The sequence below is a fragment of the Phoca vitulina genome, unplaced genomic scaffold (genome assembly GCF_004348235.1).
Source record: "Phoca vitulina isolate PV1807 unplaced genomic scaffold, GSC_HSeal_1.0 scaffold10, whole genome shotgun sequence".
Taxonomy (NCBI): Eukaryota; Metazoa; Chordata; class Mammalia; order Carnivora; family Phocidae; genus Phoca; species Phoca vitulina.
The window spans coordinates 15,982,836-16,127,014 of NW_022589713.1; the positions used below are offsets into that span (position 1 = coordinate 15,982,836).

The 144,179-nt window shown below is 43.5% G+C and overlaps 1 protein-coding gene across 10 annotated transcripts; it reads right to left on the minus strand.

Annotated features, from left to right (window-relative positions):
• Window positions 1–23,572: 23,572 nt before the first annotated feature.
• ZBTB38 (zinc finger and BTB domain containing 38) lies at window positions 23,573–103,332 on the minus strand. 10 transcript variants are annotated; one of them, XM_032408570.1, is made up of 6 exons: window positions 102,855–103,309; window positions 101,620–101,694; window positions 85,277–85,342; window positions 84,327–84,689; window positions 70,138–70,240; window positions 23,577–31,509 (listed from the first exon to the last, which is right to left on the minus strand). In XM_032408570.1, exon 6 carries the CDS (start codon window positions 31,507–31,509, stop codon window positions 27,925–27,927), a length of 3,585 nt encoding a protein of 1,194 aa, XP_032264461.1. In that variant the 5' UTR covers window positions 70,138–70,240; window positions 84,327–84,689; window positions 85,277–85,342; window positions 101,620–101,694; window positions 102,855–103,309; the 3' UTR covers window positions 23,577–27,924. The 10 variants fall into 10 exon arrangements, 9 of the variants coding, with proteins under 9 accessions (XP_032264468.1, XP_032264461.1, XP_032264460.1 ...); XM_032408569.1 differs by lacking the exon at window positions 84,327–84,689; XM_032408573.1 differs by lacking the exons at window positions 101,620–101,694; window positions 102,855–103,309 and adding an exon at window positions 87,339–94,291.
• Between the last annotated feature and the right edge of the window lie 40,847 nt (window positions 103,333–144,179).

Genomic DNA, 144,179 nt, shown 5'->3' on the forward strand with positions numbered 1-144,179 from the left:
GGTGATTTTGTTTTAAGGAAGGCATCGTTTATTGACAAGAGAGAAAGCCACTTCAGTGGCCAGGAATGGCATGAGGGAAAGGCATGGAACAGAGGCAGGAAAGAGAGATAGGCAATGTCTATTCCAGGGGTGGTGGTTATACTTCTTTGCCCACTGGATTTGCACAGGGGCCAGTGGGGAGTGGGACTGAAAGGAATTTAGAGCATGTCATGGAGATCCTTGAGTAACAGGGTGAGAAACTAGAATGTCAGCTTTGAGAGAGTTAGAGTTTCTGGCTGCTTCATGAGAAGGGAACTGCCATGAAGAAAAACCGTATTTGGGAAATTGAAGTTATAGGTTATGTGCAGTCTCTGATGAAATTACTGCACTTTGAGGGAGAGGGGCTAGAGGAAGGAAAGGGATTTTGGAGAGAAAGGATGGAGGCCATCCATACTTTTGCTTCAGTGTAACATTTCATGGGAGCTGAATGGGGCACTTTTTCTCTGTTTGTTGGTTATTGTGTCTGTTGGTTACCATGGCAGGGGTGATTTTTAAGAGAGTCACAGATACTCCCAATAACGTAATAGATATGCACAGGGTAGGTTTTAACATTTTAGACAATTCCTGTCTTATTCTGTACAGAGCTTAGTTCCTATTGACGCACTCTTTCTGTCTTAATTCACCTTGTCCTAATGTCTGTATCTTTATATGGTTTGTATGTTTCCTTTGGCTCACTTACTATAGTAAGTAATTATTTCATTAATGTCAGCATTTCAGTAATGTTTGTTTCCTCCGCTAGACCATAAGGTCCAAAAGAAAAGGGTCCTTCACTATTATATCTCCAGTACCAAGCCTGGGGCCCGATCTATGATAGGTACTCAGTAAATATTTACTGACGGAGTAAATGAGTGAATGCATAAATGAATTTACCTCTAGGAAGAATGATTAGAATCATCCTCATCAAGTACACTTTGCTAAGTGTCTCTTTGTGTGGGCTCCTGTGTTATGTTTTGTGACGGAGTGAGGTTCTCGAAGGCCACAATCAAACACAGCCGAATACTGGATCCCGTGATCACTGCTCCAGGAAGTGGTCTCAGTGGTTGGGGCAGCCTTTCTCCCCAGCTCACGTTCCTGAGGCAGGGTGCTAGCGCAGTGCCACCTGTTGGGTAAAACACAACATCTGGCTTTTTACCCAATGACATAGCTCTTTACAAGTAAACGTATGGTAGTCCTATCTAACTTTTGCTGATCCAGGATCTTTTCCGGCATTTTACAATGTTTTGCATTTTTAAATTTGGCTGCATTTCCGAGGCCAAACTTACTGTTTTCTTACCTTTTCTCTCTTAAATAGTAGCTGTGTTTAATGCCATTGTCTACACTTCAGATAAAGGAATCTTCTGTAATAAACTGTAGTCAGGGAATGGAACAATTAATAAAATTACCTTGTGTGCTACGCATGAGTCACTCGCAGACACAAATATTTGTGATAGAAAGTACATTCGACAGTGATGGTGTGGCAACACTTTCATTGATAGATTATTGGACAGAAACTTCAACAACATGCAGTTCCTCAGTCATTATTGTAAACATCTGTTATTATGCTGGAAAAGCATGAACATAATGGTTAACAGAATCTTGGCCAAAGATGTTACTAATTATGCTTCATAGGGACACATATTTTTAAACACTATATGTCAAATGTGTATGCACACCTTGGCCTATTTGTTCATTTTAGGAGAAAAGCTTATTGACTCGAATGATGTTGAGTACCCGTGGTCTCTTCTCAGTGGGTTATTATGCCAGTATTAAAGTGGAATTGTTGGCTTGTGTAGCTCTACTCGTGGACAGATTCCCAAACTCTTTTTTAAAGTTCTGTGTTTTGGTATTTGATATTTTGTCTTTTCTTTCCTTTTCTGTCTCCTGGTTCCATAACAGAAATGGAACCTCTATATGATCCTTTTATTTGGAGAGATGGGAAAGGGAGCATGTTTTCTTCTTGTGTCTATATATGATGTACTGATATTTCTACTTTGTATGTGTGTGTGTGTGGCCTTGTTTGTAGTATTTTCATCACATAGAAATTGTCAATATTTATGGATCCATCCTCAATCTTATCCTTTGTGATAATTGTTGTCATCATTTTTGGGCTGAAAATATCTTTTCTGTTTAAAGATCAGATACAGATGCACTTAGTTTTTATTTTGTTTGTCTAATTTTATTTTTTCCATTGTACTCTTTAATTCATTTGAAATTTACTTTAGCATATTGTTGGAACCAAACTTCACATTTCCCCCAGATAGGCAATAATCTCAACACCATTTGTTTTATAGACCATTTACTGTTCATTGGTTTGTGTTCCTTCTTTTGTTGTAAACTACATAATCTTATATGTAATTACCAATTTTATGACTTTCATTTCTGTTCCCTTTTTTATTTAAAAAATTTTTTTCTTTGAGAGAGAGAGAGCGCATGCGCACAAACAGTCGGGAGGGGCAGAGAGAGAGGGAGAGAGAATCTTAAGCAGGCTCCACATTCAGGGCAGAGCCCAATGCAGGGCTTGTTTTCACCATCCTGAGATCATGATCTGAGCGGAAACCAAGAGTGGGATGCTCAACCCACTGAGCCATCCAGGCACCCCACATTTCTGTTCCCTTAAGCAGCCTGTCAATTACTGTGCCAATACCACATATATTTGACCACAATAACTATTTAATAACTTTTAATATCTAAGTCTTCCTCATTACTATTCCCTTTGAAACTTTTCTTACCTATTCCTGTTTGTTTTTTCTTCCAGATGAACTGTTAGAATTATCTAGCCATTTCTCAAAATACAATGAATAGAATTTTGATTTACCTCCTTACATCTTTTTTTTTTTAAGATTTTATTTATTTATTTGACAGAGAGAGACACAGCGAGAGAGGGAACACAAGCAGGGGGAGAAGGAGAGGGAGAAGCAGGCTTCCCACTGACCAGGGAGCCCGATGCGGGGCTTGATCCCAGGACCCTGGGATCATGACCTGAGCCGAAGGCAGCTGCTTAACTACTGAGCCACCCAGGCTCCCCTACCTCCTTACATCTTATTCAAGTCAGTATTTATTAAGAATTGATATAGAGGAGGTAATCAACGTTGACCAAATAATAATGGCAGTAACATTTATAAGTCTCTATTTCCTTATATTGCAAAGCTTTTAAATGTTCTAAAGGGTATCTCCTATAATATTGTTCATCAAGAAGTTTCAAAATACTTGAAAACAAGACAATTAAGGCAGATACTAGAGAAGGGAAAAAAATCTCTTCACTGTAAACCAGGATTGTTTACCAACAGGTTGGCTGATTATAAATAGGATTCAGTATCTCTTTAATTCAAATCAGAAAATTGAAAGTTACATAAGAGATTAAGGTAAAAATTGGGGAAAGGAACACACGGGCTTAGACAGTCGCATACTCTAAAAGGAGACTCAGAATATTAACGGTGCTGAGTTAGCATCTCAGTGGAGGGCATCCTGGGTCCTGGGTTCATCTTCTCATTTGAGATTGCAGCTCTGCAACTGGTTTGGATAAACTACCTTTGCAGGAAGATAGAGAAAAAAGTTGGGGCATGATAAAGTAAATCATTCCCACCAACAGTTCATACTATTAGACACTAGAGTTAAATATAAGTGGTTATATGGGGCACCTGGGTGGCTCAGTTAGTTAAGTGTCTGCCTTCAGCTCAGGTCATGATCTCGGGATCCTGGGATCAAGTCCTGCATCGGGCTCCCTGCTCAGCAAGGAGTCTGCTTCTCCCTCTCCCTCTGTGCTTGCCCTCTCTCTCTCAAATAAATAAATAAAATCTTAAAGAAAATATAAGTTGTATAATCATTATAATCTGCTTGTTATTTATTCTATTGGATAATTAAGAGATTTTAATTAGAAACTAAGATAATATAATTAAGTTTGTAAACAGAATTTGAATGTTAAGTAAATTTAATTTACTACATCAATAAGTTTTATTTAATGTATTATTACTTTTTGGTGGATTTAGCAAGATTTTTTTCTAGCAAATATTTTTTTTTAACTAATTTTTTATTTTTAACTAATTCTAATTAGTTAACATAGAGTGTTATATTAGTTTCAGGTGAACAATATAGTGATTCAACACTTCCATACCTCATCCGTTGATCACAAGTGCACTGTCTAATCCCTATCACCTGTTTCACTCCTCCCCTACCCGCCTCTCTCTGGTAACTATCAGTTTGTTCTCCATAATTAAGAGTCTGTTTCTTGATTTTTCTTTTTTCTCCCTTTGCTCATTTGTTTTGTTTCTTAAATTCCACGTGAATGAAGTCATATGGTATTCATCTTTCTCGGACTTATTTCGCTTAGCATAATACTCTCTAGCTCCACCCATGTCATCGCAAATGGCAAGATTTCATTCTTTTTATGGCTGAATAATATTCCACTGTATATACCTACAACATCATCTTTATCCAGTCATTAATTGATGGACACTTGGAATGCTTCCATATCTTGGCTATTGTCAACCATGCTGCTATAAACAGGGGTGCTTGCATCCCTTTGAATTAGTGTTTTTGTATTTTTTGGGTGAATACCCAATAGTGCAATTGCATAAGGTAGTTCTATTTCTAACTTTTTAAGGAACCTCCCTTCTGTTGTCCAGAGTGGCTGTACCAGTTTGCATTCCCACCAACAGTTCATGAGAGTTCCTTTTTCTCCACAACCTCACCAACACCCGTCGTTTCTTGTGTTGTTGATGTTAGCCATTCTGATAGGTGTGAGGTGGTACCTCATTGTAGTTTTGATTTGCATTTCCCTGATGGTAAGTGATGATGAACGTCTCTTCATGTATTTGTTAGCCATCTGTATGTCTTCTTCGGAGAAATATCTGTTCATGTCTTCTGCCCATTTTTTAATTGGATTATTTGTTTGGGGGTTATTGAGTTGTGTAAGTTCTCTGTATTTTTTGGATACTAATCCTTTGTCTGATATGTCATTTGCAAATATCTTTTCCCATTCTGTAGGTTGCCTTTTAGTTTTGATGATTGTTTGGATTTAGCAAGATTTTGGTTGTTGAATTTTTTAAAAAGATTTATTTATTTATTTGAGAGAGAGAGAAGGAGTGTGCAGAGGGGAGGGGAAGAGGGAGAGGGAGACAGAGAATCTTAAGCAGACGACGAGCTAGGCACAGAGCCTGATGTGGGGCTCCATCTCACAATCCTGAGATCAAGACCTGAGCCAAAACCAAGAGTCAGATTCTTAACCGACTGAGCCACCCAGGCGCCCCTTGTTTGTTAATTTATAACAGTTATATGGGATAACTGAAATGTCTGAGAGCCTCTGACATGAAATTTGTAAATGTTTTAAATGTTTATGGGTATTTAGTTAGGTCAATTTATATAAATAGTTACTTGACAGAGGAACATAATCTTTTAAATTTATGTTAATGAACATTAGTTCAAAGATGGGAGAAAATTATTATTTTTATACTTTTGAACATATATATTTATGAATAAAACAACTGTGTTTATAGGTGACTTTATGCTTACATTTTTCTAACTTAAATGAACTGAATATTGATTTAGACACCTGTTAACATGTGTATTTCTTTCCGTGCTCCAAAATCTAGTTTGGACGTTAATATTCAATTGGTAGTGAGATACCCAACTCATCCAGGTTTTCTGGGGACTACGTTGGTTTCAAAACTGGGAAACTTGGCAAACTGGGGCAGTAAGTCACCGTTATTGGCAGACAATCCTCTGACCTTTGCAACAGCCCTGTGGTAACGTGGTGTGAAATCTGTGTGCAAGGTGATTATTCCCATTAACAGAGGCAGCAGCTGGGCTCAGAGAAGTTAACATGGCTTGGCCAAGGCCATAGTGTGGTTTCTAATTTCTTCACCTTTCTCACGTCCTTTTTCTACTTAATGTGATTGGTTGATTTATTTCTGAGGTCTTTCCTCCCTCCGAAGTAGAGAACTTGGTTTCTTCTTTCTAGAATAAATGAGTTTTATTTTCACCTGAAGGAGCTACAGTCTAGGATTAACTTCAGCAGTAATCCCTACAAATTCCTTTGTAGAGACATTCAGGGAGGTTGCCTTAGCCTTTGCAAGACGGGTAGAAATAAAGGTGACAAAGATTTTCAGGGTATGGGTTACTGTGCATTTTAAAAATAATTTTGCTGATTATTTAAAAATATATTACTACTTCTAATTAACTTCTTTATAACAGTTTTATTGAGATACAATTTGTACACCATACAATTCACTCACTTAATGTGTGTCATTCAATGCTTTTTAGTATCACAGTTCTACAACCACCATCACCATCAATTTTATAACATTTTCCTTACTCCAAAAGGAAACCCCATACCTCTTAGGAGTCACTCTCCATTTCCCCCCAAGCAGCCCTAACCAATCGTTAATTTACTTTCTATCATTAAAGATTTGCCTACTCTGGACCCTTTATATAAATGGCATCATGCATTATGTAATCTGTGTCTGGCTTCTTTCACCTGGCATGTTTTCAAGGTTCATCCATGTTGTAGCATGCATCATTACTTCATTCGTATGGCTGAATAATATTCTGCAGTGTGGTTACACCACATTTTATTTATCCTTTCATCAGTTGATGGTCATTTGGGTTGTTTATACTTTTTGGCCATTATGAATTATGCAGCCATGAACACTGGTGTACAAGTCTGTGTGCAAGCATATACTTTCATTTCTCTTGAGTATATACCTAGGAGTGGAATTGCTGGGTCCTATAGTAATTGTATGTTTAATATTTTTTTAAAAGATTTTTTATTTTTTATTTGACAGAGAGAGAGGACAAGCAGGGGGAGCGGCAGGCAGAGGGAGAGAGAGAAGCAGGCTCCCTGCAGGGAGCTGGATGTGGGGCTCGATCCCAGGACCCTGGGATCATGACCTGAGCTGAAGGCAGACGCTTAACTGTCTGAGCCACCCAGGCGTCCCTCTATGTTTAATATTTTGAGGAACTGCCCGATTTTTTCCAAAAAAGTTGCACCATTTTACATTCCCACCAACGGTGCATATTTCTGCACTGCTGAAATTGACTCCAATTTCTCTACATGCTCCCTAACCTTGTTATTATCTGTTTTTTGGATTATAGCGATTCTAGTGGATGTGAAGCAGTATCTCATTGTGGTTTTGATTTGCATTTCCCTGGTGACTAGTGGTGTTGAGCATGTTTTCATGGGCTTGTCAGCCATTTGTATCTTTTCTTTGGAAAAATGTCCGCATAGATCATTTGCCCATTTAAAAATTGGATTATATGTCTTTTTATTATTGAGTTGTAATTGCACTTTATATATTCTAGATATGTCGTATATCAGATGTATGATTTTTAAATATTTTGCACCATTCTGAGGGTTTTCATCTTCTTGGTAATGTCCTTTGAAGCACAGAAGTTTTTAATTTTGATGATGTCCAATCTATTTTTTGTTGTTGCTTTTGCTTTTGGTGTCATATTTAAGATATATTTCACTTAAAGTTATCATGGTATGAAAATATTATTCATTATGTGATAAAATGAATATGTTATTTGCATATATATTTATATATTATGTATTTTATATTATAAAAATATTTTATGATTTTATAGTTCATAAGACATATTTTATATAATACATATATTTTGTATATGTACACAATAATTGAAATATCTTGTTTATATGTACATACTTAGTGACTAGAAATCCAGAAACAAGGCATGACCTTAGACTCAAATGCCACTGAAGAAGAGAGACATTTTCTTTTCACTTAACTAGATTACTATTTATTTATTTTTTTTAAAGATTTTATTTATTTATTTGAGAGAGAGAGAATGAGAGAGAGGGGGGAGGGTCAGAGGGAGAAACAGACTCCCTGCCGAGCAGGGAGCCCGATGTGGGACTCGATCCAGGGACTCCAGGATCATGACCTGAGCCGAAGGCAGTCGCTTAACCAACTGAGCCACCCAGGCGCCCCTAGATTACTATTTATTATAAAAGGGTATAGTTAAGGAACAGCCAAATGGAAGAGATACTTAGCGCAAGGTTCAGAAAAAAGGGCATGAAGCTTGCATGTCCTCGTTGGGCACGCACCACTCTCCCTGCACGGCTATGTTTGCCAACCTGGAAGCCCTCCAAGTTCTGTGCTTTTGGGTGTTTGTTTGTTTGTTAAAGAGGCAATTTCTATCTGGGCCAACTGCTTTAAAAGTCGGAGGAGGAGGGATGGGATTCAAGGGATGGATTTTATCCATGTGAATGGCAACACTGTTGTAACAAGAACATTCAATTTGGGAAACCTTTTGTGAGCATCTGTGATATGAAAATAATTTTCACCTGGAAGAGGGTTAAGCCCAGAAAGCACCATGAAGAAGTTTTCTGAAATTAAGGGGGGGGCGGAGGGGGAGAAATTCATAGCTTTACTCACAATTACCATAAAACAGATTTGGTGAATTCTTTAAAATCACAATCAGTAGAAATTTGTTTTTCTTAGGACTGGACACTAGATGTCTCAGTTACATTGGGTCTGCAATGAGAAAAGAGGAATTTATAAAAAAGATTGGCACAGAAATGTGAGCTATGTAATCTTGGATATGATGGAGCTTTTTATTGGGGACATTGGAATTTAATTTCAATTCAACTTTCTTTGAAACCAGGCTACAGATAGCTATTACCTTTGAGATTCTTAACTAAGAACTCATTAAAATATCGGTAATGTCCTGTAATTTCCTGGATGAGGAAATTAAAAGAAAGATATTTAGAGATTTGTTGAGAGACTTAGACGAAAGTGGAATGAGAATTCAGGGAAGAACCAGAAATTACCAGCTCCCTACATCGTCCTTAAGAAAGCAGTTATTTCTACTGAGTAATTTACAAGAAGATTTTTGTTAATAGGAAAAAAGAAAGTGTTCTAGATGAGCCAGATACATTTAACGGAAATATAATATGGAGAGAGAAGCACTGGATTAGGAGACCAAAGATATGATTTTTTAAGAGTGAAATCACCGGATTTTAGGTTCCAAGATGCCATTTAAATTCCTTCCATCGGGGCCTTGTTTTCCTCTAGCCTCTAGGGGGAGTTCAACACTCTTTTCCTGGAGGAAGAACTCAAGAACCAATGGAATTCTCAGGGCCAATATACAACAATTGTTTTTTGTAATGACGAGTAAAATAACCGTATATCCATTAAACTATAAAAATGTGGGGCGCCTGGGTGGCTCAGTCGGTTAAGCGGCTGCCTTCAGCTCAGTTCATGATCCCAGGGTCCTGGGAGGGAACCAGGCATTGGGCTCCCTGCTCTGCCGGGAGTCTGCTTCTCCCTCTCCCTCTGCCTCCCTGCCACTCCCCCTGCTTGTGCTCTCTCCCTCTATCTCTCTCTCTGTGTCAAATAAATAAATAAGATCTTTATAAAAAACCACTATGAAAATGTTTGTCTATGTGTCCCTGAAATGATCTTGAGTGCCTCTAGTAGAACACATATCATGTTCTCGGGGAAAGTACTGCAGGCAAACGTGGACAGAAGGAGAAAGTATGAGGGAGACAGCAGAACACCAAAGAAGGTAGAAAAGAGGCCAAGAGAGCCCATGACAGTGATAATGATCCAGCATACACCAGTGGGTCCCATGGGTTCCTCCCAAACCTGGGAGGGAGGGAAAAGAGTGGTACTGTGTGGACTCAGGGTGATCCCTGGGGGTGAATTAATCACAACAGGTACAACTCACTCTCTGGACCTCTGGCCCTGCCACTTCCCTCCTACTCATGCACACACACCAATCCTGATCTCACACACACACACACACACACACACACACACACACAGTACGTCCCAGGGTAGCCTTGGTCCTACCCGCATAACTGCAGAGAAAGGGTGGGAATAAAAGGCTAATTGTTAGTACATGAGCCTCTTAGGTGACATTTTTGGTACTTCCTGGGAAATCACCCCTTGCCCTCAACCTCTGGCCCTCCCAGGGTCATTGCCCACCCCCACATGCCTCCCTCACAGGGCCATTTATCCAGGCTCATGTGGGTGTGCTCTTGAGGTGGAGCTGGCAAGGGAAGTTGAAGGGTACTCAGTTCTGGTCCCAGACTGCTGAGTTTTACTAAGAAAAAACAAGTGATGTCTGTTCTGCTAGGCCACACAATGAGCTGCTTTCTCTGAGAGTCGTGACCTTTACCCAGGAAGAGGCCGACACACTTATCAAGTCTCTACATTTGCTGGAGAGAATCTATGGTAAACAGAGCAAGAAGGCCTTCATTGTCACCAACGGCCTCTAGAAGCCACTAGGGCTTTTTATGCAGAGCCCTTGGTTGCCTGGTCAATGGCTATCATCCAATTTTACTGTGGAAGTAGATTATTTAAAGTTAAAAAATAATTTATTTCCTTGAATTTGGATTGGCCTGGATGATCGCCAATGACGGCCAATGGGGCCATGCTATAGAGAACTCGCTGGTTGCTCACTCATAATTCATGTCTTCTCCTTCCATGATCAAAGAGCCCTGATTCTGGACAGTTAATTGGTGACCATGACTCAATCCCAGAGGATAACTGTTACTGCAACCATGCCTTTCCTGCTTGCCAGGGATTGGTCTGACTACCTGTGGATTTGGGCTGCTGAAAAGTAGGGAGAAAGTGCTACCCTGCTGCCCTTTCTTCTTGCTTTTGGACGTGTGAGGGCCTGGTGCTCTGGCCATCTTCTGTGAGCATGGGTATTATAAACAGTTGACAGATGTGAATAAAGGCACAGGTCCTTGTTGATACAACTGAGCTTTGGAACTGCCTACTTTGGGACATCTTGTTAAGTTGCCTTAACAAGATGGATTGCTGTCCAAAGCATCTTAACTGATACACATGCTTTTTCCCCAGCCGATCTAACACTATCAGGCATAAAACAAACCCTTCGGCAAACAATTTATAAATGCTCTGGTTTCCTTACGGCTTAAAGCAAGATGCTGACTCCAGAGGATTTCCAAGCAGTCTGATTGCGCGGTTACACTGCAGTGAAACTGGAGATTGATCTGAACAATATGCATCAGGCTGGGTGGCCAGGGAATCCTCTTTCCTGTCAAGACAACAGCCTGATTACCTGAGAACCAGCTTTCTTCTTTGTTTAGTTCTTTTTGTCTCCCTGAAGGATTTGGAATTGAGATCCATCCACTCGTCCATCCATCCAGTAAATATCTACTAACCCTTCGTCATGTGCTCACTTACCGCTGTGGTGGGGATGGCTTCCGATTCGCCTGAGCCAGGCGCCGTGCTCACCATGATGACTGCGGCCGTGCTGTGGGCCGTGGGCTCTTTGGTCAACAGCCTCCTGCTCCCAAAGCTGGGCGCTTCTGGAGGTAGTGTCAGAGGCAGTCCTGGGAAACAGCCTAACAAAGATTTATCTGGGGCCAACCATGCAGAGCCACGGCATCAGGTGTGTGGAAAAAGACACGCCGCAACAGGGATAGAGGCGCTATTCCATGACAACATCCAGAACGGGGTCATTGGCTTGGAAGAAATCTCTGAGAATTGCTGCCTCACTAACAGTCACCTAACAGATGAGGACACAGACACAAAGAGAACAGATCACTTGTTTTCCATATGCTAAATCCATCAAGGTGTACACTTAAGATTTGTGCACTGTACTGTGGGTATGTTTAACTTCAGTTAAAAAAAAAAGATCCAAAAAGGAACAAAAGCAGAAATGACCCTGGATAATTCTTTCTAAAGTTTATTTATTTAAGTAATCTCTGCACCGAAAGTGGGGCTCAAACTCATGACCCAGAGCAGCAACCTCTTCGGACCGAGCCAGTCAGCACCCACACCCGCCCCGCCCCTAGATATTTTTACCACCACTTAAAGAAAGGAATAAAGGCAGAACTTTGAATAAAAGGAAAACCAGTGATACTTTACACATTTAAATTAGTAATTATGGGAACGATTCAATTAGTTTCTCATCTCTCTCCTACCAGAAGCTCTTCTAAATCTAGAGTTGAAGTTTTAACTTCAGTGTCAATGAGATCTTCTGAAAGTGTGTTGCTTTCTGTAGGTGATACACGATAGGAATGCTGGTATCTCTGTGTTGATCTTAGAGTTCAGATTCATGCCTTGAAGTTGTTGGCTCCCACTCTGGGGTCAGGAATGGTCACAAAGATTCAGAATGGTCTGGATGTTTGTAAAGGACAAGCTTCAGAGGACTTTCTAAAACATTTGTTATTTTAATTCAATTAATTAACATAATGTATTACTGGTTTCAGAGGTACAGGCCTGTGATTCATCAGTCTTATATAACACCCAATGCTCATTACATCACATGCCCTCCTTAATGTCCATCACCCAGTTACCCCATCCCCTCGCCCCTCTCCCCCCCAGCAACCCTCAGTTTGTTTCTTAGGATTAAGAGTCTCTTATGGTTTGCCTCCGTCTCTGGTTTCGTCTTGTTGTTTTTTTCCTCTCTTCCCCTATGGTCCTGTTTTGTTTCTTAAATTCCACCTATCAGTGAGATCATATGATAATTGTCTTTCTCTGATTGACTTATTTCGCTTAACATAATACCCTCTAGTTCCATCCATGTCACTGCAAATGGCAAGATTTCTTTCTCTCTCTCTTTTTTTGATGGCTTCATAGTATTTTGGGGGGGCTTTTTGAGCTGGAACAGCTTGCCTTGGCCAATTGGGTTTATCTCAACCTCAGTAGAAGGTCAAACTCAATACAAAGAATCCCAGAAGTATCAGATGTCAGCAGTGGCTCAGAGAACACTTACCTCATCTCTCCCACCCCAGGATGCACAGAAGCGCAGTTCCAATGAGCACAGGGGGAATTTGTTGGCTCCCGGAAAACCCAGGAGTAAAATTAACTTCAGGTATGGCTGGATTTGGGGCTCAAACAGTGCCATCAGCACTCAATTTCCCTCCACCTACCTCAAGGTTCTTCCACTGTATCAGTTATCAACTCAGGAGCTCCAAGATGGCTCCACAAAGCTCAGGTCTTCCCTCCTGCTAACAAGAAGGCAGTAGAGGGATGCCTACGTGGCTCAGTCAGTTGAGTGTCTGCCTTTGGCCTGGGCCCTGGGATGGAGCTCTAGGTCAGGCTCCCTGCTTGGCAGAGAGTCCTCTTCTCTCTTCTTCTCCCTCTGCCCCTCCCCACCGCTCATTCTCTCTCTCTCTCAAATAAATAAATAAAATCTTAAAAGAAAAAAAAAAAGGCAGCACTTCCACACTATCTTTTCAGCCCCAAGTCGAGCGGGCAGAACAAACCTCTCTTAGAGCATGCCCAGGAATCTTAAGTCTCATTGGCTCTGAGTGGGTCCCATGCACATTGCTGAGCCAATCACGGTGACTGCGGAAATGCAACTGATTGGCTTAGGCCTAGGTCACATGCTTCTTCCTCAGCGCTCTTCCCAGGCCGGCGGGCAGCTTCCTTACCTTCGCGTGGGGTTCCCAGCTGCCACCGTGCCCCTGTACCTCCTTCCGGTTTTCCAGGACCGTCGCGTATCTGCTGCCCAGTGCTGTGAGGTGCAATCCCCTGGCTGCCTGGGTGGAGAACGGGCTACGCATCCCAGTGGCCTGAGAAGGTGGTATTCTCACTTGGCCTCTGAGTTTGGCAGCATCTTCGTATATGAGGTGGGCGCTGTCATATGGCAATTCGATGGTTTTTAGGTGCCCTACTACTCTCTCTCCCATCCCACAGATGCAGTTTCTTCCCCTCCACCCTTAGTGGACAGATGCGCCCTCGTAGCATCTCTTGCCACTGCAGAACGCTGGCAAGTCGGTCCGAGGTATGCAGCTGTGGTCCACGGCAAGCTCTGGGCCCATAGGTGGCTCCTAAATGCCTCTCATTCTTTGCGGGCAGTCCACAGGCACCTTCTCCCCCCCCCCCCCCCCCACTGGCTTGCACTACTCCATGCCAGACCACAGCACCTGTCCCTACATTATAGGCGACTTTCCACGTGTGGTGGGGGTCACCTCCCAGTAATCCAGGCAAGAAGCAGATACAACTAGTTTATGGAATGGGCTACACCTGGTCAGGTACAATCCAGGGTTGAAGCAGCACCTGATGTTCTGTGTCTCAGATTATTGCCTGTCTTATCCCGAGAATTCCCTTAATGTCAAACTAAAGACTCACAGGTTGGGGATGTGAAAGGGTCGGTACTACTGAGAAAAACTGTTGCTAGCATGCACACACTTTGTTACTGCAACACTGACGGTTATTTCCTTCAATAGGCTAAGCAGGGAGCAAGTTAATGGACGGGAGCAAGAAGCGGGGTGGGCACAACCTTATTGGGATAGCCTTCCTGCCTCGGCGGCTGCTAAATCCTAAGCTGGAGCATCAGTGACCTCTGCTGGCAAGACTTTCCCTCCGGTCTGCACAAAGGTGGGAGTCCCTCCGTGGTGGGGGTGCGAGTCTGGTTCAGTGTTCTTGAGAGAGAAGCCGGGAGATTGATGCTTATCGAGCAGAGGGAAGACTGGGTTTTCATGCTAAAACTTCTACTAGGGGGTTGGAGGTTACAGCAGGCGGCAGTGTAGGCAGAGATCTTACCCTCGCCTCCAGCCGCGTGCTCTCAAAGGCTGACAGCTTGTTTACATTACTCGCCTTCCACATATAAACAGGTTTTCTTTTTTTTAACACATATTTTTTCAAAAAGAATGCATTCAAAAACAAGTTTTGCATAAACAAGTTTATAATGTTTCTGAAGAACATGTTTGCAAATTGGCAGGGTGAGGGGAAAACACTGTCAAAGCAAGTTTACTTTTTAATGTGTAGTGTGTGTGTGTGTGTGTGTGTGTGGAGGGGGGTGAGACATCCTTTACAAATACCTACCCAAATCACACCCTTTACACTGCTACATGCCATGTCACCCACAAATCCATGTGAAATGTTGGTGTGGGACAAGGCCTAAGTCCTCCTCAAAGCCAGGCAGACCTTTTTACAACTGCCCAGGTACATCTGTCATGGGAGATTTGGGACAGCAAGGTTGGAAGCCATCATGACAGGTCTCGAGGCTCCTGCTGTTGCAGTTACTGATGAAGCAGCTCTAGTCCCTGCAGGACCACATGGTGGGCACTTGAGGACCTCTCCCAGCCCGCCCTGCCTCCTCTGAATGCCGGCTTTGCCCCCAGGGTGAAGCTTCTGCAGCCATCTCCTAACAGGGCTCGGTCCCTTTAATCAGAGCTAATTAAATCCAGACTAAACTGACCAAGGGAACCAATGTCTTCAATGGGGGGTGGGGGGGTGGGGGGAAGGCAGGAATCAGATATCCTTTTCCAGAAATTGGCAATTAGCACCCAGGGATGGCAGGCAGTCAGCATCTGAGGGCCACTGCCCATGAGGTCCTGTCGGGCGGGCCAGCATCGTGCACGGCAGCCAGGGAGAGGCAGAGAAGGCTGGGAGCACAGAGAGAACGAATAAAGGAGCAAGAAGGAGCATGAAGGGGACCTAGAGATGAGGTGAGGGGCTTCCTGGTTCCAACTGTCATCCACCCATTTTAGGTTCTTGTTTCCTTCCCACATCCCATTTTTGTCTAAGCGACAAGAGACCCTGAAGACAGAAGCACTTCTGCTTAGTTTGCATTTAATACAGAGCACAATGATTCTCGTGACTTTTGCTTGAGAAAGCTCAGAATTTGAATTATGTTAGTCCAGACTACCAGGAACCTCAGAACGGAGCCCTGACATCCAGCTTTGCTTAAGGCCAACTGTTCTCTCCATGGCAGTCGAGAAGGTCCTGGCTCAGTTTCCTTGTTCTTGCGCTGAGATGTAGAAATACAGTAGACTAGCACCAGGTCCCGTGTTTCCCACCCACCAGCCACCCCCAACCTGATCCGTCAGGTCTGAAGGTGGGGCTGAAGAAAGAGGGAGTGAGAGGAGATTTCTAAAAGAAATTCAAGTGCTTTCACCATCAAAATAGAAAAGGACTCAGCAGGAAAACCCAGAGCTGTCCATCACACTTAGCAGGACAGATGGGGGTTGGTGGGGAAGCCTGGGACAGACCATCACTTATTCTCAAAGTGGACTCTATGAACGCTTCCGAGGGGGGAAGCTGGAAGCTCCCCAGGAGGTTCTTCAGAGAAATGAGAGTAGAGGGAGTTTCTGTGAAATAATTAAAGCCTTTTAGTAGGACTCTGGAGATTGGGCCCCATGGTTGCCCCCTCCATTCTCTCAGCCCAGACTTGCACAGCCTGGCCAGCTTCCTGTGTGGCCTAGATGTTTCCTCACTTCTCAGGCAGAGGCGGTAGAAAGCTGACAATCCCATTAGTTGTTTCAAACTAAAACTGGCCACTTAGTTCTACTTCTATTGTGGCTGCTGATGCCCCTTCCCGTCCTGGAGAACCTCTTCCCCATTAGGGTGACCAGTCATCCCGGTTTCCCCAAGACTGACCTGGTTTAAGCACTGAAAGTCCCACATCTTGGGAAAACCCTCCTTCCCAGATGCACTGTGATGGTTTGTGACCCTGGAATGGAGAATCACTACTCTCAGAAGATGACTCATGTTTGGGACCGCAGTGCTGATGCTGGAAGTGTAGCTAAATAAGAGGAGGAGCTTGCTGTCCGAGAGCAGACGTGGGATTGAAAGAGGGTGTTGCCAGAGAGCTGTGGGGGCACTGAGGCAAAGGCAAGCTGACGTCTGAGGGTCTGTCTCACAAAACACCTCCGGGAAGAAGCTTTAGAAGAGGCTTTGGAACTGCGCATTGAGACCTGCTCATGACTGTGGATAGGGGTGGAGTTGGGGGCGGGGGGGAAGGGATGGACATTTCAATACTGCCAGGAACTGGAACTCAGACATAGTGTGATGAAAAGCCAGACACTCTAGGGAGTGGTGCTAGCCCCCCAAACTTTTACAGGGTTGAAGGCAAGTGTTCAGATGGAGGCCTATGCAGTTGACCCTTGAACAATGCAGGGATCGGGGTGCTGATTGCCCTGCAGGGTCAAAAATTTGTGTATAACTTTTGACTCCCCAGAAACTTAGCCCCTAATAGCCTACAGTTGACCAGAAGCCTGACTGACAACAGAAACAGTCAGTTAACACATATGGTGTGTACGTATTATATACTGTATTCTTATAATAAAGTAAATGAGAAAAATGTTAAAACCATAAGAAAGAGAAAATATGTTCACAGTACTGTACTGTATTTATTTTTAAAAATCTGCATATAAGTGGATCCACACAGTTCAAACTTGTGCTGTTCAAGGGTCAACAGTAGTAGATCATATGTCTAAACATTTAAAAGTTAGAAATCAGGTGAATAGCTCTTAAATTGAATATGCTCTCTTCTCTTTCTTTGGTAAACACACCTTCATAACCATCCGGGAAGCCAGGTTTGGATTTAGAATTCCCAGGCTCGGGTGTTCCAGACCGGAGGGAGAAGCACAAGAAGAGCTGGGCCCAGGTCCTCCCCCTGTGCTTTCTTACTCTCCACCCTGCTCCCTCCCCTATGCTGGGGGCCTCAGGCTCAGCACACACGGATCCCAGACTCCGTCCCCATCGCCTGCAAACACCTGCCCCTTGCCCATCCCTGGGACCAAGGGGAGTGACACTGGCAGGGAAGAGGCCTGAGCAGACCCTGCAAGTGGGTAGAGAATTCTCTGGGTGGTCCTGAGTATTCAGAGTGGCACAGACTCTGGGTGGGCACCTTACTGTTGGCCCTGCAGACTCTGACCCCTGGGGCCGGAGGGGGGGATCCTCTGTAGGAGGGCCAGGGTGGGGCCTTCTTGCTTAGGTGTGGGGATGCTACTGGATGGTGAGGAGTTCCTGGTGGCTGGAATGTTGCCACAGTCAACATGAGCAATAGCGGAGGAGGCGGGTTCCCATCATGATGACGAAAATAGCGGCCCTGAATTTCTCTTTAGGAAGAGAAATGTCAGAAATGATGGGGTCTGACCTGGGAAATGGCCTGCTGCTCTTTCCACTAACCACATTTACCCACATAGTGAGCATGTTCCAGTCAATGGGTGGGACCTGGCCTTTTAGCCCAGTAAAACCAAGAAGCTAGAAATTAACAGTGCCTAAGCTTACAGTGTCTCTGGTCGTCAGATTTTGGGAGAGAAAAGGGCCACTCGGAGGTGAGTCAGCTTCTCTGTGGCAATACCCCATTGCTTCTGTGAAGTGAGTAAACTTTTTGAATTAGAGATGTCATTTCCTTTAGATGTCCTTCCTAATGGAAGATGTTCTTCCATTAGCGGGGCCATGACGTGTCAAAGTAAGCGATGACCCGGACTTTCAGGGCTATGACATGATGCAAGGGGCACAGAAGGATCCTGAAGACCCTGTCTGAGGCCAGTCTACACCTCAGATTCTAACTCCCTGGTCCCAGTCAGAGGCTCCCCCCCCATATTTGACCGTTTGGAGCAGCTGACTAGAAGTTTCAGATTTTGATTACTTATAAGGAAAAAAACCAATACAACCCTTGCCTTGCCCCCCCCCCCCCCCCCCCCCCCCCCCCCCCAGCGCTTACATTTCTATTCTTTCCTGATTGGGTAAAGGCAAGCAAAAGTATAAAGTCTTCCATTTGTCTCAGGCCACACAAGACCCTATTTTCACCCCCAACATAAAAAAAGCCTTGTTTAGATAGTTCTTGAAATTTGACTCAATATTTACCCTCCCCATTTATTTTCATTTAAAATATTTTTATTGACTTGTTTTTAAAGATTTTATTTATTTATTTGAGAGAGAGAGAGAGAGAAACAGCATGAGAGGGGAGAGGGTCAGAGGGAGAAGCGGGCCCCCCCTGAGCCAGGAGCCCGATGCAGGACTCGATCCCAGGACTCCAGGATCATGACCTGAGCCAAAGGCAGTCACTTAACCGACTGAGCCACCCAGGCGTCCTTCCATTTAAAATATTTTTAGAATTTCTTCCTCTCTCCCAGCTCCTTCACAGCTCGCTCCAGGAACGCTCTGGTTCTACCACGAATAATGCTGTGCTCCTAACCACCATGGCTTTGCAATGAGAGGGTGTGCTGTGCGACTGGGCTTCAGTCCCTTCTGCCTCTCTCAGCAGACTCTGGAACTCAGCTGCCTGGGACGAACTCTGCTTCTCCACATCCCAGCTGTCTGACCTTGGGTAAGTCATCTAGCTCCTCTGTGCCTGGGGTTTCTCATTGGGGATTATCTCTTGTAGAATAGCTTGTCCCTAAAGATGGCCACTATCTATCCCTTCCCTCCCCGGATGTGCCAGCTGCCCACCCCCCCCACCCCCCCATTGAGAAGTGTAGTCCATTCCTCCACCCCTGACTCTAAGCTGGGCTGGGGCTGCCTGGATGCCCCGTGTGGTCAAGGCTTTAGATGACGCCACCGGCTACCAACTGTCTACACCGGCATGAGAGGCATGCTCAGCTGATCCCAGTCAGACCCCAAAACCATGTGAGATAATAATACTGGTACCGGGCTGTTTTGAGCCGCCAAGTTTTGTGGCACTGTACAGCACAAGATAACCACATTAAATGTTGATGGGGTTGGTCATATCAATGTCTATCTCACGGCACTGATAGGAGGATTAAATGAGGTAATATTCATTGGATGCTTAGAACAGTGCCTGGTAATACAGGCACCCCTTGGAGATACCGTGGGTTTGGTTCCAGACCACCACAATAGAATGAATAACACAATAAAACAAGGCAAATGAGTTCTTTGGTTTTTCAGTACATGTAAAAGTATGTTTACACTAGACTGGAGTCTACAAAGTGTGCAATAGCATTATGTCTAAAAAACCAATGTACATACCTTCCTTAAAAAATACCTCATTGCCAAAAACATGCTAACCCTCATCTGAGCTTTCCGTGAGTTATAATCACTGATTACAGATTACTATAACAAATATAATAATGAGGAAGTTTAAAATATTGCAAGAATTACCAAAACGTGCCACAGAGATACCAATAGATTTGCTCAATGCAGGGTTGCCACAAACCTTCAATTTGTAAAAAAAAAGAAAAAAATGCAGTATCTGCAAAGCACAATAAAGTGAAGCACAATAACGTGAGGTCTACCTATGCTAACTGCCACATAAGAACACACCGTCCAAAACAATGACCCAGGGCATTCTGAGGGTATTCGAGTCTCAAGCTAATAAACACACTCATTTTGAGGAAAGCCCAACAGTTGTCCTTGTCCCAGTACCCCATCTTCCAGAATATCCCTTAGTCAATGTGGAGTCAGCGGGTGGTGGTAAAAAGCGTGTCCTGAAAACTGACCGGTGTTGGTCCAGTCTCTGAGCCCCTTGGCTTCTCCATGCTCTGTGTCCACAGCTTTTATTTTATTTTATTTTATTTTTTTATATTTGACAGAGAGAGACACAGCGAGAGAGGGAACACAAGCAGGGGGAGTGGGAGAGGGAGAAGCAGGCTTCCCGCGGAGCAAGGAGCCCGATGCGGGGCTCGATCCCAGGACCCTGGGATCATGACCTGAGCCGAAGGCAGACGCTTAACGACTGAGCCACCCAGGCGCCCGTGTCCACAGCTTTTAGATGAAGAAGACAGTAATCACGGCCACCACAACACGACGATGGTGAGAGACAAATAGGAAAGTAGTTGTGGAAGAGCTTTGAAGGCCTCCTCCATTTGTGTGTGTCTATCAGACACTGAAGTCCATATTTCCTTAAATTAAACCCAGGCTTTATAGTCCTTGGCTACAACCAAGTCTCTTGCTGATACCCTCAACTCCCTTGCCTCCTCGTCCTTTGTTCTACCCCATATGGTGGAATCCTGGTCTCCAAACCTTAGGTTCCACTTACTACCTTTCTCTTTCTTCTCTCCTTTTATAGCTAAGCAGCTGCTGCTTCTCCTCCTCCTCCTCCTTCTTCTTTTTAAATTTATTTGAGAGACAGAGAGAGCTCAAGCAGGGGAAGGGACAGACCAGGAGGGAGAGGGAGAAGCAGGCCTCCCACTGAGCAAGGAGCCAGATGCAGGATTCAATCCCAGGACCCTGAGTGCAAGTCAGATGCTTAACTGACTGAGCCACCCAGGCGCCCCCTTCATAGCTAAGCTTCTTGAAACCAGAACCCTCGCTCACTGTCTCCCCCTCCACTCCTGCCTCTGACGCCCAGCTTCCACCAGCACCACCACACTGAAACTACTCCAAGATCCCCCAGGTGAGCCACCAGAGCAGGCTCATACTAGCTCTTGTGAGCCGACTGATGTCTCTCTTCCCAACTCCACGTTCAGTGACATCATGCTGGTAGCATAAAATCATCCGTGGCGGGAGTCTTTACACGACAGACATTGGCAAGCACTAGGAATCCGGCTTTCCCTCTCTCCAAGGTGATGGTCGTTAATCGTTTACCAGCACATCACTGCCGGTGACCTTCTAGTTGCTGGGTGCAAAAGGGCACTTTCCAGATTTTCTTTAGTCGGCTTTATCTTCACTTGACACCATTGATCATTCTCTCCTTTCTGAGAGGTTCTCCTTCTCTGGCCCCTAGCTGCCACGCCCCCAATTTTCCTCCTATTTCTCCATCTCTTCTCCATGCCAGCCGCTTACAGGCTTTTATTTAATTCATCTTTCCAATATCTGTGTTCTCCGGGATTCTGTCTTCTTTTGCTATACAAGCGTGATAGGAGACATCTTACATTCCCATAGTTTCAACAAATCTGAAACCAAAAGGTTATCCTTGGCCCCTCCCTAGCCTTCACTTCCCCATATCTATCCAACGTCAAGTGCTGCTGATTTTATCTCCTAACTAGCTCTCATTCTCTCCCCTCTTCTCTCATCTTCCCTGCCAATACATACTCCACTCCACTGTCCTCTCCAGTCTGGACCACTGCAGTAGCTTCCTACCTGCTCGATTTCTGGCCACTACTGTCCTCCACGTCGTTCTCTACATTTCAGCCCCAGTGACTTTTCACAGGTACAGAACTGATTAAAATACTTCTTCTGGTCTCAACAATTCAACAGCTCTCTGTTGCTCTTAGTAGAAGATCCCAATCCTTAGCAGGACCTGGGGACCCTGCAGGGTCTGGCTTCCGGCCTCCAGTCTCATCTCAGACCCATCCCATCCCTCTTGCACTCTGGCCACCACTGGCTTCCAGTGCACTGTGTTCCCTCTAGAAGCAGACTTTTGTACATGCTGTTCCCTCTACCTGGAAATTCACTCTTTCAATTCTTATTCCTCGTTCCGATCTCACTCAAAAGGTACTTCCTCAAGGAACTTCCTGACTAGCACCTCCTCTTTGTAGCACTTATGCAGATGTGTTTTGTGTGCCCCACTAGATCATAAGCTCCAGGGACAATCTGTTTTGCCTGCTCTTGTATTCCCAGCATCTAGCTCAAATAGGTTTTGAAGGAATGAAACATGCCTTTCAGCTTCATACCTGAAGTCAGTCCCCTCTTGCAAACTGCTGGTGACTCCATCCTTCCATTGCTCAGGCCCAAGACGTGGAGTCCTCTTTGATGCCTCTGTTTTTCTCACCTCCTGGGACCTAAACCACCCGCAAATCCCATCAGATCTACCTTCAAAGTATATCCAATATGTCAGCCAGACAGCATGTGCCTCCTGATGGAAGAACATAACTTAGGAAGCTGTCTTGCTAAATTCCCAGGCCATGAGAAACTCTTCAGGACAAACAACATAATGTCTTCAGAAATATATTGCAAGGGGGGAAACAAAGAGAGTCTCTTCACTGACCTGCAGTCTCCGCACTGCACTGCAGTGCGAGTCATCCTTTAAACACATTAGATCATGTCCTGTCTGTTGAAGCCCTCCCATGGCCTCTCATGTTGCTTCTAGGACCTAGCTCTGAACTTCCCTCCTAGCACTCAGCTGCTCCTCTGCTCCCCCATCATCTGTCAGTGTCAGAAGTACAAATTCTCTGGCAAGGCCCATGAGGCCCTGGTGATGTGGCCTCTATGTGCGTCTCCTGGCTCACCACCCAAACCCCAGGTTTGCATAGCAATCTGCCCTCACCCATGCTCCTTTGTTTTAGCCACTCCTACCTGGGCCTGCCCGCACTAGGAAGCTCCCAGGCTCCCTCAGCCCTAGCTCGGAGCCATCTCTCTCATAACCCAACACAATCCAATCTGCTTCCGAGCTCCCAGGAGCTCAGGGTTTTGTTTTGTCATCATGCCTTGCCTCATCAGTCTCCTTCCCCAGATCCAGCTCCTTGAAGGCTCAGGCTACCTCTTCTATCTCTATAGCCCTGGGCACAACACCCGAGACTCAAAATTAAACATATTTTGAATGAGTGAATGAAAATTCTACATAAATTAGCATTGTTACATCTTTTAAGTCTCTGTATACCAAAGTTTCCTGTAACAGGAATAACATCCTTACCCCTACCTATAATTACACAGAAGTCATAGCTTTTAAAATTGTTGGGGAAAAAAGTGCTCTTGACTTCTCAGCAAAACATTCTTTTTTTTTAAAAAAAGATTTTATTTGAGAGAGAGAGAGTGTGAGCATGAGCAGGGGGCGAGGCAGAGGCAGAGGGGGAAGGAGACTCCCCACTGAGCAGGGAGACCCTGATGACATGGGGCTCCATCCCAGGACCCTGAGATCATGACCTGAGCTGAAGTCAGATGCTTAACCAACTGAGCCACCCAGGCGCCCCTCAGCAAGATTCTAAATAAACAGAATTGAGGTCTTGGATGTCAAAAATGAAATAATAATTTAAAAAAATCTTTAAAAGTGTAATCATACTTCTGTTATAACCAGTTCTTCCATTAGTTGTCTAAATTTGGAGAGTTTCATTTTAAAAATTGCACACCAAGCCAACTTGCCTGTCCACTGAGCACCTTACTTGAAGAGTCAGCATCAAGGGGTGAATACTGGGGAGGGAGAGTGGGGACAAGGGGGGCTCCTCTCTCCAGGAGGGAGATCAATAGCCCACCAGGATTTGGGGAAGAGGAAGGTGAAGAGTTCTCACATATGGAGGAAACTGCCTCTGCAAAGAGCACCTGATGGAGACAGAGGGCGTGGAACCAAATCAGTTGATGGGAGCCAATGAGAAAAGAGGAAGGTGAGCAACAGGAATAAGAAGACCCAAAGTAATTCATACAATATGTACAAATAGGACTGCCTTGCATGATTTGTTTTGATGATTTTAATCCAGTTACTTTCTCAACTGTTACAAATTTTTTCAATATTGAATCTGTTGTTTTGCTCGATCAAGGACGTTAGTTTCAACAGCCAGCAGTTCTCAAAGTTTTGGTCTGGATCTGGTTTGGATTACCCTTCCAATACAAAATTGGTGCTACCGGCCAGCCACGAGGAGGACTGGAAGTCTGAGTTATTTTCCCTGTGTTGGTGTGGATTGTGTGGCGTGAGCCACTGGCACTCCCTTCCACGTGACCTACTGCATGCATCTGAAGGTCACAAGTCAAGGTTAGGGGTATGGTCTGTGATGATGGAACACAGTTTTTTCTTTGGGTGAGAAATTGCTAGCTTAGAACAGCATTAAATGATAATTTTACTCCATATTCTTGGGAAAAAGTGCACAGGTTTTTAAAAAATGGTTTTATAGGGCAATATCCCAACATCGAGGAGAAAGCCAAACGCCCCAAGTGTTGAGGCGTGAGGACAAAAAGCAGGGGTGTGCCAGGGAGAGCTGAGGCCAGTACAACCTCCTGAAAGTTGGCACGGGGGGCAGCCACCGTCCTAGAGCTGCCTGCCCTCCTTGCGCCCCTTTTCCTACTCTCCGCTCAGTTTCCAGGAAGCAGTTTCCTCTAAGGTGCTGAGAAGAAACGAAGACATGTGCTCTGAAGTCACGAAGCCCTGGGTTGGAATCCTGGCTCTGTCTGGCTGTGGGATCTTCTCAAAGTCGCTATAAAATGTGGATAGTGAGGTTGACTTCCCAGGCTTGTCGGGAAAGACCCGAATGAAACGGCCCAGGGGAAGAACAGTGCCAAACACCTGGTACCAAGTGGAATTTGTCTCCTGGGGCAGAGACACTTCCAGGGCTCTCGGATTCCTCACGCCAAGGTCAGGCCTATCCAAAACACCGATTGATAAGAAGACTTCCAGCTCTCTTATTATGCCTTTTTTTTTTTTTAAATGTATATTCCGTTTGGGTCCTAAGCATGTAAGTAGGTATCATGGAATGCAAACAAGTAAGGAAACAAATATATTAAGTGAATGATATGTGAAACAAGGCTGTGACTCACAAAGAGGAAACTGCTGCTTGGCTGCACAAAAGAATTAACATTAAAACATTTAAGAGACTTAACATAGGAATAAGCTATTTTAATCAAGCAAAACCAAATTTGTATTCATTATTTCTAAAAATAAAATTAGACTTTTCCAACCCTTAACATCTGCATTTAATAATATCTTCTAACCAAAATACAGATGCTAAAACGGCAAATTACAATATATCTTGTACAGCATACAGTATGTTCACTGTTTACACCTACTTTAATTCTAGTTGGTCGTTATGTACTCAATGCATACTTAAACATCACTCATGATAAAGTTTTCACAATTAACAAAAAAAATGTGACAAGGCTGTCTTAAAACGGCTCTGCTATAAATTGTATAGAATATACAGAATTACAAAGTCAAGTATTTTTTTATCAAAATATACACCCCTCCCTGAAACTAACACAAGCTATCAACATTTTAAACGAATAATACAATTATAGAAAATATTTGCAAAATTATTTTTTCATGTATAAATATTCTGCCATATTTACTTTGGTCTAGAATTATCAGCATACAAGTCCACTTAAAAAATTTCCACATGTAAGGGCTGGGAGACATCACTACATGTAATAATTTTATATTTAGAGTTACCCCAAATCAAAATGACTGAAATACACAGTAATTCTCTTTGATTAATAATCCTAATTGAGATAAATTAGTAGATCACAGAATTGCCTATTCATTATTCTAATTATCAATTCAGAAATGATTTTCATAAGCCCTTTGTGACTATCTCTTTGAACAAAACCCAAATGAATAATGCAGGTATACATATATACAATGTATTAAAATAAGGTTGAATTTGCTTGCATTTTCCCATTCTCCTCTATTACATAATACTGTATGTAAGTGAAAATAGATGAACAAAAGATAAATGCAGATGCAGTACTGGGGTTACTTAACAGCAAAATACTACTATATAAAAAGGTCAGCTCTGATCATGTCCTTCTCTGGGTGTTTAAACGTTTTCTTGCCCACCCAAATCCACATTAAGTCTTCTTCGTGGAGATATCACAATACTTGGAGAGAGGAACTGGAGTCCTTTGAACTACTTCTTCATAATGGTGACCTTGCAACCTTGGATAACCTTGGGCTTCCATCTATCAAATCCCATGAACATGAATGGCTGTAGGTCACCCTTAAACCAGGTTCCAGATTCTGTTCACACTGCTGATCAAAGGGTAGGAATGTTTTCTCTCTCCCTCCTATCCTGGCAGTTTAAATGTAAGAATGATGAGTTCCAGCTTCCCAGAACCTAGTCCACATGATGGACTATCCCTACAGGGCAACTGGACTTTGATGGCAATGCTGATGGTGTGGGTCAGCATAAAAGAACATGAAAAAACTTAAGTGGGTTTTTAGCAAGGGAGCTAGATGTCTGCAAACATGAAGACAAGGCATCTGGCTTTGGGGATAGGTTTCTGAGTCATGTACGTTAAGTGATGGAATCTTACCACTCCACATTCTATCTCCCCACCCCACCCCCAAAAAGCAAAGCTTCTGTTTGAGGCAAGGAAGGTCATCGCCTCCTCTTGCCCACTCAAGTCATTAATGGGTGAGGTGGGAGGTGTGTTTCTGATGTCCTTTTGTTTCATACTAGTGTACACTTGTGGGCTGCATAATCTCCAAGAAGGCTAACGATTATAGGGATTAGGCTTTCTGTCACTTTCAAGTGCCTGGGAATTCACCACCATATGCATTCTTTGCACTAAATCTCCTGGACACTCCTTCAGTGGAATGGGAGGGGTCAGGTTTTACGTAAACCCTTGGGACTGATTAAGTCTGTCTGAAATAGACCCCCATATCCATGGCCTTGTGATGGATGGAAGACTGCAGGGAGTTGCAGAAGAATTTGACCCTTCTTTATTTTCTGAGGTGAGGCCACTGCAAAGTAATATACAGCACAGGTAATCACAGAAAAGTTCTGGGAGGGCTCTCCCCCACAGATAAGGCATGACCTATGTTTTCTGTGACTGGAGTAGACCAGTTCTAGTAATAGCTCAGCCATAACTTCAAGGGAACGGCATTCCATTTAAAAGCATACAATATGCTCTTAAATCAGATTCAAGATGCTTTCTACCGATTTTTCCATCAGTCCTCATTATTTGCAGATCTATTGCTCATCATTATAATTCTCTACAGGGGACATGGACAGTTAAAAGTCATAGTGATTTATATATGTATTTTACAAGGTTTGTGTTGCAGAAAAGTAGTTCTAGATAATGAATGTCCTACTTAGGTTACTCAATTTCACACATATTTTCAGCTATAATATTAAATATTTCATATATACCCACTAATTTAAACAATTTTTAATAGCACAGAAGCCAGATGGGAAAAATGACTGTCATAGCTCATTTACCTTCTAACATATTTATGAAGATGATGTTTTCATGATATCTGACCCTCGTTTTCTCCAGTGGACTAAAGACAGCTCAGCAGCCAGTTCCTATCAGCACTTACTAGAAAGTTTTAAATTAGGCTAACATTAGACTCCCCCCTCCCCCCCGCCACTGGCAGAAATACCACAGCTAAGAACTTCATAAACTTCCACAAGATACTTGGGATACTGGAGGATTCGGCTATTTTGTAATGAAGTTAATGCTAAAACCCAAAGTAGGTATTAGGATCCTTTTTTCTGGAATTTTCACAAATGAGATTTTCTTTTTTTACATTTCACTCCTTCATGACTGTTGTGTGAACAAAACTTAAAAAAAACAAAACAGAAGAAAACAGAAGAAAACAGCTAACTAAAAAAACAAAAACAAAAAAAACCCCAAAACAACAAACCCACCAACTTATATTTTTGAAGACTTTTCTAAGTATCGCCACTCAAAGGACATTTTCAACAACGGTTTGTACGTTATCCTTTTGGTCACTGTCTTCTGAGTCATTGACATGTGGGTTCTCCAGGGGGTTTGGGTTCTCCTGGCACATGTCACCTTCTACTTTCTCCCGCTGACTTGGACTTTTGAATAAGTGTTTCTTCTGGTGCATTCCAAGGGCAGCAGCTGTTTTGCAAATTTTGGGGCACTGGAAGCAGGCATAGCCCTTCCCGTCATGCTCCCAAATGTGCCTCTGCTCGTGATTCCTTTTTGTGGAAAGGTACAAAAAGCTCTGAAAGCAGAACTGACAGTGGTAACGCTTTTCGCCCGTGTGGATCCTTTCGTGGATCTTGAGGGTCTCGTTCAGCGTGAATGCCTTGTTGCAGTACTGACAGATGAACTCCTTCACGCCCAGGTGGATGCGTTCGTGTTTCTGCAAGTTTCCCTGCACCGAAAAGCACCGCCCACAGGTCTTGCACTGGTATGGCTTCTCTCCAGTGTGACACCTCATGTGCATCTTGAGGGTGGACGGGCTCTGGAACTGCTTGGCACAGAACTCGCAGGCGTACGGCCTCGCAGTGAGATGCCGGTGGGGCCTCCCTTGATTCCCCGCCCCCGAGGCTTTGTCTCCATCACAGAGTTCACACTGCAGCTTGGGCATCTCCTTATTTTCTTCTTCCTCGAAGGCCTTCTCCTGGGGAGCCTTCCCCACGGCACAGTCCAGTTCTGCTGGGTATCTGCACTTACTGCTTGGGCTCCTGTTTTCATGCTCTTTCTTCCAGTTGGCCTTCCTCATTTTTCTCAGCTGTCTGGATTTCTTTTTGGGTTTGTAGTTGTAGTAAGGACGCCAGGGCTTGTCGGTGGAATCCTGGTCACTGGCGTCGTCAAACATTTCGTTCATTTCCACACACTCGGACTGGCAGAGCCCGAGGGGGCTGGCTCTGTTGGTTTCCGGGTCACTCTCCTGGGGCAAAGCCTCCTCCTCCATCTGGTACTTGGGTCTTCTTCCTCTTTTATAGAACAGCTTAGATCCTAGGATGTGCCTTTTCACGATGGCTTCGTTTCCGATCTTCACCGTTATCTGGCACAGGGGCGCAACGTTGCTGTTTGTAGAGGTTCCAGGCAGAGCGGGCTTTGCAATGTAGGTTTCGATTTTACTGGTTTCTTTAACATTTGCGGTTTTGCTCAGCGACCCTCCAGGATCAGCCACGTACTTGGACTCGTCTGCTACCTCTGCCTTGTTACACAGCACGGTTTTCTTCTTCTCCTTGATGCTCTTGGGCCTGCTGACCACTCTGCTCACTTTATCGGGCTCAAGTCTGCTGTCGTCTTTCAGGGCCTGACTGACAGCTGGGTCTGAAGGGGCTCGGTGGTTGCTGCTGGCCACGGCGGCCACGGCCGTGCTGTGCATTATCACCGATGAGAACTGGCTACTGTGCACAATGACCGAGGGTGCTGAGCCACCGTAGCTGATCACCGAGGCTGCGTGCTCACTGCCGTTACTCAGAGATGAAACAGGTACATCCCCTCCCGGCAGCTCGGAGCTGCCGGCGTTCTCCGTGGAAGAAACAGACACCTCGGCGGAATAAAAGTGATTGTCGAGGTCCACTTTCAACGTTTCCTCTCCCCATTTGGTCCCCTCTGCGTTCTGTACGTTGGCAGAAGTGGGTACCTCCTGACGTGCAGACGTTTCCAAGGGGATGGCGGGACTGTTGGTCAAGGTGTTGACGCGGTCCTGGAAATTCAGTGTTGGTAACTCAGAGCTGTGTGGATTCTGAATAACATAGGGGCCAGCTGCAGACTCATTCACCTGACTGTTCTCTCGGGCATTTTCATAGGAAGAATTTCGGTAGCTTTTATAAGGAGCCCTCTTGCATTTCATAGGCAGTAGCCTGTAAAGTTTATATGGATAGACGCTAGGCTTCAGGCCTCCATTGGCTGTTTTTTTACTGATGGAAAGTCTATGATCTATGGCATGGAAAGACTTCTGATGGTTCTTGAGAATATAGTAGGTCATGAAAGTTTCAAGGCAGAAAATGCACTGATAGCGCCTTTCTCCTGTGTGCCAAATTTCATGTCTTGTCCTGTACTCGGCCAATGCAAATACTTTGTTGCAGTAATGGCAAGGATAGGTTCTTCTCCACGAGTGAACATTTGCATGCCTTCGGAGGCTGGACAAAGTCACATAACTCCGTTTGCATACAACACAACTGTAGAGCATCTGCCCGTTCACAAATTTAACCATGTGGTCCGTTTCTGGCAAGGTGCTTCCGGTACTGGAAAAGTCACCGATCCTGTTTTCAGACAACAGAGGTTCTGGACCCGTGAATGAGCTACCATTCTGTCCAATGGTAGGATAGTTTTCTAAAAAGCGCTGGTTTCCTCCAGGAACAGGCATGTGGCTGGACCGCATACAAATCTGCTCGTGCCGGTCCAGCCTGTTCAGAGTGCTGAACTGCTTGTTGCAGTACTTGCACACCAACGGCTCCTGGGTCGGCTTGTGAAGCTGCATGTGGGCACTGAGCAGGGCGCTACTGTCAAAGGATTTGGAACAACAGCTACAGTTGTAAACGAGAGGCGGGACCTCTGCCGCCGGTGGCCCAGGGACGTCCGAGGATTTATTTGCATCTTCCTTGGAAAAACGGACATCTCCTTCGTTGTTGGGAGATTTCGAACGAGGCAGGACTGCAGCCGGCTGTGGGCTTCTTTCTTGATGGACCTCTAAGCTGGTTACCGGAGGGGGTGGTATATTGTCTGTAGCTGAGTCAGAATCCGGGGGTAGGGACACTGTCTTTGGCTTTCGGCATGTTTTCGGTTTTGCTGCAAGAGCGTCACAATTTTCTTTACCTGTCTTACCAGGGGAGCTGCTGTCATGTTCACGGGCAGGCTGATTTCTGTAGGCCTCGGCCACGGAAGAAACGGCATACGAGTGCTCCGCTAGGGTGCGGACGGGCTCTGCCTCGTGACACACGTCGGCCCTCTCCAGGCAGAGGCTAGTGGTTCTCATGGAGTCAGAGACCTTTTTGAAACTTGCCCTCAAGTCCAGTGGAGAAAACATGTTATTACTATTTTCTGTCTCAATGATGGAAAATGCATTGGTGATCCTTGGCCCATTGGTGATAGCAGGCTCTTCGTGCCTTTTTTCATTTTTTTCTTCTTTAACCACTCCCTTTTCGGTAATGCAGAATACATAGGGACCAGGGGAATTTGAGAAGTTGCGATCAGTAAGATCTTCCAAGAAGGATATTCCCAGCTTTTTTCCTGCAGCTGCAAGATCGGTGACTGTTTCCTGTCTCTTGACGACAACTGTGGAGCTGTAGATATAATTAAGGATTTCTGTAAACACTTCAGCTTTGAGATCATCCAGTTCCAGGACATGGCTGGAAATACAGATCGTATGGCTCCAAAAGATATTTTTGAAATAAAGGCTTGAAGCAGCTAGGACATTGCTGTGTGCTTTAAATTTGGTGTCTTCCACAATAATTGTGACATCACACAAAATGCCCCGAATGCGCTGCTCATTTAAGATGGAGAGCACTGTGTCACTGTGCAAGTCGTCCTTGAGGTCCCTGGAAAGGGACATGACTGTCATCTGAAACAAGAGGAGACAGATGATCAGAGACCCTCCCACAAGTAGTTTCTTTCTTTTTAAGTAAGCTCTATGCCCAATGTGGGGCTCAAACTCACGACCCCTCAAGAGCTGCATGCCCTACCGACTGAGCCAGCCAGGCACCCCAACAAGTAGTTTCTTTATTTCTAGACAATTTTCAACACTTTTGAAACACTTTTTTTTTTTTTTTTTTGGTATGAAAATACAGGTTTTCATCTCATTCTGCTGTTACTTGCAAGACTTGGAGTCAACATTAGAAGTTAAATCTTGATCTCGCCCCAGCCTGTTTCTCATACCATCGCTAATAGTTGTTATAGTTGGAAATCCTCCCAGAACTCTTTCTCCAAAGCTGTAGCTATATATACACGTCCAAATTTGGGAGGAGGAGGGTTTCTCCCCACAAATGTTTAGGGTCTCTTCGTCACTCAAGACTGCTGCACTGAATTCCCAGAGCTGAGTAATGCTATGGTCCTGCTACAACCTCCTATTTTCACAGATAATCCTGATGATCTGATCCAAACATCATTTATGAAGCAGGAAGATGATTTTTTTTTAAGTTTTCCCTAAGTAAGCAGTACCTGTATATAAAGGTATTGCCTGCTCAGAGAAGAAGAACTGGAGAAGCCGCTCCTAATTTGTGGCTCTGAAAGGTCCCTGGATGGGAAGCCTCAGTCTGCATGACCAAGTCTGACCACCAGGGGTGCTCTGCCTCTCTGCGCTACTGGCCCTTACTCATTCTTTCTCTGATTTCCCTTTCAGGATAGCCAAGGTAGATTAAAGGTTTTCAAAAACAACTCTGTGAGGTACTGAAGGCACACAAAAAAGAAGCAACACACAAAACCAGGAAAGTACGCCTCTGAGTCTAGTGCTATCTCACTGTGGTTTTGATTTGCAGACATCTCTACAAGATCTTGATTTCAATTCCTTCGAATATATACCCAGAAGTGGGGTTGCTGGATCATACAGTAGTTCTATGGAGGAATCTCCATACTGTTTTCCATAGTGGGAATTTACATTTCCACCAACAGTGCACAAGGGCTCCCTTTTCTCCAACCCTTCATCAACACTTGTTATCTCTTACCTTTTTGATTTTAGCCATTCTAACAGGTGTGAGGTGGTATCTCGTTGTGGTTTTGATTTGCATTTCCCTGATGATGAGTGATGTTGAGCATCTTTTCATGTGTCTGTTGGCCACCTGTATGTCTTCTTTGGAAAAATGTCTATTCAGGTCCTCTGCCCATTTGTTAATTGGATTATTTGTGGTTTTTGGGTGCTGAATTGTATACATTCTTATATATTTTGGATATCAACCCCTTATTAGATATATCCTTTGCAAATATCTTCTCCCGTTTGGTAGGTTACCTTTTTGTTTTGCTGATGGTTTCCTTTGCTGTGTGAAAGCCTTTTATTTTGGTGAGTCCCAACAGTTGATTTTTGCTTTTGTTTCCCTTGCCTGAGACATATCTAGAAAAATGTTTCTATGGCTGATGGCAAAGAAATTACTGCTTGTGCTCTCTTCTAGGATTTTTATGGTGTCAGGTCTCACATTTAGGTCTTTAATCCATTTTGAGTTTATTTTTGTGTGTGGTGTAAAAAAGTGGTCCAGCTTCATTCTTTCACATGTAGCCAACCAGTTTTGCCAGCATCAGTAATTCCACTACCGGGTATTTACCCAAAGAAAATGAAAACACTAATTTGGAAAGATATATGCACCCCTATGTTTATGGCAGCATTATTTACAATAGCCAAGATATGGAAGCAGTCCACGTGTCCACTGATAGATGAATGGATAAAGTAGATGTGATACACATACACACTGAAACACACACACAGGAATATTACTCAGCCATAAAAAAGAATGTTGCCATTGACCGAAAGGGTATGATGCTAAGTGCAATAAGTCAGAGAAAACAAATGCCATATGATTTTTACTCACATGTGGAATTTAAGAAATAAAACAAGTGAACAAAGGAAAAAAAAAGAGAGACAAAAAAACCAGACTCTTAAGTACAGAGAGCAAACTGATGGTTACCAGGGGGAGGTGGGTGGGAGGAGGGGTGAACTAGATAAAGGGGATCAAGCATACATTTATCGTGATGAGCACTGAGCAATGTACAGAACTGCTGAATCAGGGCGCCTGGGTGGCTCAGTCGTTAAGCGTCTGCCTTCGGCTCAGGTCATGGTCCCAGGGTCCTGGGATCGAGCCCCGCATCGGGCTCCCTGCTGGGCGGGAAGCCTGCTTCCCCCTCTCCCACTCCCCCTGCTTGTGTTCCCTCTCTCGCTGTGTCTCTCTGTCAAATAAATAAATAAAATCTTTAAAAAAAAAAAAAAGAACTGTTGAATCATTATATACCTGAAACTAATATAACACTATGTTAATTATATTTCAATAAAAAAATACTGAGTCTAGTCACAGGTTCCTAAATTAGCACAATTTAAAGGCACAGTGGCTCTTGTTCTGGTTCAAGGATCTTATCTCTGTTCTTCCCAGAGCCTAATTCTTGTTATTCTTTCTATATATTTTATACCATAAGCCTGGGATGGCCAGAACCTACCAATTAATATTTTAATGAGGGATAGAATATTATATAAAAAATACATGGTCTGTAGGGATCTAAGACACAAAAATTAAAACTTAACCTTACTGCGTGCACTGCGTGCGATGTATTTTGTCCTCTTCCATTGTCTCTCATTTAAAAAATGTTAACAGCAACTCACTAAACTAATGTCACTGTACACTAACAGATCAGTCCTGTAGTTAAAACCAAAAACCTCCCTCTGGTCTAACGGCCATACTGACTAGCTATTCATCCAGCCTCTCTCTCTCTTTAGATGTCCAGAAAGCAGCAGAGCTTGAAGATACTTCTTTAGCTCCCAGTGGCAAGGTCTTCCTAGCCCTGGAGTCCCACCTTTAACTCATGGCATTCATTCAGTTGTGGAGAGACCAGATGGCCACTTACGAATTTCTTTTTACCCTTTTCTAAAGCTATTATAAGTTGTGCCCATTATGTTATTTAGTGTCCTTTATACTTTAGGATCCATTTGATTAATTCTTTGATCTCTTCTAGCCATAGGAAAACTACATTACTACTAACAAATTCTTCTATTCCCAAGACAAGGAAGCTTAGAACTAACTCTCATCATCGCCTGTTGTAGCCATAGTTAGCCTGGGTTTCTGGTGCGACTATGGTTTCATTTTCTTTATTTAACCTTAGTTCTTCTACTCTGTTTACCCTTCCTTTAAATTGTAATTGTTCTTGAATCTTTCCTAGAAGTGTGAGGGATTAAGTCTATGAATAAAAATGGAATTAAATGAACTGGAATCTACGGCTTCCTCTATGCCCCTGAAGGAGACGGGGCCACCCTGAGCAGACAGCGGGACTCCATCCTTCACTGGTTATAGATCAATGACATATTTGGCTGATGCTTCTTTTGCCTCCCTTGGGGTCTCTGCCCTGGGCCCCTGTAGAATCTACTTTCTCTCCTGACTCATTTATTCTCATCCTGTTTGGCTTTTCTGAAGCCCATACATTATTCCAATTCTTTACCCAGGCTGACTGGGTAGTCTCAGATCTGGCAAAACATGTACTATGGTTTTAAACTGTGGTTTCCATCTTGGCTTAGTTCCATGCTGACACCTATTTTGTCCTTCCACCTCAAAACTACTGCTTCTTCCGAAACACCCCAGTTCACAGCACTCTGAAACTCCCACAAGGCCCCACCTCCACATGGGGCATGCGGTATTTCCCATCAAGCTAATACTCCGAGGTGTTTGATGATAGGCCCCACCCACTTCTGTAGGATGGCATGATTCTTCACTTAGATTGCTCAGGTAGGATGGTTAGTAAAAGGCTAACTGTTAAAATCTAAGAATATCTTAATCATACAGTTAGAATAACACATATAATAGGAAGTATCATTATATATGTCATTAACACATCCTCCTAACTTTGGAATATCCAAGTATGACACTGTTCAAAAGGGGGACTATCTACCATCGTGTGGCAGGAATCCTTTTAAAATCATAGTGACTGTGCAGCACTTCGATTTGCCTTCTTGGCACAGACATAAAAACTTCATTCTTGTGTCAATTTTACCCAGCACATACGTTAATACCTAACATGGTCAGAACAGGGCTCAGGGCTGGAGATACCGAAGCATGTGAGGCAAGTCTCTGTCCTCAAGGAGCTCAGAGTCTAGGAGAAGAAAGACAACTGTCAACTAATAATTGGAATCCACGATGGTAGGCCTTATACTAAAGGTATGTACACAGTGTTAAAGGATGAAATGCCAACTTATTATTTATAGGGGCCCTGGAAAGCTTGACATCAATCAACTGGGGGGACACCTGGGTGGCTCAGTCGTTAAGCATCTGCCTTTGGCTCAGGTCATGATCCCGGGGTCCTGGGATCGAGCCCCGCATTGGGCTCCCTGCTCAGAGAGAAGCCTGCTTCTCCCTCTCCCTCTCCCCCCACCCCGTTCATGTTCCCTCTCTCGCTATCTCTCTGTCAAATAAATAAATAAAATCTTTAAAAAAAAAAAAGTAAAACTGGGATGTGGGAAAGGCATTCTAAGCAGAAGGAACACCGTGGGCAAAACAAACACAAAATGTTTTTTTTAAGCAGGCTCCACACCCAGTGTGGAGCCCAACACAGGGCTTAAACTCATGACCCTGAGATCAAGACCCGAGCTGAGATCAGGAGTCAGACACTTAAGCAACTGAGCCACTCAGGCGCCCCAAGTAGTTTTTATTAACCAGCTAGAACCAGGCCCGGGGCGGCTGACAATAAAACCCCATTGCCATAAAAGAAATAAAAATTCTGCCTTCAAAGTTTTGTGGTGTAGCAAGGGAAGTAAGATGTGTTTATGAAACGCTGCATAACAAAGACATGTGCAGGATCATGCAGGCAGGCAGGCAGGCAGGCTGGTCAGGAGAACACAGTGGGAGTTCTGGGGAGCAGCTGGGGAGTGGGAGCGAGGGAAGGCACAGGGAGTAGCTCAGCAAAGCTCTTTAGGAGGAAGCGCCGTTTACTGGATCTTGAGGGCAGAATTTAGCTCTGCAGATATAAACAAAGGGAGGAAAGAGAATTTCACTCACAAAGAGGCACAGAGTTTCATGCCCTCAAGAAGTTTAGAATCCAAGAGTCAATGTAAGAGTGTAAAACAACAAGCCCCAATCTGCACAAGCAGGCTAGAAAAGTAGTGAAAGTTGCTGAAGGTGCACCTTAACGTCTCTCAGACTCCAGCACCCACCTTTCGAGCTTACCAGTGCCTGCCACGTGGACTGCCTCCCGGCTGTAGTCACCTGATCACTTCAGAAGCTGCTATAACTATAAGCCACATCCTACATGTCCAAAGGGCAACAGAGAAATGAGTCTGAAGTCTGTAGACCAGAGGACCACAGGCAAATCTGGTTCCCGCAGGTTTTGTCTGGCCAACCTGGTCTTTGGAACCACGTTTCTGAAAAACTGGGCTGATGTCGAAAACAGTAAGATTTAACATAAAAATCAATATATCTTTTCTTGAACAATAAGAAGAGTGGGCAACAGTGGTTGCTGCCTGCCTGGCAAGAAGGACTGGGCGCCTAGTAGCTGTGCCCCCTCATCACGGTCACCTACAGTCACACGCTGCTGGCCCAGGCACTTACCACCAAGTGGCTTCTGTCACATGACCAGCCTGGCCCCTTCAGCTGGCTTCCTTTGTTGCGACTGATAAGAACATTACGTGAAATAACATTAGACCCACAGATCTTATCAGACATACTTAACTTTAAAGATATCTCCAAAATTAAAGTTAAGACTTATAAATGAGCTTTTGTGTGTTGGCAGTCATCCTCAGCAAAAATAGTAGTCTTGACTTAAAAAAGTTAAAGTGACCTCCTCTACTCTATTTCTTTATAGAGAATAACTTAGTACTGAAGCTTTAGGAGTTCCTGCCAATGGAAAGCCCACGGAAGACCTCAGAAAAGTAAATATAAGACGGGAAGATGAGATTTAATTTATGTGTAACTTTCTAAAATGTTTTCTAAAAAGCAAGTTTCATGCAATAAATTCACTATTCTCAGTAATATTACCAAGATGGAATAGATAAACATGAAAAAGGCCAATAAAAATGTCACAGATGCAAAAATTTTGGTGGGCCTACATTTCGTTTAAAATAATTTGTAATTAGATAACAGTGGTCATCTGACTTATGTTACTATTTTCCTGAGTTTGTATTTAAGCTATAAATAGCCTTTAACATATACCTTCTAAATACATAAATATACATATGCATGTATTCATATGTATGTACAAATAGAGGTGTGACTTTATTATAAATATATGAGCGTATGCTATATAAAAATGTTTACATAGTCATACACTTATTTATAAATATATATACATATATATATAAAAATATAGGGTGAACACATAATTCAGCATCTAAAACAGGACACTTGAGAGAGAAAACAGATGCAACTAATAACTATGCCAGAGAAACAGGTATATATTGGTTCAGTACCTGGGGAAATAGGATGAATGGTCATCCTCTATTTATTTATATATATACACATATACATAAATATATATACACACATATATAATTTTTTAAAAATTTTTATTTATTTATTTGACAGAGAGACAGCGAGAGAGGGAACACAAGCAGGGGGAGTGGGAGAGGGAGAAGCAGGCTTCCCGCTGAGCAGGGAGCCCAACATGGGGCTCGATCCCAGGACCCTGGGATCACGACGTGAGCCGAAGGCAGACGCTTAATGACTGAGCCACCCAGGTGCCCCTATATATACAAATCTGTATATATACATATACATATACAAAATATAAACCTCTATATAAATATAAAATTCCATATTATAGTTATAAGTACATATGTGTATATTTACGTAAAATGTACTTAAAAGTATATAAAATGCTTTTAAGAATTTTATAACTATATGATAAACATACTTTATAATTACACTTTACATAAATGCCATTGGGAAATTCTAGTTAATTCATATACTTAGGATCTTCTGCTGCTTTTGTCTCCTGCCATACCCCAACCTTCCCTAATAAATACACATATATTTAATGCAAAGGTGGGCACTTAAATAAAATACTTCTGATGATTAAATTACCTCTTCTTCAGCTTTTAGAATGAATTAGCTTTAAAAAAAATAAAATAGGGGTGCTTGGGTGGCGCAGTCGGTTAAGCGTCCAACTCTTGGTTCTGGCTCAGGTCCTGATCTCAGGGTTGTGAGATGAGCCCTGAGTCGGGCTCTGCGCTCAGTGAGGAGTCTGTTTGGGTTTCTCTCCCTCTTCGTCTGTCCCTCCACCCTGCGCTCTCTCTCTCTCTCTAAAATAAATAAATCTTTAAAAAATAAGTCTATGCTCATGGTAAAATATTCCAACAGTACAGAAGTGTATAAAGGTACAAAGCAAAAACCCCCTTCTCCATCCTAGCCTCCCTTCCCCCACACCAATGCGCCCATTAGCACGCACAGCTCGCATACTCCCTAGCCACGGATACCTTTTTCCTAACTTCGGAAGATTTATAAATGACATCTGTATAAAAGCTCTAGGAGAAAAATTATTTCCTCTTGAGTTTCTCCTACCCTAGATTCTATCTCCTCTGCTTGGCAATTCCTTAAACTTACTCATCTCAGGTGACTGCCCATCTGGGCAGTGTCCGTCCTCTAGAATTTCTAGATTTTGGCTCCTACCTTTATTATAATATGTGTTATAATATTATGCAGTGTTATGCATTTGTTCATGTTTATATCCTTCCCTACTTGCTCCTTGAGTGCAGGGTCAATCTAACTCATCTTTGTTCTCCTGATACGTATAGGGTATAGCACACTGTTGATGATGTTGACAGTGAGCGAGAGGAACTGCCTCTTCAGACCCTGAGCAGCAAATGGCTTAAATTACACATTGTGCTTAGAAAAGTTCCTGATTTAAAGCTTTAAAAATGAGAACCAGATGAACCCAAATTCTACTTTACAGAGAGCAAAATTAACTCTCTTATTAGAAAAATAAAAATTCCTGTCCATTTTTTCCCTAGTTTCCTTCTAATCTGGCAGTTCTCAAAGTGTTTCATGGACCTTGAGTCTCCCAAGACCCTTTCGTCAGGCTCGTGAGGGCAAAACTATTTTCATAGTAACACAAAGATGTCATTTGCCTTTCTTCCCCCACCATGTTAACATGTGCATGAACAGTACAAAAGCAATGATGGGTAAAAGAGCTGATGCTATAGCAAACATCAAGCCAGTAACACCCAGATGAAAAAGTGAAAATTATTAATTTTATTAAATCTTTTGACTATTGAATATACACCTTTTCACCATTCTGTGTGATAAAATGGGAGGCAGACACAAAACACTTGCAGTGCATACTGAAAAAACCATGACTGCCTTAAGGAAAAGCGCTTGGGCGGTTCTTTGTGCTGTGAGTTGAATTAGCCAACTTTTTTTTCATGGAACACCGTTTTTACATGAAAAAACGACTGATAAATTATGGTTATTCAGATGTGGATATCTGGGCAAACATTTACTTTAAAATGAACTAAGTGTGCCTGTCATTTCTTTTTTTTTTTTTAAGATTTATTTTAGAGAGAGAGAAAGAGAGAGAGTGGAGGGAAGGACAGAGGGAGAGGGAGAGAGAGAATCTCAAGCAGACTCCCTAATGAGCGCGATCCCATGACCCTGAGATCATGACCTGAGCTGAAATCAAGAGTCTGGATGCTTAACCGACTGAGCCACCCAGGTGCACCTCAAGGAAGTAGCCATTTTATTGCCAGTAATAATATTTGTCTTTCAGGAAAATTACAATATTGGAAAACTTGGTATTTAACATAAACTTTGGTATCCACCACCATGAGCTCTATGCTTCTCAATACATAATGATTTTTCTAATGAGGTTAGTGGTAATGTTAATGAATGTGATTTTTGGATAGCATGCAATGAGTCTGGAAGACAGGCACAGTTCAGTGAACTAATATTTTCCAAATAACCAATGCATACTGTTACCAAAAAACCATGCACGGGCTAAAAGGTGAAAGAGACATCAGTAGATTTAAATGTGACAAAGTATGGAAAGTTCATTGTTATGGTTTCAAGTTCCATATTGCGACTAATCTTTAAAAAACCACCTACCTGTCAAGTTTTGGTGTATTATCAAAGAATATCCACAATTAACTGAAAAAGCTATTAGAAAACTTCTCCCCTTTCCAGCTACCTATTTGTATGAGGTGAGGTTTTCTTTACATACTTCAACTATAACAACATACTTGCCACTGAATTCAGAAGCTGAAATGAAAATCCAGCTGTCTTTCTATCAAGCTAAATGTTATATATTTGCCACTTTTCCCATTATATTTTTTGCCTTAGAAAACAGTTATTTTTAAAAATATGTTATTTTATCATGCAACTGGGTTTATTGTGGTCATTTTTCATGAGTTGTTTTTTAAGTTCTCCTTTTAAATTCTGAATATGGCAAATATTGATAGATCTATAACTCTGATAATCAGCAAAAGCTCTTTGGGTCCTCAACGATTTATAAGAGTGTAAGGGGGTCCTGGGAACAACAAGTCTGAGAAATGCTGTTCTAACCTATAAGAAAATGTTCAAAATGATTGTTAAAGATATAATTTAAAAATTATTTTACTCAAAATAAATCAGATATAGGCTTAAAAGAACTAGGGACACAGTGGATGAAAACGTGGTAAAATACAAAGCAGAAATCCCCGGGAGGAGAGGCCAGGGGATGGAGAAACACAGACACGCCCACCGTCACACAGATACACGTTCTCTAGCTGTCTTTAACTGCCCAAGCTTGAAGTGGTTACTACCCGTCCCTGCAGTCTGAGCATGGCTGAAAAGCCAGGGGGACCAACAGTCCCTCCACACTCTCCGTACTGTGGTGAAAACTGTTCCTTGATTTGCAGGACCTCCGCCTCTCTTCTGTTTGAACAATCTAGCACTGCTTGCATTCCCGCCTTCCAAATCTCAAAGGTTAGCTTGGTCACAGTATTCTGTGTGCCCATATGATTCTATCCTTTCATCTATCAAATTAGCTCCCTCCCCATTAGATCCTGGAGACCGCTTTTAGGCACTGGTCTACTCGTTCTCCAACTAAACTTGGAAAAAGGGGAACAATTCTTACCAATGATCTGAGCAACTAACTCCCTGTATTTCCAGCTTAATTAAATCTTCCCTCCCAATCAGTCAAGACAACTTTACTGAAATACACAGAAGTCAAAAAACTTAAAGTGAGAGTTTCCATATAAACTTTAACTCTCACAGTGCAAAAAAAAAAAATCTTGGAAAACCTCTTTAAGTTATTAATCAACAACATACCTATCATGTAGAACTTTATAGGGCTTGCTAATAAAACTTGGTGTACTTTTATTAGTAAATCTTTAAGAGTCGATGGAGAGCGAAGTAACGCTACCTTGAGTAAGGCCACTCTCGTGGGCCAGACTGAGGCTCATTTTTCTAAATCTTCTGATCAGAGGCAGAGGCCAAGCGCCCTCTTGCAGCACACTGGCTACTCAATTCCTAACGTACATAACAACAAAACTGAATCAACAGAGCAACTTTCGCTTCTCTCTACTGCACGTCTTCCTCTATAAAAAGAAACTTAGAAATAAAACCCAACTAAAAAAAGAACACACTATATTAGGATACTGACCTGGAATCCTGCAAAAGTCAAACGCACAGTCCATTTTGGGGCAGTGTGGGGCCCATATCGAGTGGAAGCTGCGAGTCCCCGCAGAAAGTGTGCTGACAAAGGACCCCGCTTCAGGGATCCCGCTCCCCCAGCCCGCACACATCTTTGCAGCACACTTTCTCGTAGTCATGTTGGGGGACTACGTCAGACCTCCTCATATGACAAGGTGTCAGAAATACACGCATCGGATCTCAAACACAGATTACAAAACAGAAGCCCTTTAGAGAATATGGCTGTGTCTAGGAAAAGGAAAATCCTCGATTCTCTTCTAAATGCAGTCCGAAAGGGGTAGAGAAGAGCTGCATTTATCAGACTCTAATGCAATTAAACTATCAGATTCAAGAAGGCATTGTAAGGCAAGGAAAGTTTGCTTTTTCAACTGGAATTAAAGCCGTTCAAAAGGCCGACATCAGAAAGCTGCTAGGGTGTATTTGACAGAGGGAGGTTGGCTTGAACAACCTTACCTGAATGTATTACTTTGAAAAGGTAAACATTTGGTCTCTAGACTTGTAGTTGCGTGCATATTGATTGTAAGAACAAGTATTATCAGATTCATGAGTGATGCAATGGGCTCGGTTAAATATTTCAGGCTGCTTGTTTGGAAAGATGAAAGGGGGAAAAGGTCCTTGGCTTCTCTTTTTCTTTTTCAAACACAACAGTATTTCAGGGTAGCCCATGTCCCTTGGGTTCATCTCAGGATTGAGCTTGCCCACATACCTACTTAAGAAACCCGGCCAACAGGCTTCAAGTGTTTCTCTCTGAAGCCCTCCAGGGCTGTGTTTGTTTCTCATCTCAGCCAAGCTCCATTGACACTCAGAGTCCCTGATGTGGAAGACATTTTTTAATCTGAATGCTGGGGGGACTGAGTTACCAAAATGATCAGGGATAGGGTTCCTGTCCTCGGAAACGTCTCAGTTTGGGGTGAGCTTATCATCAAGAGCTGCTTTCAAAAACCAAATACCGTTTTCTTGTGAACCTAAAGGGCAGACTGATTTAATGGCCCTGTTCCTCTCAGTGGACTGCTTCCTCCTGGAAAGGGCAGAGGGAAGAACTGTCAGATATTCTGGCTACTGAACAAGAATGACCCTCCAGCAGGTCACAAGGATGGGTCATCCTGAAACAGACCGAACACCAACTGCTGCTTGGGCATTATACTATCTAAACCCACCTCCCCATGGCACCTTCCCTCTCTAGCCCCTGATCCCTGTGCACCCCAGCTTTCTGGGGACTGCCGCACGACAAGGAATCACAGTTTACACTGGTTCTTTCTGGATGAGCCAGAAACTGGGCAGGGAGGAGTGAGTGCCACAACACACACAATGCAAAGCTCAGCGCTTGGCACACAGTGGGGTTCAGTGAGTGCGGGCTGGAACCAGCTGGAGGACTGACCGTGTCCTGCTCAGCTGGTGGCTTTGGAGAGAACTGCATATGTAGTCCATGCTTCATGCGGTACATGGGACGATCTTTTAAAAAACACAAATGAGATCAAGCCAAGCCCTGCTTAAAACCCTTCAGTGGTTTTCCCCTGAAGTCAGCACAAAATCCAGACCCTTCACTGTGGCCTGTGAGGCCCGGTGTGGTCCACGGGTCCTGTCCACTCTCTCTCGACTTGCCTGCTGCCTTCCATCCCACTCTCTGTGCTCACCACATAGGCCTCCTTTTGTTTACTCCACCTGCCAAGTCTCTTCCGGCCCTGGGGTCTTTAAACACATTGAACCCAGAACTGCCCGTGGCTGGCTCACTCTCATGCTTCGGGCCCGCTCAGACATCATCCTGGAGGGACCACCCTCTGTCTATCTTTGATCCTGCTTTCACTCGCCCTCACCATGCCTGGTTTTCCTTCGTACACCTATTGCAACCTGCCATTATCACGTGTGTCGGCCTACCTGTTCACTGTCCACTCTGCCCAATAGGAGGTAAGCTCCAGGAGGGAAAGGACCTCGTCCACCCTGTTCACTGCTACGTCTACAGGACGCAGCACACGGTGGGCACTCGGGAAATAGACTAGTGAAGTGGCTGTGCACAAAATACACAAATGAGGCTCACCCTGATTAAAAAAGAGCAACCTGCCCCTCTCCCCCACGTTCCCTGTGCCCTGTACCCTGCTCTGCTCTTTTCTTTTCCACGGTACCCACAGCATTCCAATATACTACACAATTTACTCCTTTATTGCTTACGGTCCATCTGCCTACTAGAACTGAAGTCTCACAAGGGCAGTCATCTTTGATATTCTTCCCTGACGTATCTAAGGCACCCAGAACAGTGCCTGACGCATAGTAGGTCCTCAATATTCATTTACTAAATACACAATCCATCCTGTAAATAGATACATGTTTCTAAAGCAATGTTAGATATGGGTAGGCACCATACATATTGCCATTACAATTTGCATCTATCTGTTTGAATTTCCCCAATCAATTTAGAATAAAATTGCTTTTATCTGATGCATTTCTGGATTTCCGGTTGTGAAGCACTTCACATATTAACTCTTTTAATCCCCTTCACCATCCTGTGCGGCAGGCACGTAAAATGGGGATATTACTATATACTCACAGGGTTAAGGGAATGAACAGAGTCTGTGCTGGGTATACGGAAGCTGATATTATTGGGTCCACAATATCGAGTGGAAACTGCGCCCAGACAAGTAAGTGCTTGCTTGCAGGAGAGCTGTAATTGCTGAAGGCGGTGCAGCGCTCAGTCCCCCACACTCTGCTGCCTCACGGGCATGTACACACACAGCAGGAGTGAAGACAGAGCAGGTGACCTGATCTAGCCGCACAAAACTGCCCTGCACGGAGTGCAAACAGCAGGAACAGCCCAGGCTGAGATTCAAGAGCTAGAGCCACTGGGGGCAGCCAGCCTGGGTCACATGCCAAGAAGGAACTGAGAGATGCTGCCTGGCATGAAGCAGAATGTGTCAGAATGGTCCCCAGGAAGGGCCACTGAGGATGGGAGTTAAGGCAAGCAGACCCCTTGCCCCGGGCAGCTGTCCCCAGGGCAACCCGAGCATTGCTAGAGACTGAGCTCGGGCACCCTCTAGGTGCCACCTGAACACACACCACAGTCAGCCACAGTGTCTGCCCCCTGGCCCAGAACTGGCTAAACACCCGACACCAAGCCTTTACAGCCACGTTGCCAACTTAAAATTTTAGTATTAAAAAAAAGTTGATTTTTAAAAGTCTATTACCAATTCGATTCAGTCCAAGCACTCAGAAGACAAAGACCAAGGATTTGCACAGCGAGGATCTGTTAATCTCAAGTGTATGTATCAGGAAAAAGAGTTTTCATTCCCCTCCCCTCCCCACCAGTATTTAGATTTACCCTCTCATCATTGGACTGGGGATGATGCAGTCTTCAGGGGTCAGGAAACTCGCTGGAGCCCTGTCCGTCGGGGTACAGCATGACAGCAATGAGTACGAAGCCCCGGGGGAGCACTACAGAAAGAGAATCTCCAGGGGAGGGCCAACTTTGGGTGTGAGCTCTCTCCATGACAGATGGCAGAGTCTCCCCACAAACACAGAATGGAGACATGGCCAGTGACGCTCGTTAAAACCCTAAATCCAAATTCCAGTATCTTCACCAAGGCTTATAAAGTCCTCTGTGACTTAACCCCATTTCCTGCCACTCTAACCTGCATCAGCCTTCTTTCTGTTCCTTGAATATGCCTAGGATCTTCCTATCTCCGGGCCTCTGTACATGTTGCTCCTGCATCCTAGAATGCCCTTCTAGCCCAGGAGGCGGCCGCCTCCATCCAACGATCCTCCCCCCCTCAGTTAGGTTCATCTGTCATATATTCTCAGCATACTTTTCTTTCATAGTACTCAATACAATTGTAATTACGTATTGACAAATGGGAGCCTTTACCACAAGAGTATAAATTCTATAAGGGCTAAGACTGTTCACCAGTATCCCTAGCTCCCAGCACTCTACTTGGCACACAACAGGTGCTAATAAACCTTTATCAAATGAATGCAAAAACAAAAAGCACCCAAACACGAAGCCTTCTAAAGCCCACCAGGCACTGTTACCAAGCTTTCTGGATCCAGCATTAGGTCAATGCAAACTGTCCTATTTGTCACCTATGGTAAAAGAGGGGAATGCCTTTGTTGAACATAAAGAAGTCAAGAAGCTGTTCTGCCATGGTATAAGGAAACACGCACGCACGCACACACACACACACACACACAACCAAATCAACACTGCCAGCCTAAAGCTGAGCTAACTAGGACAAGTGAGGGCCATCTACTGCCCACAAAGTTGTCACTGCTCAAACAAGTTAAAACATTGAAACACAGCTTCAAAACACTGAAAAATGGCTTACTATTACTGCTTTGGCTCAAAGGAAAGAAAAGAGCAATACTTTAAGCTCTACTGATATGCTTTGCTCTGTTTAAGACAATAGGCCCAGGGGTGCCTGGGTGGCTCAGTCAGTTAAGCGGCTGCCTTCGGCTCAGGTCATGATCCCAGGGATCGAGCCCTGCATCAGGCTCCCTGCTCAGCAGGGAGCCTGCTTCTCCCTCTCCCACTCCCCCTACTTGTGTTCCCTCTCTCGCTGTCTTTCTGTCAAATAAATAAATAAAATCTTAAAAAAAGACAACAGGCCCAAAATGGAGTCACTTATGCTAAGCCCCATGTCACCAAACTGAAACTTAATTTAGTTTGGCTCTTCCAGAAATTGAATCTTAAACCAGTCAATCAGGAATCAACTGATCAGCATTAAGTAAGTAATCTGCCCGATGATGCCCTGCTGTCCCATATAAGGAAAGTAACCTTGCAATAACCAATCTGCCTTTTTGCCCAGTATAACTTCCTTATTCTGCTCCGGTCTGCCTATAAAATCTCTTGCCTTGCATAGCTCTTTGGTGCTCCTTTTTATCTGCTACATTGGATGCTGCCCAATTCACAAATCACTGAATAAAGTCAATAAAATCTTTAAAATGTACTCAGATGAATTTTGTTCTTAAATATTTTAAACTCCAGGGATTTGGCCTTTGTCCCTTGAGTGCTTGGACTAAATTGGAAACAAACTTTTAAAATAACTTTTTAAAAAAATACTAAAACTTCAAAGTAATAAACATATGGGTGTAGTAGAAAAAAAATTGTGCGCACGCACTGGCCCATGACTTCTAACTACGCTACGAAGAAACAAATCACTGTTGTCTCCTGCTTGTGTCGGAGCCCCCCCCCCCCCCGCCCCCGCCGCGCCCCATGGGCAGCCTTCCTGAGGGCTACTTTAGTGTGACACCGACATCCTACCGCAAATGCATCAATGTCCCCAACAAGACTTGCTCATCAGACAGGAGGAAACTCACGTCATATGCCAGCCACATCCATGTGCCCAGTACTGTTCTACACACTCCGTATACACCATTCCGATTAAGCTCACAGCAACCTGATTTTGCAAATGAGAAAACCGAGACGTGGAGAGGCTATGTAATTTGACTGGGGTCATTTAACTAGTGGGCAGCACAGCTGGGATTCAGACCCAGGCAGTATGACTCAAACACCAGACTCTCCATTTCAGGTTCAGGAGCGCCAAGAAGAACTCAGCTTTTCCACCTCTTTCTTGGTATCAAAGGCTCATATGCTCCCGACCCCAGCCTACTTACCAGTGTGGGAGTGCTTGGCAAATTGTCAGCTGGACCTGAGCAGAGCTGCCATTAGCAGGGGGACAGGTTATGCCCTGTGATGTGCTGTGATCACAGGAAGGGGAGACTGAGAGCCAGTTCATGCTCTGCTTGGCAAGGCGGGTGCACTGGTGAGGGCTGCATCCTCCCGCCAGATGGAGGGGGCCGTTTCTTTAAAATGCACAAAGATGCCATATGGGCCACCAGGTGGCCCTGTGGTGAATACTTTAGGGAAATTCAGAATTCTCCATAACATTCTACTTTTGTTTTCCCAAGAAAAATGTAAACTTCAAAATAATATATGGTGCTCATAAATATTAATATTATTATTTTAAAGATTTTATTTTTAAGTAATGTCTACTACATCCAACATGGGGCTCAAACTTACAACCCCGAGATCAAGAGTTGCATAATCTACTGAATGAGCCAGCTAGGTGCCCCAATATTACTAGTTTTTGATCCATTTCTATTTCAAGGTAATACTTATCAAATGCCTACCACTCTCCAGTTACTGAGTGCAACACAGGGGCTACCATAAGACGTGGGGACTGAAAGGGCAAGCGAGTGGAGAGATTAAATAAAGCTCCTGAAGCAGGAGAACTGAGAGACCCCCAAAGCACTGTATTAGTCCATTCATGAAACAGAGCTCTACTAAAGGATCATTCGGGATAAGGCAGGCCACGTCCAGTCTGGGATAGTGGCTGAGAGCCTGAACTTTGGTGTCAGGTGGACCTGGCTTTGTCACGTTCTGGCTGTGACCTTGGGCATGTTTAAGCTCTTTGCACCTCAGCCTCTTCATCTGCAAAATGGAGCTAAAAATAGAATCTACCAGGCTTAACATGAGGATTAAATGATAATACCTATAAGGTGCTTGGCGTAGTATCTGGCACAAAGCTTACTAAAATTATTATTAATATTACTATCACCAATTAATAATTAGTTGTAAATGTCGGTAGGAACAAATATTGCCTTGGCCCCAGGCCCCAAATATAGGAAATGTGAAATTCCTCAATGGCAGGGACAAATGTTCTAGTTCACTGTGTGCCCAGAGGTCCCCCCACCCCTCCCAGTGCTTACTACCCCAGAGGGGCTCAGCAGTTATCATTCTTCCCTATGCAGATGGCAGTTACATCTGAGCCTTAGCTCCTATGTGGGCATTTAGTTCCAAGTATCGCCTAAATTCTTTTTTTTTTTTAGTTGCATTGTTTGTTAGTAGTCTTCTTAGCAGGTGGAAAAAAGGAAAAAATTCAAATAAAAATCATTCAACTTGGGGCGCCTGGGTGGCTCAGTCGGTGAGTGTCTGCCTTCGGCTCAGGTCATGGTCCTGGGGTCCTGGGATCAAGTCCCGAATCGGGCTCCCTGCTCAGCAGGGACCCCGCTTCTCCTTCTCCCCACCCCCCACCCCCACGCTCGCGCTCTCTCTCAAATAAATAAAATCTTTAAAAAAAAAAATCATTCAACTTAGGTGTTTGTTAGCAATTCTGGTAAAAGGCTTGGTAGGAAGGAGACCAAAATAATGTTTAAGACATACACTAAATCATCTATAAATTTCCATGATGTGTACTTGTCCTCTTAAGTCAGATCACTCAAATTATGCTATATAAGGCAAAGCTAAGGTACTGTCAGTTTATTGGGTTACATGTTTTAGATAGCAAATTATTTTACCTTCATAAAAAAGCCTCTACTAGGGTGCCTGGGTGGCTCAGTCGGTTAAGGGTCCGACTCTTGATTTAGGCTCACGTCATGATCTCAGGGTCATGAGATAGAGCCTCGCATCAGCTGGGCGTGCAGCCTGCTTAAGATTCTCTCTCTCCTTCTCCCTCTGTCCCACTCCCCCTTCTCTAAAATAAATAAATAAGTGAACAGTAAACAAAAAAAAGCCTCCGCTGTGCTCTGCTTCTTCACCTCTCCTGTAGACAGACTCCAGGCAGACCACGTTTGCTCCTTTCCCTGCATATCACGGGACTTTTAGAGGGCAACATCTTGGGACCTCCTCCTTCTTACTTTAAACTACGAATCTAGTACCATGTCAGTTTGGTTATGGTTTATTTTAAAGAACACTTTGTTTTTTTTTATTTTAGAATTTTTTTAGTTTATGTCTCAGTTTAATGGATTCATTAGATTGTGGTTTGTTCAGAAAAAAAAAAAAGTAAAAATTTGGGTTAATTTGGGGTTTAAGATGTTTATGTACTTTTTTGGGATTCCAGTTCAAGCTTCCACTGAAGTCCTTGAGGAAAATTTTTGACAACTGTCCGATGTGGTCAATAGTTCTAAGCCCTCCTTCTCTTGTACCATTGGGCTGTCCTTTTTCTGTCTGTACAGTTTTATCTTTAGACTCAGAGGGTAAAGCAGGGCCTCTGCTTACACACTCCTGGGTTTAAATTCCAGTTCTGCCACTTATTAGCTGTATGAACTTGGACGAGTTAATTAACACCTCCAGACCTGTTTTTTTTTTTTAAAGATTTATTTATCTAGCTGAGAGAGAGACTCCTCAAGCAGACCCCGCCAACTGAGCATGGAGCCCGACACAGAGCTCGATGGACCCCAAGATCATGACCTGAGCCAAAATCAAGAGTTGGACGCTTAACTGACTGTGCCACCCAGGCGCCCCCAAACCTGGATATAATAGTGCAACTTAGTTCTTAATAGGATTAGATGAGACAAATAGATAAAATGTAGTATCTCATTCTATTGCTCTTTTCACCCTAATTTTCCATGAAAATTCCAGAAAACAATACCTACAACTCTTCTTTAGCCCATCTCATTTTGATAACAGCAACCAAGTTACTGCTTGTCGGTTGAGAGGTTGTTGGAATCAGGGGCCATTTTGTACATAGGGGTTTCTCTGAAGCTGAATGGAAAGACGGGTGGCCTGGAGAGTCTCAGGCTTCACGGGCTTCCAGGGAGCGTGAGCAAGACTAGTTCTGACAGGCTGGGCAGCTGGGAGTCAGGCTGACCCCAAAAGAAAAGAAGTTAACTAAAAAATACTCATGGAAGGTAAGTGCAAAAACAAATATTTAGCAAAATAAGGGACTGTGGGTAATATAGTAAGAGCTCCTACATTAAGGTCTTGGGAGAATATGTTGACCTAAGGACAGTAATGCAATTGAAAGAACATTTACTTTAAAAGAATAAGTACATGCATCGTGATGTTAATATTATGATACATAAAGCCAAATACAAAGTTAGTGACTGTTGTTTTGGGGGGAGGGGGGTCCTACAAGCCCACTAAAGATACCCTACCGCCCGCACACAACCCTACTGCGAAGAATAAGCAGAGAAGAGGTCAGTGGCTTCTTTGGGTTCACACGTTGCTCCTTCCACTCTGGGTAAAGGCGCTGAGCAAGACTGCCCTCGGACCGTCATCTGAGCCTAGATTAGATTATTACTCAGTTTCTTCACACACAGAAATGGCAAAAACGTCCAAGTGGCCAGCCTCATCAGTGTTTGTAGACAGAGTTAGGGAAGGCAAAGCATTTTACAACCTGAGTGCTCTGTTCTCTTCACAGCTTCATTCTGGTCCATCCTCACCTCACTGGGAAGGGGGCCTTGAAGCACAATAAAGAAGTCATGCCCTGAGTGGCAATCAGTAGCAGCAGGGAGGAGAGGACGCAGGCAGAGGGTATTCCACACCAGAAGAGCTGGGGCTGGATGCAGGATACAGGGGAAGGGAGGCCGTGGAGGAAGGAGCTTGGGGCTCCCTCCCAAGCAGGCCTCTGCACGGATGCCCTTCCTAGTGAACACAGCTCCTGGGAAGGTCTGGCTACTGTGTCACTGAGCCTGCCCATGCTGCTCTTCCAGGTGTCATGGGCTTAACAACAGGGTTACGGTCATAAAAGCAAATTCCCTAAGGCAGTTCCTAGCTCCGAGATTAGGCAGTCCCTCTTAAAAAGAGCTTTGCCTTGGCCGCAGCTTTTTCAGGGTTGTTTTGAGGTTCTTTTATTTATTTATTTATTTTTTCAAGATATTTTTTAAAAGATTTTATTTATTTATTTGACAGAGAGAGACAGGGAGAGAGGGAACACAAGCAGAGGGAGTGGGAGAGGGAGAAGCAGGCCTCCCACAGAGCAGGGAGCCCGATGCGGGGCTCGATCCCAGGACCCTGGGACCATGACCCGAGCTGAAGGCAGACGCTTAACAACTGAGCCACCCAGGCGCCCCTTGAGGTTCTTTTATACATTTGATGACCACAGCCCATCCCCAGTCCAGAGAGCTGTGTCCACAAGATGGTGCTGAGTCCACAACGAGAAATGCTCGTGTCCTGGGTGGTTGGTAATCCAGTCCCCCAAATCTTTCTCAAAATGGGCAGATGAGTAGGCCTTGCTCCAAAATAAACAGACATCGAGTGTTCTAGGTAACAAAAAGCAGAGAGAGTCTGCTTCTTAGTGGACGCTGCACTCTAACTCATTCTGAATTCGCCCCAAATGGCTTGCGGAGAGTCCTCCGATCAGGGCTGGGGAGGGCTCCACCCAGTGCAGGCATTTCCTCCTCAGGGGAGCAGGCCTCACCGGCAGCAAAGAAGGGGCCCTCAGCTGTGACCTCTGCCTCACAGCAGCCCTTTGGAGCTTCACTCCGCGTGGCCCCCTCCCTGGGCTAAACATCTCAAGCCGCTTCTGCTATTTCACGGCAAAGAGGGTTTTATAGACAAAAGGAGCTTTAGTTTTGGTCCAAGGCTCTCGTTTTGGATGTGAGAAAACGGAGGCATGGAGAAGTCCAATGACTGGCCTAAGAGCTCATGGTTTGACCAAAACTGGTTTCTAAACTTCTGGTTCCACAGGCTTCACTATACCATGCTCAAAAGGCAGAGGCTGGGACCTGCTTACTAACAGCATGACCACAGAAAGGACTTGACCTCCCTGAGCCTCAGTCTCCTCATCTATAAAATGGAGTGAGTACTACACACCTCACAGGGTGTGGGAGGATTAAATGAGAGTGACTGAGCACTCGGCAAGTGCAAATAGTAAGCAAATAATAAGTGCTCGATAACTGATTTTATTTAGGAGATACAGGTGTTTCTGTTTTTGGCACGGAGTTCTCCTTTCTTCCCTTGTTTTCTTCTTCCTCCTTGGCTTCCAAACTTCCAAGCCTGAATTTTTTTAACTGAAGCTCAAAAATTCACTCATTTATTCTGACTAAATTTAATCACGTTCATTTTGTTCATCATCCCCAGTGTGCTGGGATATTTTTAGAACGTCAATTCTGTCTTATAATAGATCTACCGATTTTTTTTACATGTCACACAGATCTGCGCTCCGGAAACTTACAGGTTAAGTTCAAGATGGCGACGTTGTGACAAAAAGGCCGGACTGTTTTCTGTGCCCACCTCCAGAGAGTGGCAGAATGTGGTTATTCTTCTCACACACACACCCCCACCCGCACAGATCATATTTCAAGATCAGGACTTGGAAAGTATTTTTCAATCTATCAGAATAAAAAAGATAAAGCCTTGGTTTCATTTTTGAGGAGGAAGGAGGCTGAATCTACACGATGAGGAAGTGACCCTGTGAAGAACAGCTCTGGCTGTGTTAATGCAGTAATATGTTCAGAATCATGACACCGAGACCTCAGGGTAAGCGAGCTCTTGCGCGGAGATCCAGAAAACTTCTGAGCTGCAGAAAAGAAAACTTCTACTTGAAAGAACAAGATGTCAGGCTCCGTGGAGTTGAACTGTGGTCCCCGGGCTGGCCTTTGGTTATAGGTGAACCAATGCAAAACCCTGACCAGTTACATTCTCTCGGCTCTCTTCTTTAGTAAGCACAACAAGACTCTAATTTTCTAACCACTTCTCTCCATTCCCACATCCCCCCTAACTAGCTCGTGCCATTTGTTTTTTTGAGGCTGAGCATCTTCGTACTCTGCTCCACTGGGAAATCAGACAACCTGCAAGTGTTTCAGGGCCCATATTCACTGACCCAGCAGAACACCACCCTTCCGCATCCTGACACTTCCCAAAGGCCAACCTTCTGAACCCAAACACAGAACAAGGACAAGGACACACAGCCTTACTCCTGTTTAGTCCAGACCACTTACAAATCACTTTCAAACCTACCATTTCATTTTCTTTCTCAGAACACCCCTGTTGGCTGTAAGATACTATTTCCATTTCAAAGATGAAGACATTGAGGCTCAGAAAAATTACGCCAAATCATACCACCACATAACCTGTAATCATGTAATTGGCAAGGTTGGGTTTTCAACCCTGGTCTTGTGACTCTGGGTCACAAACTCCTTCTAGCATACTTAAAAGAAAGACTGTATTTATGTGATTCCAAACGTTAGCAAATATAAACCACCATCTCATCTTTTGAGTGACATGTTTAGTGGCTGTGTTTGTTTGTTTGTTTTTTTAAAGATTTTATTTATTTATTTGACAGAGAGAGAGAGACAGTGAGAGAGGGAACACAAGCAGGGGGAGTGGGAGAGGGAGAAGCAGGCTTCCCGCTGAGCAAGGAGCCCGATGCGGGGCTCGATCCCAGGACCCTGAGATCATGACCTGAGCTGAAGGCAGCCGCTTAACAACTGAGCCACCCAGGCGCCCCGGCTGTGTTTGTTTTATGCCAAATTCAGTGCCAAATATGAATATGCCACTCAAAGACTACTTATCAAGAGCGATTTTGACCAACAGAACCAGTTTCTCCTGACCAGCCTGTACATCATTAACACTGCTGGCCAGGTGATCACCCATGCATTCCACTGTGTTCTCTGCCATCTTGCATTACCCGATTACGAAGCATTTTGTTTGATTCATTCTGTAAAATGGGAATGAAGTCTGAGATGATTATTGGGTCAGTTAAATGAAGCAATGACTATGGAGACTGTGGCTAGTTAAGTATTCAACTAGTGGCCCTACATACAACCACCACGACTATTACAACTTAATTACATTCATTACAACCAAGTAGAGTTCTGTTTTCTTAACAAGTGTCTAATGAGAGTATAAGGTAGCATGGGCCCAATAATTCAGAGAAGCAGAAACACTATTTCATCCCCTTGGCCTTGTTTAATCCTTCATTTCTTCCCTCACTGAGCAATCTCCTGGAGCCGACAGTCTAATGGAAGAGACAGACATGCAGACAAACAGCTCCTCTGTGATGATCAAAGTGCTCTAGCAAGTGTGCCCAGGACTCTGGAGGATGCAGCCTTAAACTGAGTTTGGGAAAGGAGAGTCAGGGAGAGAGAAGTGGAACCAAGTCTTGAAAGACAGGAAGCATTTCTTTGGAATCCGAGAGAGAAAACAGTCTATTCCAGGCAGAGGTCTAAACAAAGGCAAGGTGGTGTGAGATTGAATGACACCTTGAGGGAATGGCAAAGCGGGGGGGATGGGTGCTGCACAGGCTGTGGGGAGGGCCTCATGGAGAGAGAGAGATTAGCAGGGATCTAGTTGTCAAGAGTTTTGAATGTTACCAAGACTTTGGATTTTATCCTCTAGTCCAGAAGTTCTCAACCTTAAACTGCATACTGAAATCATCAATGGGAATTGGATAAAGAACCAACATTAGGCTCCAACCGGAGATTCTGATTTGTTTGGTCTTGGGTGAATACTGGGTATGGCAATTCAAAAAAAAAGATTTCCGGATGATTCTGAGGAGCCTGGACACTGGTGAGTCATTTAAAAGATTTTAAGCGGGAATCATTTGGCAAGTTTGCAGACAGATCATTCTGGGAACCATTTGGTGAGAAGGATGTCTGGAGGGAGTCTAGAAAGAAGGCAAGGAGAAGGTAGGGAATAACACGGGAGAAAGATTGGAAAGCTATTTGGGTGGAAGAATCAACTCACTGGAAATCAGAGGAGAGAGAGAGAGGGAAGAATGAAGGCTGACACCCCAGTTCCAGTACCTTGATGTGCCACTGGCAGGTAGGGAACCGGATCAAAGAGCTGGTTTATGAGGAGGATAATGAAGTCTGTGCTCCCCGAGGAGCCTGTGGGAAATGCAGGTGGTGCCCTCAATCAACAGGCATCCAAAATAGAAAGGAAACTGGGCTGAAGATTCAGATGTGCACTGCACTGACACACCGGGGGTGGTCGAGAACACGAGCAGGGAAATGGTCCAAGGAAGGCAGAGTGGACGAACAGAAGGAGCTGCGGGAATACCACTACCGAGGGGTAACAGATTATCAGAATCACCTGGCGGCCCTTATTAAAAACTTTAGTTTTGGGGCACCTGGGTGGCTCAGATGGTTAAGCATCTGCCTTCAACTCAGGTCATGATCCCAGGGTCCTGGGATCAAGCCCCGAATCGGGCTCTCTGCTCCACGGGGAGCCTGCTTCTCCCTCTCCCCCTTCCCCACCTGCTTGTGCTCTCTCACTCTCTCTGTCAAATAAATAAATAAAATCTTAAAATGAAACAACAACAACAGAAAACAACTTTAATTTCTGGATGCCACCCCACACCGACAGAATCAGAATGGTCAGGGGTCAAGCCCCAGAAATCGATTTTTAACAAGTTCCCAGGCATTTCTGAATCAAGACTAGGACTGGGCACTGTTATCAGCTTCCTAATAATGCTGTAACAAGTTAGCACAAACGTGGTGACTTAACAACAACAGAAATTTTTTTTTTTTTTTTTTTAAGATTTTATTTATTTGACAGAGCGAGATACACAGCGAGAGAGAGAACACAAGCAGGGGAAGTGGGAGAGGGAGAAGCAGGCCTCCTGCAGAGCAGGAAGCCCGATGCGGGGCTCGATCCCAGGACCCTGGGATCACGACCTGAGCCGAAGGCAGACGCTTAACGACTGAGCCACCCAGGCGCCACCTAACAACAACAGAAATTTATTCTCTCACATTTCTGGAGGCTGGAAGTTTGCAATCAAGGTGTCACTGAAGACTCTGGAGGACAATCTTTCCTTGCTTTTTCCAGCTTCTGGTGGTTCCAGGCAGTCTTTGGTTTGTGGTTTTGTCACTCTAATCTCTGCCTACGTCTTCACATGGCCTTCTCCTCCTTCTGCGCTGCTCCTCTGTGTGTTTCTTAGAAGGCCACTTGTCTTTGGATTTAGGGCCCACCCCACAATCTAGGATGAGCTCATCTCAAGATCCTTAACTAACTTACATCTGCAAAGATTCCAAATAAGGTCATATTCACAGCCATAGGGATATGAACGTATCTTTTGGGGGCCACCATTCAACCTACCACAGACACCATGGCAACAACTCCTCTGGATAAATGGGAGAGGGAGCTGAGATCCAGAGTTCACAGCTAAGTTCCCTGACGGTGGCAGGAAGAGGAGGAAGAAAAGAGGAAGAGAGAGAGCTGTTGCGGGACTAAGATCTATAGCTGCACCTCCAAGTCTTATGCTGCCCAAGGGACCCCAGGCTACTCAGTGTGCAGGACACAGGGCCATCTGAAAGCACCATGCAGACTGGAAAAAATCACCCCAATCATAAATTAACAAAATGCTAGACCACGTTACACCCTCAAAACACAGGTGAAAGCTTTGAAAGGCTGAAAAGGCTTTCCATTAATTCACTTTCTAAACTAATTTGATAGGAAGTTAGGATTTCGTCTCTAAGATACTGTGGCCATTTTGTTCTCACCACCCTAGTAGCTTCCAGTCCAGACACGTCACTGAAGCGGCATTGGTTGTTGGGATTGGTTATTTCTATCTTTCAGAATATTTCCTTAGGAGCAGGCAAAACTCTCAGTCACCACCATTAAAGAAGGTTCAGTTATGCCTCCCTTCTCACGCCTACCAGAGTCCCCCAGTCCTTGCTGAGAGCCCATCACTCCCCATTGTCACACTGCTACGCGTTCCAGCACGGCAGTCCTACGTTATAAAGATGTGTGTTGCCTCTCTGACGCACGAAGGTTTTCTGGCCTCTTACCACAGGAATCTCCCTTCTTGGCAACATAGTTTGCATGGCCAGAAGGGCCGTGGGGGGTGGGGAGGGTGGAAAGGAACCAGGTGCTATGTTCAGGTTAAAGTCACAGCCAGGGAACACTAGCCTTCAGAATCAGATTCCTAGTGTGGTCAAAACCACCCCATCATATATTCCAACGGTAGAATGTAAAAGGCACATCTCCCAGCCCCTACCCGCTAAGACTGTCCCAAAGTATCTCCTAGCTAGCAAACCCATAGGGACTGGTCTCTCTGCAAGTCTCTCCCTGTGCTTCACCACGCCATCTAGAGCAGTGTTCCCCACGCATTAATGTGCACGAGTCAGCTGGGTATCTCGTGAAGTGCACTTTCTGATGCAGTGGGCCACTTACATGTGGTCCATCTTCGTTTACATCAGGTGGAGACAGCTGAGGTACACAGCTGAGTTGAAGGTTTAAGAAAACCAAGTCCCCTTACCGGCTGGTGAAATGATAATTGTTATGACGGTGAGGATGATGAGGCCAATGACAATAAGAGCTAATATTTACTGGGCACTTTCTACATGCGAGGCCCTGTGCTAAAGCGCTTTATAGACATTATGACTCAGCTCCAAGAGAGCTAAGGAAAACAGGAGTGGTAAAAAGAGACTGAGAAAAAAGGCAAGGCATTATAAATTCCAGGACGTGCAAAAGGTCAATCAAGTGTCAACAGAGACAGAGGCCAATTCTCACACTGTCCCCGTCTGGGAATAATTAGGAAGTGGCTAACTGCTTGGTATTTCAGAAAGCATCTTTGGGCCGAGCCAGTCAACACCAGAGACTAGGTATATGGCAAAACACCTGCTGTCCTTCACTGTCACCCCATGGCCCAGTGCCAGCCAGGTTAGCCTCTGCAGTCTTGGCTCTGTTCCACTGCCTTGGGAGTAACATGCCTGAACAGGGAGCGGCTTCCTTTGGTGGGTTCTTCCTGTTCTATCCTGAGATGGGCACATGGTGCACTGAGCAGCTTAATCAAGGCTGCTGTGTCTGATGCCTCCCCAGATGTCCTCCAGATGTCCTTGGACATACATGCTGTGTTTTGCTGCTGATTCTACTGACAAATCGCTTGGCCTGTATGACACGGACACAGTTTATCTCCAAAGTGGCTCCCTTATTTGCTGTGACATGGAGAAGGTTCAATGGCCATGACTTTTCCTTGGGATGGGTCTTGGAGAACTTCAAGCCCAGTGCTCTGCAGGAAAAGACTGGGCAGGCTGCCACCGAGGAAATGCAGACTGGTGGGCTGAGTCAGATGGTGTGGCTCTCTAACTGGCATGCGGGTAGTCCAGAGGCTGGATTCAGCCTGCAGAGAGGTTTCATCTGGCTACAGTATTTCAAAAAAAATGTCATGCCACCATTTTGTCACCATTTTGCCATTCCATCTTCTTATACCCAGCCCACATTGAATGTTCATATTCTCTTCCTGCCCCTGTATGTATCTTTAGACCCTAATCTACAATAACGTAAGTATAAACCACTTCTAAGTTTTTTTCTGCCTACAAGGTTCCAGTCTCTGTACAGGGATTCACTGTCCTCCTAAAATTTATGTGGTGAGGTATTAGTATTCAAGCTTCCGAAACTACTGAAGTACTCCATCTTAAAGAAAGACAGGTGGTGAGAAGCCATGACACGGAATATATTTGGGTCACAGAATATTTCTTCAGGATTCCTCCAGTTTGTTCACGCCCATGTGGAAAATTTCTTAATATATGAATGCCAGGGGGCAGAGTGGCAGAGAACAAACTCTTCACTTTGCTCCAAAAGTCACTTTAACCCTAAGGTCAGCTTGAGCTCCACAAAATCAGATTCATACTCTTGGAGGCACCCGGCTTTCCTTTTCAAAAGAGGTTCCGTACTCATCGTTAGCAGATGATGTAGTGCGGGCAGCAATAATTGTTGAGAATGCACAGGCCTTTACCAGTGGCTCCTTACTGGGTCGGAGTATTCTGGACCACACCACGCTTCAGCACTGCGTCACACAAATAACAATTCGAAAAACTAGACCACAGCAATGCAGCCAGGACAACCTAGCAGTCTGGGCTTCACACAAAGGGATCAACACAATAAAGCATATCCCCCAAGAGCACAACTGTCTCCAGGGAATCTTTGCAAACTACTCAGTAGAACAATGGTGGTCAACCCGAGGAAGCAGATTCTGCTCTAGAGACCCTGGTGTGGGGGTGGGGATGCAGAGCTGATCGTTTTGGCCTGCGGCGCTGGTCCAGGGCCTCCAGGAGAAAAGCTGCTGATGCTTTTGCCCCGTTCTGCCCCCACTTCCTCCCCACTGTCCGTAAACAGCCCAGGGTTCGCAGTGTTTTCCCCGCACCCGGTAAGGTGCCCAGGCACAGAGAGCACGTTCACGGACCTGAGCTCTCATGTATTCGAGTCCACGGACGTACTTTCCTGGCACACACGTTTCCTCCTCCCGTGTTTTCCATCATTTCTCTTCCCCCTCCCATTTTTCCAGTTTGAAGGCCCCACTGGCAACATTGCACTCTCTGGAGCGAGGCCAGGCATGGCAGCACAGCTCCCCGAGGCGGCACGGCATTGTGAAACGGTCACCTCCTCCCGGGGTCCAGGCCACAGGTGACTGGCAGAGCTGTCAGGCAAGGCCATCGGTAGGCCGGACGCACAGCGAGAGGCACAGGAGCTTCCGCGCTGTGGAAATGCTGCAAAAACTCTGGCTGGTCACACAAATGGACACGCGGCGGTTTAGACAAAAGAAATCGCCTGGGGAAAACTGATGGGTGGAAAAGGCAGGAGGAGGGAAGACTATGAAAGGAACGGAGTCCCGGGGAGCTTCTGCCAATTTCACTCCAAAAGACACTGTGTTGAAGCTGAAGGAAGGTTTCTGGCAGGAGTCAGGTATCCGAATAGTTCCCCTGCTCACCTGGTGGACCGAAAGTATCTTGGGGGGTGGGGGGGGGGGGGACAGGGAGCAATCACAGCAATAGATAAGCTGTCTCCACCAAAAAAAATAGTGAAATCCCCCAAACAAACCCAAAGCCACTGCAGATAGAAACCCACAATAGGCTGTTTAAAACTTATGCTTTTAAATATACTGATCTAAAAAAAATCTGAAGAACAGGCTGTTCTGCAGAACAGCTCGAGTCTCTGCTTGTGCTTTCATTTTAGAAAACAAATGCTCAGAGACTCCACAGGGGGAGGAGCTTCTCACAGGGATTCAAACTCACAGAAAATGGCCACCGGGTTTAGAAGCCTGAACACAACAAACAGGACACTCCAGGGACCTTCTGGGAATACACAGCACTTACCTTTCATGACAGTAACTGTCTAGAGGCAGATACAACCTTTTATTCTGACCAGTAACATGAATCAAGGCCTCCAAAGAATTTGTTTGCTGAACGTCACAATGACTAATCACCCGACTTTTTTTATCCTCCCTAAGCAAGGGAACCTCATGGGGCGACGAAATAGATCATTTTTAATGTAAGGTAGCGTTGAGGATTGGAGGGAAGACTCCCATCTAAACTTCATTAAAAAAAAAAAAAAAGTCCTCAAAAAGTATTTCCTAAAATAGAGACGCACAAATCACCTTATCAGAAACTTGTAACAATAAATAGAAAAGAAAGTCTTAAAATAGATGATTCAAAAGTGGCAAAAAGCTCTTGAGTGATTTCCTGAAAATGTCAAAACCAAAACCAAATATGAAGAATGTTAAATATACAACAAAACAGGGTACAAGACTCACTCTGCAGTGCACATTCATTTAGGAAAACATGTGTTTCCCAGGTAATCGACAGTGCTTCTGTGCACAAAGTCAACTTAAGAGTGTGCAGTGGCTAAAGAAAGTTCAGATTTGCTAGACCTCGACAGGACAAATTTTAAAGGTCGGGTTCTTTTTTTAACCCTATTGAGCACAGCACTCAGTGTAGGCCAGTTCTCTAACATCTGAGTAAAATCCTCTTCGGGGCTTCATGTCTCTGACACTCACGGCTTTTTCCATCTATCCTCGTGTCTTCTGCTTCCTCAAGGGGGTCCTCCCGTGAAAGCAAAGGCGGAACTCCCGTTAGTCCAAGGGGAGGGCGGAACACACCGCAAAAGGTATGGTTCCGCAGCAGGCACCAGGAGGCAGGCATGACTTTGGCTCCTGGGAGACTGTCAGCTGCTTCCACCCACCAGCACAGAGACAGCGCCGCGCCCTTGAGGAGCCTTTCTCTCTGAGCTCGTGTCAGGGCCTTCAAGACCAGAATAAGCCGGTATAAGCAGGGAGGGACCAGAATGCTGAGTAGATGGGTTTTGTTTTTTAAAAGATTTTTATTTATTTATTTATTTATTTAGAGCACGAGCACGGGGAGGGGCAGAGGGAGAGAGAGCATCCCAAGCACATTCCCCACCCAGGGCTCGATCCCACGACCCCGAGACCATGACCTGAGCCGAAATCAAGAGTCGGATGCCCCAACCACCTGAGCCACCCAGGCACCCCGCTGAGCAGATTTTTTAAAAAGGAAATCCTCTCTTTGGTCTAGAAGCGAATCAACCTTCTAACAGAGCTAATCAGAAATCTCTGTGCCTACATGAACATGCATACAAGTTTGGGGAGACTGCCATTCCAAATGTGGTGGGTCTCTCTTGCCTGGCGAGATAATAAATTCAGCTTTGTTTTTACTGAATTGGTGGTCTTATTATCTAATTGTAATCAACTCTACAAATAATCAGAAGTTGTTCTAACACATGAACAGGAATAACACAAACAAAATGGGGCCTAGAAACAATATCCAACTCACAAAGCAGGAAGGAAGTGACAGCTCATATCTACCTCACCTTGCACAAAGCCTGCCTTCACGGACTGCTGAAATAACCCCAGGATGTTCCTCCAGGATTTAAACGGCCACTGGATTTCTCATGAAAATGCAGCATGGGATGAACACATGGCATAAAAGTGGCCAGCAGAACACACGCAGACCAGTGCGAGTTGGGTCTTCCTCTTCATATTCTTCAGAAAATATTTGATTCCTCTCAAAACTAAATTATTTTATAGCTCAGCAATTTGCATTGAAATTAGAGAGAAAAAAGTGCTTTAAAAAACTGCCTTCTGCCTCTCCCAGTTTAAAAAGACATTTTATTGACTGCTTAATTTTTTTAATATATTTTTTAAGATTTTATTTATTTATTTGACAGAGAGAGAGAGAGCGCACAAGCAGGGGGAGTGGCAGAGGGTGAAGGAGAAGCAGGCTCCCTGCTGGGCAGAGAGCCTGATGTGGGGCTCGATCCCAGAACCCTGGGGTCATGACCTGAGCCGAAGGTTGACGCTTAACAGTCTGAGCCACCCAGGTGCCCCTCTTGACTACTTTAATTGACAAGAATCCAAGTGGTGAACAGGATGGAAGTTTTGCATCATGGTGCCCAACTGCGAACTAGAAGCCCAACTGGCATTATGGTCCCCTCTCTCCAACAGAACAGCTTCAGCCCCTCTTTAAGCTCTGCCTGCTGACTGCCATCTTTTGTTCTCCTGATCACCTGCCTTAAGACAGGGCCCACCTGCTTCTGCAGACAGGGTACTGGACTGGGCACTGGACACTGGGTTCTCTTCCCAGTTTGCTACTACCTGTGTGATCTTGAGTAAATCCTTCTGATGTCTCCTTATCTAGAATGTGAGGAGGTTGGACTAGTTTATTCCTAAGGTTCTTTCTAGCCACAAAATTTGAAAACCATGATTCCCTCCCTCCCATTTTATCATTTTTTGATTGATTCCCAGCCAGTCTCCGTCTTTTGGTAAGAATCCTAATTTTCTCCAAAACAAACCATCTCCCACCCTTAAATTCACACACTTTCCTCAAAAGTATATAAGGTAAAAGCAGAACCCAAAGCCTGGCTGGTACTAGTCTATCTATGAGAAGAGTCGGAGGGAACTCTGAAATCAGGACCCCTGGCAGACCTCAAACGTAGAGTTAACTCTCACCCCACCTTTCCACCTGCTTGTCCCAGCACCTCTGCTTCTCTGCTGGAGAGGGAACAGAATTACTGCATCTCAAGAGCTAGAAGAAACCTTGGTCATCATTGAGCCAAACCTTCTTTGGTTACAGATGAGGAAACCAAGCCAGCAAAGTTACAGGACTCTCCTTCCCAAGGTCGCACAGTGGGTCACTGGGACAAGTCCCAGGCCTCCTGGCTGGTCTGGTCTCTCACACCATGGTGTGTTTTATCTCCCCCAACCTCCCTCTGCAGGGCTCTGGGCTCTTTCCCTCTCCCCCACCGTAGCCTTCCTGAGGGCCTTAGAGGGTCATCAACAAACACTTGCTGAGCACCTCTGGGCAATCCCCCAAGGAACTATTCTAAACTTTCAACTGGCACAGTGATTCTGGGAACACTGAGCCCTGCATAGGGACAGTAAGAGCCATAACAAGACACAAATCCATGGGTCTCATCAGTGTAGAAATCCACTGGTGTCTTCACTTTAAAAGGAAAGCCTGAAGTAGCACATGGACAATAGATAAGGACAGCTGGGGGAGATGAGGAGGCCCCACAAGTTGAGGGTCCTGATCTGGTACCTGGCACATAGCTAATATTTGTTGAATAATTTCAAGTTAGCTTCACCTGCTTCTTGTCAAAAATTCTGAGGTTACAGTAATATCAGGGACAAGGGTCTCTGAGTCTCTAAGCTAAAATCAGGAACAGTGATCTATTTCATATTCTCTCTCTGTAGCTGGGCAAACAACATGGGGTATGGAGAGAAGAGGCTGGACTTTGGAGTCAGACCCCAGGGTGTGAAAATCTCATCAGCTGCATTACTGAGCCTCTTCGCCTCAATTTCCACCACACCAGGTTATTCTGACATTCTCATAAGATGGCTGAAATAATGCACATAAGGTATAGAACTCACTTCATGAAAATTGCTCCGTCTTCTCCCCTTGGGCTCTATGGGAACAGACAGAAATTCGTATTTCTAGGAAGGCTCCAGGCTACTGGCATCCTCCAAAAGAAGCAAACCATCAACAGAATGCCAACAACATTATAAAAGGACTCGGTCTAATTTTAAAAAATTTATTCCTGTTATCTGATTTTTAAATTATGTGCAGGGAGTATAAAGCACAATTCAGTAAGAACAAGTCAAATATGTTTTATATTTTCCTTACATAGCTTAAATATCAAGAATATACATATGTCTCAATCCTTTCTTGTGAATAAGCAAGGAAGAGAGCTAGCACTAGGAGGAAAAATAGGATCAATTATTTTCTCATCTATAATATGAGGTTGGGACAGATGAGCAATGTGAACTGGCCTAAAAATTCTACGACTCCAAGATGCAGACAGGCACAGAAATGTAATCACGTAGCAGAGATGTTTACCAACCAGAGGACACTGAGTCATATAGAAAAATGTGTCAAAATATACTTTAATGGCATCACTGGGCAATGCTGCCACCATTAAATATATTATTTGTCACAACAATTAAAGTTACATTGCTTTTGCAAACTCGGCACAGGTACAGGGTGTCACCATTTATCCTACAGGAAGAGAAGCTGATTTGGGGGCTGCACGTCACCCAGTACTGCTGTGGATGTGCTGCAGCCGGAGACAGTGAGGGGTGAGAATCCTGGCATGCCTTGACTATCTGGGGCTGGGCTGTTTTTATCTTATTACAGATATAATCCACAAACGTTAATGATACAAATATAAAACACTGGGGCATAGACCTATGTCTGATAGAAACTGGATTTGCAGGGACACCTGGGTGGCTTCATTGGTTAAGTGTCTGCCTTCAGCTCAGGTCGTGATCCCAGGGTTCTGGGATCGAGTCCCGCATCCGGCTCCTTGCTCAGCGGGGAGCCTGCTTCTCCCTCTGCCTACAGCTCCCCCACTTGTGTGTGCTTTCTCGCTCGCTCTCTCACAAATAAATAAAATCTTTAAAAAAAAAAAAAAGAAGAAACTGGATTTGCAATCAGCATATCGAGGCTCAGGTCTTCCCCATCCTCTGCTTCCCAGAAACTGGCACTTGTTAATCCTCATCTTGCACTGCCTGTTTAAAATGAAGATTCCCAGGCCCTCCCCCAAATCCACATCCTCAGAATCTCTGGATTGTGGGCCTGGGAACCCATGTTTTAATATATTCCCCAGGTGGATTCTTATCCGTATTAGTTGCCAATCAGTTGAATTATCACGGGATAGATTAGCTACAGCGGGAGGAATGCTCTTTCCATGATAAAATCAACACATTAAAATAAGTCATAAAGATAAGGCATATTACACAGAAATTTACATACCTATACAAGGTTGTAAGGGGAAGGGAATCAACATTTATTAACTTCCTACTATGGTACAGATCCTGACCAAATTACACATTTCTCAATCTTCAAAATAATCTTATTTGAGTTATAGATGGAAAAAGTTACACTTACAGAGAGAGTAACGTTTCTGAAGTCACAAGCCTGGAAAATGGCCCGGTGAGGTTGTGAAACTAGATTTATCTGACCCCAGTCTTCTCATTCCATTGTATTAAGCTCATATGCCCATGAAAACACACACACACATATACACACACTCTTTCTCTTTCTCTCTCACACATACATACATCATACATTAGCCATTTAGTAAAAGGCAAAGGAATTAAATTACTTTTAGCAAACCTCTTGCATCAACAGAAATGTAGTTCTTAAAGAACTTATCCTATCAACAGATATTCTCTGGTCTGTCTGCTCACAACAGAATAAAGTGTACAAATGACTACTATCGAAACCGCATTTAAGAGCTGTATTTTTAGTAATCAGAAGTGTTTTGGGGGGCGTCTGGGTGGCTCAGTCATTAAGTGTCTGCCTTCGGCTCAGGTCATGATCCCAGGGTCCTGGGATTGAGCCCCGCATTGGGCTTCCTGCTCTGCAGGGAGTCTGCTTCTCCCTCTCCCACTCTCCCTGCTTGTGTTCGCTGTCAAATAAATAAATAAAATCTTAAAAAAAAAAAAAAGAAGTGTTTTGAGGGGCTAGCTAGGATCAAATTTAACAGTGATTCTTGATTTGTGCAAACTACAAATTCTTGGAAATGAACCCATTTAATATTCATTCTGCAAGTCATATTACCTCAAAAATAAAAGTGCCAACAAACATGATCTAGCCCTTGTTGATCCAATGGCATCCTGAGCTCAGCACCCACCCCCCCGACCCCCCGCCATCGTCTGGCACTTCCGGCTCCCTCCACTGGGAAATCCCTTCTGCTGGCTGGCTGCTGGAGTCCTGTTCTCTTGCAGTTCTTCCTTTCTCCCTTGCCAGACTTCTCTCTGGGTCCTCCCTAGGTCCTTCATTCTTTTCTCATAAGGCTCCATCCTCACCCTTTGCCTCCCTATATTCTCTCTCTAGAAAATCTTTTCTCCCACCTCTTGACTTTTTCTTATATCTAATGACTCCCAAGCTAGCTCTAGCTTTCCTCTGCAGCACAAAGCCCCCAGGGGGCTGTCACCACCTCCAACTCAGCACCTCTTAAATGCAGCTCCTTACCCACCTTTGAAGTTTCCCTCACGGGCAGCACTCTGGGTGAAACCTCAGTGGCAGCTTTAGTTACTCCTTCTTCACTGAGATGTCAGATGGTGTTCTTTCCTTTGCATCTGTTCCTTTCCCATTTCACGTCTTCCCCTCCCACACTCCCCCCTTTCCCTGATGGACTGTGGGAGCCTTCTAACTGGTCTCCCTGTCTCTGGTTTCTGCCCTGCCTTTCCTCCCTATCGCTCTCCCCATGAGCTACTCACAACAGCTTGCCCCTGATGCATAGCTGTGACACTCCCCTGTTCAAATATACTCAATAGACTCCTATTGGTTTAATACATTCATATTTCCCAGCTGGACATACAAGACCATTATTGTTTGCCACTGAACGTTCTCACTTTTATTTCCCACTTGATGCCTGTATAGGCCAGTTCTAACTCAGTTGGACTCACTACCTTTCCCTGAATATGGTCCATGCTCTCTTGTTCTCCTGCTATTCTTCCCATCTCAAATGCCTTCTCCTCATCTCTCTCTTTTAAAAGATTTATCTTTTTAAAAGATATTTTATTTATTTGAGACAGAGCGCGAGTGCGTGCATGAGCAGGGATGGGGGGTTGGAGAGGAGGGGCAGAGGAAGAGGGAGAAGCAGACTCCCTGCTCACCAGGGAGCCAGATGCAGGGCTCGATCCCAGGACCCTGAGATCATGACCTGAGCAGAAGGCAGATGCTTAATCAACTGAGCCACCCAGGAGCCCCTATTTATTTACTTTAAAGGCAGGGGGCAGAGGGAGAGGGAGAGAGAGAATCTCAAGCACACTCCCTGCTGAGCACAGAGCCCTATATGGGGCTTGATCTCATGACCCTGAGATCATGACCTGAGCCAAAATCAAGAGTTGGATGCTTAACTGATTGAGCCACCCAAGTGCCCCTTCTCCGCATCTCTTTTATGGAAACTCTACATCCTTCAAGGACTTGCTTAAATGCCTTTTCTCAAGAAAGAGTCCCTTGACTCCTAGAGGTAAAAGAGACCTCTTCCTTTTCAAATTACCAAACTATCTTTTTAGGCATTTACCACACGGTGTTCTGCATATGCTATTTCCTTATCTACATAACAGGGTCTGAGAGGGAAGGACCCAGATCTTTTTGCTACTGAATCCTCTGTTTTCTCTAGCACAGTGACGTACTCATGTAGGCACTCAATAAATATTTGTTGTATAACATTTATAGAACTCCTAGAAGTTTACAAAGCACATTCACATTCAACATCTCATTTGTTCTATTTGGAGTTAAGTTTATTACAAGCAGCATTCAAGACTTACAAACTGATTTCTGTTGCTTAATGCAATTATTGGAGCTCTCTAACTTTGTACTCTGTAAATTAAAGTATCTCTTAAATTGCTTTACCTTTGAACACTTCTAGTCCTGGGTAGCCTACAAAGCTAGAAGAGGAGAGCATTTCAAGTTAAAGAAAGCCCCCTTGCCAAACTGCTTTCCTCTGTGTCTATTGATTAAGTGTACAGACAAAAGACCTCTATAAGCAGGTGACAGTAATGGCAAAATCAAAATTTAAAAGAGAAGAAATTCCTTTCTTTTTTGGGGGGAAGGAGGGCTGAGGGAGAGAGAGAATCAAGCAGGCTCCACACCCAGTATGGAGCCCAATGGGGGGCTTGATCTCACAACCCTGAGATCAGGACCTAAGTGAAAATTAAGAGTTGGATGCTTAACCGACTGAGCCACCCAGGCGCCCCGAGAAGAAATTCCTTTCTTAAGATTTCAAGATTTTTAAAGATCTATATATCCTTTATGGGTCAATCTCGAACTTCCTTGGAGCTGATATTCTAGTATGTTAACAACAGCAAATCTCTAACAGTTGGACAAATAATTCCTTGCTAAGAGATCGAACATGATTAATACCATGATTGTAAAAATACGGTATGCTTGGTCTTGAATACCCAAGTGCCTTGTAGGAGTTTAATATACATTTGTTGAGTGAAGAAATCAATGAATTAATTCAGAGAAGACCTTACTATTGTTTATAAGTTGAAAGTATCAGTTTTAGTAATCAGATGGAAGTATAGGTTAAATTTGAAAAAAATGAAAAAACTGCATCAAAAGGCAAGAACTGTGACATGTCAGCTACTCAGGTCTCTTCCTGTTAACAGATCCCACGCTGACTGCTGGAGAGGCAGGTGAAGGAGGGGTGAACGTCAGGCACTGCCCAACTGACTGCCTCTTCGGAGTTTAGGCTGCAGACTCCTCAAGGGCCAGCACTTTGCCTTGAACTTTGTGGTCCTAGCATTGTGCTTTGCATACGGAATGTGCACCACACATATAGTATGAGATATAAAGCCCTCCATGACCTGCATTTTCACACTTTATTCCTTCACATCTGTTCTTCTTTACCTTGTGGGGGTATTGTGAGGAGTTAAAAAAAAACAAAAACAAAAAAACCCCCAGCATTTTGCTGGGCTGTCAGTTCTTGTCTACATAAACTGCAAGCATCCTGGGGGTGAGCTCTTCACATGTATACTCTCAGGGCCTAGCATGGTGTTCTCCCTCCGGCAGCCCCTGAGCTGGCTATATGACTGAGCAATGGAGATCCGAGTGTCATCCTGCCTTGGCCCCAGCCCACTGGGTTACCCCGAAGAGCCATTTAAACTCTCTGGGCCTCAATGATGTCTGTGGTCCCTTCCAGTCTGGACAAGCTAGAGATCTATGAAGAGATTTAAAGAAGGTCCCACGACAGTCACTGGCAGAACTGGAATGAGAGGCCAGTTGTCCTGAAGCCCTGTTTCACTTAGTCCCCCCTTCATCACAGGGGCCTCCTGTCTCCTTAATAACAGTTTACTTAAATGTCATTGTCACTCTGTAATCCCCCAATCTGGTGGATCGCTGGCACAAATCATATGACCCTTGGGAGTCCTTCAGTCCCTCAGAAAAACCCTTTTTTATTTCATACAGACTAAGAGAAACACAAATTCAGTTACCTCAGTTAGAACACACCAGCACTAACAGTTAGTTTCTTGTGCTTTGGAAGGAATCACTCGGAAATTCTTGGTTCTGAGTCCTCCATCTCCTCCACATCAAGACCTAAAAAAGAAAGAAAGAAGGGAAGAAATAGCACAGTGTCCCATGACTGGCTGCCAGGATTTGATGTTTCAGCAACAATAGTAATTACAATTACCATGTGTCTTGAACACCTACTCTAAGTCAAGCACTGAGCAAAATACTGACATATGTGACCTCATATAATCTTCATAATACCCCTCCCTCCGATGTAGGAGACATTCCCCACTTTATAGCTACAGAAAAAGAGGCTCTGAAAGGTCACGGAATCTATTCAAGGTCACACAGGTAGTTTATGTAAGATCTGAGACTTAAACCCAGGTTCAGTTGACTCCAAAGCTTGGGTTATTAACCTGTAAACAAGTGTTTTAAAAACTTTGTGGCAATGACCTACCGTTTTAAAAAAATCACATTATATAAACCCCAAAGTCTCAAAACAACATATAATTACATTATATAAACCCCAAAGTCTCAAAACAACAACAATGCACTCTGATATTTTCTATTCTCTTCTTTTCTATATTGGATTACGTATTTTATATCTTTTTTAAAAATTCCCGTAGTAATCCACTAAACTGATTCCACAATCTTCTAATGGGTCCCTACTCTTGTTGGAAAAACACTACACTTACATACAGTACCTCACCAGAAGTTTCTCTGAAACCACGGACTAAATTCTCCTATGCTTTTTAGCCATGCGAACCTAACGGGAGCAGCTGAGCTTCGTAATTGGGAGAAAAGTCTTTTAACCTTTAAAATATGTATAAGGCACCATAACATATATCATCTATAATGGATCCTTAAAAGGAATATTCAATTAGGGCCACAGTCCAGAATGGAATTAGTCACTTACCTACAGCAGAGCAGGACTTAATAAGTGGAATCGCGGACACACTAAAATCTCGGGTGATTTATTATACACCCTGCAAAGCAGCAGCTTACAGCGGGCGGTTGTGTTGTACCAACAGAACAGACCTAACTACTTGCAGAAGTAAGAGGCTGAGATTACAAACCCCTGGGGGCAGGGCCCTGCCTTTGCACGTCCCATTCAATTCCAGGGGCTTGGTGTTGAACCAAGAAAATCATCAGGTTCCCACTGGGTCGGGACTGGGGTCCCAGTCGCAGGCCGGAGCCAGGGGAGTTGTGACTGTCAGCGCAGTTCCTGAGCCTGCTGGACCTGAGCCCTAAGGTCCCCAGCCCTTGGGTGCGCATTTCTCCCCCCGCCCCCCGCCCTCTTGCACAGTCGCGCAGTTGGGCCACGAGATGCGGCGCCACCTGCCCGGGTCAGCAGTTGGCCCCCTTCTCCCCCCTGAGGCGCAGGCCCCCGGCTCCTGGCACCTGCGGCCGCTGGGTCCCTGCAGCAGCTCGGCTTTCCAGCGTTCGCGGAGCTCACAGCCCTGCGCCAGCCTTTGCCAGCCAGGTTTCGGGGCTCCTTCCTGGGAAGAGGAGGGGTCAGGCTGGTCGTGCCCGGGGCCCCGCGCCCGCAGGCCGCACCTCGCCCACCCAGCCCCGCACACAGACCCTGCGAATGGCACTTACAGGGCTCGACTGCTCCAGCGCCAGCGCGTTCCCCCGGGGGTCCATGGCTCTTCCGGACCCGCGAGTCCGGCCGCTGCGCCACACAGCACCGCCCAGAAAATGGACGCCGGCGGCTCGGCTCTGCCGGCCCGGCCCGCCCCCGGCGCGGGGTAGAGGACGCGGCGGGTCTGGGAAGAGGTCGGCCCGACCCTCAGCCCGCGGGCCCGGGCGCCCGGGGAACCGCCGCGCGAAGGACGAGGCCTCGGGAGGGCGGCGGCGGGACCGGGGGCGGGGGACGCACGACGGCCGCGCGAGGCCCAGACCGTACCTGGTGCGACGGCGGGGTGGGGGCTGGGGTAGGGACCTACGACGGCCCCGCGGGGGCCCCAGACTCCACCAGAGGGGCAGTGGCCTGCGCCTCCTTCCCGAGGGAGAACACGGCTAGGAACCTGGCCCAAGGACAACCCAGTTTGGGGGGCCAGCGGCCACTGTCACCATCAGAACAAGGCCTGGGGCGGCAGAAGGGCCCCTGGGTTCCAGATCCAGATCTCAAGAGGGCATCCAAGCCCTGCACATTTCAGAGGGGCAGGATTCGGAGACAGTCAAGTGCAGTTTTAATGTAATCAAATTCTCAGGAATAGTGTGTCACCTGTGCTTTCCCATGGCTGTCAGGGGAGGCCTAGATCGATTTTCCCAACGTGGTATAAAAAAGCATTTCACGCAAAAGACCCAGTCCTCTTCCTCAAATAAAGGGCGCTGACTGCCCGCTAGGATCTTTCTTCCAAGATTCAGGGACTGCTCATTGAAAAAGTATTCACTTACTCCACAAGCTTGCCTTGTGGAGCTATCAGCCTCCTGCACTAACGTGCAGGTTTTGTTTGCTTGTTTTTTTCGTTTGTTTTTTTTTTTAAACAAAACCACCCATGTTCCCTGCATTTTGGTAGTATGAGTCTGATGTAAAATTTTCTTGAGCAAAGATTTACTCCCAGGTTACAATTTAAAAGGATAAAAAGCCTGTTATCCTGCTTTTAGTTTGGAATACAATGTTTCCAATTCTGCATCTCCGTTCCCGACCATATTTTAAGAACCCTATCATCTTGAAACTAAAGTAGGTTACAATATTAAATACACAGCTAGCAAAAACATTTTAAATAATCAAGGAAAAATATATTGACTTAAAGTCAAATTAAAGAATTATGTAATTTAAAAATAAAGGCAGGGTTTTAAAGGCTGGCAGTTTGGGCAGCATGCACACACACGTACACTAGCAGTTCCCAACCTTCTCGAAGCCAAGCACCCTCTAGTCTTTCTCAGTAGGCCACATGTTTAGAAAGCTCTATTCCACTAAACTGTGTTTATTAACTAATGATTCATCTTCCCACTTAAAAAACAACCCTGCAATGTTTTTGTGTAAATAACCGCCAATCAGAGCTTCTACAAAACCTGAGCCAATTCATTGTCAATCGTAGATTCCAACCTAAAGAAACTTGTGGTCTGATTGCAAGTTTATGAGTTTTCATTGAGGCTTTTGGAAACTGTGAAAACCATTTGGAGACCTCCAAGAAAACTGAGGCACACAAATTAGGAACCACGGGTTGGAAAGTGCCAGTATGAGGCATGACTCTCTGTGCTTCCCTAAGATTGGAAGGCGGGAAGTGGTCAAGCAAGGGAGTTTGGCGTTTGGATTCTGCCTGGCTGGGTTTAAAGCCCAGCTTTGTCACTTACAGAGTCACTTGCTGTGTAATTTTAGGCAAGTTACTTAACCTCCCTGAGCCTCAGCTTCCTCATCCATAAAATGAGGCTTATTTTAATATTACACTTACCTTGTAGGGCTTCTTAATAACTTAATGGGATAATACACGCGAAGTATCTACAAAAGTGCCTGGCCCATGGTAAGCGTTCTATAAGTGTAAACTGTTGTGGCTGCTAGTGGAAGGCAATTATTCAGAGCTCTAAGGTCCTACCATCCAAGCAGTAAGAATCATAGCTATGAACGTAAAGCAACCTTTATACCCTAGAAATTTTCCATGCGTAAGCTGCCAGGGTCACATGGTGAGTGACATAAAGGGATTTAAACACGGGTCTGTCTCCACAGTCCACTTTCTGTGCTGCTAACATGTTCCAGGTGGTACCTTGATCAGACGCTGTCAACAGCTTGTTAAGGGTGAAATCGGCTCTGGCTTCCGTAAGAGGCTTAGCAAGTGAATGGCTCCTTACATCCACTTGAGAATTCACAAACAGTGGCATTTCTTTCCCATTAGAGCCAAATGTTTCTCCAGAAGCGTGTAGATTTCCCCAAATTGTTATTAATAACTGAAATATCATGGCAACAGTTTTAAACACCACAGATGAAAACTTACATAATCAGCCTGTCCTTCAAAATTTTCCACCCTTCCTCATAACCAGTCTCAGATTCTCTCTTAATCATGCTTCTGAGTATGGGAAACTATCTGGAAATTTCCAGGAACATCCCAATATGTCATAATTTTATGCTTTTATGTAAAGATTTATTCTTTCCAAAACATTGTTTTTCTATATTTTTATACTTTTCAGTTCAATACATTTGCAAATCGGAAAAAAAAAATGCTACAACTTTCGAGATCCTTTCTTCTGAAATATCTTCCAGTTCTTCCACATCTCCACAGTGTGGCTCCTGGTCCTTTCCTAGTGGCCTTTCCCAAGAGGTTTTCCTCGTTTTCTACCCTCATTTCCTTTAATCCCCACTTGATTTCTGCTAGGCTACAGCTACATGCTTGCACTTTCTGATTTAGGACTGTTGGTCAATGTAACATTTCCTGTCAGCCCCCCCTTTTTAAGGTTTCAATATTATCATAATGTATAAAAAGACTAAAGTCTGTCTCTTTTTAAAACCCATTTCCTTCCTTAGTTTCCCACCATGGGTTAGGAATCCAGATCTTGTTCGGTCTCCCATGTTTGCAGCACTCTTGTTAATTTGTTGCTTTACTTCTCTCTATCCCTCATCCTAGGGACTCACCAAATTTGTATCCCTTGGCCTCCCTTTATGTGGCTGCTTATCTCTTTCCCTTCTAGCATTTAAGAAAGTCTGTCTGAATTGTAGTCGTCTCTACTCTCCACCACATTCCTGAAAAGTCCTCTTGTGACGGTGCATTGAGAGGTCTACCAAAGCCCCTGAAGAGGCAGGGTTTCCAACAGGGGCTCTAAGGCTCCTGCGAGCCAGGCAGGAAGTAGTGTGAACTGGGGTCTGCAGGATAATTCGTGTCCCACATAAGTGAGGAACAGGCGTGGTCACTACCCAGCCCCAGAGCAACCCGTGCCGGGTTAGGGTGGGGGGTGGGGGGCAGATCTACAGAATTTTCAAATGAAGCCAAAATCGGCATTTTTATGTAAAGTCTATGAAATGTTGACTACTTACACAAACGAAACAAACAAAGGCATCTGAATCTGATCAAGTCTCTAGCTGTAACTACTGATTTACAGGAAATTTCTGAGACAGAAGAACATGTAAAACAGCACCAAGGAGTATAATCAATCAGACTTCAGATTGTAGGAAACTCTACAGGTCAAACAGTTTCTTCAACAAATTTTTTATAGCAACAGCAAGGATGAAAGAAAGAGGGAAGGAAGCCAATAAATTAAATGACATTTAAGGGAATATCAATTGTACTGTAAGGACCTTATTCGGAATCGTGCTTTGAACAAGTAAATTGGTTTTTATTTAAATGACATAATTGGACAGATTAGGCCAAATTAGGAGAAATGCTGACTATGATATTTGATGTTATTAAAGAATTATTATTTGTTGGTAATGATAATGATACTGTGGTTATTCTTCTTAGAAAATCACATTTTTTAAAGATTTTATTTATTTATTTGACAGAGAGAGACACAGCGAGAGAGGAAACACAAGCAGGGGGAGTGGGAGAGGGAGAAGCAGGCTTCCCGCTGAGCAGGGAGCCCCACGCAGGGCTCCATCCCAGGACCCTGGGGTCATGACCTGAGCTGAAGGCAGACGCTTAACGACTGAGCCACCCAGGTGCCCGAAAATCACATTTTTTAAATGTATTTTTTTAGTAACTCACATTTTAAAAACGTTTTCTTTAGAAATATTTCAAACTTATAGAAGAATTTCAAGAATAGTACCAAAAAACGCCTACATATATTCTACTCATATCTACCTACCTACCTACCTACTTATTTTTTCCTGAACTATTTGCAAGTTGCAGACATCATTCTCTTTTACCCCTAAATACTTCAGCATTTATTTGCTAAGTAAAATGGCTTTCTCTTCATATCCTTGTCTTTTAGAGAATCACACTAAAATACTTAGAGATAAAATGATATGATATCTGGGATTTACTTCAAAATAATACAGGAGAGGATTTACATAAACAAGGTTGGCCGGCCATTGAGAATTAGAGAAGTTGGGTGATGGCTACATGGGGGTTCATTAAACTAGCCTTTCCATATTTTGTACAGGTTCAAGATTTTCATAATAAAGTTTTAAAAGATTATGTAATGAAAGGCTTTAAAATGATATGCTATTAAGTGAATAAGAGGACGATACAAAATTGTCTACAAAATATCTCAAGGGGCGCCTGGGTGGCTCAGTCGTTAAGCGTCTTGCCTTCAGCTCAGCTCATGATCCCAGGGTCCTGGGATCCAGCCCCACATTGGGCTCCATGCTCAGTGGGGAACCTGCTTCTCCTTCTCTCTCTGCCCCTCCCCCCTGCTTGTGTTCACTCTTTCTCTCTCTCTCTCTCTGTCAAGTAAATAAATACAATCTTTAAAAAAAAAATACATTATCTCAAGTATTTAAAAAATCACCATGATAGATAAAAGATTGAAAGAATACATGCCCAAATAGTAACATTCCAAATTATTTCACAGTAGCTATATCTTACTTTTATAATTAGAGTTATAAGTATAATGAAAAGAATTAGAATAATTAGAAGCACTTAGAAAATTAGAAGAAAAAACACTGCAACAGATTCAATTAAAATTATCGTTAACAAATAAAACACATATGTGGTCTGGACTGACCAATGGGCCCCGGTTTACTGATTTTGGCCTAGAAAATGGGTCCACAGACTATGGCCTGTGGATCAAATTTGGCCCACCACCTATTTTTGTATAGCCTGCAAGCTGAGAATGGTTCTTACAATTTTAAATGATCAGAAAAAAAAAAAAAAATTGAAAGGAGAGTAATATTTCATGATGTGAAAATTACATGAAACTCAACTTTCAGTGTCCACAAATAAGTTTGTATTAGGACATAGCCACCATCATTCATTTCTGTATCTATGATAGTGCAGTGCATACATTATTGTTATACTGAATATTACATATTAAATTTTAAATTTTGTCAATAAAAAGCTTATGGAAATTTGTTTTCTCAGTTATTATATAAATATCTATATAGTATCCCCAATTGTGCCTCAATCCACAAAACCTAAAATATTTACTATCTGACTCTTTACAGAAAAAGTATGCAAACTCCTGGTGGAGGACCGGGCGTCCCCTGTGACCTAAAAGCAGCTTATTGTAGAAACTGCACTGGACTAGGATGGCCTCTTAATGCTCCTAGTGACCTGGAGAAGTTATAACTTCTTTGTGCCACAGTTCCCTTAATGACAAAATAAAGTATGTCTAAGGTCCACATGGCAAATGAAGTCTGTGATTCACATTTCTGTGAGAGCTCAACAAGCAGTACAGGGGTGATGACAACACTAAGGGCTGGCGTGGTCCTCCTGAAGATCAAGGAATTCTTTTTTTTTTTTAAAGATTTTATTTATTTATTTGTGAGAGAGAGAGAACACAAGCAGGGGGAGCGGCAGGCAGAGGCAGAGGGAGAAGCAGACTCCCCACTGAGCAGGGAGCCCGATGCAGGACTCGATCCCAGGACCCTGGGATCATGACCTGAGTCGAAGGCAGACACTTAACCGACTGAGTCCCCCAGGTGCCCAATCAAGGAATTCAATGAGAATAACCTTTGGCACTCTGAGCGGAGTCTGGATAGGCTGGTGAAGAGCAAGGAAGAGGCCTCGGGAGCTCCAAAAGCAGAGTAGCATGCCTGCTGTGGACAACATGACTTTGGGAGAGAATTCCTTAAATCTGCAGCTTAAATCAGGTATTTTTGGGCTTATTTCTAGTCTTTGCTGTGTAGAAGACCACAGCACATGTAAAAAGTCTGCTCATTTAATTGAAAGTTTAATGCAGATCTAGCAGAGCGATGGGTGGGGGGATGAGGGGCTCTCTGGCATCCTCAGATATAGAATAGGAGCCTTGGGATGGGGACTTCATAAGATTCTGGGATAAATTACCCTCAAAGATGTCAATCTGTAGGCTCTTTGTAACAGCCAACATGGGACAATTAAGCAGCAAGACCAACATCACCACCGAAGCCAGACAGAACATCATGGCACCAGTCCCTATGCAGCAGGCCTGCGGTCTGCATTTTAGGGGCTTTCCCAAGACTTCTTTTCCTAGTTGCACCCCCTCCCCACCCTTTCTCCCTTGTACCCTGTACCCCCTTCCCTTCAGGATATGCACAGCAGCATCTCCTTTTGTTCACCAGCGGCCTCCTGACTGCTCCCTTTGTTTCCTCTTATTTTCTGTGCCCCCCCCCGCCCCCCACCTCCACAGCCCTCTCCGTCTGCAGTCACCTCCGTCTCCCCATTTCGCCTCCTAGATGACCACCCTTTCTCTTCCACATCATTTCCTCAATAGCCTGCAGTTTCTAGAAAATCCTTCAGTGATGTAGCCCCTCTCTTTCCCTACTAAAGGTTCCCCTCTTCCCTTCCACAGCTCAAGAAACGAGGGAGGGGGGAGAATTACAAGGGCACTGCCCTCCTGGGATTTAACCACATTCTCAGCTGGTGGCTTTTGTTTTCTCGGCTCACTGGCTTGTAAGGCCCTCAGGGCAGGCACTCCGCGTCACGCTCAGCGCTGGGGAAGATGTGCAGGACTGTTGGGCCTTAATTAGAGCAAGGCCTCAGACAGGGTAGAAGATTTTAGCAGGCAAAATGAAAAAGGAATTTCAAAATGTCCATTTGGCAGCAATGACCACAGGGGAAGGAAGAGGTTTATTGTATTATATAAAGAAAATCACGAAAGCTCTCACAGCTTTTCACGAACACAGAAATAATATTTACACTGGCTTTTTAAAAACAAAACAGAACCGGAAAACAAACTCCCTCTGCAGGCCAAATGTAGTGAGTGTAGACCCAAGTGCTAGTCTTGAACCCTGAGCAGGGATAGCTGCAGAAGCAAGGAAAGAATTAAGGGAAAAGATGCAAAATGAGTTACCAGATCAAAAGAACAATTTTCTGGTCAACGAGACTTTGAGGCCACAGCAGAGCCACACTGGGATCACCTAACAGAGACATGAGCTTTGGCAACTAGTCTTTGATATACCCGCTACCCACCAAGCCTTCTGCAGGACAGCCAGCAGGGAGACCCCCACTGTCAGCCAGGGAAGGTAAAAAGGCAGAAGCATCTTGCCTGCATCACAAATTCAAATTTTTATATTCAAGGGCTTCTCAACTTAACATCTGCTCATGAATGCAAAAGGGTGTCAGCCGTTAGTGAAGTCACCTGGCAAATGTAGGCAGACCATCTTGGAGTAGGACAGCCAGACATACGGTGGCTTATTAGGAGCCAAGACATCTTGGGAAGGTGATGAGGATGAGACATGGAGTCCCAGGAAGAACCACCCTTGCCATCAAGTGAAATGGCCCCAAACTGAAGGCTGGCCTCCAAGGGAACAGTATAAAAGGCCCCTAAGAGAACAGCATGCCATTCATTTCTGTCTGGAACAGAGAGGACACACAACTGTGCCTGTCCATACAATGTCTAGCCTTGTGTAGGAACCTGGATGGAAGTTTCATAGGGTGTTTCATGTCATATTCCATTTCGCCTGGGTTGGAGTGCTACCTGCTATCTACTCAACAAGCGATGGTCAAAGAAGTGAACTGAATTATTGACGCCCACTCCTCCACTGGTGGGCAAGACTGCTACAAAGGGTGAGAACATGCTTCATGCAGGGGAATGGTTCATAAGTCAGTCAAAACCAAAGTGTGAGGAGTCAGCCAGGCCACCTCTAACTTGTGATAAGCAAAACCCACTAAATTACGAATTTTATTTATTTATTTATTTATTTATTTATTTATTTATTTATTTATGAGAGAGCACAAGATGGGGGAGAGGGAGAAACAGACTCCCCACTGAGCAGGGAGCCCAATGTGGGACTCGATCCCGGGACCCTGGGATCATGACCTGAGCCGAAGGCAGACGCTTAACCGACTGAGCCACCCAGGTGCCCCTAAATTATGAATTGGTTTTAGAAGATGCTTCTGACACATTCTGAAGCCTTCATAGGGTCTTATCGTTTCTTTCTTTTTTTAAAAAAAGATTTATTTATTTATCTGAGAGAGAGTGAGTGAGTGAGTGAACGGGGAAAGGGGCAAAGGTAGAGGGACAGAGAGTCTTAAGCAGACTACGCACTGAGGGGCCCGTCTCAGGACCCTGAGATCACGACCTGAGTGGAATCTAAGTTGGACATTTAACCGACTACACCACCCAGGCGCCCCAAGGGTCTTATAGTCTCTAACTTATATAGCAAACCTATCATATCCCTTTGTTCTCAGAGCTTTATCAGCAGACTAACCTAAAAAGCATAAAAGCGATCTGGTTCTTAAAAAGAATTTCTTTGGTATTATTTGCTCAAATAGAGAAATACCACTCCAAGTAGTAAGGTCTTTAGAAAGCCACTGTCAGGCAAAGAGATCTGTAAAACTGAAGAGTTTTAGGTGTTAGAGGACACAGACAATTCATTGGCAAGGTGGGACAGACCCTTCCACCATTTGCTTTTGAAAAAAAATGAAATGGTCATGTCAATGTGTTGTCATGAATTTACTTTCTGGAGTTCTTACGAAAAAGAACTCTCTGAGAATCCTTTCTTCTGTGGATTTCTGGGGTTAGTGCTAAATCTATGCCAGCATTTCATCAGCACCACTGCACCTTCTTAGGTGGTTTCAGGGTGGGACTGGGTCAAAGGCAGTAACATCACTGGCACTGCGTCCTGGCAATTTGACCAAAACCAGCCATGGGCCTGGCCCACCCTTCTCACTGCAGGGGAAACTGACCTAGGAAAGGCTTAACCTGCCAAGTCATCAGACCTGGCTCTGTTATAGTGGCAGCTACACAAAGAAAGGTGTTTGCAGTCTGAGCACGCGCACTCCTCTGCCTCATGATGATCCCCTCAGAACTCCACCTGGCTGGGTCCATCTTACCATGCAGGTCTCCGCTTTTAAATGCTACCTCCTCAGGAAGGCCAATCATTCTACAGTGGCTTTCCTCCTCCCAACATATCGTTCTTGCCTTTTAAATTTTTATTTTAATTTTCTTCTTTGCACTTGTCTCCCTTAATTGTTTACACATTTATTTTTGAGTTCCCCCATCCCCGCCACTCCGCTACACTAGAGACAGGTCTCTAAGAAGCAGGCCCTGATCTCTCTTGCTCATTACTCTATTTCCAGCCTTTGGAATATGCCTGGCATATAGTAGGTGCGCAATAAATGTGTCAAATATTTAATTACCAACAAAGCTGTTAAGAACAGCATTTCCCCTGGAAGGGAGCTGTTAGAATGAACCACATGGTTCCAGGAACTCAAAGGCTTAGCAGGATTTGGTATTAAAGATAAAGGAGCTAGATCTTTTTTTTTTTTAATTTTATTTTATTATGTTATGTTAATCACCATACATTACATCATTAGTTTTTGATGTAGTGTTCCATGATTCATTGTTTGCATATAACACCCAGTGAGGAGCTAGATCTTTTTATTGATCCTTCTTCCCCTACCAACCAGCTCTAAAACAGGGTCTGGCTGCCAGTCTCTCTATGGGGGATCCACGGAAATGAATGAAGTAGATCAATGTAACTCTAGTGGCAAGAGATGCTATATTGGTATTCTTACTGAGTTAAGGCTCAGAAAAACATTTCCTATTCTCCAAAGAAAAAGAGTTGAGAATTGTAGACTATAAATCATTCAGGTAGGAAACCAGAGATTTGCTCATTTTGTTTTGGTGAGAACAAAGCAGTTGTTTGCACATTCTTTCTGTCGCACCTGCTCTGGCCTGCCCAGTATAAGCACCTTAGCCAAAAAGTGTAAATGGGTTAAGCACAGCCTTTTAAACAATGAGAAGGGGTAGGTGCCATCTCTGCGATCATCAGGAAGTGTTTTTGGCTAGACTAGGACATCCAATAATAATTGCAAATGGGTACGTTTAGAAAAGCCTTGTGCCTTGTAAATATTTCTGTGAAATATGAAGGCAAAGCATTAAGGCGAAACACAACAAAGTAATAAATAATAATTATTCTTCCATTCTGTGGTCTATTTATTAGAATGACAACGGTACAATATACTTCCCAACGGTCTAATTTGGCTTTCAACCTCCTTGAATTGTGTTTAAAATTCTTTTAGGCAAGACCAAGAGCACCATAAATGAATAATGCCACAAAAAAAAAAAATCATTAGGTATGAAAATCTACGAGATGACGCAACCATGCTTGAGTTAACAATAAAAGGATCAACATTTTATAAAGAAGAAATACACTGTTGAATCTATCGGGCGTTCATTTTTGTGGTAAAACAATCGCATTGCATCCATCTAATCTTGTGATTAAGATTCAAATAGGTTCAAAATGATTGATTTGTACCAGCCTATCAAAACAGAAGACATTGTAGTTGTAATCTTTCTGAATAGCAATAGTGTCTTAATCACAAATGCCTGGCTCATTATTTGCTCAAGAGTGAATGACAATTAGCTTGATCCTCCTGCAACTGTTAATGCTACTGTTACTGAAATAAACAGGCAAGACTGAATCAGGTTTCCGACATTCCCCTTCAGTTTACGATCTTCTGACTGATGTTACATTCAAAATGTACTTAGTCATTTTTAGTCACAAACAAGAAGGAAAATGGCCCCCCGAACAGCCCAAAAAAAAAAAAAAAAAAAAAAAGAAGAAAAGAAAAGGTGTTGCAGGAGGGATATTTCATGGCAAGCCCAAAGAACGAAATCACTATGGGATGAATCATGTTCTAATATCATTGAGCCAGAGAAAGACTCCAAGCAAAATATTCAAGTTGGCCTCAAAACAACACAACAACAGCAGCAACAAACCTTTAGCCCATAAGAGGTTTGACTTTACACACGGTACTTTGGAACATTAGACCAACTGCTAGAATAAAGCAGCTATTTACACAGATGGTTCTGAGTCTCAATGTTCTTCACATCGGAGCAAACCTCATAGAGGTTTCAGGTTTGCCAGTATCTTCCTCCGAGCACATCTACAAAGACGTTCCCACAAAGGCTCCATGTGCACTTCTCATTGGGGGGGTGGGCTTGGGTTTGGGTCCTTCTCTACCGAGAGCTCTGAGGTTACCAATGGAGGGATCAGGAAAAACAAGAGCACAAGCATTTTCTGATTCTCAGAATTTCTGAGATGCCTTTTGTTTCAGGGGCGCTGGTGAACCAGTGATAATGAAACTACACCTCTGTACACAAACCTTGACCAGCATTCTGGGGCATGTTACAAAGAAAACCTTAATTTTGAAAGTACTGAGCACAAAGGAGGAAGAAAAAAGCTCTCCCTGTGCAAGCTTTCTCTATAAGTGTAGAAATATGGCTTAATTTTTAAGGCTTGAAGACCGCATTTAAAAACGTCTAAACCAGTCCAGACTCTATATGAGAGGAAAAAGAACTGTACAATTTTCATTAACCATTTGTTTCTTTTTTTAAGACAATCTTTTGCATATCTGTTATTGCATTTTTAAACAAGATTCGGTTACCAAGGAAACAGGTTCTGGCCCAGTGTTAATTTGAAACTAAAATATATTTCGGAAGTTAAGCTCAAAGGAAAGAGCCCATGAAATTATTTTGAAAAGTGCCAGAATTTGGTACTTACAGAACCACAGCTGTATGATCTGCAATGAACCATTCTAGGGACTCTTTTTCATTCAGTGAAGCTCTTTTTCTTCTAACAGGGCCATCTACATTTAATACTCCCCCCTTCAAAAATTGTAACTCCTCATCTCTCCGGATAATAGATATACAAATAGCATATTTATTCTTCTATATTATCTAAAATTGATTTTGGAAGCATGTAAGTTTTTATTTCAATCTTTCATATAACACGTTTAAAGACCGCTTCTTAAAATTTAAATATTTTAAATGTTTCTTATTAAGCTTGTTTGCGCTCTTTGAAATTATCTCAAGAAACCCATTTATTTTTAGTTTCAAGCTAAAATGGAGCTGAATCAACAGACTTTTCAAAAAATTCTTTTGTTGTCTAATGGCGCCACACCTATCATATATATGATTTTTAAAAAAGGAATCATCTCACTATTATAGCAGAATCATTTTGTGAGTTTATCAAAGCTATATATTTATATAGTATCTGAATAGGAAAGCCTATCCAATTTAATGCCCTCCCTCCAAAAAATTACAGCTGTCTTATTTAATGTTTGTTCCAAAAGTCATATTTTAATCCATCTAAAATTCTTGCTGCATGGCTCAAAAAAATCTATAAAACATGCAAATTTCGACCTACCTGTATGTATCACTTAATGCAGTGCTAGCATGACAAGACACTCAGCCATTTTTATGTAAAGCGATGGAGACCAACTGATTTCTCCGTCTTCTTGCTCACAAGTTTTAGATGCAATTGTCACACACACACAAAATCATACGCAGAACAGCTTGAATGTACTGTGATCACGAGAACTGAATTTATCAACAGGAAAACAGGATTGAAAAAAAGAAGTTTCTCATCCAAGGTTTCTCTGAGGCTGCAACCAAGGAGGTGGTGTGTTGAATTTTTTTTCCCTTCCTCCTCTGAGAGTTCAAAGCCCGGAGCTGACCACTGCAAAGGCCACTGTCACATTTGCTGAAAATCAAACCACTGATACCAGCACTGAAAATACAAATTTGAGAACCAAGTTGTTTGCACACCATGGAGTGCATAAGAGTTAAAAATAGATTCCACCTTGCCTCCTACCTGCATAATAAATATGTAAGTTTCAAGTGTTTAATTTGATATTCACATTAATTAACAATACAACATACATTATTTAAAAGACAGCAAATGCAAGAAGAAAGGAGAGACACCATCTGGTAGCAGAGTTTTGTTGTTGTTTTTGTTTTTAGGGTTTTTTTTTTTTTTTGGCTTTGTTAAAAAAAAAAAAAAGGTAAAATCCTATTTTGAACGTGATGAAAAGCAAACATCCAGAGGCAAATGAATCGGAACTGAAAGGTGATGTTGAAATATCTAAGGCTGTAATGAGGCAAAAACAAGTCTTCGCTACCAGATGATATGGCATACCGAGCATTTACATACTCACATCTGAAATACTAGGCAACGTGTAATGAATTCTATACACAGCATGCACACACAGCAAAAGCACGGCTAATCCTGCCTGCCATCTTAGGCTCGCAGAAGCAAGATACGCACTGCATGCAGCACACGAGCACTGGGGAAGGAGGAGGCAAGGGACAGCTCACCTTAAATGCAGTATCTGATTAATGTTGTAAGTGACATTGCATATCAGCCTCAGAGTCTTGGTTCAACTGGGTAGGAGGGAACAAAGAAAAATGTCATCAACTGGTGATGCAAGATGAGCCCAATCACTAAACACTGTTTAGCAAACTCCAAATTCTGCAACCAGACAGTAGAAGGCATTTCATACACTTAAGCAGAGCTGCTGCACAATGAATGTGTCCTTTTGCTTCTGAGAATCAAACAATCCTTTTGCTAATGAAGAAAATAAGCTGGAATGAATACTGTCATATCTTCTTGAAGAAAGCTTTCAATACAGTATGTATCTGATTTGGGATGCATTTTGTAGACGATTAATTTCATAGAATTGCTAACAACAACAACAAAAAAACAAAAAACAGTTAGCTATTGTAAAGTAAAAAATAGTATTATATAGGGTATAGCTTTTCTAGATTATTTTTCAGATCCTAAATGATGCCGGCAGGCTTGTAGAAGAATGCATGATCGGGCTGTCTGTATCCGTGCTATCACCTCTAACCACAAGCTGTGTAAATGTATCCTGCTAAATGTATCTGCAGTACAGAATGGCAGATACCTTCTCAGTTGCAATTGTATTAAAATGTGAATGAATTTGCTTAAACTTAGAAGCAAATAAAATCAGTACAGAAAAATAAATTTATGCTGAATTCCTTTGGATGTATAGCTGACCATCGTGAACGATAAAAGCTATCCTTAGGATACTGACCTAAATAATGTTAAGACTTGCAGCAGCATACTTACCGCGCTTGCTCAGAACATAGAACATGCAAAATGATTTTTCTCCTCCCTCCCTCTCCAAAAGCTATATTGTAAAGTAACAAGGCATTAATAGGAATATCAAAAGGCTGTATGTATATACATAGTACATACTGTAAGAGAAGAAATGGTGTTGTGCTGAAATGCAATGTTTCTTTGTTTTACTTTGAGGCTTATCTTAGCTATGCTTGCACGATGACATTGACATCATGGAGGTCAGGGCTGACACTGGGGTGCCATCCGTTTTATGAGTGAAATGTTTTCCGAAAATTAAATCTCATCTACTCAAACACCAAATTTCATGTCTTCTTCAATACCACCTCCCTACCCCCGCTGCTTAAGATTGATGAGATCTAGTTTGGCTCTGTGTAATAAATTGGAATTGCCTTCTGTAGAGAGTCCAATACATAATTGTAGGAATTAATTTTTTTAAACAAAAAACCTTCAAGAATTCTTATGCATCCCCTTTCAATCCTTCCTATCAATACACACACACACACAATTGAAGCTCAAATTGCAATGAAATGTTTAACATGTGGAACAAAAAATGTGGAAAGAGCTGCTTATTCAGGATTTTGAAGAAATGCCTAATAAGCAAATACTGTTTTGCTACAAAACCAGTGTCACCATGTCCCCGAAGAGAGGAAAACAGCGTAGCTTGCTAGAAAAATTTCCTCCAGAAACTGCCGGCAGGTAAAAAACAGAAAAGCATTTCATTTACCATGCTGTATAAAACAAGAAGTCTTTTATTTTTAAGGAAATAGAGCAGATTCTTTTCCACTTTCTTCAGCTACAAAGAAACCATACCCACCCCCACCCTTAGATCCTGGATGTAAGCCAACATTCTTATAAAATGCTATGAGCCTGATTTTGAATATATATTTACATTTTTCTTATCTCTCCAAAGTCTTTAATTGCCTTGTTGTATCACTGAATATACGAATGTTAATTAATTTTAACACGTGCAAAAATGAATTAATATTTTCTGGGGTTGCTAGTTTCCCAGCGCCTCCATCTTCCATAAGGACTGGCTAAAAATAGTCAGGTTAGCAAAAATATTCAATTTCCCCAGAATTTTTTTAAAGGAGAAAATGTATTCGAACATCTTAACTTAGGTACTAGGTTTCACAACCAGATCTTTTGTTTCTAGCTTTCATTCTATCTCCTTCCCCAAAATCCAAGTGATTTTCAGCTCAATGTGTGGAAAGCACAGCCCACCTCTATCCCATATACTTAGTCTCTGGGTTGGGTTGTCCAGATGGTCAGTCATACCTGAACCACACCGAATCCTCTTCTCTCTTTGGAGCACATCTCTCCCCCACAACTACTTCAGAAATAAACGTGGCTCTAACGGGAACAGTAGCTCCTGGTCTAACACCAATGGTGGAACCATCTTCCCCACCCCCACAACATTGCTCTACGAGCTCTGGTTAGCACTGACAGCGACAGAAAATTAGAATGGAGTGTCCTTAGGCTAATTCCTCCTTTTTACCATGGGGGTCAAAAATTAGAGAGACTATCAGGCTGAGTTACAAGGTACCAATTTAATACACGGCCATCTATAGAGAAGGGACCTTAGGGTGGGGTCAGAGGAGGTTGAAGTGAACACCCAGGCATTTGAGGCTATTAGTGTCTGTTCAGATATTCCCCACTAACAACATCTGACAATCATGTGAAGATACTCACAAATTATTATCATGTAGGCTAAATATACACGATGTGGAATCAACACTGACCACATAGAACTAAGTCGCTGCCTCCTCTGCCTGGGATAATAAATGACAGTGACAAGGACAGTAATCCATATCAGATACTCATGAGATGAGTGAATAGTGTTATGTCCTCACAGGGACAGGGTGGTGAATGTGGTCAGGTCCCCTACTGATATTCTTAAACCTGGTGCCAAGGCAAGCGGTTTCCAAACCTCACAGTGGGTTCTCTGTCCACCCTCTGTCAAAATGAGCCTAAAAGCCATGTATTGGTTTATTTTGTGATGTTCTAAAAATGCTCAATGAGCAAACTTGGCCCGTTTACCAAACCTGCTTGTGTTAAATTTAAACGGCAGTTGAAAGCATTCAGATAGATGAGCTTGTTTAGGCAGACATTCTCGACTAGTAAATCCTGTTTTGCCCTTAAAAAAAACAAAACAAAAACAAAAAACCATGCTCATGCCTGAATTACTTAGGCTTTGTCATGATTACAAGTGGCAAGGGTATGCATTCGCTTATGATTTTTAAAAATTGCATGCTACTCATCAACCTCCTCAGGGCATATACACAAACATTAATTTAAAAGACAAATCCCTTTTTCATGATAAAAATTGTAACCTGTTTCTGCCACTTTGAGGAGTCAAGTATAAGGAACCCTAAATAATCTGACAGGAGCAGGCTAGAGAAGGACAGAGGCAGCAATGAGGGGTATGTCTTTCACTTTGATTAACACTCTTCCTTGCTCACAGTCTTGTTGCTCTGCAGTCTGAGCTCATTTTATTTTCAGTCCTGTGGGTTAAAGTTAAATTGCATGGCTTATACAAGGTACATAATTCAAGTATGAACAAAGCTTGACTCTGTATGTTTAAAAAAAGAGTAAAGTCAGGGCACTGAGTCCCAGAGGAATCGTTGGTTTATAAACATTTGGACTGGTTTGCACATTTCTTTACTCCATTCACTGCATTAAAAATTACAGCTGGTTTCCATTTACACCTAATATGGACATTCAACAGTTGTGGGTAAATTTGTTGTCAGGTTAGGCCATTCTAATCTAAATTTTTACAAATGAAATGTTCGGCAAATATAACATTTTTGTTTAAATTCTTAGAATTGAGATGTTTGGAAAATTCTACGTGGTTATTACATCTGTCTATAATGAATGTATTTAGCCCTGGAAATGACGTGGTGACTTAATTTATCAATGACTGAAAATGGCTTTGGATGATATTTTAACTTAAATTTTTTGGAAAGTCCAATGCTATTTTGAACATCTACATCTTGCCTAGAGAGCTAGGCAGGAACTTCTGCTTTCTACCTTGGTCAGAGCTAAGGCTATAATAGTAACCATTTATTGAGACCCTACTACATACTCAATATTTTGGCTATGTTATATTATTTAATTCTAACCCAATAATCCTTCAAGGTGAGCATTAGTTATCGTCAACTTTGGGTGAGGAACTAATTGGTATTTCTCATCACATAGTATATAGCAGAGTTAGGATTCAAACCTAAGTCTGACCAATGCCAAAGTCTAGATCTTTCCACCAATCCTCAGAGGATAAAACCTCCTCCATCCACATTCTGCCCTGATGTAGGAATCTTCTTCTTGTGCAGAAGCCCTGGTAGAAGGGATCCCCACTCCCCAAGTTAGCTAGGACTAACTTGGTTCACATGAACCAGCCTTAACCTCCCAGGCCCTCGGCATTGTGGGTACCTAGGATGCCACCAACTGGAGACAGGCTGGACCAGCAGGTGGAAAAGATAAAAGAGGAGGAATCCATTAGACCACGTTGAAAAGTTAAGAGTAGAAAGTAGATTAATAACTTGGATCAGAGATTTGTTGTAATTTGGAAATGTTTTATGAGGCGAAAGAAGTGGAAAAGCTTACATTTCCATCTGAGCAAAATGGAAAAGCTTACATTCCACCAGGTGTCTTTTCCTGTTACAGGTGAGGAAGCTGAGGCTGAGAGGGATCTGGTCATTTGCCCAAGATCACACATTTAATAAGTGAGTTTGCCCATTTGCTGTATTAAAATGTATATCTTGTTCCCTTTTATACCTAACATACTCAGAATTTGTGAGTAAATTTTATCAGGTTGTTAGACTATTCTAATCTAAATTATCAGTTAAAGAAAAATCAGTGTAACAATCAAGACTGACCTGGTTTCCATTCACAAATAACATTTTTGTCCTGAACACATAAACTAAGTTGGTATTATGAGTTCCTTCCCCAACATATATTAAAAACCGACTTTTTAAAAGCCTAACTTCTGAGTAAGACATTTTTCCTCACCCGTGGTTAATTTTTCAAATGTACCATTTTAGTGATTAACTCTTTCTGTTAGCATCTTACATTTTGCCCCCAAGATCCCTTCCAGCTCTGAACAGTTTGTGATTCTAAAAAATCCAGCCTAGCTTGCTTTTTAGGTCGGTTAGGCCAAGAGCTGGACTCCAAGTCTCCTGCCTCCTGGTTATGTGGCCAGCTGACTATCTTGCTCATTGGCAGTAATTTTATATGCCAACCAGATGGCTCTCAAACAGGGCTTTCTAATCAGCTCCACTCTGCCTGGGAATACGAGAGGAGGATTATGTTCCTCGGTGCTCAGGAGGCAGTAGAGTGAATGGTTGATGGATGGACAGGACTGAGGAATCTGAACTCCGGGAAGCCTCTAATTCTTAGACACGAGCTGTCTCACTCCTATCCATTAGCATCTGTGTAAGAAAGGGAAAGGACTATATATTTGATGGCAAGGACGAGGCAGCAAACCTTGGGGACCACACTGAGGTTACCCTCCAGGAAAGAGCTGGAGGGAGAAGGGAAATGTGCACCATGTGGTTTTCAACAGAGAAAAGATGGTAAGTGACTTAGGGCTGCCAGGGAGACTCTGGTGGACCACGTCTGCTCCACTGTAACCCAACTCAGACTCTCCTGTGAGAATATCCTCAACAGGTCTCACCACCATTTCGATATCACTACTTCGACTTTAGCAACAGAATCGTTCCTGCTTTTATTTCTCAGTGCATTTGTAATATGGCACTAATAAAGCCCTCGTGAGCACATGGAGATCAAGAGCATTCCTGCATCCCTAGTCACACATTCATTTGTGGCCACAACTGCTTGCCGCTTCCCAAGTGGAGAGCAAGTAGAACAAGGTTTTACTAGATCCTGCATTTGCAAAACACATATTCAGCAAGATGGTGGAGTTTCTTCTTTCTAGAGAGATTGGCAAGTAGGGTGAAGGGGTGGGGTGGGGATGTAAATCAAAGTGGAGGAGAAAGAACTCTTACAGATTGGTAAAAGCTACCCTATGTGAGAGAACATAATCCTCTCCTGATAGTCTTTCATCCTGGGCAACAAATACTCCAAGACTCAACCTGGGAACAAAGTCATTGGCTTTCTCTTCTCTCAGATAAATGACACAGCTCTAGAGAGGCCATAACAGCGCACCTCATCTCACCAGAGCAGCTTAACAAACCTCAGTGAATCTTCACTTCCTTTGACTGAAGATAAAAGCAGAATAAGTTTTTGTTGTATTGTATTATCTACCTTTATTCATGTCTCTGGCTTGCTTCCTGCAAGATCTGTGTATCTCCCCCAGCACCTAGAGCATCATCTGGTGCCATGGAGAGGGCTCATGTGGGTCTGCTCTTCACTGACCAACACCAAACTGGGAGTCCGTTCTCTGCTCTCCCCACTACCAGTGGAATCTTTAGCTTTGTCTCATGAAGCCACTTCCTAAAATAGGAGAACTTGCTCCATGAACTAAGGAGTGGAACTGGGGACTGAAAATACCTATGGAAGTCTTTCAAGTACTTAATCATTTGTTTACCAAGGGCGGCCACAAGTTCTCTGGCAAGTGGATCACAGGCTTTATTTAAATCTGTCCCTCCTACAACAGGGAAAGGGGAGACAGAAATACGAGTGGTCTGACAGCAACACCACTGCCTCCAGAATGGGCCTCAACATTGCCTTGGCCCTTGGTGTCAGCGTACGTTTCATAGAACTATAGGATGGGGAGGCACTTTGTAGGATGCCATCTCAACCCTTTCTTGAAGGTGAAGAAAATCAGGTTCAAAGACAGTATTATATCTGAAGACGTCAAGCAACCAGGATAAAAGCCCTATTAATTTCTAGTATTCTGCTCTTCGTAATGCAATAGACTGGCTCAATTAATAAAAAAAATTCCAAGCTTTCATGTAAGTAGGTATTTAATAAATGGTTATAGAATAAGCGAATTAATGAATAGATTCCAGTAACAGGGCTCATAACTTGCTTCTCAATTCCTCTCAGAAGAAAATGTTATAGTATACTTGTTTAAATTTTTTAAGCTCAAGTAAGTATAATTTTAAGCAAAATAGTAAATATTGGCCAAAATATCACCCGAGACCAAGTGTCAGTTGAGAAGTATCAGAGAAGGAGGCTTGATTGCTATTTAAGTCAATTAGATTAAGTTTAGCTAGCTGAAGTCGCTAGCTTTATCCTATTTGGTTTGCAAAAAGAAATCTCATGAGTTAGCATGAACAGCTAAAAATAAGTTGCAGGTTTCATTTTCCATTGTTCAGTATGGTTTTGAAACCAAAAGGTGCAAAGCTAGGAGATTCATCAACGCCTACTGAAAATCAACAATTCAAACTGTCACCTTTCTAGCACACTGTCCTGATCTATAGTCCCCCCACCAGGCCCAAGAACGGTGCACTTATGTCCTTTCTCACTGCGGGCCCTTGAGACGAATCCCTGCAATACCACATGGCAGGAAATTGGGGGCTGAGGCCAGTCCTGAGGGACAGTGGTTTATGTGTGAGTGTCTTGTCATATCTGGACAGGATGCCACGTAATTGGCCCCATACGCTCAGCTTCCATCTTCGGTGATGCTGGGGACCCCTGCGTAAAGCAAGGGAGTAAATAATGCTAGAATTTCATGAAGACGGGGCCCTCAAGGTAGTGAGCACAGCGAGGACCCCTTGACGTAGCACATGGCCTTGTGCAATTCCATACTGCAAACCCAGGCGGCTCACCATAAGTTTAATTTCAAAACTGTCCTTTCCAATGCCCAAATTGGCAAAAAGGTGTTCGACAGAGGCGTAAATGCTTCAGAGGGAAGGCAGCAGTCTCCCGCTGTAGTATTCAGCTGTGGTACAAGGCTCGGGAGAGCAGTGCGGCTGTAAGCAAGCCCTCAGCTGAATGAGATTGAAAGGGGGCAAGGAAGGGTTAATCTCCTTCCATTAGAGGAGGGGCCATTTGGCGAAGGTGAAGAGAATAATCTGTATGAAGAGCAGAGAAGACAAAGAGCCATTCCAGAAAAGGAATCACTGTGCAGGGGCGAGAAGGATGATTTGTCCTAGATTTTCACCGTGAGACCATTTCTTAGATCTCTGAGTCTTTACCTCGCTTTGAAGTTACAAGTCTCAGGGAGGGGAAAGGGGGCATATTCACACTCAGTGCTGGAATACTTGAGCTTTGATTCCATCTGAGATGGGCTGTCTCTGAAAAGCAGAGGTCGAGGTCGTAGAAGCCTACTCATAAATTAGAAAGTGGCAAAATAAACAATAGGAGTTCCTCATAAAAGAGAGGCCAGCCGCTGAATCCCTCTTTCTTGAGGTAGAGAACACCCCCCTCTTTTTTTAAACTTGAAGTTTTTAGAAGTTGCTTTTAATGACATTTTTGGAAATAGTTTAGGAGTCACAAAAAGTTGCAAAAATAGGACAGTAACTATATAACTTCATCCAGCTTCCCCCAATGAGAGTATCTTACACTAGTGCAGCACCTTGTCTAAAGCAAGAAACTGACATTGGTGCAATATTATTAACTCAGGTGTGGCCCTTATTTGGGTTTCACCAGTTTTTACCTGCTGTGTGTGTGTGTGTGTGTGTGTGTGTGTGTGTGTGTGGTTCTATGAAATCTTATCACATGTATAGACTGGAGTAGCCATCATCACAACCAAGATAGAGAACTATTCCATCACCACAAAGAAATCCAATGCTAACCCTCTTAGAGTCACACCTCCCTCCAGCACTAACCTCTGGTACTGATCTATTCTCAATCACTATAATTTTGTCTCTTTGAGAATATTATAAATGGAATCATACAGTATGTAAGCCTTTGAGATTGGCTTTCTTTCACCCAGCATAATACCTTTAGATCCATTCAAGGTATATGTAAAGAGTGTGTGGCTTTCTATTGCTGAATAGAATTTCATGGTATGGATGTACCACGGTTTTGTTATCCATTCTCCCCTTGAGAGATGTCTCGCTGGTTTCCTGGTTTAAGCTATTAGAAATAAAACTGCTATGAATATTGATATATGGCCTTTTGTGTGAGCCTAAGTTTTCATTTCTCTTGTGTAAACACCCAAGAGTAGGTCTGTATGGTAAATGTATGTTTAACTTCATATGAAACTGTCAAACTCTTTTCCAGAGTGGCTGCACCATTTATGTTCCCACCAGCAGTGCATAAGCAATCCAATTGTTCCATATCTTTGCCAGCATATGGGAACATCAGTATTTGTCATTTGAGCCATTCTGATAGATGTGTAGGGATTCCTTTTGCTGGTCCAGTCAAGATGGCAGTCAAGTAGGGGGGCGCGGCTTCAGAGCTTGGGTGGGGTGGCTTCAGATGTCTCTCACTGTTCCAGCTTTCCTAATACTTGTCTACACAGCAGTTTGAGCTGTCTGGCATTTCAATGGTGGAAAATGGGGCTCTTCATACTAGGTGAGTTTTTAGGTTTGTCCAGTTGCTCCTGACTGCAATAGTGGGACATCACTATCTGGGGACGCTGGGCTTCTTTGAGGCAGTACCTCTTGGCCCGACAGGCAGACTTGGTACCAGTGTCACTCTCTCAGGAGGTGATATGAAAGCCATGATAAGACTGCAATGGAGCAGAGACAGAATTTGCCTGGGCCAGGGTTGTTCAGCAGCTTTGGACAGAGACTGTGTGAATGCTTTTTATTCCTAAAGTTATTCCTTGCTCATTAGCAAGGTGTGTGGGGAGTACACATGGAGTCAGCATAGAGGGGGAAGAATGGGATCACCAGTGGCACTTGTCAGATCACAGGCCCCACTGACCACTTTCTGCCCTTGGACTCCCTACTCTGTTTATCATCTAGGATTCACCAGCAGCATGTGGACACCTTGTCTGGGTGTCACAGAACTCCAACATTTACCTCCTGGGGGTTAGATCTGGAGGCACTGCTGTCACCACCACATTGACCCTCTTGGCCTAGGGATCCAGGTCTTGTCAGTAATTAGAACTCTATTTAAGTATCAGGAGGTGCCTCAGCCAAGGAAATTGTAAAGGATCCCAGGGAGATGGGCTTTGCATAGAGTCAACATCATAGCAATGACTTGAACTGCCCCAGCCATGTCTGGGAAGCCACCCTCCATCTGTTATACCCCTGATTGAAGGGACGTTGTGGACCTTCCCAGAATCCATACTCATCCTGACCCTGGCTCTATGAGTTTGGACCAGAAGGCCAAAAATCAGGAGAGCAGTGATCCTATGTGGGGACAGCCAAGAGATAATGAAGACTCTGCACAGAAGCAGTGAAGCTTGAGGATCATAGGCAAATTTCCTGGCACCTAAGCATGTATAATGGGTGCAGCAGACGTGTTCCTTCAGGTTCTGACTCTTGCCCTTCACCTGGTGCAGTCACAGGAGAAAGATGTGGGCTTGGGCAGGGAGGAACCTAAATGGTGACTTATAGAACCTGAACAAGAACTAGGGATCATCAGGAGCTGAGAAGTTTGTGAAGGTTGAACTTGAAAGCAAATGATATGAGAGAGGCCCTCTAGAAGCTGGGATGATAGAATGAGGAAGGGCAGCCATATGCCATCCGGTGACCAATAGGTATAGTCTGATTGGCTTGAGCAGAGTAATGCAGACAAGATGGAAGGTTATACTTCCTCTTAGGTTATACTTAAAAGAAAATTATATTTGGTTGCTGTTTGTTTACTATGTTCTCTGTTATAACAGAATTTTCCCAATTTCCCAATTTCAGGGGCCTCTTCTCTGATCCATTGCCTCTCCTTCAGCCAGGTGCTCCTACTTACCTGCTGTCAGAAGGCAGCCCAGTGCACAGCACCTCTCAGACTTAAAGAGGCAGGTGCAGCTAGGGACAGGTACCTCCCCAGACTATGAAGTTATGTAGAATCCATCCTAGCGGCTGAATCATTCAGCTCCCCGCTAGCTCTGATTTTGTCTTTTTTTCAGCTCATGCCTAAATCTGATCACAATATGAGTCTCTGCTCTCTTGCCTTCTGACTCAGGACCTCACCTCCTACTCTGCTCTTGTGCATGGACCTGCCTGGCTGCCCCATGTCCTCCTCAGTCCAGCTTCAGTGTTACCACCTCAGGGCTTAGGGCACACAGTGATCTGGCTTCATTAGGTGACCAAGGTGGACACGTGGGCCCCTCCTGGGGTCTGGGCTGCCCACACGTGTCCTGAGATATGGCCCTGCTTATGAGAAGGCAGATAAAAGTTTCCTGGCTGAGGCAGAGTCTCACCTGAGGAGTCTGTCTTCTCGTTGGTGCCTTGTCTCTGCTACTGAAAGGTTGGGTGGATCTGGGTCCTCTGTCTACTGAAGTTCTAGTTTTACTTCTGCCACTAAATCTCTGGGTAACCACATGGAAGTAAATGAACCATTCTGGGTCTCAGTTATCTCATATTTACAGTAAGGTTTCCTGATTCCTTAGCTGACAATCTTTCAACTATACCATACCACGATTAAGGAAAAATCTAAAATTCAGAGACCAAAAAAGAGCCTTTAAGTTAAATTCTAGTTTAGATATACTATCTCAGGGTTCCCTGTTTGCTGAAATGAATGTTTATTGAATTGAATGCAGCATATCAACAGTTCTCAGGCTTTAATGTGCATAAGGATTAGGAGGGTATATTAAAAAGCATATTCTTAGGCTCCCTCCTCAGAGCTTCTGATGCCACTGGGGCCTAGGAGCATGCGTTTTAACATGAGAAACTGAAGGGGATTTAGGTTTTGAAGTAGACACTGGTGTCTTTCTGGAGGCTAATTTACCAATATGCATTAGGAACTTTAAAAACAGGTCATTTGACCTACTGATTCAAGTCTAGGAATCTTCCCTAAGATGTCCACAAAGATTTATCTATAAGAATGTTTACAGATTGGTAACAGCAGAGCACTGCAATCAAAATGCCCATCAAAAAAAGAAAAAAAAAAAGATTGGATAAATTAAGACATATCAGTGCAATGGAAACACAACACAATCTAATTTTCAGGGGTGCCTGGGTGGCTCAGTGGGTTAAGTGTCTGCCTTCGGCTCAGGTCATGATCCCAGGGTCCTGGGATCGAGCCCGCATCAGGCTCCCTGCTCAGCGGGAAGCCTGCTTCTCCCTCTCCCACTTCCCCTGCTTGTGTTCCCTCTCTCGCTGTCTCTCTCTCTGTCAAATAAATAAATAAATAAAATCTTTAAAAAAACAAAAACAAAATCAAATTTTCATAGGCCATTTAGTGACTTGGAAAAATGTTTACAACATCATTGTAAGTGGGATGAGAAAAAGCATATAAAATACCATGTCAAATAATTTGTGTGTATATATATATATATATATATATATATATATATATATGAAAAATTGGAAAGAAATGCATCAAAATGTTAATAGAGAATTGTCACTTGGTTGTTGGATTATTGGAGACTGTTGTTTTCTCCTTGATATTTTTCTGTATTTTCCAGATTTTGTACAGTAGCTAGTTATGACTCTTTACATTTGAAAAACAATGATAAATATTTTAAAAGAAACAAAAAGGAATTTGCCTCACGTAGAGTGAAAATGGAGGGAAGAGAGGTGTCTTAGGAGGCCAGGCCAGCCGTGGCCTGGCTGCTCTAGTATGATTCAGACTCACCCTGGTGTCTGGGGTGAATTTCAAGCTATATTCTCTTTTGTGAAATACCTTGGTATAGTTGATGCCAAGGAATTTGGGTCAATGAGAAAGTCCTTTCACTAGATACTACTTTCCCACTACATTCAAAGATAACAGAGTACAGGATCTGGGACACGGAGGGGAGCTCACAGTTTAAATGATGCCTTCTTTACTGCTCTTGGGTCATTGACTCTGTGTATAATCCCCCGCCCCATAACACCAAGCAGACAGCTGCACTCAGTATTAGAGTTTTTTGGACAGGCGATGGACTCCACTCTCATCTGGGAGACACTGCCCGAGCACAGTGCTTCTGTGGAGTGGTTTCAAAGCCTCCTTTGGCCAATGCACTGGGAGCCCCCTAGAATGCCAGGAAACACTGTTTTTGCTTTTGGTTTTTTTGTTTTGTTTTGTTTTGTTTTGTTCTGGCAGAGAGATGGCTCAAATTCATCCTCTCTCACAGATTTCAGTGACACCCCCCCCACCCCCAGGTCAAACCTCTCTCAGAATAAGATTAGAAGCCTCTCAGTTAGACCTCTGGCCTATAGTCAAACCTTTCCAAATGACCTTGAAAATTTTACACCACATGCTGTGGCTAGTTAGGGAGTGGTACTAAGGATCTCAGGTGAAAGTCAATTTAGAAAGACAAAAAATAATTGGGGCACCCGGGGTGGCTCAGTAGGTTAAGCGGCTGCCTTCAGCTCAGGTCATGATCCCAGGGTCTTGGGATCGAGCCCCAAGTTAGGTTCCCCGGAGTCAGGCTCCCTGCTTGGCAGGGCACCTGCTTCTCCCTCTCTCCTGCTGTGCTCTCCCCCCCTTGTGTTCTCTCTCTCTCTCAAATAAATAAATAAAATCTTTAAAAAAAAAGAGACAAAAAATCTAAAATGATGAGACTTACAATATTAATACCACTATCAAAAGCTAAAACACCGATGCTGACCCTAATTATAATTATTTTCATCAACACCTTGACTTGCCAAACATTGTCCTAAGTTGCCTAAACCATTTCACATTTATTACTTTATTTATCCTGACAGAATCTTAGTTTTACATCCTTTAAAAATACCATTTTGGAGGCAGGAGGAAGCTCTGATGAAAAGCAGAGGCTTCTTGAGTTAAAACAAAACTGTGAAGTCTTCAAGTGTGGTGTTTTCCAGCTTCGTTCTTGACAAGAAATCGGGGGATTTCAGCACGAGAAATTACAAAGCCCTATTACCATGAATTCTTCGCTTTGGTGAATATGACGTGGCCTTATTGCAAAACCCTCTAAAGGGAGTGCAAGAACATTCATAAATGCTGACCCAGAGTAAGAAGGGGGCTTGTACTTCTGTGCTGTGAAAACAATAAAACCCCTGGGATTAAAAATAAGCAATGGGTCTAGGCATTGCCTATGTCAGCCTACTGTGCTCAGTTCACGTCTGCACATCACACAACCATAGGCCCAGGCTAAATTCTTTAGGTGACCTAAGCTCCAAAAAAACTATGGTGCCCCACATTTTAACTATACCCCTCACATGGAATTAAAATTTTTTTAAATAATAAAATATAAGACTAAAGTTAAGGAAGCTCAAGAAAAGTCAAATTGTTCCCATGATGTCTACTTTGACACTTGATTGAAAATGTTGAAGATCAAAATATTTACAAAGTGTATACTTGTTACCCCTGCCTTATTGGTGCGTCTGGGAGGTCACCCAGCATGCTGTACCAAGGCTGTGGAGGAATCTTGCTGACAGTATTGAAATTCTTATTTGGCGATTCCACAACGTAGCTAGACATCAGAAATCAGGAGGTTGACCCCAGCTTACTGCCTCCACACACATACTCGTATGTCAATTCCTACATGCTTAGTGCTTCGAGGAGTCATTATCACATGGCAGTTTAAATTAACAAACTGTGACTACCAAGTCTCCCAAGTGAATGGACCCCGACACCTTTCCTCCTCGACTGTGGCCTTTGGCTTTGCCCTTCCTGGCAGACGCTGTTAGACTGGGACTTTGGGCAACAGATCGTCCCCACTTGGCTCTAGCTTTTGAAAACTAGCACTTGTTGTCAACTTACTCCTTTGGCTGCACCATCCTAAGCAGGCTCTGCATTCCCCCCCGTTCAACTTGGTCCTCTCTTTAGCTTCCTCTATGAGCTCTCGGTTCTCTAGACACTTCCAGGACCAACCAAGGCACAGCCAATGAACTGTTCGAGATTAAAGCATTTTTGCAATCAATCAACTTATTCTATTCCACTGCTCCTTAGACCACTCCTGATGTGAGGGCCCTGGGCAGAGGCAAGGCAGCAGTAATAGGAGACTAGGCCAGGCACCAGGCTCCATGAGAGTCCGAGAGGCTGTGTCAAATTGGCCAGTAGCTGGTCTTTCCACACAATGGACAATGTGTGTTCTCCAGGGTGTGGGTGCCAGAAATGTCAAGTCCAGGGGCAAAATTCAGTTAGAAACCAGAGCGTCTAGCCAGATATTGACAACAAGACTAGAGAACTAGCTCAAAGACTGTAGTCCATTTTTAGTATACGTGCTGCTGAAGCAAGCACATGTAGTCCATTTTTGTTGGAGGTCTTTATGATGCTTTAGGGGCATCATAAGGCACCCACCATATGGTTTCTGATATTTACCAGCAGGGGAATTCTGCACTAAGACCAACAATGGCGAAAAGGCTATATAAAATATAAAATTGGTTCAGAGTTCTCCAAACAGGGGTTATGGCCTTACCACTCATTATTTCAGTGTATGTTTTGAAACTTTTCCTGAAAAGAAAAACCTAGAATTATGTATCAAATCCTTAGGGTTGCACTAATCTCTCCAGCCTGAGCCTTTTTAATCTACTTTTAAATGTTTCTCTAATAACTTGGTTTGAAGATCCCATCTTAGTTAGGGATTTCACCCCCGTTCCAACACACACAAGATTAAAAAGTGGGCAAGATCTGGAGTAGATCAGGCAGGGTAGCTTCCGAAAGCTCCCAGGAGCAGACAAAACCATGAGCTAAAGAAACCATGAGCTTTCCAATAGGCTCAGGGCTCAAAGTTGGCGGGGGGACAGAATTCTGTTGGACAATTCCCATTAGCTTAACTAGACCTAACACCAGGAAACAAAGCCAAAATGGTCCTAGACCAAGAGGACCCTAGAGGGGAAAATAAGGGGAAGAATGTTCTTCCTCGTGTACTGGTCACTGGCAGCATGGTAGTGCTCATATAAAGGCTCAGGGTTAGAAAGAACAGAAGCATCTTGAAAAATCTCACCCTCTGCTCCTTGCCGATATGGCCAGATGTTACTTAAGAGAGTGGGTCAGAGAATACTAAATACCCCAGGGAATACTAACTTTTTGCTTCTCCCACGGATTCATTCCGCCCTCTTATCCTTGAGCATCTCTAAGTTCTTTATTATGCTGTGCCAGAGAGGACTACCTCATACCCAGAAACTCTCCAGAGCCATCACTGGGAAGTGGCTGCCTCCCCAGGGACTACATTTCCCAGACCCCTTTGCAGTTAGACATGGTAATGTGACTGAGTTTTAGTCAAGCGACTGTGAATAGAAGTGTTGTACATCCCTTCCAGGCATGGCCTGCGAAAATCTTCCATGTGCACTTTTTCACACTCTTTTTCTCTTCCACTGGGGAGTGGAGACAGTCCAGGTGACCTTGAAAACCACATGCTGCAGGTGGAGACTCTGTCAATCTGTAGCTCTGAATGAATGTGGGAGAGTTGCCCCACTACACCCTGTTACATGAGCAAGAAATACACTTCTATTGTGTTTGAGCCATTATACATTTTTCAGTCCATTACAGCAATTAGCTTATCCTAACTCTTACACATCCTTTTGGATACAGCTGTTTTTCTTGTGTGCGGAAGTTCCCATGCCTTCTCCCCTCCTTAAATTTTACTATAAACCAAGAGAATAGAATTAGTAAACTCAAATTTAAGCAGCCATTAGGGGCAAATGACACTCACCAAATTAGTGGTCACAGCATTCAGATCTTAAATCCAGAAGAGCAGAAACTTAGCAGAGTCTCACTTCAAGACAACCTGGTATATTAAAATAGAACAAAAAATAAATGTAAGATGTACAAAGCAAATACATTAGAATTACAAAACAAATATATGGTTACTTTCTAAAGGGTGTTGTCAGATCACGACGGAATTTGCCACTGTTTTCCAGCAAATGACAAACTTCCCTATTGCCTTTAAAATAAGATTTATTTTTTTAATACATCCCCCTCCAATCATTATAAAATAGAATTTATAAAGAATAATTCTACTCTGCTAAGTAAGCTATACAAAGACTAGGTGCTGACTCAGGGGATGACATTGGAGGCTAGGAACACTGGGTATGAGTTCTCTGCCGATGGACTCTGCAGTTCTTATGTACACATTTAAACTTTTCTCTCAGGAACTTAACTTTCTTGGTTAGGAACTTTCAGAGCTTGTAAAATTCTAGGCTATGCAAAGACTTAAGTTTTTTAGGTGATGTTAAAACAGACATCAGAGATACATTATATCCGTCTTTGTGTTTAATATCATTCCAGATGCAATGGCACGAGTAGGAATTAAAATAAGCTCTCTATAAACACGGTGGTGAAACAATGGAGGTGCGCGCACCAGAACAATCAGAGGCAACCAGAAACACGCTCTGTAAAGGGCGGCAGGTTGTGAATGTTTTCTTACCAGAGCTGCCATCTTTTACCAGGTTAAGTGCAAAAATGCTATTTGATGGCATAGGACACGTATTTGCCTAGAACAGGGTTTCTTTTTGTGTCTGATTACTCAGTTTAAGATCCAGGAAGCAAACAGTTCAGAACTCTGAACAAACATTCTGGCAGTCCAAACAGAGCACTAGGGCGGGAGGAGGAAGAGGAGACAAAACAAGAGGGTTGACCGGGGAAGGCATGACTTGGGCCATTTTCCCCAGGGTTTCAGCCTATACATATATGTATACACACACACACACACACACACACACACACAGATTTTTTTTTTTTGAGAGGAAATGCACTCTTTTCTGGTCCTGCGAGAAGAGAGAGATCAGATAAAATCCCTTTGGTGCTGTCTTTGGAAGGTCCCCCAAATGCATCCCCACTCCCGCCCGCTCGGCTGGGGCCTGCCAAGCCACAGGTGTCAGGAAACAAGATGGCGCCCCACAGTGTAGGGCGCTGAGTGAGGGGGGCCAGGGGTGGGCCTTCACTTACTCGGAGACGCTGGCTCCTCTGAAACCCAGACGCTGCCAACTCCCTGGGCTCAGGAGTTATAACCGCTTTCTTGCTCTGGGTTCTTCACTTCTTGTTGAGATCAGCTCCACATATTTTTCTGATGATGTCATCCATTCTGACTTCCTACATTTTCAAAGTTGATCTACAAGCAAAACCTTCTATGAGGCTTAAAAAAAAAATGAAGAAAAGAAAGGTGTGCTGTGAGGAGATGGAGAGGAGGAGGAGAGAGGCAGTTGCCTCCTTATTTTGAGATTTGCTGCAGCTGCGAGTGCCACTCCCCAGCCAGTTTCCTGGCTGCAGGGGGAGGCCAGTGGCCGGGCGTGGGTGACGTCAGGGCCAGGCCTGAGTCATCGCCAGCGGCCTGGCTGCCCTGCCACTCGGAAGGGGACAAAAGGAACCTTTGATGTCCAGAGGCCCTCCTCTCAGCACACTCGCCTGTACGGAGCAGCAAGCCAGGAGAACATTCCTGCTGTCTCCCCACCCCCAGCCGCCCTTCCTACTTCCGGAACAGTCCCAGGCAGATTCAGCTAGGCCTCCCCAAGGGACGTCACCCTCCTGCATGGCAGAGGCCTGGCCACTCTCTGTCAAAGGGAGAAGCAGAAGAGGGTGTTTCTCTGGGGATTTCTCACCTCTCCCTCTGGCATCCCCCTTTTTCCTTGTGGTGCTGCCTTAACCAGGGAGTAGAGGTGGTATTAAAAGTCATGTGGAAAGGCGGAAGGTGCTCTCGTCACATTCCCGGGTCAGTGCCCAGCGGTCAGTGCCTTTGTGCGATGGCCCTGGGCCTCAGCTCCTTGCTCTCTGGGTGCCCGTGTGAGCCTGCACCACCTGGATTTAAGAGGGCACTATTCTTTAAGAGGGGTATTTATATCCCCATGCTGGCATGGGACTCAGTAAATGCGTGATGAATGAATGTATTTCGATATGTTTAGATGATAATTCTAAAATAAAATAGTAGAAAACATATACTGAATACTTGCAGTGAATGTTTGAGCCTCTGTGCTAAGTGCTTTGTAAAGATTATTTCATTTATTGTTATTATCATAACAAAGCTATGAGGTTAGGTACTATTATTATTCCCAATTCTATAGATGAGAAAATGTATGCTCAGAGAGATGAAGACACTTCTCTAAAGTCTCACCCCTGGTTAATGGCAGAGCCTGGATCGTTTGATCTCAAATCCTGTGTTCTGAACCACCATGGTGAGTGGCTGAGGTGAATGTGTGAATAATGACCAAGGGCAGCCTGGTTCAGGTGAGCAGAGATATGGGAATGATGGGGCTTGAAACCAATTGCGCAAGGAAGGAATGGAGCAATTAGGAATGATCTGCCTAGAGTAGGGGGCCTCATGTCCTCCTCATGGGTCAACACAAGGTCTGAGTCTTGGTGGGACACCCAGAGTGGTCAGGAGGGCATGTTCATTGTCAGGTCCAAGTGGGGATGAGAAGCTGGGATGGGAAGACAAAGCCAGGGGGGTCTGGTGGTGTGTGGTGGATGCAGGGTGTGAGAGAACAGTGGACAGAGTACCTCAGAGGGGGCGAGGCCCAGACTTGTCTTTGTTGCCCCCTAGACTCATGGGCATACATGGAGGGGAGGGTGGTCAGTGCAGCTAAAGGCCCAAGTCTGGGACAGGCAAGAAGACTACAGAGAAGAAAGACTAGATAGCTCTCAAAGACTCCAAGTGCTAACTCCAAGAAGGAGTTAGAACAATGGTGTATTTCAAGTACGAGGAGGACCTGGAGGTGACAGGAACAGCGCCTGGACCTGCCCGCGGCAGTCACTGCCCTGAGCACTGCCCTATCAGGCATCAGCAGCCTTTCCGGGACAGAGTGAGAGTCTTGTCAGTGGCTGTGTTCAAGCTAAGATGAGGAGGGCTGGCAAGAGCAGAACATCTGCTTCTGGGGGTATCTGGGCCTGGGATAGAGATGACCTTGGAGGTATCTTCTCCTTCTGGGGTTTATGATTTCGTGGTTTGTACTTTTCCATGATTCTCCTAGAATAAATGTCTCATTCTGAGAGGAAGACAAACGCCAGGAATTTCCAGTCCCTTTGCGGAAGTAGGGAGGGAGTCGTCGCTGGCCTCCTCAATAATGCCACTCCACAGCTTTCCTTCCACTGTGGTCATGAGACCCCTCTCCTGGGCTCAGGAGATCAATGCCTCTAATAGCTAGGGACATGGTGTAGTTACCTTGTTCCTGGGAGCTCTGCCAGTTGCCACTCTGAGGAATTACACTTGTGCGGTGGGGGTCTGACTCCCCAGGCAGGTGGAATTAGCAAAGGTGAATTTCAGAAGAGAGAGAGCCACATGCTTTTAATTAAGGGAGCAGCAACAACTGATCAGGGTCACTGTCAACGTCCACACACAGCCTGACCTTGAGCTGAGGAAAGTGCTCTAAGTTCCAGGCATTTTTGGCAGAAGGCTTGTTTATTCTTTCCTTGTCTCTCTGCAGAAAATGCCTCTGGGCACCTCCCCACTCTGTGTCCCAAAGGCTTGGTGGCCTTGCTTGCTTCACGTACACAGGTAGTTATTTCTCTAATAAGATGAAGACAGGCTGATTATTTTTTCAGTCTACATTATGGGGCCAGGATAAGGTGAAGAGGAAAGGAAAGAAGGAGAAATGATGAGTAAGCTTAAGAGAGATGCAGAGCCTTGTACTGTGTGTTCTGAGGTTGCTTCTAATAGGATAAAATCAGAATTGGGCTAAACAATCTACGGGGGGACACAGAAAAGTAAATACAGTGACACCCCCTAAACTTTACCCCATCTGGAGAATCCTTTGTTACAACAAATGCAGTTATATACTCGTAATTAAAAAATAAATTAATTAAACCTTTATGGGTTCAAGGAATTCCTTGGAAGACTGGTCTATACTTGCTGCCTCCAATTTCTCTCATCTCATTCACTTTTTAGAAACAATTTATTAACGGGGCACCTGGGTGGCTCAGTCAGTTAAGCGTCTGCCTTCGGCTCAGGTCGTGATCCCAGGGTCCTGGGATTGAGTCCTGCTTCGGGATCCCTGCTCAGCGGGAAGCCTGCTTCTCCCTCTCCCTCTGCTCCTCTCCCTGCTTGTGCTCTCTCTCTCTCTCTGTCAAATGAATAAATAAAATCTTAAAAAAAAAGAAAGAAACACAATTTATTAAGGTATCATTTACATACCATAAGTTTAACGCACTTAAAGTGTACAAGTCAATGGATTTTAGTATATTTACAGAATTGTGTGACCTGTAACCCAATTTTATTTTATTTTTTTAAAGATTGATTGATTGATTGATTGATTGATTTTAAGATTTTATTTATTTATTTGACAGAGAGAGACACAGCAAGAGAGGGAACACAAGCAGGGAGAGTGGGAGAGGAGAAGCAGGCTTCCTGCGGAGCAGGGAGCCCAATGCGGGGCTCAATCCCAGGACCCTGGGATCATGACCTGAGCCGAAGGCAGACGCTTAATGACTGAGCCACCCAGGCGCCCCTGTAGTCCAATTTTAGAAGCTTTCTATCACCCCAAAAAGAAACTATGTGCCCATTAGTAGTCACTCCTCACTTGTGCACCGCCCCTCCCCCCAGTGCTAGGCAAACATTAATCTTCTGGCCATTTCATATAAATGGGATCACATGATACATGGCCTTCGTGTCTGACTTCTTTCACTTAGCGCAATATTTTCAAAGTTTATCCATGTTGTAGAATCAATCCGTACTTCATTCTTTTTAAGTTTATTTATTTTATTATTTTTAATTTTTTTTTAGTAAGCTCTATGTCCAGCATGAGGCTTGAGCCCACAATCCTGAGATCAAGAGTCACATGCTCTACCAACTGAGCCAGCCAGATGCCCCTGTACTTCATTCCTTTTTATGCCTAAATAATATTCCATTGTGTGGTTGTACCACATTTTGTTTATCCATACATCAGTTGATGAACATTTGAGCTGTCTCCATTTTTGACTGTTTAAGTTATGTTGCCATGAACATTCAAGTACATGTTTTTGTGTGGACATATGTTTTCGTGTCTCTTGGGTAGCTACCAAGGAGTGGAACTGCTGGAACATTTTAATGTATGTGCTGCCGAAGCAAGCACTCTATGTTTACCATTTTGAGGAGCTGTCAAACTATTTTCCAAAGTGCACCATTTTACATTCCCACCAGCGACGTGTGAGAGTTCTGATTTCTCCACATCCTTACAACACTCTTCTTGTCTATCTTTTTGATTCTAGCCATCCAAGTGGGTGCGATGTGGTATCTTGTTTTGCTTTTGATTTTCATCCCCCCTAGTGACTAATGATGTTGAGCATCTTTTCATGAGTTACTGGTCATTTGTATATCTTCTTTGGAGAACTCTTTGTTCAAATCCTTTGTCCATTTTTAAATTGGATTATTTGTCTTTTTATTGTTGAGTATAGATCTGCATACAAATCCCTTATCAGATATATGTTTTACAAATATTATTGCCTTGTCTGTGGGTTGTCATTTCATTTTCTTTATGATATTCTTTGAAGGAGAAAGGTTTTTAATGTTGATGAAGTCCAAGTTATCAATCTTCTCTTACCTCACTGTGCTTTTGGTATCATATCTGAGAAACTATTGTCTAACCCAAGGACATGAAGATTTATACCTGAGTTTTCTTCTAATAGATTTATAGTTCCAGTTCTTACATTTAAGTCTATGATCCACTTTAATTTTTTTTTTATAAGATTTTTATTTATTTATTTGAGAGAGAGAGAGAGAACAGAGGGAGAGTAGGAGGGAGAAGCAGACTCCTGCTGAGCAGGAAGCCCGATGCGGGGCTCAAGCCCAGGGCCCTGAGATCACGACCCGAGCCGAAGGCAGCCTCTCAACAGACTGAGCCACCCAGGCGCCCCCACTTTAATTTTTATGGTGTAAGGTAGGGATCCACAGTCACTCTTTGATGTGGATACCCAGGATCATTTGTTGAAAAGACTATTCTCACAAGGACTCTGAATATCTAAAACTATTCTAAAATAAAAAGCTTATTTTTAAAAATAGTCCATTATTTCCCCCATTGAATTGTCTTGGCCCCTTTGTCAAAAATCAACTGACTATAAATATTAGTTTATTTCTGGACTTTTAGTTCTATTCCATGGATCTAGATGGCTGTTCTTATGCCAGCACCACACTGTTGTGATTACTACAGCTTTAACCTCATGCTTTTTCAAGATTGTTTTGGCCATTCTGGATCCCTTGCATTCTTTTTTTTTTTTTTTTTTAAAGATTTTATTTATTTGAGGGGCGCCTGGTTGGCTCAGTTGGTTAGGCATCTGCCTTTGGCTCAGGTCATGATCTCAGGGTCCTGGGATCGAGCCCTGCATTGGGCTCCCTGCTCAGCAGGGAGTCTGCTTCTCCCCCTCCCTCTGCCCCTTCCCCCATCTCCCTCTGCCCCTTCCCCACTGCCCTCTTCACCCCACTCATGCTCTCTCTCTCTCTCCCTCAAATAAATAAATAAACTCTTTAAAAAAATTAAGATTTTATTTATTTGAGAGAGAGAGAGAGAGTGAGAGAGAGAGAGCACGAGCCAGGGGGCAGAGGCAGAGGGAGAAGCAGGTTCCCCACCGAGCAGGGAGTCTGACTTGGGGTTTGATCCCAGGACCCTGGGATCATGACCTGAGCCACCTAAGCACCCCTGGATCCCTTGCATTTCTATTTGATTTCTAGGGTTATCTTCTCAATTATGCAAAAAATTCCAGCTTGGATTTTGACAGAGATTGTATTCTACCTCTAGACCAGTTTGGGGAGTATCCCCATTTTAACAATATTAAATCTTCTGATCCATGAACCTGGGAAGCCTTTCCATATATTTACATCTTTAATTTCTTTCAACAATGTTTTATCACTTTTGGTATATAAGTCTTACATTCCTTTTGTTAAATCTTATCCTAAATATTTTATTCTTAATTGATATTACTTATATTGGAAATAATCTTTACTCATGGACTTGTTAAGAGCTTATACTTTGGAGGCTGAAAGACCTAAGTTTCAGTCCTGGCTCTGCTATTTATTAGCTGTATGACTTTAAGATTACTTAGCCTGTATCAGCCTCTTTTTTTTTTTTTTTTAATTTGAAAAAAAGTTAGTAATACCACTGGCTGGGTTTGTTATGCAGATTAAATAAGATAATGCTTATGTAACCCTATTGAGACCATGACCTGTATGGGCCAGTCTCAGGGTGATGTTACAATCTAAGAAACCCAGTCCAGTCACCAAAAAGTAATTTCAAATTAACTCATATTCAATACTTGCATTTCTCAAGCACCATACAGAGCTCCTGGCAATCCTTCTTTTCTTTTCTTTTCTTTTATTTATTTACTTTTGATGTAGTGTTCCATGATTCATTGTTTGCGTATAACACCCAGTGCTCCATTCAATACGTGCCCTCTTTAATACCCATCACCAGGCTAACCCATCCCCCCACCTCCCCTCCCCTCTAGAACCCTCAGTTTGTTTCTCAGAGTCCATAGTCTCTCATGGTTCGTCTCCACCTCCGATTCCCCCCCTTCATTTTTCCCTTCCTACCTTTTTTCTTTTTCTTTTTTTTTTTTTTAACATATAATGTATTATTTGTTTCAGAGGTACAGGTCTGTGATTCATCAGTCTTACACAATTCACAGCGTTCACCATAGCACATACCCTCCCCAATGTCTATCACCCAGCCACCCCATCCCTCCCCCCCCCCACCACTCCAGCAACCCTCAGTTTGTTTCCTGAGATTAAGAATTCCTCATATCAGTGAGATCATATGATACATGTCTTTCTCTGATTGACTTATTTCACTTAGCATAATACCCTCCAGTTCCATCCACGTCATTGCAAATGGCAAGACTTCGTGTTTTTTTTATGGCTGCATAATATTCCATTGTATATATATATACCACATCTTCTTTATCCATTCATCTGTTGAAGAACATCTTGGCTCTTTCCATAGTTTGGCTATTGTGGACATTGCTGCTATAAACACTGGGGTGCATGTACCCCTTCGGATCACTACATTTGTATCTTTGGGGTAAATACCCAGTAGGGTAGCTCTATTTTCAACTTTTTGAGGAACCTCCATACTGTTTTCCAGAGTGGCTGCAACAGCTTGCATTCCCACCAACAGTGTAGGAGGGTTCCCCTTTCTCTGCATCCTCGCCAACATCTGTTGTTTCCTGACTCTTAATTTTAGCCATTGTGACTGGTGTGAGGTGGTATCTCATTGAGGTTTTGATTTGGATTTCCCTGATGCCAAGCGATGTTGAGCACTTTTTCATGTGTCTGTTGGCCATTTGGATGTCTTCTTTGGAAAAATGTCTGTTCATGTCTTCCTGGCAATCCTTCTTAACATCCTTTTTCCTGACCTATCCAAACCCCTTATCCCCCATAGATTTCTCCTCCCCTTCTTTCTCCCAAGCTCCCCAGAAAGCTTTTTCTCCCATCCTAACCAATCTGATTCTTCTACTTCTGTCCCGTTCTTCTGATAGGTGAGGGGAAGAAACTGGACAGGCAAAGCCAGAATTCTTTTTAGGGTACAGGAAGAAAAGAAAACCAGGGAGTTGTCAAACTTCATTTATACCACCACTCACATAAAATGCTTAGTACAATGTCTGATATATAATAAGGGCTCAATAAACACTAGGATTTTATTTTTAATTGTTTTTAAGGATTTTATTTATTTATTTGAGAGAGAGAGTGAACGAGCGAGAGAGAACACAAGTTGGGGGGAGGAGCAGAGGGAGAGGGAGAAGCAGACTCCTCACTGAACAGGGAGCCTGACACGGGCCTCAATCCTAGGACCCCAGGATCAGGACCAGAGCCAAAGGTAGACGCTTACCACCTGAGCCACCCAGGAGCCCCTGGGTTTTTATTTTTGTTATGGTGGTGGCTACATTATGCCCATGTATACTTTATGTTAATGGAGTGAGGTTTAGATCATGACCTCTGAGAATCCAGCTGGGAGGCTACTGCTCAGTGGTCCATCCTCACTCATTTAGATGAATTTGGGATTACTGCTTTTCTTTCTTCTTCCTGAATCATTCCTCAAAGAATCAGCCCTGAGAAAACTGTAAAAAATTTATCATTGAGGCTCCCTGCATAATGTTTGGAGGTCATATCTCCTGTTTCCTCAGCCCAGCACTAGGACTCTATCCTCCCATACAAACCTCTAGAACAGTGTTTTTAAAACTGCAGGTCAGTACCCACCATTATTGGGTCAGAAGTAGCATTAGTTTAAAGTGACAAAATAAAACAGAACAGAAAAATTCAAGTACAAGACTTCTGTTTCAGTTTTATGTGTGTGAGCTAGGTCTCTCTGTGAAACATACTGTGGTTCAGAGTTTAAAAAAAAGTTTAAAAAATAGTGTTGGAGTAGATCTTTCACTTTCATTAAGGTGTTTAAGCAACTCATAAGAGCATAAAGTAACACCCCTCCAAGTGGTCTCTCCATTTTGATGGGGATCAAAACCTTAAGATGAACTTCCACCTATAATGAAGGATTTGGGGGCATTGAGGCCTTTTTCTATAATTGATAACACTTGGTGGAGGATTATTTCTGTTACCTCCATGGAGCTACCTCTGCCCCATTCCCCCATGCACTGCCCCCCATGCTACCTCTTAGTCATCACCTCCTCTCGCTCTTCTAATACTTGCAAATCCACACCCTTAACTTGTACAGGGTTTTCTCTTTTTCAAAACTCTTTCTCATATGCCATCTCCTTTGATTCTCACAGCTATCCCATGAAGTTGACAGGTCAGATCCAAACCTTTGCTTGACCATTTAACTCCACGTGTGACCTTAACCTCTCAGCTTATCTCCTCAGCTGCTATATGTAACCAGAAAGATTAAGAGACTTGGCCAACAACACACAGCCTGGAAGTGGCAGGACCAGGAAGAGAACTAAATCTTTCCCCTCCTAGCCTGGTTGTCCCATGGGCTCTCCTCGTGGAGATACATAACTTCTTTTTAGTAATATTATTCACCTGACTGCCTTATGAAGAATGTTTGAAAAGCAAAGAACACACTGCTCTCTTCCACCATATCTAAAAACACTGATTTTTATGGCACAAAGCACAAGATAAACAGCTCTACGTGCCTCGTGGATAAGGGCTATCACTCTCAACATCAAAGACTATTAAAGACTGGGCCCTCTGAATCAGAGACAACAAAGTCCACTAGGAGAGGAAAACAAAGTTCCCCAAGTGCTCTGTTTTGGCCTTAGTGTTGGACAGTGTCCCCTCTAGTGGCTCTGGAGGAAAACAGCTTCTGGAAAACATTGGTAGATTCAAAGTTGATGAAATCAGACAATGTTAGAGCTTCAACGGAGCTTAGGGAACATTTGGTTCAAGGCGTGTCCCATCGCTAATGAGAAATTGAGAGCTAGGGCAGTGGTTCTCAACCAGGGGTGATTCTGCCCCCAGGCAACCTTTGACAACTGTGGACATTTCTGGCTATCATTTGACTGGGGGTGGGGGATGCTACTATCATCAGTAGGTAAAAACCACGGATGCTGCTAAACATCCTACAATACACAGGACAACCCCTCACAATTGAGGACAAGGCCTCAAATGGACAGACCAGCTGGAGGGCTGTTACTGTTATGCTCTTATGAATTATTTAAACACCTTAATTATGCAGCCCCAAATGTCAATAGTGCTAAGGTGGATTGGAGAAATGGTGCGTGATCTACCCAAGAACTTGCAGCTTTCCTCCTCCCCCCCCAGCTTTATTGAGATGTAACTGACATACAACCAAGGACTTGCAGCTTATTCATAGCTTTTGATGGCTCGGGCTATGTGATCTCTTTCTTTTCATTTCTTTTGGAATGCTTTTATTAGAATTGTGAAAAAGTCAAAAGTAATACATACTCATAATTAAAAGCAATATAATAAAAGACTTAAAAGACTTTCCATCACTCCTTCCCATAATCAATGTTAACAGCCTTGGTAGTTTATTAGGTAGGACTGTATTAAAATCCAAATTTGGATCATTTTTGACTTATCATTTCCTATGGTTAGTTACACTTAAGATGTTCATCCACTTCTCCACGCACACACTAAGACAAGCAACAATCAACAGAGGTTTCTTTTGACTTTGCTTATTATACAAAAGTTGGACTAACACATATTACTTTATAACTCGCTTTTTTATTTAATAAATTGTGAATATCTCTTCAGATCCAATAAAGAATCTCCTATATGTTTATAAAAGATTGGAACGATCAGTACTGTGGGCTCCAAGGAGCTAATATGGCCTTTGAAGGACATTAAATGACACTGAATCATGTAGTATGTGTCTTTAATGTCTATCTGACACTTGATATCTCACTCTTTTGTAGAGAGCTGGGCTCAAGATTAGAATCTTTGGTAGGCCATGCTATCCAACTAGGAATGAATGACATCCTTTTGTTGTCCTTGTATTTATTCTTACAGATACTTTCTAGGCATAGCAAATAATACTGGTTTTCTGTTGACTGTGGTGCTACGAAACTTCATTTTAGAACAAATATACATGTACTAATTGATTTTATGTGTCAACTTGACTAGATCATGGGGTACCTGGATTTTTGGCTAAACATTATTTCTGGGTGTATCTGTGAGAATGTTTCTGGATGAGACTAGCATTTGAATCTGTAGACTGAGTAAAGCAGATGGCCCTCCCCAGTGTGGGTGAGCCTCATACAATCTGTTGAGGGCTTAGATAGAACAAAAAGGTGGAGGCAGGGGTCATTTGGCTTCACTCTGCCTGACTGATGAGCTGGGTCACTAGCATTCTCCTGCCCTGAGACTGAGACTTACACCGTGGTCTCTCCTGGTTCTCAGGACTACACCACAGGCTCTCCTGGGTCTACAGCTTGCAGATGACAGAGCAGGTGACTGCACAGCCTCCACAGTCATGTACGCCAATTCCTCATAATAAATATTCTCTCTCTCTGTATATATCCTATTAATTTATGTATATATATGTATCCTATTAATGTATATATAATGTAAATATGTATCCTAGTAATTCTGTTTTCTTATAGAACCCTGGAGCCAACTCAAATAAAAATGTTTAATGGTATAAGATTGGTAGAAGTTTGGGTAAGAGTGATCTAACTCCTTCTTGGTACAGCCAATCATATGTTGTTCAATCATTCCCTTTCATTCCCTTCTGATGGACAAAGTTTTTTCCAGATGTGTGTTTGTTCTGTCATTAGAGCATGTTCTAATAAATACCCTTATTCTTATCCTTTCATACTTTTATTTCTATGAAATAAATTGTCCAAGGTGAAATTATCATTTCAATTTTTATTTTAAATTTTAATAGATATTTTCAAATCTTTTTCAAAAAAACTGAAGCAAGTCATATTCCAACCATTGATATCTGAGATTAAACATTCTCCCACATCTTTGTCATCAGTGGATATTTTCACTTTTTTTTTTATTTTTTACATTTTACTAATCTGATGGGTAAAAATTATTATTTCACTTTTGCTTTTTTTTTTGGAAGAGCAGTATATTATATGTCATATCATTTATTTTTTGCTTAGTTTTTATTTAAATTCCAGTAAGTTAACATACAGTGTAATATTGGTTTCAGGTGTACAATTTAGTGATTCAACACATATACAACACCCAGTGCTCAACACATCACTTTTGCTTTAATTTGCATTTCCCTGACTTTAAGAATAGTGGTTAAGAGCATAAATGAATGAATTGTATGGTGTGTGAATTATATCCCAATAAAACTATTATTAAGTATTTAATTATAAGTAGTAACATATTTTAAATAATCAGCAAAATGATTTTAAAAATGCACAGTAAACCCATGCTCTGAACATCTTCATAACCTTTATTTCTACCCATCTTGCAAAGGCTAAGGCAACCTCCCTGAATGTCTCTACAAAGGAATTTGTAGGAATTACTGCTGAAGTTAATCCTAGACTGTGGCTCCTTCAGGTGAAAATAAAACTCATTTATTCTAGAAAGAAGAAACCAAGTTCTCTACTTCAGAGGGAGGAAAGACCTCAGAAATAAATCAACCAATCACATTAAGTAGAAAAAGGACGTGAGAAAGGTGAAGAAATTAGAAACCACACTATGGCCTTGGCCAAGCCATGTTAACTTCTCTGAGCCCAGCTGCTGCCTCTGTTAATGGGAATGATCACTCTGCACACGGATTTCACACCAGGTTACCACAGGGCTGTTGCAAAGGTCAGAGGATTGTCTGCCAATAACAGTGACTTACTGCCCCAGTTTGCCAAGTTTCCCAGTTTTGAAACCAACGTAGTCCCCAGAAAACCTAGATGAGTTGGGTATCTCACTACCAATTGAATATTAACGTCCAAACTAGATTTTGGAGCATGGAAAGAAATACACATGTTAACATGTATCTGAATCAATATTCAGTTCATTTAAGTTTAAGTTAGAAAAATGTAAGCTTAAAGTCACCTATAGACACAGTTTTTCTATTCATAAATACATATGTTCAAAAGTATAAAAATAAGAATTATTTTCTCTCATCCTTGAACTAATGTTCCATTAACTTATAAATTTAAAAGATTATATTCCTCTAACAATTAACTATCTATATAAATAGAACTAAGTAAGTACCCTTAAACATTTAAAACAACACTTACAAAATTTAATGTCAAATCCTCTCAGGCATTTCAGTTACCTCATAAAACAGTTATAAATTTAATAAACAAAATCTTGCTAAATCCAAAAAACCAACAAAATAAAAGGCAAATGGCAAATATCCAAAATATATAAAGTACTTATACAACTCAACATCCCAAAAACAAATAATTCAATTTAAAAATGGGTAGAAGACCTGAACAGACATTTCTCTAAAGACATACAGATGGCCAAAAGACACATGAAAAGATATTCATCATCACTTAACCATCAAGGAAATGCAAATCAAAACTACAATGAGATATTGTATTGAGATTCACACCTGTCAGAATGGCTAAAATCAACAACACAAAAAACAAGTGTTGGCAGGGATATGGAGGAAAAGGAACCTCGAGCACTGTTGGTGGGAATGCAAACTGGTGCATTCAGTATGGAGTCTCCTCCAAAAGTTAAAGATAGAACTACCTATGAACCAGCAATGGCACTACTGGGTATTTACTGAAAGTATACAAAAACACTAATTCAATGGGATATATGCACCCCTATGTTTATAGTAGCATTATTTACAATAGCGAAGACATGGAAGCATTCCAAGTGTCCATCAATTGATGACTGGATAAAGATGATGTGGTAGATATATACAATGGAATATTATTCAGCATACAAAAGAATGAAATCTTGCCATTTGCAACAACATGGATGGAGCTAGAGAGTATAATGCCAAGCGAAATAAGTCTGCCAGAGAAAGACAAACACCATATGATTTCACTCAAATGTGGAATTTAAGAAACAAAATAAATAAGCAAAGGGGAAAAGAGAGGGAGAGAGAGAGAGAGACAAACCAAAAAGCACTCTTACTTATAGAAAACAAAGTGATGGTTACCAGAAGATAGGGAGGTAGGGGGTGGGTAAAATAGGTGATGGGGATTAAGGAGCACCCTTGTTGTGATGAGCACTGGGTGATGTATGGAATTGTTGAATCACTATATTGTACACCTGAAACTAATATTACTTTAACTGGAATTAAAATAAAAACTTTAATTTTTTTTTTAAAAATAACACAGACACACACACAAAGATACTATGTCCCTATTATTTAGGATTTATGGTTCAGTGTTTTCTTACTTGCAGCCAAAATCTTGCTTATTGAGCATTCATATGACCCCGTAACAGCTACTTACAGTTATGGTCTCCTAATAGCTCTCCCAGCCTCCTTCCACCACCCTGTATCCAGAACATTCTTCCTAAAGAGCCACTTTGATTAGAGAATTCTGTCACTCAAGCCATTAGTGGTAACATTACACCAAACTAAAGAAGCTAGTCACAAAAGACCACATATTACATGACTCCATTTATATGAAATGTCCAGAACAGGGAAATCTATAAGAACAAGAAAAGAGATTAGTGGCTTTAGGCTTGGGACAAAGATGGGTGAGGGGGTGACAGATAAAGGTTTCTTCTTGAAGAGCCCAGATGTCCACTGACAGATGAATAGGTAAAGAAGATGTGGTATATATATACATGGAATATTACCCAGCCATCAAAAAAAAAAAAAAAAAAAGAAAAAAGAAATCTTACCATTTGCAATGACATGGATGGAACTAGAGGGGATTATACTAAGCGAAATAAGTCAGTCAGAGAAAGACAAATACCATATGATTTCATTCATATGTGGAATTTAAGAAACAAAACAGATGAATATAGGGGAAGGGAGGGAAAAAATAAAATAAGACAAAAGCGGAGGGGAAGACAAACCATAAGAGACTCTTAACTATAGGAAGCAAACTGAGGATTGCTAGAGGGGAGGTGGGGGGGTATGGGGTAACTGGATGATGGGCATTAAGGAGGGCATGTGATGTAATGAGCACTGGGTGTTATATGCAACTGATGAATCACTAAACTCTACCTCTGAAACTAATAATACACTATATGTTAATTAACTGAATTTAAATAAAATTTTAAAAAAAGGTTTCTTTTCGAGGTGATGATCATGTTCTAAAATTGACTGTAGTGATGGTTGCACCTATCTGTGAAATTACTAAAAACCATTGAATTGTGCACTTTAAATAGGTGAATTGTGTGGTATATGAATTATACCTCAATAAAGTTGCTAAAAGAATACAGCCTTCAGGGGCGCCTGGGTGGTTCAGTTGGTTAAGCTCCCACCTCTTGGTTTTGGCTCAGATCATGATCTCATGGGTCATGAGATGGAGCCCTACATAGGGCTCCCAGCCCAGGAGGGAGTCTGCTTGAAAGATTCTCTCCCTCTGCCCCTCCCCCAGGCATTTGTGCACAAGTCCCCCTGCCCCTTCCCAAATAAATAAATAAATCTTTAAAAAAAATATAGCCTTCAGTGGTGATTCCATTACCTAGAAAATAAAGCACAGAGCACCTGGGTGGCTTAGTCAGTTAAGCATCTGACTTTGGCCCAGGTCATGAACTCAGGGTCCTGGGATCAAGCCCTACATAGGCTCCCTGCTTGGTGGGGATTCTGCTTGTCTCTCTCTCTCTGCCCTCTGCCCCCTCCCCCTGTCAAGCTCTCTCTCGCAAATAAATAAATAAAATCTAAAAAAGAAGAAGAAAAGAAAGCACAAATTCATTACCTTGGCATTCAAGACTTTCTATCCTCCAGCCTCAAACTACCATCTAATTTAACCCCTGGCTACTTCTCTATATAGGAGCCAATCAGACAGCTCATGAGTGGTTCCAGAAACACAACCTGTGCTTCCCTGTTTCTCTACCCTTGCTCCTGTGTTCCCTTGGCCTAGAATGACTTCTTCTACCATCTTGGTCTCTCAAAATTTAACCTGCCTTCAAGGCCCAATTCAAATGTTCTCCCCAGTCTTCCCAAGCAGAAACATATCTTGCTCCTCTGAATTCATAGAATTCAATATATCTCCTGTGGTATTTGCCTTGTCCTCTTTTACAGGCTTGTGTTCACACCACCTCATTGGCTATATTAGCTGCAGTTTCCAAATCAAAAGTTGGATGGTAACTATGTGTCAGTAAGCAAGAATTTTGCAAATATGGACCACTTTAGAAATTACGGATTATATGGTTGCCATAACAGTTTTCCCACTAAAATGGATGGTCTTTTCCTCCTTCACAGAGTTTTTATCACTGTCTCTCAGGTGGATCAAAGAACTTAGCCTCCCTCTCTCTCCCGGATGCACAGAAAATACAGTTAGGTGGTTTTAATGAATGGTCTTATCCCTGCATTATATGCAAAATAAGTAAAAGCTAGACTGATGATATATAAACATTTTTAAAGGCTATAAAAGTACCAGAAGAAAATACAAGAGAATATTTTTATAATCTTGTGATAGAGCAGACTTTCCTCAATACCAAAACGCCATCGAGAAAATCAATAATGAAATTCCCTACATAAAAATCCAAGCCTTTCGTATGGCAAAAGATACCATAAACAAAGTTAAAGGACAAATAACAGACTTTGAGAAAATATTTTTAAGAGATGTAATAATTAAAGGATGAGTATCAGCACTAACTGAACAAACAATACATTAGAAAACGGCCAAAGCATATGAACAAGTGATATGTAGAGAAAAGGCTGAAACGACAGCACATGAAAGATGTTCAACATCACTAGTATCAGGGAAATGTAGAATAATATACAACGAGGGTCATTTGCCTCTCAGATGGGCAAACATGGAAAAGATTGAGACAATCCATAATTGTCAATTGAAAAGATCAAACATGAATAGCAGTGTTGCACACATACCATAATGTACATGATTTTGAAAGAACAATTTGGTAGGCTGTAATTATTTTCTGCAACAAACAGGTATTACATTCATAATTCTCAAGTGAACTTGTAAAAATCCATTCTTGATGAGTAATGACGGAAATCTCAAATTCTTGCTTTCCCAGTTTCCCCATTCTAGGAGGCTTATACAGAACACACTTTTAAAGATAATTTTTGGGTTGACTTCAGTACTAAATAAGGAAGCCTGGCAGTGCTGACCATCTTTAAAAACCCTACTTTCTTTAAATTCTCCATATTTGCCTGCACTGATATTAGCCCTGTTACCTGGCTACTTAACATGGTGCATGACCGACTGGCTGACTCTGGGTGGAGTGGTGGGGGGCTACTTTGTCCTGATTTCCCCTCCCTGGCTTCCCTTGATCAACACTCAGTTGTATACATGCTTTTTGCTTTCCTGCTGTTTGGTTAAGCTTTAATAAAAGGTTGGGTCTTGGTATAAAGTTTTATCAATCTTTATAGTCATCCAAATACCCAGACTTCTCCGGAGCCTGGTATATTCCCTCATCTCACTGTCCTTCCTAAACAGGGCCATAACAGTCCTATGATGCCTTTGTATGAGTTAGGAAAATGCGTCCCCTCAGGTGCAGCTCCACGCCAGGCTGCATGGCTCTATGAGGGGAGCGCACGCAGGTGTCCTTTGGGCCCGCCAGTCTCCTGGGCCACTGTACTAGCCATCTTGCTCCTCACACCAGTCCTCGTCCAATTGCTGCACAGGAAATCTTTACAAACTGCCATTTCCTCATTTCAAATGGTCAGAGGACACGAGGCACCTGCTACAGTTAATGCTGCAGACACCCGGCTCAGGTTTCTTTCTCTGGCTTCTCCTCCTAAGCTGCCCTTTGAGATTTCATCAGGTGTCCAAATCTCCTTTGTTAATGCTTTTAGCCACCCCCCTCCCCACTACCACACACACCCTACAGGCTCCCTGTTCACCCAGGAAACAGAGAATGATGGAGAAGTTAATTGCTGTCTTATCCTTTTTACTGCTGTGGCCTTATCAGCAAAAAAGAATGATAAGGTGATTTTCTTCTTGGCCTTGAGTTTTAAGTTCTGAGCTTCCCTTCCTCAGAGGAAAAGAAACAGCCCTTTGTGTTTCACAGTCTAAAACAGAGACGTTTCTAGGCCCCAGGATAAAGCCTTTTCACTCAGATCTTTGTTTGGAAGCCAGACTTAAGAATTATTCAGGATCAAAGGAGGGAAGTGTGGCCCAGCTCCACTCAGGGTGGCTCCCCAGGAAGGCGAAGTGTGTGCACGCATGTGTGGGTGTGTCTGTGTAGGGGTGGTGAGTACAGGTTTCCAGGGTGGCAGGGGTCTGTGTCCCACCACCCCTGCAGGAACTCAGATGGGAGGCTACTTGAAAGCCTATGGAGGTTGGACACTACCCACTCCTGCTTTGAGAGCCTGGGTGGGGGCCTCCATGGGTAACTTGTAGCCATTGGAGAAAGACACAGCACCAAGAAGCCTCTCCATGGTCTTCCAGGCATCCTCCCAGACTAGCACACGGGGTAGCAGAAGGAACAGTGGAAACCAAGGCACCGACCATGGTCTACAAATCAGGATACCCCCACTTCCCTGGGCCTATGAAAGCCTGGGGGACAGAAACAGAGATCCAGTGATTATGATATGGGACTCTTCCCCAACTGTAGAGAGTGAGGAACTTCAAGCCAAGTTTAATTTGATTTTAGAGAAATATAGAAATGTGGCATTCCTTGCAGCTGAGTATTATGCAGCAATTCTTACTATTGCCAACATTTTCTTCTATACTGTAATCTATGGAATTCCCCCTTGGTAAGAGAAGGGCTCCTGCATTTTGAGCAGAGTTTCCTTAACTCTTTCCTTTCACCATAATCTTTACCTATTAGAAATTCTCTCTTGTCTAAACAAAATGTATAGTTTAATTCATAACATTCATTTATTAATTTAGTGGAAACATGAGTTCTTAGGATCTTCTCAAGTGCTCTACTCCCCACTTAAAAAAAGATAGAAACAGGATCTTCAAGGAGAATCATGAAAATGAGGCCTGGAATTGGGGCCCACCAGCCTAGACCTGGATCTTGATTACTCTAAAATTCTGGTGCCCAAGAGGAATCCATGGAACAACTGGGTGAACAGCAAGGAGACAAATGGATTTAGTTCCTCTGACTCAGAGTTTTAAAGTAACACCCGCTGTGCAAAAAGGCAATGTGTGTTTGGCACTCTGGAAATACAGAGAAGTAAGAGATATAGGTCCTTCCAAGAGGATGGCACCAGCTCACTGGAGAGATAAGACTATGGGCCATGAAATATACAATGAGCTGGGTAGATAGGACATGCGGAGCCCAGAGAGACAGAAGGACTGATGAGTCAGGGAAGTCTCCCTGGAGGAGGGACACTGGGAGGACACCTTGCCCATCCAATTCCCTGATTTTAGCTGTCTGGAAGAGGAAGGTGGAAGGGAAGGAGAAGAAGGTTCCAGAGCCTTGACAAAGGGACAGAGGTAGGAATGGTCAATGCCTGGTTGTGAGGTCAGTGAAGTATGCTGGGGGTATTGGGGAATACATGGAGCTATAGCTGGGGAGTGGGACCAGCTTGTGGATGGTTTTCAGTGCTGGGGAGAAGAGTTCAGACATGAGGCAGCTGGGTTTCCAGCCCAGAAATTACATGATGAGAACAGGGCTTACAGAGGATGAGCAGGCAGCTCCCATGGGAGATACCAAGAATTAGAGACTCTTTGGGTTAGTAATGATTTCTTTGTAATAATGCTTATAGTATTAAAAAAAAGTTGACTTTGAGATGCAAGCATTGTGTGTTGTGCATAATGCTTCCGAAGGGTTTACACTTTGATACGACTTAATCTGCACTATTAGTAAGGGAGTGAAGGGATTATTGACTTATGAAATCAACAATCAGGAGGGTCTCAGTTGAAGAAATTTGGGATCTAGCATAAGACTAGATGCTCAAGTGTTGACTTCATAAGGTGGTTATGAGAAACTGCAGAAGTTGGCTGAGGACCATGTTCTGCAAGAGCACACTTGCAGGAGGAATGACTGGAGTATCCCTAGAGACAAATGCTGGAGTGCAGGATAGCTGGCAGGAAACTGTCCCAGATGATGGTGAGTCACATGACACCTGGGAGCAACCTCACTGCACTCACTGCCTGATTTTGTCATATTCATTCATTCCTTCACTTATTCACTCAAATTCTTTCATTCATTCAGGTATTTATATCTGCTACGGCACTATGGATGGTGCAGACTTCAACAATGCATGACATGATCTCTATAATCCATTGGGAGAGAAAAACATGCACATGAATGATGGCAGTTCAGAGCTGTTGTTCTCTCCCTCCCCCCACCTTTTTTCCTCTCCAACATCCCCTCCCTCTGGAAAACTAAAGTATCTGTTGTATTGGTAGCTGACTGGCTCTCAATTTTCCTCCATGAGTTTCAATGTTAACTTTTGCTTTTTGTTTAATAGCAAGAGTGAAGACATTCATCAAGAAGTTTCTAGAATTCTTTAATTTCCCCTTCTTGCTAAGGGGTGTGAATTGGAGGAAGTCTCTTTGATTTGTCTGAGCTGAGGTAATGGATACAAATGGAACAGGCTGGAGAAAAGGAGTCACCCTTAGGGGAAAGGAACAGGCTTCCTGAAAGGAGGGAGGATTAGAGTTGGGTTGAGGGGTGAGAGATTGCTTTAGAGAAAATGAGAAGGGGAGGGAGGCTGGAGGAACAGAGATAGTGAAGACAGAGATTGGTAGGGACAGAAGAGAGAGAGGGTCTGTCTGAGCCTCCATGTGCGCAGAGGGATATGGGAGAAAGGGACTGTTGCCCATCTGGAGGAAGTTTTGCTGTGTGTTATGCAGTGAAACGCCTTGACCATGGCCTGCACTAGGCTACTTTTCAAGGCTTTTGGGTGGGGTGGAGATATTAGTAGTGCAAACTGGAGGTAAGACTGAAGGCAGCTTACTCTTATTTGGGGGTGTTCCTGCTACCTTCAATTTTGCAGTCAGGTTTCCTCAGACTTCTCTGTCTTTGCATATTTGATAGCTAAGTTCATTGGCCTGTGAGCCTATAATGGCTATAGATAGGATTTTTATGGCTGCTGCATGGCCTTACAATCTTCTCTAATCTCCCTCACGCACGTATACTATCGATTCCACCATTTTCTTGGCTGCTCCTTTGGCCCCGTCTAGCTAGCCCTCCCTTGATGGAATGCTTCTTCCATTCTTGCCTTCTTCCACATCTCTCTTTAAACTTAAACTCTTCCATTGACCGTCTCCTCATCTATATATCTTCACTTTAAATATATTCTGAATTGTAGGATTCTATGAAATTTTGATTCTGAGAGTTCAAATTATCACCTGGTTCCTTCATAGTCTATACACACCTTAAGGACAGAAATATATATATATTTGTATCCCCCCAAAAGAGGCACGGTGCTGGGATTATATTTCCTCAAGATAACCACACAGCTCTCTCCCTCATTTCATTCAGGTCTTGCATAGAATAGCAACACTCCTGCTCACTCCCTAGCTCCCTTTCCTGCTTTATTTTTCTTTATCACCTGATGTATTATATATTTATTTATTAAATTGCTGAATATCTGTCTGCTCTCCTAGAATGTAAGCTCTATGAAAGCAAGGACCTTGCCTGCATTTCCAGGCCTGAAACTGTGCCTTGCATAAATACTCGTTTGGTAAATGGATTCCAGATAGATATCAGGTACTCAGGCAATGTGGAGCTGAATTACAGAATCAGAAGTGCATATCTAAATATAACCTCATAAAACAAGGGTTGGGCACCTGGGTGGCTCAGTTGGTTAAGCGACTGCCTTTGGCTCAGGTCATGATCCTGGAGTCCCAGGATCGAGTCCCACATCGGGCTCCCTGCTCGGCGGGGAGTCTGCTTCTCCCTCTGACCCTCCCCCCTCTCATGTGCTCTCTCTCTCTCTCTCATTCTCTCTGTCTCAAATAAATAAATAAAATCTTTAAAAAAAAATAAAATAAAATAAAACAAGGGTTTAACTTTGTTTGGATTCAAATTTTGAGCAACCGGAGGTTCAAAAAGTATCTTTATTTTCTCTTCCATGGGAATTTAAAAAAAAAAAACCTCAAAAAACATAAGCTTAACTCATATAAGTAATAAATCATTAGATGGAGAAGATTATATTTAATATTTTCAATTTATAATATTGAATCTAAGAGAAGCAAAAAGGAAAAAATTGATAATATACATTTTGATATACTAAGGAGAAGTAATATAATTTTTTTGTAAGGCAATTTTTGTTATGTGATGCTGGACTTGGGCTACATATTTAAATTGGCATTTGAAAGGAATGTATGTCATATGCCTTTTTAAAAATATTGTGAATTGTATATTAGAAGAATTCATGAAACATGTAAGCAAAGGCTTTCCACTTATAAAGTATAAAGCAAGCAACTGGTTAATTGACTCCTAAGTCAAATAATGGTAAGGCTACCTCTCCAGGAGCCCTCAGTATCCCCTCTCTGAGTCCTAAGCACAGCTTCCCCCACTTGGAGGTAACACAACCCTGACTTGTATGATCATCTTTCACCTGCTTTTAAAAATAATTTTGCAACCCATGTTTATAATTTTTAAAGCTTTGTCAAAATAATCATGCACATTTTTAAGAAAAAATAAATAAAAGTGATGGTTTCCTGTCTTCCCCAGTACCACTCTGCAGAAGCAACCATTCTCATCTTTCATGACATTTCTTCTGGTAGGTATCTTCAAATCTTTGAACAATATGCTCATATTGTGATTGCATGATGTATTCATCTTTTAAAAAAGATTTATGTGTGTGTGTATATATATATATATATATATAGAGAGAGAGAGAGAGAGAGAGAAAGAGAGAGAGCATGTGAGTGAGGGGAGGGGCAGAGGGAAGGAATCTTAAGCAGACTTCCCGCTGAGCGGGGAGTCCAACACCGGGCTTGACCTCAGGACCCTGGGATCATGACCTGAGCTGAAGTCAATAGTCAGATGCTCAACCAACTGAGCCACCCAGGCACCCCATGATGTATCCATTCTAAGAGGGTGGGAGAAGAGGAGAGAAATGAGTTTACCAACAGAACAAAAATTTGAATTAATATCTGACTTGTCATTAGCAACACTGGAGGCTAAAAAGCATTGCAGTAATTTTTCAACATTCCAAGAAAAAAATGATGTTTAATGTAAAAATCTACTGCTAGTCAAGGTATCAATTAAATGTGAAAATTAAAGACAAGGACGAAGAAAATTTATCACCCACACATCCTTTTTAAAAAAGTTACCTGAGGATGTACCTCAGTAAACTAAGGGAGTAAGGCCATAAAAGAAGGAAATGTGGGGTCCAGGCAGCAATCTAAGCCAGTGAAGAGACTGAGTGATTCCTGTGCAAGAGCTGTGGAGGTCTCAGGGATCTCAGGGACAAAGAAGGGGATATGATAGAATCCCTGATTAGATAAGGAGATTAGACAGACTTGAGGATAAAATAATGGCAAAGATTCTCAGAAAGGCAAATACAAACTTGAGGGGGAAAAAACCAAAAAGCTATACAAGAAAAGAAATGCAATCAGAGTGATTAACAGCCCTTACAGCAAACAATATTTTCATGGACACAATAATGTAAACCCTGTTGCTCATTTTCAACGTCTTAGCCTAAGACTATTGAGAGAGCATGAAAGACTTAGTTTGGTCAAAGAACAGATTAAAAATGTCATAGAGAACCTTTTCTGTGTCCTCAATGTATAAATTTAATGATTATATGTCTAGGAGACTCATGTCCTTCATCTCTGGGAAATGTCTTAGAGCTCCCATTATCTATTTTTTCTTTTGGTAACTTAAATTAATCAGATGTGAGATATCTAGATTAGCCCTCTGTGATTATTTCTTTTTCTCTTATGATTTCTCTCTCTTTGTCCTATCTCTGGGATATATCTTTGAATTTATACTGCAATGCTTCTATTGAATTTTTTATTTTTTACAGATGTATTTTTTTTAAAAGATTTAAAAAATTTATTTATTTGAGAGAGAGAGGGAGAGAGCACAAGCATGAGGGGGAGAGGGGAGGGGTAGTGGGACAGGAGAAGCAGACTCCCCGCTGAGCAGGGAGCTCGAGGACGACTATGACGCAGGCCAATCCCAGGACCCCGGGATCATGACCTGAGCCAAAGGCAGATACTTAATTGACTGAGCCACCCAGGTGCCCCTTACAAATGTATTTTTAATTTCCAGAGGCTATTCATACTTCTCTGATCATTCCTCTTTCATTGCATCCTGTTCTCTTATGATGCAGTATCTTCTCAAATACCTCTGAGAATACTAATTGGGGGTTTCTTTCTTCCCTTCTGTTTCCTATTTTTATTCTTCCCTCTGGTCATTTTTTTTTTTTTTTAAGATTTTACTTATCTATTTGACAGAGAGAGAGCACAAGCAGGGGGAGCAGCAGAGGGAGAGGGAGAAGCAGGCTCCCCACCGAGCAGAGAGCCTAATGTGGGGCTTGACCCCAGGACCCTGGGATCACGAACTGAGCCAAGGCTGCCGCTCAACTGACTGAACATCCAGGCGCTCCTCTGGTCATTCTTGTGTTTATTTGTATCTATCTTTCATGTTGTGACCTTTCTTCAAATATCTGAATCCTCAGTTGTCTTTACTTCAGAATGAGGCAATAAGATATTTCTCGATACTTTTTGTTTTTTTCACCTAGATGGGGCCTATTAATCGAGTCTTCACTTGTGGTGATCTAGCTTTGCCAGCTACTTGCTGTGTGATCTTAGGCAAGTTATCTCACCACTCTGTGCTTCAGTTTCTTCCTAGAGTTGTTGTGTGCATTAAATAAATTAACATATGATATAGTCATTATAGTGTTATATAACTATTTGTTACTTGTATAACTTTTACTATGATTACTTGGCAGAAACCCAGCTATTTGGCTAGGGAACTCCTAAATACCAACATGTCAGGGAACTTATCTGTGGGGCCATTACATTTTGTAGAGAAGAGAATATCGTTGTTGTTTTTTATTAGGAGTGGGGGGCAATGCAGCGGGGGGAGAAACTATCTGGCTAGAGGGGTGAGAGGCCAACTGCTCCTTCATATTATTTTATCCATCACCACAATTTCAGCCCATCACTCACTCATTTGAGTTGCTTAGTGCCCCAAGTTCTTCTCTGCAAAAGATTTCCTTCTTGGTTCTATCCTTCTCCAACCTCCCACCCATGCAGTATGCGTTTAGCTTCCTCTGTTCTCTTTCTTTTTTTCTTATTTATTTATTTGAGATAGCGAGCGAGAGAGAGAGAGAGAGAGCACACATGAGCGGGGGAGAGGGGCAGAGGCAGAGGGAGAAGCATGCTCTCCGCTGAGCAGGGAGCCCATGTTGGACTCTATCCCAGGACCCTGGGATCATGACCCGAGCCGAAGGCAGACACTTAACTGACTGAGCCACCCAGGCGCCCCACTCTGTTCTCTTTCTTCTGCCACCACTCTTCCATCCACTGTTTACACTCCAGAAAAATCTTTGAAATCTGTTATCTGCTGAGAGTCCCTCTGCCATTACTGGGTATTTATCACTTTTTAAATACCTTTATTTTCATTTTGGTGGGATCTTGGTGACCATAAAATCAAGCGTGCCTAATCTGCCATCTTTAAATCAGACATTCATAAATTCTCTTGACAGATACAGTGCCAGGTTCCATGTTTAAATCCTGGCTCTTTTATGCACTTTTCTTGCACTTGTAGGGTCATTTAAGTTTCGGTGAGATGAGGAAGGAAGGGAAGAAAGGAAGTGGTAGCGTAGCCAAAGTGACTTGATTTAGTTGAGTCCCTTAGAAGATAGTCTTCTAATGCATTCCTCTCCTGGAATGATCCAGTTGATCTGAATTTGCAGTCAGCAGGAGAGAGGGTTTTAGGCAAAGTTTCAGGAAAGATATATGAGTAATAATAAAAATAAATCACTTAAAGAGTGAGATATAAATTGCTTCTAAGTTCCAAAGTTATTATGAGCATTTCTTTTACTGTAACTACTACCAGATCATTCCTTCATGATGCTATTGCTGGAAATCAGTATGTATATTAGCTTAAGAAGATTTGGGGCTATTTCTGCAAAATGCAGTAGTAATTCTATTATGAATAACATAATAATGGCATATGATTCACTATTTTCATTACATTTATGTAGATATTGAGTAAACTTAGGCCACCGCTTTGAAGCTCAAGTTGGTGGAATTCACAATCATTTGTGAAATCTAAGCATCTTAAAATTCTACTTTTAAGCAATAATAACTTCAATAGGTTATGAACTACCCTTCAAACAAATAATTAAAGAAATAATAGATTGGTAACCACAACCCTAATTAAGGAATTTACTAATAGCTAATCCATGTTAAAGGAAAATGTGTTTTAACCATGACATATGTTATTAGTTAGGGTCTAACCAGAACAACAGAAACCACTATACAGATTTATAACAGAGGAAGCTTAATGCAGAGAACTCGTTATACAGGTTAATGGATGACCCTGAGAAGTTTAAGTTAGTGACGGTGGGAAGTCCCTCACAACCCTGAGCTGGAGGGATAATCAGAGGGTTGGTATTACCAGAGCCCAGGGGTTGGGATCACCAACAGCAGCTGGAACCACAGCAGGCCCTTCTGGCAGGGGCTGGAGCCTTGCTACAGCTACTGTCAGAGATACCATCCAAGGGCAGGAGGCTTAGGGAAAAACACCCTGGTCTTTCCCTTCTTTCCGCCCCAGTGCTTCTCATTGGCTGAGCCCAGCTGGAACCCAAGTGACCAGGCAGTCTGGGAAACCTGCCTACAATGGGGTCAGTTCCCTGAGGCATGGAGCAGAGCAGATGAAGGTGAGGCATGGGTCTGAAAGCAAACAGATGCATGACCTATACAACATATACATAGTATTATAGACCATATAGACATTCCTTAGTTTAAATATATGACAAGTACTAGTGTACACTATATGTATGTATAACTCTGTAGTTACATCTGTGCTCAGATTAAATTGGAACCATAGTCTTGGCCAGTTGAGCTAGGAATATCTTAATGGGATTAAAATCAGGTTCCAATGAGCCACAAACAATTACAGACATAGCTATCAATTAAATGAGGCTTCTTGGGGCACCTGGCTCGCTCAGTTAGTAGAGCATGTGATTCTTGATCTTGGGGTTGTGAGTTCGAGCCCCATCTTGGGTGGAGAGATTACTTAAAAAAAAAAAAAAAAGAAAGAGTAAATGATGCTTTTTATTTTTTAAATTAGGAAACATATCAACCACCCACCTTTGGACATGCAAACCATTTCCCTCCTTTCATTTTACATCTAATACTAACGCTAGGAGCATATAGTCTGAGATGCACTGCAGTTCCCACGATGGCACGAATGATGTGCGACCTGCCCATGCAGAACTCACAGGATGTGTGGGGTTTTTTTTAAACCAAGGACACACCTACGTTTAAGATTCTTTGGTAAATTTCACGAGACTATCAAAGAATAATATTCTGAAACGTAGGCTTCACAAATAGTGAAGAGCAGTTCTTTGATTCTTTCTTCATAAAAGCTAGTCGTGGAAGGGCTGCGCTGGCTGTTTTCCCACACCAATTTCCTCCTGGCAGATGGCAGAATACAACATTCACAGGAGACAGTGCCTTCTTTGAGAGACTCAAATCCACAGGGTACGTGGAGAAGGCGGCTTGGGTCTTGGTCTCCTTCCGATGTGAGCATTAAGCTATAAAGAAAACTCGGAGGCTTTGAGAGATGCCTTGGGCCTGTACGGATGCCTGGCTCCGTGGACTGGGCTGGGCTGAGCCCGGCTGGGCACTGACTCACTTGCCATTTACCCTGAGTGTCAGTGTCTCTCCCTAACCCTCCTCTGCTCCCTCCGCCAGAATGTAAGCCAAGAGGAAATGAAAACATTAAGAAGCTACAGACTGTGCTGCCTTTTCCATTCTTACCTTTTGTGGCCACAGAAGAATGGCTTGGACGAACAAAAGGGAACTGCACAATGAGTTCTAAATAATTATAATAAAAATGGGTAGAAGGGAGAAGCGGAGAAAAAGCAGAATAAAGGGGGAGGAGCGAATGAAGGCCCTTCCCCAGTCAATGGAAGCATTTATTCAATGCTGATCCCCTCACCCCCACGGTAGCCTCAAGGTTATTCACAAAGTCTCCTGGTAACTGGTTATCAGCCCTGGCTAATTACTGGGGGCATTAAAAGAGTTGGATCCCCAGGCCAGCTAAATCAGATTCTCTGGGGTGAGACCCAGGTGTAAGGATTTTTAAGATCTCTGTGATTCCAGTGTGCAGCCAGGATGGAGAACCTCAGAGGTGTGCCCCACCTCAGGCATAACATGGCCGAAGGTGAACAGCGGGAGTTTTGGAGGTGACTGCAGTCACCATTTAGAGCCGTGGCTCCCAGCTGGGGGCTGTTCAGGGACTCTCCTCACTGAGCAGCTCAGTAATCCAGAAGCTGCCGCTCCCAGCCCCCCCTGAGGACTGACATTGCCTTCTGCTCACATGCTCTGAGCAGGAGTTCCCAGTGGGGGTGACCTTGTCTCCTGGGTGGCCTTTGGGAACTCCATGGGGGTGTTTTCAGATGCCACACTGATGAATAGGTTAGGGCCTGGGCGGAAAGGGAGCTGTCAGAATGGGTGAGGGAGGCATGGGGAAGGAAACTAACATTGGAAGCCTCCTGTGTGGTAGGCACTCTGATGGGCCCTTGTGAGAGATGCGAGCCTCCTCCCCCCACTGCCTTCCTACTTCTCCACCCCCAACACATGCACGTGTACACACTCACCCACGCACTATAGCCTTATGCAGCTTTTCTGAGTTTAGGGAGAAGAAATGTGCCAATGCAAGGAAGCTAAGAGATGGAACCCAGGGATGACATGGGAGAATACTCTCCTTGCCTAATAAGGCCTGGATAATGAGCTCACACAAAATAGGGTCAAAGTTGAGTTAAGAGAAGCACTATGAATCTTGAATGCGGACAGATGGGGTTGGGAAAAGAAAAACCTATCCTCACAGAGCGAGGTCTGCTTGCCTTTAGATATTTTAGGACAGAAAGTGCGACAGCCTGAGCAGAACCCCACCATTTAACACTCATATCCCTGTGCCCCGTGTGGGGCAGAGTTCACCTTTCCCAGCACAACGAGCCCAATACCAGCTGTCCAGGCCCATGAGTTCATCTGCAAGCGCTGTGGCCATTCCACACCTTGTCCCGAGGACTGACCCTGGTCAACCCTGACCATCCCTTCCGAAGCCTTTTTTTTTCTTAAATGTTGTATCATCCCAGGAACACTGCATCTTTTTTTCCCACAGAAACTACCAGAACTTCTTCCCAGGCCAGACCTCTATCCAGAATGGGTGCCTCATCTTTTCAACCCACCTGAACACAGTCTTACCCAGCTTCCTTCTTTTGCCCACCCCCCAGCCTCACCTCCTACAATCTGGATATTGTGCCCACTTCTCACAGCTATTTTTCCAGGGGTCACCAGGGCTCTCCTAACTGCCTATTCCGGCGGCCTCTTTTCAGGTTTTTGTTTGTTTGGTGAATAAGTGTTAGATTTTCTGAAGTTTTCAAGCAGACAGAGAAGTAGGATTATATAATGAATACATACACCCATTTCTTTGATTTAGCCATTATCAACATTTTGCCATAACTGTTTCCTTTTGTTTAATTATTATATAATAAATTACAGATATTCTGACATTTCACCCTAAAATGATTCAGTATGCATTTCTAAAACATAAGAACATTTTTCCACATGCCCATAGGATCCTATCACACCTAATAAAATAAAGAATAGTTCTGTAATATGCATTTTCCACATTCCAATTTCCTCACCTGTTCTAGAAATGTCTTAACAGCTAGTGCGTTCAGACCAAGTTGCAATCATGAATGTCCACTGTGTATGGCAGTTGTGTCTTGGTTTTCACCAGTGACCTACCTCACTGTAGCATTTGCTTCCACTACGCAGTTCCTTCTTGGAGGTCCTCCTTGGGTTTTAATAACGTCAACTCTCTCTTCATTGCCTACTCTTGACCATCTGTTTTTATCACAGACCCTTCCTTTGCCACTTTTCTTTTCAGTATTGGTGCTTCACAGAACTCTGTCCTTGGCTGTCCATTCTCACCTTAAACTTACTTCCCAGGCAATTCTTCTGAACCATGTTCCACTGTATGGCTACACCACATTTTGTTTATTCATTTACCAATTTATGGACATTTGGGTTGTTTCTATTTTTTGGCTATTATGAATAATACTGCTGTGAATAGCATTTGTATATGATCATTTGTATTTGTACACAAGTTTTTGTGTGGACAAATGTTTTAATTTCTCTTGGGAATATACCTGGGTGTGAGATTACTGGGTCATATGGTAATCTTATGTTTAACAGTTTGAGAAGCTGCCAAATGTTTTCCAAAGTGCCTTTACTGTTTTACAATCCCGCTAGCAACATACAAGGGTTCCAATTTCTCTACATCCTTGTCAACACTTGTTATTGTCTGTCTTTTTTTAAAGATTTTATTTATTTATTTATTTATTTGAGAGCGAGCGAGCAAGAGAGAGAGAGAGCACGAGTGGTGGGGAGGGGTAAAGGGAGAGGGAGAAGCAGACTCCCCGCTGAGCAGAGAGCCCGAAGCGGGGCTCCATCCTATGGCTCGATCCCAGGACCCTGAGATCATGAGCTGAAGGCAGACGCTCAACCCACTGAGCAACCCAGACACCCCTATTGTCTGTCTTTTTGATTATAGTCATCCTAGAAGGTGTGAAGTGATAGCTCATTGTGGCTTCAATTTGCATTTCCCTAATGATTACCAATTTGAGCATCTTTTAATGGGCTTATCAGCCACTTGTACTTTTTTTTTTTTTTTGAGAAATGTCTATTGAGATTTTTTGCCAATTTTTAAATTGGGTTATTTGTGTTTTTATTATTGAGTTGTAGGAGTTTTTATATATTCTAGAAACAAGTCCCTTAGCAGAGATATGATTTGCAAACATTCTACGGGTTGTCCTAGGATGCTTTTTATAAAAATCTCATAGGAGTGGAGTATGCATGTATGTATGTATGTGTGTGTGTGTTTCTTGAGGTTTAGGACAGTACTTAGTCTCCAGCACAGTACGGATTCAATAAATACTTATTGAATTCAGTTGAATTCTTCATAGGTTTTTCTGGCAAAGTCTTTGACCATCTGTTTTACTCTCCACTCAACTTCAACTTTCTTTCTTAGAGTGTAAGAAAACGCAAATAAAAATGAAGAATATGCACAATTTGGACTGGATATATGCATTTTTAAAAAAATCTAAAATGTAGGTGGTTTTTAAACAACAGATTTTAACAAATCACTTAATCTCTCTGTTTCCTCAGCTGCAAATTGGATGATTACATGATCATCGTGATGCTTGCTTCTACTCTAACATTGAATATGTTTAATAATAATAAGCCAAGACCATTCCTGGTGGCATGCTGGGCTCAGAGCAAGTCACTTGGAATAATCACCATGTCTATCTTGCTCTCTGCTTTATTACAAGCACAGAGCACTGTGATCTACACATAGCAGGTAATAAATTGAGTGAATAATCCCCAGTAAGCCCATACCTCTCCAAATACATTGGTGACTCTAGCCTGGACTCTTTTCCTGATGGATCCCTTTGCTGATTCAATACTTCCATCTGCAGGGCTAACAGGTATCACAATTGTAATGTGTCAGAAATAGAACTTGTGATTCTCCACACCTCCTTAACTTGCTCTCTGACTCTCCACCCAACAACAGGCTTTTTTTTTTGTCTTTTAAGTAGGCTACACGCCCAGCATGAAGTGCAGGGCTTGAACTCAAGACCCTGAGATCAAGACCTGAGTTGAGATTAAGAGTTGGATGCTTAACAGACTGACCCAGGCGCCCCACTGGGCTTTCTAATTTCAGTAAATGGCAACAAAGAGATGCTCAGGCAAAACTATTAGTAGTCATTCTTAACTGCTCATCTTCTTCCTTAAAAGTTATTCAAGGGGCACCTGGGTGGCTCAGATGGTTAAGCGTCTGCGTTCGGCTCAGGTCATGATCCCAGGGTCCTGAGATCTGGGATTGAGCCCGGCATTGAGCCCCAAATCAGGCTCCCTGCTCAGCAGGGAGTCTGTTTTTTCCTCTCCCTCTGCTGCTCCCCCTGTTTGTGTTCTCTCGCTCTGTCAAATAAATAAATAAAATCTTTTTTTTAATAAAAGTTATTCAATTTGTTAAAAAGCTTTATCAGTTCTACCTTCAAAACATATTCCAAATCCAATAGCTTTTTACCCTCTCCACAGCTTACCACTCTGACCCGAACCACTATCTTCTCTCCCCTGGATTCCTACAGCAGCCTCCTAATTGATGTCCCTGAATCTACTCTACCCAGCCTACACTGTTTTCTTCACACAAGGGGGCCAGGATGATTCTCTAAAAACTGAAGCCAGATCATACCACTCTCCTGTTCAAAACTCTCCAAAGAATCTCCAACCATACTCAGAATCAATCCGAAGTCCGACCAATGGCCTAGAAAGCTCAGGCGATCAGGGCTTGGCTTCCTCTCTGATCTTACCTTCTCCTTCTCTCTCTGTCTTGCTAACTCCAGTCTGACCTTATGTTCCTTGAACATGGCTAGCATGCTCTACCTCAGGGCCTTCGCATGTACTGCTCTTTGCCTGTAGCACTGGTTCACCTGAGGTTTCAGCATGGCTTACTCTATTGCTTCATTCAGGTCTCTGCTTGAATGTCACCACCTCAGAGAGGCCTTACCCAACCGTCTTTCTAAAGAAGCCCCCTTTGAACGTACTGTCCCTTTATTCTGCTTTATGTTCATTCATGGTGTTTAACATTTCCTAAATTATAGTCTGTATTTGTTTACTTCTTCTTTCCCCCACTAGAATGCAAGCTCTATGAGGGCAGACAGCTCATCTTTATTGCTTTGTTCACTGCTGCATCCCTAGTGCTGGGTACCATTTCCAGTGCATTATAAACATTCAATAGATACTGTGGAATGAATAAATAAGCTGATGATATCATAATTTGTCATCGGAGAGTAAGCCCTGGGTTTGCGCTTTGGCTTTGCCGCTTTACTAACCGAAGAGCCTTGGGCCAATCATCGAATCTCTTTAGGTCTCGGTTTCCTCATTTATAAAAATGAGCTATTAATACTCACTGTGAAGGAGGCTTAGAGATAAGGGATGAAAGTGCCTGATATCAGGTGCTCCCTTCATAGACCTGTAATTACCCATAAAAACAAACATCCTTCTTCATGCATGACTTGGGGAGACATGGAGGGACAAAGGAGATCATCAAACCTGCTCTCCTAGAACCTGAGCTTATCGATGGAAAATGGTACACTAGAGGCTGAGGAAAGGAAATGAATCCATTTCAGTGCAGAACACTCAGAGAGCTGGATTTATACACCAGCCAGAATAGCTGGGCTTAGGGATATGGCTTCCAAACTTAAGTCAAGGCACTGCTTTGTTCTCTGGACAGCAGCAGGGCTGCAGGCGATGATTCAAAATGACCTCAGCTTTTGTCTAATCTGGTCCTGTGACCAGACCGCAGGCAACGCCTCATTCAGGGTAGCAATTTCTCTTGTGGCTCTCTGCTAAGAGGCCCTTCCACATTGTAAAATGCCGTGTAGCCGCTGCAAAGGATGAGGCACTGCTCCTTGTTCTCACATGCAAAGGTCTTTAACACATATTGTTGAGTGCAAATCTCCAGTTGCAGATGAAATATCCCGCACCAACACGCGCCCAGCAACACTCCACTATACGTGTATACAGGTTTCTACAGGAGGACGTAAACATATAGAAAGGGGTCTGGAAGGATGGAAACCCTATCGGTTGTGTTCATTTCTTCCGGGAGGTGCGGCGCTGACTGAAACTGGAAGTGGGCATAAAAGCAGACCAGCTTTATCTAGAATCTATTTTTACAAAGAGAATGTATTACTTCTGTTACTGAAAATTATTTTTTAAAGCTGCCCAGGCAAGATGATGCTAAAACACCCATTTAAGTAAAATGAAGCAGTTTACTTTGCCCTAACTAGCAGTTCTCCAAGGGGGCAGTCACTCCCAGCGGGTGCTTGGTGGCATTTTTTTTGGTTGTCAAAAGACTTCAGCGCTATTGGCATTTAGTTCCCCAGGAACGAGGGATTTAACTGCCCGCGTGTGTGAGAGAGCTCCAGGGCACAACGTAGTATCCCAACCCATATACCAACAGGGGTCCTAGTGAGAAACACTACCCAAAAGCTGGGGTTCACTGTACTTATGAATTCATCTGTGACCCCCCCATTAAGAATTTTCTGTCTTTGGGGGCACCTGGGTGGCTCAGTCAATTAAGCGGCTGCCTTCGGCTCAGGTCATGATTCCAGGATCCTGGGTTTGAGCCCTTCATCGGGCTCCCTGCTTAGTGGGGAGCCTGCTTCTCCCTCTCCCTCTCCCTCTGCTCATGCTCACTCATTCTCTCTCTCTCAAATAAAGAAATAAAATCTTTAAAAAAAAAAAAAAGAATTTTGTCTTTTGATTTGAGCTACTGAAATGCCCAGCCCATGTTCCATCTGATATATAAGACAGTAAATTTTATAATCAATGGTCAAGAGAAGTAAGTTGAAAAGCATGCCAGTTGCTGGGTCTGGGAAGCACAACTGGCTTGGATTTTATGCCTCTCATCTAGAATATTTCTGAGAATAATGCTTGTCCAGGCACCAGCCACCTTGTACTTTGTACTAAGGCTTTAAGACAAATGTCTCATTGGCCAGCAGTCAGGCAAGGGCTGAGAGCTCTTAAGGGCAAGTTGGGAAGGCCCCATGATTCCCACACAGGACAGTCTGCCTTTGGGAAGCAGCTTCCAGCCTACAGAACAGTAATGGACAGTGATGATAGGCAAAACAGAAAGAAAGTGTTATCGTTTGCCCCATCAATTCCACACTCTTGAACACTATCGTGGTGCATGCATTCAGCAAATATTTATGGAGCGATCGTTATGTGTCAAGCACTGTGCTTGGTGCTGGGGTGTACAGAGAATGAGACTGGTACATTTACATTCTAGTGTGGGAGGACATAATAAAGAAACAGATCCACATCCATCAGATCATTTTAAATAGTGATAACTGTTGGGATGGAACATGAGTAATGTGGTCAATAGTGACTAGGAGTGGGGTCAACATACGACGGAGCTCAGCAGAGGCCTGTCTCAGGTGGCAGGCTGGGCCTGGGGGAGGAGGATGGTGATGGTCCTGGGGGCCACCATGGAAGGCTTACGCCTGTGCAGCTGTTCCTGTCTCTTCCAGCCCAGCCAGGGCAACGTGCCCTTGGGGACAGCAGATGTGGTCCATGTCTGTGGGTTGTCAGTGCTCCCAAGCAGGTAAAATTATCACGAGTAACATTCATGCTGCTTCTGATTTTGTTTTCCAGCTGTCTTCACCCAAGATTTCATCCGCATCTGAGGAATTTGATTTCATGTGTTTCAGAGGTGTAGGAGTATACGGGCGGATAACTGGCATGTGCTTTCAAAGATATTGTTACTTAAAAACACTTGCATGGCACTCACTTTGTGTCAGGCACTGCTCTAAACACTTTGCAAATGTTAAGTCATTTTGTCCTTACAAGAAACCTACACACCAAGTGCTAAGGAGTATTACTATCCTCTGTTCATTCACAAAGACGCGGGACTGTTCCTCTAATCACAGCCCTTCCCCATGATGTGCAGTGTCTTACCCGCTAGAAACATCAGCATCGGGTGGGGATGAGCCAGCAGCAGCCACAGGGTCAGAAATGCAGATTCTTGACCTGCCCACCAGCTACTGAATCAGAATCTGTTCTCTCCAGGTGATTCTTATGGAGGGCCAAGTTCAAAACCCCTGATCCAGTCCAGTTTTTCATTTTTAGGGAGATGATCTGAAGGATGAGCCTTCCCAATTAGCTGATCCTTCAAAATCAGGTAAGTGTTTTGTTTTTATGCACCCTTTTCCCTCCTTAGTTAAGGTTCATTTCTCAGGTAGGGGAACCAAGCATAGGAGGGTTAGAATCAACCAGTAAACAACATGAAAGCAGGACACAGTATGTGCAAAGGGCTGGGTTTGGCGGTGCTGGGAATTGGGGAAGGTATAGTGGAGAAGCTGTAAACTACAAGACATTGTCCCTGCCTGGAAGAGTGCCTTATCCCCATGAGGAGAAAAGATACATAAATGTCAAATGGGCAGACAGACAGAGGTGATGTATTTTTACAGTGACATCTTATCCCACAAACAACTAAAGAGTCATCAATTCAACTATACATCTCTGAAAGTAAAGAAAGCAAGAGAGAGGGAGGGAGGGAAAGGGAGGAAGGGAGAGGAAGAGAGAGAGAGAGAGAGAAGGAAAGAAGGAAGGAAGGAAGGAAGGTAGGCATGAAAGGAGGGAGGAAAGAAGGGGAGGGGAATAAAGGAGCAGGACAGGGAGAAGATTTAATGTTATGGGGTATTCCCCCCATATTCCTCTGATGAGATGTCTCAGAGGGAGCCTGCATTTCCCTGGGGGTCCTCAGCTACCACGGGCTTCTCTAGCTGAGAATGGATCTAATATTTAAAGATTTTTCATAAAGCATAGCCCCTGAATGCCAGCCAACCACATCGCCCGCTTGTCAGCCAAAACACATGGTCCGCTCTGGCACTAGAGAAAAACTGGCTGTGTAAGGCTTACTGAGAGACGTATGTGTCCCATACTTTATTGGGTGATTTAAAGGATTTTCAAGAGACATTTTGATTAAATATGTTTTCATTTTCATGCTGACTTCAAACACTACCCTTTACTTAAGATGTAACTGGACTGTGTGTGAAGGCCTCATATTTTCTGATTTTCTCTGTTGCCAAAACTGAGAAAGAAACTGGCTAACCAGACCCCATCCTAGGCTGCAAAGTCCACACTAAGGGGAGGAGATGAGGTTGCTGCCTCCAGAGGAAGCAAGAGCATTATGATCGCTGATGGCATCTGTCAGTGAGAATACCTGCCTGCATCATCACCAGGCTTGAACAGTAGACACGTGCGCTCACACCCAGGCAAAGTACAGTGCCGGGTGTTTGTGTGTCCATGAGAGGGTGCTAGGCAAGGTGTCACTGAGACCCCAGTTACTCTTTCCCCACCCACACTTTTCTTGTCCTGGAAAGCCGAGGCTCCCATACTTGGCCTCCTGCAGCCAGCCTCTAACTGTTGGTGCTGCTTGGCCCCGTTGTGACCTCTCCACCGATTAGGCAGGGAGTGGACCCCTCAGCATGGGCTGGACCCAGTCAACTCCAGGGTCTCCCTCTTCTAAACATGATCCGAGGGGTGGCCAGTCTGTGGCTAGATGGTAGCAGTCGCTGGCACCAGAAGGACCTGTAGATTTGGGGCTGGTTGCCATCTCGAGCACACAGGGACAGGCAAGAGAAAAAGGGACGAGGTAGCCTGAAGTGAACAACCAACCAGGTGAGCAATCTTCCCCTTCAGGTTTTCTGTGCCTGGCCACACCTGACACACTGTCCTAGGGGTCCTCTGCTTATGCCTTTATGCCACCCCACCCCCCTTTTATTGAGCTGATCGGCCTTGGTTCTGTCTTTTGCGTACAAACAAAGCTTTACTGGCCTGTGCTTTATACTGTCCTCTTGGGGCTCTGAAGGCCTGCCCAGAGCAGACAGGTCTTCTAACCGCTTAGACACCTCACTGGAGAGCTTCAATCACTTGTGACGTTTTGTGACCCCAAAATGAAAACTTCCAGAATTTAGATGGTCTTGGCAAGTTCATTTGTCTAATTAAATCCCTTTCTGTAGGACAGACATTTTTTTCTTGGTACTATGTAAAATGCCCATTCTTTGGGCCAAATTCCCCCTTTTCTGATGGTTTCCTCAGTGCTACTGGCACTCCTTTCAATGGTGAGCATGAATTTCCCCTACTGTTTACCGCGGCAGGCATGGACATAACAGTGAGCCCAATGGCTTTCCAACTTTTTAGCACTGAATTTTTTTCTTTTTCAAATTAATGTTATTCGAAGCAATAGAGAAGAGTTATATCCCCAGCCGCCTCTGGGTTTCTTCTCTCTGCACCCTTCCTCCGACTCTTAGCTGCAGGCTCCTGTAGAACCCAAGGGCTCTGGGAACAAACATTCGGTGCACTGCTCAGGGTGGCAGATTGTTTCATCCTTATCTTGGGCAAACATCGAGGAGCACCCATTACATAGTATAGACATACTAGGGCCCGTCCCAAGCTCTGGAAATGCTCCAGAAATACAGTGGCGTGAAAGACACATCCCCAACATAAAGGAGAAACCGGGCAGATAAGATGCTAACAGCCATCAAACAGAGCATGTGCCAAGTACAAGGGTGTCACCAATACAGTTAGGACTATGGGCTCAGAGATTGGAGAAGTGGCCAGGGCTAGAACAGCGGGGGGGGGGGGGGGGGGGGGGGGGGGGGGGACCACAGAGCAGCAGGAGGGGCTTCAGCAGGATTTTAACAGATTACATAAGAAGAGAAAGTAATATCTGAGGGGAGGGGGTGGTGGCAGGGTACATCCAGACTAGAGGAGAAGCACAAACAAGGGTGGAAGTGTCTGTGATAGGAAATGGTTAGCTGATGAATTCAGTTGGATGACAGGGCATTCAGAATGGGAAGATGGGAAGGGGCCAGAATTTGAATAACAGGCTAGGAAAATTCAACTCATTTTGGAGACCATCAAGAGCTCTGAGTGATTCAATTTAGAATTTAAAAAAACATTAGGAAAAAGAAAAACAAGATAAGAGCAGAAATCAGACGTCAAGCTGCTCAGAGGTGGTGTCTGACATGGGTTTGCAGGAAAGACAAAGGGTCAGCAAAGGGAAACGGAGATGACACATTTCCCTACCGCTGACCACCCCCCAAAAGGGTCAGAAGTCTTTGAGACTGGGGAAGGCAAGCTGCATTATCTTCCACTTATTCATCAGGCATCAAGAAGCACTTGACTCATTTGAAGTCATCCAGCTGAGAACTCTGGGGGTCCTGACTCACAGGCCTTCCCAGAAGAATCCTCTCCAGCAAGAGCACATGATCATGAGACACTTGCTCAGTGGCTGGTGAGAGCGATCTGCAATTAGCTCAGGGCTTCTCAGGCCTTTCTCCTGCCTGAATCCAAGGAAGGGAAAAACCCCAAGTCACTCCCAGCCTCAGCTTACCACACCATATTTACCAAAGGAATGTGGAGAAGCATGGCCTGAGAGCGAAACCTCTCCAAAATCATTACAGGGCAACACACACGCACACACACACACGCATAGGCACAGGCACACACGGTCACTCTTGGAGAAGATGTGAACATCAAAGAAGGTGTGAACACAGTCACTCTTGGGGAAGGTGGGTAAAGGTGAGGGCTGCACTTGGTCTGCCCTGAAGGAAGGCCCAATGCTACAGACTTCCATGGGGAAGGCGGTATAAAGACAGTCCTTCACCAGACATTGACTGATGGTGACACATCTGGGCTATCCAGGTGTCTCTGTCTGCTACATAATAAAGAATCCAGAGACACGGGAAGGGCATGTTATGGGAGGGACATAGGGCATAAAGAATCTGAGTGTCCTGCACACAGGCCCTGGACAAGGCAGTGTGTGGCCACCCTCTCATCCTGGTCCTCCAGTACCAGAGGCTGTGTTCTGTCCAACAGTTCCATGGGGTGGATGAGAATGACATCATCAGAAAAGGGGACAGAGAGAAAGGAGGACAGCCACATTCCCTGTGAGGGGAGGAAGGCTTTCCGGGAGGTTGTGCTGAATCCCCGGGGGGTATGTTCCTGAGGCCCTGGGGGCTGAGCCGAGGGGGCACCTGTGGTGGCCTTAGAGTCAGGAGAGCGTGTCAGCCACAGTTCAGCCAGTGACTCGCCACTGATGGCAAGGCCAGGCCTCCCTGAGGTCACCCACTGCCGCCAACGCTGGACACGTCCACCTCCCGGCGCATCCCCACACATGTGGAGGGGACTCAAACTAACTTCCCAGTGACTGTCCCTTTTCCATGCTAAACAGGCCATCTCCCCTTTATTGATTGTCTAATCCAACTAGTTTTCTAAAATTTATAAATAGAATAACGTGTATCTGATTTTTAAAAAATTCAAACAGTAGGAAAGGCTGTCCAGTAAAAAGAAAAGCAGCAGAGGTTTAAGTATAATTTTCTAGTACTTGACCCGTCAGTGTAAAGCAGCTTCATGTGGCTTCTATTTCTGTAGGCAAGGAAATTAGCCCACTTTGTGTGTCCTTCCACTTCCGTTCCCCTCTGTCCCATCCCTAGTACCTGGCCCCCTTCCTGTCACTGTTACATGGCACCAAGGTTCATAACGTTTATGTTTTGTTCCAGAAACAGAATTGTTTGTGCTTCATCTAGGGCTTGGTTCTTAAAATTAAAAACAAACAACCAGCATTTATCATATTCTAGTTGTGTGATTACTGTCCTCTCCGGAGGCAAGTGGAGACCCAAAGAGAAGAACACGCGGACATGTCCCTAAACTCGTGCTGCTCAAAGTGAAATGAAATGAACTAAGGTGGGAGGAGGACTTGGAGAAGGGAAGGAGTGAGGTATTAAAGTTATTACTCTTCAGCATGTTGAAGGAATTTCTCTGACTCCTATTGTTGGGTTGGCATGAAGGAGGGGAGGGACAAAATCAGGGGCCTTCATTCATGTATTCATCTGTAGTTTTTGAGTACCAATTATGTGTTAGATACTATGCTAAGCACTTAAGCTGCATATAAAAGCATTTCCCGCCTTCAAAGAGCTCCAAGGGAGAGGCAGGAAAATCAAAGACAGACAGACTAAAAGCTCCAAGGCAGGGTTTTTGAAATTCTGTTTTGTTCACTGCTGTAGTTTTAGTATTTAGTCAAGCCAATTACTGAATGAATGACTGGGTGCAATGCCTGAGTTCTGCACATGGAGGCAGTGTGGGTTGGGGAAGGGGATAGGGACCGGGAGGGGCACCTATAGGAATGCGGAATGAGAGGAAGCCCTGGAGGAACGCGTCGTGCTTGAAGGCTCAGAGGACTTTCCCAAAGAGATCTTGGGTTGAATAGTTAAGTAGGGGGAGGACGTGAGAAGAAACCAGGGAGAGGGGATCCCCAGTAGTACGGCAGAAGCAGGAGGTGAGTTTGGGAAGTGGCAGATGAGGTGAAATGACAGGAGGAGGCAATCTATGAGACTTGTGTGCTGGGCTGACTGCCTGGCCTTTATTCCAGGGTGCTAGGGAATCTGGGAGGCCTGTCAGCAGGGCAGTAGCATGGTCAGCTCTGTGCTTTAGAGACATCCCTGTGTGGGCAGGGGCAGGGGCAGATGCGGCTGCAAATGGGAGGTCAGCCAGGGGACAGGCTGTCTCTGGGATGAAGCATGCTGAGAAGCTGGACTGAGGCTCTAAGGGTGGAGAAAAGGACTCAGCTCTGAGAAACATTTAGGAGCTAGAATCTGGTCGATTTGGTAATTGAGGGGCTTTGTGGGAGAGCTCACACAGGGTGAGCTCCTGATTCGAATGGCTGATGGGGTGGTGGCATCATTCACAAAAAGAAGGATTAAAAGAAGATCAATGGACTCAGCAAGTTTCCAGGGGCGCTACATACCGCTGCGTGTTGTGTGTGTGGGACATCTAACTGGGGATGTCCTTAGACAGGTGGATCTAATTATACATCAGAGAATTATTGGCAAGTAAGTGGTATATAAAGCCAAGGATAGAGAAATGTAAGATATTAGGTACATGAGAGTATATGAGAAACACCACCTTTAAGGATGGACAGACCCAGAGAAGTCCATGAAGGAGACTGGGAGGAGCTGAATCCAGGGAGAGGGTATCAGTCTTCCAGTGTAGGGGTGTGTGAATGAATGAATGAGTGAATGAATGTCTATATTAAATTATTTATCCCTGCCTTTCCTTCTGGCTTTCCTCCTTGAAGTAACTTCAAACACTAGACTGTACTGTAAG

Excerpts from the sequence above, each read along its gene's own strand:
- ZBTB38 (XM_032408577.1), bottom strand. The coding sequence starts at position 31,509 with ATGACAGTCATGTCCCTTTCCAGGGACCTCAAGGACGACTTGCACAGT.